At 44.1% G+C, this 144,179-nt stretch overlaps 1 protein-coding gene and 1 pseudogene across 2 annotated transcripts; one reads left to right on the top strand and one right to left on the bottom strand.

Moving 5' to 3' along the window:
• Positions 1 to 2,113: 2,113 nt before the first annotated feature.
• Positions 2,114 to 2,290, bottom strand: LOC121287681 (annotated as a pseudogene).
• A 44,577-nt stretch (positions 2,291 to 46,867) lies between these two features.
• Positions 46,868 to 119,017, top strand: LOC121287286 (protein-glutamine gamma-glutamyltransferase 2-like). Of its 2 annotated transcripts, none has more exons than XM_041205021.1 (13): positions 46,868 to 47,268; positions 47,636 to 47,815; positions 67,679 to 67,918; positions 69,561 to 69,679; positions 72,559 to 72,687; positions 77,263 to 77,440; positions 94,250 to 94,385; positions 105,347 to 105,450; positions 107,082 to 107,324; positions 112,291 to 112,563; positions 114,059 to 114,219; positions 115,720 to 115,856; positions 117,844 to 119,017. In XM_041205021.1, the coding sequence occupies exons 1-13, from the start codon at positions 47,259 to 47,261 to the stop codon at positions 117,998 to 118,000; spliced, it is 2,067 nt and encodes a 688-aa protein (XP_041060955.1). In that variant the 5' UTR covers positions 46,868 to 47,258; the 3' UTR covers positions 118,001 to 119,017. The 2 variants fall into 2 exon arrangements, with proteins under 2 accessions (XP_041060955.1, XP_041060954.1); XM_041205020.1 differs by having other exon boundaries at positions 47,076 to 47,301.
• Positions 119,018 to 144,179: the final 25,162 nt, after the last annotated feature.

Below are 144,179 nucleotides of genomic sequence, written 5' to 3'. Positions count from 1 at the left end.
CGTTGTTAATTCCTCGACCTTGCAAATGAAATGGCAAAGTCATAACCAGATAACCAACAATGTCATTTGTTAACTAATTGTGGATTTTACTGGAAGGGATAAAAATACTTTGGAACCAAAGAATTGGAGGAGTGGAGTCGGCATAACTGAAAATCTTAGTAATACTTTATTCCAGGTTGGTTCCAAAGCAAAATAGTTCAGTAAACCAACCTCATCTCTCATTTGGAAAGAGGAAATATATTGATTATTTATACAAGTGCTGTTAACTTTGGCATGTAGAGGTATTGTAGCTCATTTCCTCACAGTACCTGATGAAGGGAAATAGAGAAGTGAAGATGAAACGACTGGAAATCTTCAGCTGTTATTGATTCATTTATTAAATAGCTCACTGCCAGAGGAAGACAACTCTAATGTCTGAACATGTAATCTTTGTATAACCTTTAATTATTTAGGAAAAGTGCCTGGTGTAACCTATAGAATCTAATTCACTCACATTAACGAACATTTATAATCCAACATTGGTTTATTTTGCTAAAAAGATGTGTATGTTCATAACTGGTCTGATGCTAAAGGGTTCTTTTGGGAGGTATTATTTTGGAACATTGTGGTTTTATTGCTGATTTTGCCATAAATAATAAATTAAATTCAGTATAACAAAGCAAGGGGAAGTAATTGGACTTTTTCATGGCTATTTTAAAATAACGAACCAAAACGTGCACCCAGTCCACGACAGGGGTATGGGTTTCACCATAAACACGTAAGTAGCTTTCCAGGGGCCTATGATGTCTGCCTGAAATATGCATTAGGCCTCACAATTACATAGAAATGAGAAACCTATTTTCAGGGCCCCTGCACTAAATTTGGTGAGCAATGAGCAAAGTAGGCCAGACTTATTCAATGTTTGCTGAGGCCTAAGAAGCACCCACCACCAAAAAGCATGTTTATTTTTGTGGTCAGAAGAAGCAAAAGTTCTCCACTCAGCTCAACAGTACTCCTGAATGCTGCTACCTCCTAGAATTGGCCCGTGGAGTGCATGGTCTGTGCACAGGGAAACAGGCTGCAACCAACCAACTTTTGTCCCTAAATCTTCCTCACATTTTCACTGTCTGAAAACTCCTAATTCTAGCTTTCAAGCACCTGTTCCAGGTCCCGAAAGTGACAATAATTATCTTGCAGCACAGTATCTTATCCCAGGATACAATTTCAGATGGTGCAGAGTGGAGGCAGTTGCTCTTCCTTCCTTAAAGATGTTGACTCTGGCTGGGACTAATTCCATGGCCAAAATTTTCCGTTAGGCGGGTGGGCAGAGCTGGTGCTGATGCGGGCCGCACCACCATTTTGTGCGGGCGGGCCAACTAAGGCATTTCCGACTCCCCTGGAGAGTGGGAGACTGAAGTTTGTGGTGGATGTGTACACACCACCGGGTCCGATGGTGACCTGGCAGTCTGTATAAAGAAAGGCCAGGCAGCCTCTTTTAGGCTGTTCACAATGGCCAGCTGCAGGTGGCACCGCAGAGGGTCTACTCAGCAGGCCATCATAGAGGGAAGGCCAGAGGCGGAGGGCAGGCTGCAGAGTGTGGGCCAGAAGCAGGACAGGCAGCAGGGTAGGCCAGCAGGGGGCCAATGTGCCCATCGCTTTTCTGATGACTGCCTTGCTGCCCTCCTCGAGTAGGTGGCAGCACGGCGGGAGGTGCTGTTTCCCCAGGATGGGAGGAGGAGGCCCCCCCCGCCACGTGATGAAACGTGCCTGGGAGGACAGAAACGTGGCAGAGGTGGTGAGCTCCCGCGACATGCTGCGGCGCACCTGGATCCAGTGCCGAAAGTGCTTCAATGATTTGTTGCACTCTGGAAGGGTGAGGACAATGTCAGTGTTGGGCATCTAACCCAGCAGGTAGCCTTAGCCTTTGAGGGTCCCCCCCTCCACCCCTACCTCTCCCCCTCCTCCCTTCCAGTAAAATCCACAATTAGTTAACAAATGACATTGTTGGTTATCTGGTTATGACTTTGCCATTTCATTTACAAGCTTGAGGAATTAACAATACATTTAAACGTGTTTCTATTGAATGACTCGGAAGAAGTGGAAATCTGAACAAATCGGCAATATGCAACTGATTTTGATTGAGTGCTGTATTCTCTTCCTCCGGCTCTCTACAAAAGACAGAAGGAATATTCAACAATGACAGAGAGCAGCTGCTAAAAGTAATACTCAATGTCTGCTTCCTGCTCAGGAGAGAACATGATAAATCCTCCTCATTGTGAGACCAAACGCTCTAGAAACATATTTCTGGCTCATGTTGGGTATTTGTCAAATGCTGAATGGGCAAGCAGATGGTGACCATGTTAGCATCAGCCTGAGTGGTTCATGAGAAGATGGGTTCTCCCCGCACCATGCGTTGGTCTTAGTCGCATATGGCTAGTGTGGGGGCAACCTGCAGGAGATGCAGCTAGGCGCATACTCAGAACTCCAACACATGTCCTATTCATGGTGATGAGATGGTGGAAGGGAAGCCTCAAGGTCTCATGGCCAAGAGCCATCTGGTATCCTTGGTGCCGCACCTAGTTGTGCCTCCTTGCCATGGGAGCTAGGACCATGTGTTTCTGAAAGTGATGGATGCAGAATGTGTCCAAGGTGGCCGTTGGGGAGGGGTGGGGGGGGTGTGGGGGTGGAGGGGTGGTGGTGTTGGGACCAGCCGTACTATATTTTTGTGACCAATCAGCTTGGAGAGAAGGTACTGGATGCCTCAGATGGGTCACTATGGTTGGGGTGTGGCATGCAGAATACATGAGCGATTTTAGCTCCAATGAATGGTCTTCTCTGTTTTGCAGGAGAAAAATGTGCACAATGCTTATGAGCGTTTGCGCACTGGAGGTAGCCAGGCCCAGCTGGTAATTTTGAGCAGTTTTGAGCAGGAGGCCCTGGTCTTGAAAGGCGCCATGTGCCCAGGTCCACAGGTGTCAGTGAGGCTGGGGTGGAACGGCCAGTTATCTGAGGTCCACAGTCCCATCTGCTCTGTTTTCCCACCCACCAAAGCACTGCTGATTGTTGGAATCATTAACGTAGCAACATTGCTCATTCACAGACTGATAGAGTCAGACGTGTGGGTCATAGACAAAAGTCCCTCGGCCCTTCAAAGATGCACATGTCCAGCACCTTCCAAAGTCACCTTATCCCATTTCTGCCCACTATCCCCATGGCCTTATATGCCATGGCATCGCAACTGCACATCCAAATACTTATTACATATTAGGAGGGTTTCTGCGTCCACCACCCTTTCAGCCAGTGTGTCCCACATTACTGTGTGCAAAAGTTCCTCATCAACTCACCTGTCAACCTCATGCCCCTTACCTTAAATAAATGCCACCAGGTTAGTCATCCCTCTGCCAAGGGGAAACGTTGCTTTCTGTCCACTCGATCTATGCCCCTTATTATGTTATGAAGCTCAATAATGTCACCCCTCAATCTCCTCTGCTCCAGGGCAAATATCCCCAGTCGATGCTATGTGTCCTCATATTTCCAACTCTCCAGCCCAGCATGCATCCTGGTCAGCGACCTCTGCACTCTCTCCATTCCAATCACATCCCTCCCATGAAGTGCTGATCACAACTGCACGCAGGACTATAGCTGTGGCCTCAGCAGCGTTTTCTGCACTTGCAACATGACCTCTCTGTTCCTACATTCTATTCCTCGGCTAATAAAGTCAAGTATGGCATTAACCTTCTTAAACGCCTTATGTACCTGTCCCGCTACCTTAACGGGCCTGTCGATTTGCCTAGCAAGGTCCCTCTAATTGTCCTTACTTTCCACAGTCTTACCATCACTCGTATATTCCCGTACTTTGTCCTGTCCAAGTGCATCACCTCACACTTATCCACATAACATTCCATTTGGCATTCCTTAGGCCATCTGACCAGCCCATTTGTATCCGCCTGTAATGTTTGGGCCTCTTCCTGACTATCTGCCACCCCACCAATGTTTGTCTCCTTAGGTTCTGGAAGGTTGAGCGCATTATGAGCCTGGGGGAAAGGGATGAAGTTTGTCACTGTGTGGACGCTTACTGATCCACTGTCCTTGTTGTTATTTTCAGCATCATCTGAACCTGGCCACCAGGGGGAATGGCAGATGCCCCCTCTCACACCTGAGGGCCCTGAACTGTCACCTGCATTGCACCATTTCTGTGAGGCAGGCACCAGCGCAGAGACGAGCACCTCGGTGGGAATTGGAACATCAGCTAATGTCCCGGGGCACAGTGGAGAGGGCACTTCACAATTGCTGGAGGAGATGGCACAGACAGAGAGTGCCAATGCCACCAGAAGCCGAAGGACTGCAGGGGACCAGGTACGTGCTCAGTCGGTACATGATGATGTGCCTCTGGAGTCGTCCGCGATGCAGCAGCTGCAGGAAATGTGGCCGGGTGTGCGGGAGCATTTGGGAGTGATACATGAGACTATGCATCATTTGGTGTCTGTGGTGGAGGAATCCACGCGGAGCATGAGCGATGCCATGAGCCTCACGTCAGAGTGTCATGCTTCCTCCATGGAGAGAGTGGTGACTCTCCTTAAGAGGTGCTTCCAGGAGAACAACCAGCTTCTCCTGGGGTTACGCTCTGATCTGCAAGCCCTCACAGCACCAGTAACCACAGCTGGTCATTGGCAATGTGGGAGATGGTCTGGGCACCAAGTGTCCTAGCTCGGTGCCCATCCATCTACGGTGAGCAGGGAGGTCCGAAGTGACCTCACGTCGGCGCAGCAGCTGCCTGTCGTCTCTGCGGGTTCCTCTGAGGACGCTTCAGATGAGGGCGGCAACTCCTCCACCCTTCTGCCAGTGACCATTACTGTGACTGTGACGACTGGGGAGATGCTAGCTGTGGAACTGGCCGCTCCTTCCCAGGCAGGGCCAGCACAGGCTCTACGGGCCAGAGGACATCCGCCAAAGTCATCAAGGCCAACAGGACAGCAGAGTCAGCAGGCTGTCTCAGAAGCCACTCTGAGCGATGGGGCTGCATCAAGATGTAGCACCCATAAATGTAAGCATAAGGCACCTTAGGCACACCATGGGTTTCTCACTGGTGCTTTGGTGTTGGCCCTAGATTAGGGACTTATTATTTTTTGGAGTTGTAAAAACGTTTGGGATTAATTTTGTTGAACCATATGATGGATCAAAATAAAATCCACAAGTGTTAACGTGGCTGCGGGTGGCTCCTTTGTGCTGCATTTGTAGGTTTCGCAGACATATCATGAGTGTTTGAGTGGAAATTGAGGTTTATGTGCAAAGCCCTTAGTTGCAGCTGATGAAGTGGCAGATGTAGTATTTAAGTGGACACACCTGGCAATGCTAATCCTCCAGATCCATGTGTGTGGAGCTAGCTGAGGGTGCACTGGATTAAAGTCTCCCGGGTGTTCCTGCCTCCTTGGTGTAGTGCCGGGTCAGCGTTCAGCCCCTCATCATTGCCCTGTGCTTCCTCATCCTCTGAACTACTGTTGGAGTCGTCGTGTGCAGCTGCAACCCACTGTGTCAAGGTCTTCATTGTCCACTGCGTCCCCCCTTTCCAGTGCAAGATTGTGGAGAGCACAGCATGCAACTACTATCACCGAGACACGATCTGGGGGGTACTGGAGTGCACCCCCTGAGCGGTCCAGCCATCGGAAGCGCATCGTGAGAAGACCAATGGCTCTCTCCACCACATCCCTTGTGGAGGTGTGGCTCCTATTGTAGCGCTGCTCAGCTTCTGTTCTTGCATGGCGGAGAGGTGTCATGAACCACCTTTTGAGGGGATAGCCCTGTCACCCAGCAGCTATCCATCAAGCTGATCCGGAGCACTGAAGAGCCCCGGCACCTGAGAGTGTCTGAGGATGTAGGTGTTGTGGGAGCTGCCTGGGTACCTTGCACAGACTTGTAGAATCAGCATCCTGTGATCACACACTATCTGCATGTTCATGGAGTGGAAGCCCTTCCTGGTGACAAAGGCACCGGGCCCACCTGCTGGCGCCTTGATGGCCATGTGTGTACAGTCTAAAGCACCCTGGACATGGGGGAAGCCAGCAATGGCCGTGAAGCCTCTGGTTCGCTGTGCCTGACTTGCCTGTTCGCAGAGGAAGTGGATGAAGGTCAATGCCCATCTGTAACCTGCTTGACACAAGTGTGGACAGCTGATTGGGCGACACCGCACAGATCACCCGCCGACCCCTGGAAGGAGTCAGAAGCATAGAAGTTGAGGGCATCTGTGACCTTCAGAGCTGCTGGCATGGGGTGTCTGCCCAAACAGTTAGGGGAGATCTCAGGGCCAATCGTCCGACAGATGTAGTTGACTGTCTCCCTTGACAGTCGGAGCTTCCTTCGGCACTGCACCTCAGTCATATTGAGGTAGCTGATTCGTCACCTGTATACCCTGGCACCATGGTAGTGGCGTCTTCTGCTGCCCCTTCCACCTTGGACTACCTCTTGGCCCAGTTCCCTTGTGCCTGCGCCTGTACTCCCAAAGGTGGCTCCAATGGAGGCTGATTGTGCACTCCTGGCATCCTCCATATTCTAGACCTCCCCTCCTCCTCAGAGGAGCTGCATCCAGTGGACACGTCAGAACCCATGGCCAGGCTAAATGGAGAGCTCTGGAAAGCTGCAGGCCCGATAAAGATTCCTGACTGCAGAGTGCTGAGCTGAAGTTTCAAAGTACAGAGAAAGCTGCTGGAATTCGTTCTGAGCTGATACAAATCACACAGGCAAGTTTAAAAATCTTTCTGCAATAAATACTTCACAGACCAGATTGACAACCCTACTGAGCCCTCTTTTCCCGCCCGTGGATGAGTTTTATTAAAAAGTCGCTTACCCGCCTGTCCATTGCACCGAGCTGAAGATTGCCAAGTTAAGGCCCGTTAATTATTGGTGGGCGTGCGTTGCACTTCATCGCATGCCTGCCCAAAGAAATATTGCAATGGTGCGCGATGACGTCGGGGAGCTTGCCCGATGTCACCACAGGTCATTTTACACACTGACATGCGGGGCCCGCCCCCTGTACATCACCCAGAAAATTCTGCCCCATGGATTGCAGCAACTCTTATCTAAATATCTATCCTTCATGTATAGTCAGTAGTTGATAGACTGCAGTGAAACAATCGAGTCCTACGTTATCCATACACTTATACATGGCAGTAAAGATTAGTTAAGAGGAACAGGAATTTAGTCCAGATCAGACAGATACGGATCAAATCCAGAGCCTCTTAGTTGCATGGTTCAATACTACAGTAAGCAGTGCTTTTAATAAGTGAGGAGCTTAGGGTGCTCCAGAGAAACAGCAGTTGATAAGTTATCCATGAAGTTAATTAAAAACAGTCGAAGGAGCACAATAGTTTGTTTCTGCTCCCAAGAAGCCTTGTTCCCTTTGTTATAGTGTACGAGCATAAAGGTTCCATGGGAATTAGGAAACAGAGACATGATTGAAGCAAGAAGTCATATCCAACTGTTCTGGCATACTTGACTCCTGATCCATGTAAATTATCAGGAGGTAACTTCCTGGGTCCACTCTGCTGAAGAATCACATATCATAACGGCCTGAATTTACAATTTGAACTGCCAGCTGGTAAAATTACTCCCACTAAAATACAATATGAATGTAATAAAATAAACCAAGTCACACAAAGCTATATTTTAACTAATAAATACCAGCTCCTGAAGTCTAAAAAAATCCTTTATTATTAGGGCGAAAAATGATGCAAGAAAATTCCTTTTATTTCAGCATGGACAGCACTTGGCAACCCAAAATCTGCCATAATTTCCAAGACACTCGTCTCATTATACATTGCCAAAATCTAATTAGTTAGACATTAGGCAAGAATATTTATTCAGATTAATCTGTGATTGCAAGCTGACATCAATGCAGTACTATTAAAAGATCCTTCCTTTATTGAGTCAGAAATGTACTCATTGGCCAGAATTTTTCAGTCAGCGTGTGGGGGCGGACCCAACACGCCGACGTGTAAAATGACAGCGCAATGATGTCGAGCGTGCGCCCTGAAGTCATCACGCTCTCTCGCGATGTTTCATTTGGCGGGTGCACGCTGGAGTTGGCTGCGTGCCCGCCGATAATTGACAGGCCTATTAAGGCCAATAACAAAGTAATTAATGTCATGTTTATCCTGCCCGTCCAGCCCTAAGTTTGGCCGGCAGGCGGAATGGCCAAGCGGCCTTCACGCTTTTTAGGAAACCTCATCCAAAAGCGGGATGAGGTTTCCTAAAACTTTTGCTACTTAAATAAAAAGTTTATATGAAAAATAAAAACATGTCCCATCTCATGTGACACAGTCACATGAGGGGATATGTCTCATTAAATTTTTAATGTCTGTAAGTTTTTTTTAAAAAACTGCTTCAATCTTCCTGAGGCAGCTCCATGCCTTAATTGACCCACCCATGTAAGATGGTGGTGCAGAGCCAATCACAGGCAGCGGTCAGCTCCACAACCACCGCCGCCCACTCCCGCCGAGCCCGTCCAACATGGGAAAAATTCAGGCTGTTGTGTTATTAATTAATTTCCATTAAACACGCTATTCTATAAACATACAAACCGCCTAAGCAAAGGGATTTTGGAGCCAATATCACTGCTAAAAAATCTGGTTTATTGAGAAATGTTTTTCTCCTCCAGAACATAGTTTGTACTGAGGAATTACAGCTGCATCGGCGTTAGTTAATTGTAAGTGAAAGATTGTGAGAATTAAGGATATTATTGAGCATGCAGAAACAAACAAAAGATAGTTCTTGGCACACGGAATATTTCCTTTGCTGTAAATTATTTATGTAAATAGCTCTCAACATTTAGACTTTTCTTGCCAATGCCAGCTTACTGCAAGATCCAAGCATAGAATTAACTAAAGATCTGACAAAGCTGGCACCATGGCTTTTTATTGAAAGAGTTCTCCTGTTCACATCACACAGAGGAAGATTGACTTGACTAATATGAAAGAAAAAGAGATAATAGGTGGAATTTAATGTCCTCCCTGAGATGGGCTAGGAGGCAGGGGGTGGCCATTTAGGGACAAAAAAACCTTCTAAAACTACAGTCCTAATGCTGGAAAAATACTAACCCGCAAAACTAGTCGACATCAGGATTTATGCTAGAAGAAATTCTATTGCATTCCTTAACTTAAAGTCCACTGTCAATTACTTCTACGGTTTTCCCATAGCTCCTGATTTGAGTAGAATAGTTTATTAATCCGTTCGACGGTATTCACCAATCTGAGCAGAATAATTAAATTCAGAACTAATGGCCATTATAGTGCCTTGTGGTATAATGGATTTGTGTATAAGGTTAGCTTGCTTTACATGTAGTCATTTGATTTGCACAATACTGAATTTTGCTACGGAATTGTTCTCTAAATTTCAATACTGATGCGTTCATTAGATTTTTATTTTTTTCCATTTTCTGTATTTCCTTTTGCATTTCTTGCCTTTTATAAAAATGGTTTCAGATTTCAGATTTAAGTCTGCATTGATTTCGGGCTCTCACACATTTTAAAATGAGGACAAATGCCCGCGTTTGTTATTTTTTTCTCACAATCAATTATTTTATTTAAAGCCTCCTTTTATTTTCTGACTGGGAAACCAGGCTGGGAAATCTACCCTCTTCTCTGATATATTTGATTAAAATTGACTTTGGGAAACATTCCAAGATAATTTAAGAGATGTTAAGAGGAAATCCTTGCTGGTTTTAAAGTGGTAAAATAGATGCCATGACTTGACAAATTATAGTATTGTCTCAGGATATGTGGTTGTAGCAACACTCGTAGGCCTTAGCTGGAATGTGAAGCCAACTAAAATAGGCAACATTTTTATTTGGCTGTGCTCATTTAATCAAATATTTAATTTGGTAGGTTATTGGTTTTAAATAAGCTCCAGCTCCTGACTCCTAATTCTCAAGAGTAACTTTTTGAGGCTATGTTTATTTTTATTGATGCTTTTGTTACAGCTGTCAATGTAGTGCGCGCTTAAACTTCAGCAAATTGAGGAAAAGTCATTATATTAAATCATGTGCTATCAGCAATAGAGAAAACACAGTTGTCTTGTGGCGGTGCAGTTCTCTATCTCCGGTAAAACAACTTTGCCTTTCTGTTTCTTGTGGGTTATCGTAGTATCCCTGTGCAAAACGACCAAATCTGCGTAAGAAAATAGATTTTAATGGTCAGGCGCTATCAAAATGTAAGGGCTTGGTCAAGAAAACATAATGAAATTCATTTTTGTAATATTTGACAATTACCTAATTTACAGCAGTTATGGCAGCACATTAAGTGCTAACATTATGCCAATATGCCAAACAATCATTCTGCTTTCCCAAGATTCCAAGATCTTGGCATCTTCCAAGATTACTTCTAATTTGTCACAAAGGACATTTTGGGGCATATGTGTATTATGGCCATTTGTGCCAGCAGTCTAGACTTAGATTTTGATAACAGCACAAAGTCAAAGAGAAGATGTAGACATCAATTTTACTGCTGGATCAGGGAAGTTATTTTTGAATAGAGGTATGTTAGTCTGGTGGCTATACTGAATCCAGAGAACGTGGACAGTATTTTCGATCTCTGGGGGAGGCACAGTAGGAAGTGGGCAGGCTCACAATTTCCTGACAACGCTGGTGTGCCAGTTTGCCGGCATGCCCTCCACCCTCTGGGCCATATCAGAATTTTCCAGTCAGCGGGCAGGTCCTCCTTGACCAATTTGTGGTGTCTGGAACACTGCTGGGGGATGGAGGCAGCCTCCAGAAATCACCTTCTTGCCCAATTAACTTGTCCATAGTCCTTCACATTATTTTAGTTTTCTCCTTTCAGCTTGCTTTCAGACTTAGCTTTGTATCATCAACAAACTTGGATACATCACACCTCATCTCCTCATCCAAGTCATCTAATATAGATTGTACATAGCTGAGACTCCTGCAATGATCAATGCAGAACCAGCTAATGATAGCCTGTCAATCCGAAAATGACTCCTCTTCATCAACCAACCCTCAACCCATACAATTACCCCCAATTCCATGAGTCCAAATTGTATGTATAACCTCTTTTGTGGTATCTTATAGAATGCCTTTTGAAAATCCAGTTACCTGGAGGTTTTTTTGTATCTTTTACTGTGAATGCAGATACAAATTAATTGTTTCAGGTCTTTGCCATTTTTTATTACCCATTATGATTTCTCTTGTCTCGGCCCCAAAGGAACTCGCTATATTTATTGCTGGACTGATGGCCTTGTTTGAACCTCTGCTGATTTCTGAGTTGAACGTAATTCAGAGATGCCCAAGGATGTCCTCGCTGAAATCTGCCACAGCTGCAGCCACATCTACAGCCTCAGAGCAGGGACAGATGATATTGTCAGTAGCTGTGAGGGTGACCAAGGCAGTGAATCTGTACACCTAGTTTCTTCCAAACCGGAGCATGCGGCATTTACAACATCCCCCAGTTTGTTATCCACTGTTGCATAAGAGAGGTCACTGGGGCTCTGTATTCCAAGATAGCTGAATACATTTCATTATCTCTTGCCAGCGAAGGCATAGCGAGCATGGGGCTTCATGGGGATTGCAGATTTCCCAATGCTGCAAAGTGCCGTTAACTACGCACATGATTGATAGAGGTTGTTGATAGATTAGTGAAGGGAAGTGGCATACAGAACAGTGTCTGAGGCAATTGATATGGTAGATGAAATATGGCATTTGAAGGTAGATTCATGAAGCACTACATCCAGGTCCTCAGGGTTGGATTCCTGGCATTGTTGTCTTCCTTTGAGGGCTTCCTGACCTTCTGTGGCATCAATCCTCCTTTTCACTTTCTGCACCTAAGCCTCCAGTGCAGCATTGGAAAATCTAGCAGTCCTCTCTCTGCCATGGTTTGTCCTGCTTGTGTATTCCTCAAGTCAAATTCACTTTTACAATGATTTCCAGCACCTACTCCAGTCAGAGTTGCAGACTGGCTTGAAGCAGAACAGGGTAGCTTCAACTCATGTTAGCCTTTCATGACTTTGCACCCCAACCCCAGGCCTGCAGCTACTCAACAGTGTGCATAGTGCTGGCTGCAGGCGATAATCATTTAAATCAGCAGGCAGCATAAACTTTCTGTGCTGCTTACATCAGAAGCAATGGCATGGGTTAATTACACATCAGCATCCCTGCATCCATTTTCAGGGGTTAGCAATTTTTTGGTGCCTATGAATGTTCACACAATAACTAGGTCAATGCAGATGGGGCAGGCCAATCAACACATTTCAGTTCCAGTATCTAATTACTTCTGAACTCATTCTAAGAATATAGTCTCCACTAACTGACCTGCAAGTTAATTCCACCTTCTGATCACTCTGCGTGAAGAACTTTGAGATGAGTCCTAAATTGCTAGTTAGAACTTTCCAGCTTAGTTTGAAGAAATTTTCTGGCTCTACCTTTCCACCTGTTTCTTTTCATAAACTATCATAAGAACACCTATTTTGAGGCTTTCCTCGTAACCTTGCGAATTGTCTCTGAAGTGCCCCTAATAGTTGAATGTCTCCTTATGGCTGAACCTGGACAATACTAAATGAATACGCCTTTTGGGTATGGATGCTACAGCTATGTAAAGATTCAGTTTGGTTTAATGATTACTGAGCTTGGTATTTTAGTCTATTGGAATCATCAGTTCTTTCTCACCATCAACTATTTCAGCATTATTCATAGAAGATGTGTTGCCTATTTTTTCTTCCCACTTGCAGCATTTTACAAATTAAAACAAAAATCTAACACAAAAACAGATACCACAAACACGCATCAGGTCCATCAACAAAGCAATTAGAAGGTTGAACAATATAGTCAAAACAATGGAGCATAAAGTCATAGAGAAATTAGGAGGTGAGATACAGATCTGCTGTCTTTGAGCGATTCTGTGGTTGTGACCTAAAAGCAGAACATGTGCCTGCTTTCTTAGGTCCAAATGTCAGTTCAGATAGATAGACAAAGGGGAAAGAAAATACAAAAGTAAAGAGGGGGAAGGGTTTAGATGAACAACTCAACTCCTCTTCCACCCCCTCCCACAATACCTCCCCAAAACTCTCCCACCAACATGTTGTGATGAAGTGCCACTCCAATTTCCCTGGCATGCTGTGGGAATATGCCCAGGAAGTGGCAAAAATGGCACAGGCTGCTGCCCTCTTTGGATAAATGAACCCAGTTTACACAATTTGGGACAAGTTTAAGACTGGGGCAGCGTTGGCAACTGGAAGACCCATCCTGATGCACTTGACGGAGGCCTGCAGGAGTTCCTGAACCTGGAGTTCAGAACCTGGAAATAAAAAGCTAATGCCAGTAAAATTGGTCATGAGGTTGTTGGATTGTCGTAAATAAATAACTGATTCACTCGAGTCCTTTACAGAAAGAAACCTATTGCCTTTACCTGGTCTGATTTATATGTGACTCTAGTCCCACATTAAAATAATTAATTGTCCTCTGAAGTGGCGCATCAAGTAGCTCAGATGTATTTTTTTTTATTCATTCATGGGATGTGGGTGTTGCTGGCTGGGCCAGCATTTATTGCCCATCCCTAATTGACCTTGAGAAAGTGGTGGTGAGCTGCCTTCCTGAGCTGCTGCAGACCATGTGGTGTAGGTACTGGAATAATCATCAACTTCTCGGCACAGCTAGAGATGGGAAATAAATGACAGTGCTCCCCAATACCCCGAAAATTAATCTTAAAAACATCCTCATTTTTAAATCAGAATGTGGCAGGCTGCAGATGTAGAAAGAAGTTGCTGAGAAAAGTGATCCTAAGAGAAAAATTCCTACTACTACTTCTGTTTTTTGTTAATTTTGTTGTGTGTTGTTGTATAGATTTAGTCCTGCAGAATGGAATGCTTTCCATTTGAAACACTCAAGTGTTAACATCAAACACTAGCAGTTAAGCATAGCATTATTAAATGCAGAGTAAATCTCCGAGTCATGACTACAGGTGTGCAACCCCTGCTGTACTTTCCAAAGCAGTCACCTTCTAGCCTCTCTGAGCTTGAACACAAATTTAATATCAGTTTTTTTCTTTCATCTGCAATATGAAAGCTGTGATAAGAATACAAAGCTAATGTAACTGATACTGCCATTCACATAATGGGATAGAGTTTTTGTGAGGTTGCTCTTGATTTAACTAGTATTATTAACAGCTCTCTCTCCACAAGTATTTTGTCCAACTCCTTTAAATTTACTGTTGTCATCCCTCTCCTCAAAATACCAATCCTTGACCCTACTATCCTTGTTTAACTACCATCCCATCTAAATGATCAGACTGCTTTTCCAACATCCAGCACTGAGCAGAAATTTTCTCCAATTATATATCAGGAGGAGTGAAACTATTCTCATTGTCCATCATTATAGATTCTGTCGCCTAGCTACTGGCTCCATCCCTCTCCTTGGGCTGAGGTTGAACCAAACTGTTTGCAACCTTGCTATCATATTTGACCCCCAGATGAGCTTCTGACCACATACCTGCACCATCACTAAGAGAGGCTATTAGCTGGAGTATTGAACTCCAAAATTGCATCACTGGCTTACACGCTCCCAATGCATGTCCTAACATCCTATCAAAGTTAACATCCAGTGAGGCTCACACAGAAGAGAAATGCATGTCACTGATACTATTTTGGAGGCAAAATAGTATCCATGGAGTTGAAAAAAATGACATCGGTGAGCTGAGTTTTGCAGCTTATAACTCGAGTTCAAATCAATCTCACTGGCTGGGAATCTATGGTATATCTTACTTTAAATAGAATTAAGATGAGGTTCGACTATATCTGTTGTAAATAATAATACAGCTTGGGGACTGCTTCAAGAATGTAATGCAACTCCTAAACTAGACACAATCGTACAGCATAGAAAGAGTAAATCAGCCCATCCTGCTTGTTCTGGCTCTTCAATTCTTTCTTCATATCTACGCAAAATCTTCCTTTCAAATATATACCTAGTTCGCTTCTCATAGCAACTTGCTGCATATAAAAAATCTCTTTATCTCCCCTCTGGTTCATTTGCCAATTATCTTAAATCCATGTTTTTTGATTACTGACCTTCTCTTCAATAGAAATAGTTTCTCAATTATTTTGTCTGAGCCCTTCATAATATTGAACACCTCTATTAGATTTCTCCTCAAACTTCACTGCTCTATAATTCTTACCCTAACCCTTACCAGTCGCTCCATACACCTAAAGTTCTTCAACCCTGGCAAAATTCTGTTAAGTCTCCTCCACACTATAATTTCTGCTCAAATTGAGGTCAAACAAGAGTAAGTGTTACAATCTGAACATGCCAAATGAAAAAATAATATTTTTCCCTCCTAATTTTCTTCTCTTCACTTCTGAAGTTAGTGGAGTACATATTTCCTTCAATGAGCCAGACAAGTGTGCAGTTCCCAGGTCCAGTGAAGAGAAAATGGGATCTGAGACCATTTGTGTCTGATTTCCATCTTCATTTTTTGTGCTTTGGCATAATTAAACCTGCATCTGCAGAAGCCACAGGCTCAGTGTAGAAAGGCTATGGGTCGTGACAACATCCTGGCTGTAGTACTGAAGACTTGTGTGCCAGAACTATGTACATCTCTATCCAGTGCAGCGACAGCACTGGCGTCCACCCAACAATGTAGAAAATTGCCCAGTTATGCCCTGTCCACAAAAGGCAGAACAAATCCAACCCAACCAAATACCGCCCCATCAGTCTACTCTCAATCACCAGCAAAGTGATGGAAGGTGTCTTTGATAATGCTTTCAAGCTGCTCTTACTCACCAATAACCCTCTTACTGTTGCACAGTTTGGGTTGCACCAGGATCACTCGGTTCCAGACCTCATTACAGCCTTGGTCCAACGATGGTAAAAAGAGTTGAATTCCAGAGGTATGATGAGAGGGACTGCACTTGACAACAAGGCAGCATGGCATGAAGGAAACATAGTAAAATTGAAGTTAATGGGGATCAGGGCAAAGCTCCCCACTGGCTGAAGTCATACCTGGCACAAAGGGAGGTGGTTGTGGTTGTTGGAGGCCAATCATTTCAATCCAGGATTTTGTTGCAGGAGTTCCTCAAGGCAGTTGCCTCAGTGCAACCATCTTCAGTTGCTTCATCAGTCAGCATCGCATCACCACCTTCTCAAGAACAAGTAGGATGGACAATAAATGCTGGCCTTGTCAACTATATGTCCATCCCATGAATGGGTAAAAAAGGAATAAAAAAGAACATGGTGATCATGCTCAGTGTGCAGTTCTTGAGTAACAGTGCTTCTTTTGCTTTGTCCAAAAAGTGTTTGCTCCAAAGCTTAGGAGTGAAGTGGATCCCTCCACAGACTGGAGGCTCTGCAGAGGTCCAGGAAGCATCCTGGAAAAGTTGTATTTCCCAGCTTCAGTGGCTGGTGGGGCATTGGTTCAATTTCTCTACCTTTCTGTTCAGCAGCACAGACATTTAGAGCTATGGAAATAGTGGGATGACATCATACATCCAAATTCCTCCCACTTGCACTCAATCTTATCTACAGCCAATTAAAAGAGACATTGTGGCTTGTCAGGATCAGTTCATCCCTTTAGAATAGTTAACTTTAAAGGTGCCTGCTGATCAGACAATACTTACCCATTAGTATTTTTTTGGGAATCCTCTGTTGCCAAGGGAAGCTACTGAGATGGACTTTAAACTGAAAAAATTGAAGGAACCTGCTAATCTTCAAAGTTATGAACCCCCTTCCTCACAGTAAAGGAACTTTAAAGGAGCATAGAATTCAATGTAGGGATTCCTCTGTTTGCAATCTTGGAGAAAGAGGCCAGTAAAGGGCAAAGGAGAATGAAAGAGCATTGAAGAAAGATGAAGTCAAGGATAAAGGAATTCATCCAACTTGGGAAATGTTCACAGCATGAAAAAGTTAGTCAATTCAAACATGTTGCTAACTTTTCCAGAATTCAAAGGGTGATAGATGGGAATCCCATTGCATTGTGGGCCCTCACTGCAATCCTATTGAACTTCCTGAATGGAAAGGGTTTCCACTCCCTGAATGTTCAAATTCTTTGTGACCAGCAGCAAAAAACTCACCACGCCAGTGTCAAACCTGGAGGGATTAGACAGTATTCTTGTGGCTTGAAGATTTATTCTGGTCGAAAAAGCATACCCTGAGCTCTCATACATTCACTATGAATGCCATCTTCACCAATTGAACATCAAACATCCAGTGGAGTTGTCATTGAGAAGACTGTTGGAGTTTGGAAGAGTCCATTTTGTGTGATAGATCAGGAAGGCCAATGCGGTCAAACACTGTGATTCCTTGCTGTGCCCTTGAAGAAGGAATAGAAATAGATTCCCCAGATGCAGAAGGTTTGGCTGTTATCAAGACTATGAACCTGAGACATAGGCCAAAATTTTTCCTGCATCGGGCGGACTTGGCAGGAGCGGGCGGGGGCAGTCGTGGAGCCGACCGCCTCCTGCGATCGGCTCCACACTGCGATTTCACGCGGGTGAGCCAATTAAGGCCCTCCCAGCATAAGACACAACTGATGGCACTCAACGCTACCTGTGCAGGCAGGGGGAGGAGGAAGAGTCGGGGCCAGCACTCTTTCACGCATGCGTGTGAAAAAGCGCTTCAATCTCCCTGAGGCACAGAGCTGCCTCAGGGAGATTGAAGCGGTTTGTAAAAACATTTTTACAGACATAAAAAATTTAATAAGGCATGTCCCCTCATGTGACTGTGTCATATGAGATGGGACATGTTTTTAATTTTCATATAAAATTTTTATTTCAGTAGCAAAAGCTTGAGGAAACCTCATCCCGCTTGTAAATAAGGTTTCCTAAAAAATGTGAAGGCCGCTTGGCCTTTTCACTTGCCCGCCAGCCTTAAGGTTGGACGGGCAGCATAAACAATCACATTAATTAATTCATTAATGGCCTTAATGGGCCTATTTTATTGGCGGACGCACAGCTGACTCCGATGCGTGCCCACTGAATAAAACATTGCGAGACAGCACGATGACATCAGGACGCATACCCGATATCATCACGCTGTCATCTTACAAGCCGGCATGTTCTGCCCGCCCCCACACGCCAACTGAAAAACCCTGGCCATGAAGATCCTGACTGGAAAGAGAATACTATTCTGCCTAGCATGGAAATTTGTAGGGTGAATTGTTAGTGATATGTCTTCCTCTGTTTAAAACCGTCTTCTGACTAAACTTCCACACCCCATTTCCCGAAATTACATGCCTCTTCCAACCATTCTGTGATTCCTATGAGAGAAAAGCTTTCTTGCTAAACAAACATGCCACTTCATTTGAAAAACCACACAAGACCTAATAAGATCTTCCAACAATGAAGACAAGCAAATCACTCACATCTGGTTATTGTTTTCAATTACTGTTTAACAGATGGACTATAAACCTGTGCCAAGAGTTATCATTCTTTGCTCAATTGTAATAACTCACTGATTGTGCTGGTCTTTATTTCTTGAGCACTAAGAAAGAATTTCTGAGGGCATTTGTTGCTTTCTGACTGTTAGAGCTGCCTGGATCAACCTCCAACATATACTTTGAATTGGCTTTGAATGACTAGACCAGAAGCTTGATATGTGTTGCTTTCCTGAGGTTAAACGTAATTCTGACCTGAGGTTCATCATGGCCACTGGTTGGTGGGAAAGCAGTTTTAGTGGATCTTGAATCCTCCGAGTGGATAACATTTGTTGACTGGGCTCAAGCAGCTGAAGGCCCAGTCAACCCTATCCTGCAAGGCCTTAAGGCCTGCAGTATGTGCTTCTGAGTAAGAGGGACTCTGATCCACCTCTATGGGGTAGGTGCATAATTTAATCTTCTTATGGCATCATCTCTTTTATACGTACCTGCCCACTCCTGGCATTGTGCATAGTTCATTTCCTGGATTGAGCTTCGCAATATTAGATAAAGACAAACATGTGAAGGAAATCTCCCAGTTGATAATACAGAGGAAGGGTTAGGGTGAAAAAGTCCAAGTCACATGAGAGGTTGGAATTGTAAGGGGCTGCATGCAAGAAAACTTGTGAATAGAGTTCTAAACACAGGTTCCATGAGAAAGAGTTAAGGAGCCACTGAAACACGGTTCTCTGTGCAAGATGACTTGTTCCATTTATGGAATGAAGTTGAGCAATGGAGAGGGTCCTGCAGTGCAAAACTGAGAAGAAGAAAGTGATGGTTCTCTCACCTCATCTGCCCTCATACAGTTCTGACACTGGCCGAGGTTCTTAAGGTGAAAGGGCTGTCAGTGAGCACTACTCCATTTCTAACTGCAATGCACAGGCAACTTGCTTGATTGGCTTTTTTCAGATGATCTCAACAATCAGCTTATCCTCATCCTCATTTGTCCCATTAGGACCTCCAGGTCAGGACCTACTATCTCAGCCTTGGAGTTGCCTGGCTACAGGTTGGGGCTGCTGCATTTTGAACTTTCTGGTGCCTATCTTCAAGGAGCCTTGAAAAAGCAGAGCAACCCCCTGTACTGAACTATGAACAGGCTGGCAAAGCCTGGAGGAGAAAGCACTGAGCTGCAGCTCTTACAGGAACTTGCCACTACTTTAAGTTGCTGCTTGCTTTGAATTCCTGCAGCAACAAGTTTCCCTCCTGCCTCGAACACTTTCCTTCTAATCTACACATGATTTGCACCCCTGGACTGTCATGAAATTGAGTTAATCCTGTGAAATCTGGAAGGATCAACAATGCACTTCCCTGCCAGAATAAAGTCCCTCCAGCATAAGTGACCATGAAGAACTTACTTTATAAATTGAATGTAAGTTGCAGTTCTCAACATCTTCATTCACTACAAATCTCACACCATCATATTTTGTAAACTAAAATCGCTTTTACTCTGATTTATTTTGGATTTTCAAAAGATTAATCTTTCTGCTTTTTTCTAAAGCACTGTATAAAACATCAAACATGCCCACTCCATGATTTTCTAGCAAATCACAGCAAATCACCCCTTTTATAAACTGTAGGTTGTGGCACTAAATAACTACTCGGAAGGGTTTTGGATATTGGTTTTCTGTTTGGTCTGATGTAACTTGACATTTGTGGTATATTCACAGTCCATAGTGATGTGAATGTGAAGGGATTTCAGAAAATGCAACAGTTAGGGAGAGTAGCCATAGCTACGGAACCATTCAGTTCCGCGATGTCCAGTTTTTCATCACGACACCTTTGCCCCCAAAGTGGAATTCATGGCACACATGTACATTTCTGGTGCCAGCTGCAGTGGACACCATTTTGGTTGTTAGCACAAACATGTTTGAGCACGTTAGCACAAACAAAGGTCCATTCATCAGAATAATGCAGAAAATAAATCAGCACGTATCACTGATCTTGGAGCATAACTTTGCAGCTGATGCCCTCTCTTAACCGTGCACATGTGAATACGGGTTCAGCAGTGCAGGGAACCCTCAGAGGCATGATATAAAGCAATGGTCAACTGCTTACTGGTTAGCTGGTAGATTTCTAGTGGCTCTTGCGGTGGTTGTAAAGGTATTTGATAATTTCCAGGACTGTTTAAAGTTGCTGAAGTGGGAGTGTTGGGGCATGTAATGTAGGACTTTGCCCTGACTTCAAGGATTCTTCACAAACTACTTGCTCCCACACATGGGTGCAATAGTATGCATCCCTCTTGGTGTACAGCATGACAAGGAGAATAAGCAGAGGTCACACAGAGTAGGAGAAGCTGCATTTCAACTCTGAGATGTGCCTTAACAAAAATTTCCCACTCCCTCAATGTTGATGTGTGACCATACTTAGCATATCATGCAGGTTAATACCCAGCATCCTTACAGCAGTTATGATGCCTTCTTGCTGGAGCAGTCCACTGCACCATCTGCTTTCGAGCCACCACGTCGAACCAGAGAGTGGCTATCGGGTGATAAGGGCTATCCTTTGAAAATCCCATGCACAATCTATGCACATACATACATGTAATGAATGCCATGCTACCAAGTGAAATGTGATGTACAGACCACTGAGGTGCTGAAACAATATTTCTGGAGAAGCCCTGCAGTACTTGACAGAGCATGTGTTACGATTTGTTGCGGTTTGCTATATTCTGCACAGCCTTGCTGGCTTGTGGGCACAACCACTTCCATTAACTTTACGGAAACCAGCTGAGGAGGAGGAGAGAAGGAAGGGAGGAGGTCATGAACATAGCTCCTTTCTATCCAGACTATCTGTGATTGACTCAGTTGCTTGCGATAAAGAACTCTGCTGACCAAGATAAGGAAGAGACAGTTGGAATTTCTTGGCCATAATAAGAAATCATGATTTAGAAAGTGTGATACTGATGGGAAAGATCGAAAGTAAAAGAGATTGAAGTCGACAAAGGACTATCTTTTTAAACAGCCTCATAAACTGAACGAATGTGCCACCAACAAAATGATCCACATTTCCAGAGCAAAATTAATAAGATTAACATGGAGGTCCATGATCGCCAATTCCCGCTTAGGGCACGGTACCTGAAAAGCGAGAGAGAACACCAATTCCCCATTGGTCAACAGTTTAGTATCTTACCTTTCCTCTGTTAATGAACATTGCACCATACGCTTGACCACCACACAATAAACATGCCAAACCAAAATTATAAATCAAGCCATGCTATATTATGTATAATTGTCAATGGATCACTGTTGTGCATTCCATTAGTGTCTGTCTCCCACATGCCTTTATCTGTATGAGTGCTACTCCAGTAGTTGCGGCATGGATGACGGAAGGCTGTTGACTTTCAGTGGGTGAGGTTGCAGCTGGCTTTGCAAGACATCTTGAGCAGCTGTAAGCATAGAAGGCGTCATTTTGATCTCAGCATGAGCAGCTACAGTCTGGTTTGGCTGGTTGATCCCAACAACAAGGGCACTGTGGGAGTGACAGTGGTGGAAGGACAAATGCTGTCCTGCTGAGAGGGGACAGCAACTTTGTGCACCACGGTGCGATGCCACTTCCCTGAAAAGTGGGTTATAGGGCAGGGCTATTGCATGTGTCAGTAAACAGAGCAATGTGTTGGAGGAGAAATTTCTGGATAAGTATGGCACACTTGTGAAACTGCACTTTATATCAAAGAATATTTTTGAATTTACAGGCTGGAAACCATGAATTGAATTTCTTAAAAAGACTAAAGCCACACTCCATTGACTTGGTGGTCACTGTCAAAGATGTCTGCACATTTGCATCACTGTACCATTTGCAAAACTACTGAAATGGAAACAATGGCCCAGATGTCCACTGCAGCAGAAAGCTTCTCCCTCCTGGTGAAAATAGAGGAACTGGACAAAAGTCATAAATCCCATCCCCAACAATGGCACTTTGCATTTTCACCATTAAAATCACCATTAACATCCACTCTAGTCAGCTTTTGGTAGCCCAGGAGTGTGGTACCAGAAGTATGCAAAATATACCCTGTAAAAGCAGATCTGAGCTTGGTGTATTTCTTTGGGTAGCCATGGGACCCCTTTGGAGAGGTGGGGTATCCCTGTTGAACTTACTTAAAAATTTATTTACAGCCCAAGAAATGTCACAAAATAAATTCCAACTGCCTTACCTAACCAAGGCATTATGGAGGCTGGGGCTCCTGGTATCATAGGGCAACTATTTTTGAACCCACTGACCTGTGCATCCAGGTGCCAGGAAGAAGGATGGAGATGGGCACATGGTGCTTTGTGCAAAAGGACATATAAGATGGGTATGGCACCCTTGCACATAGAGGCCATGAAGGCAGTCACCATGAACAGCCAGAGGCTGGAGAGAGGACAGAAGGTCAGGAAGAAGAGGCTCTTGTACGCACAAAGGAGGAGGAGGAGGGGCAGGACAACCAGGTACTGCCCTGTGAGAAGGACATACATACTTAGGGCATCATGCCTCAATATGACAGATAGCCATTGTCAAAGGTGACTGAGTCTAAGCTGTGAGGTGGTAACAGACATATGTCACATGGTACAGCAGCAATGCAAGCCACAATCTATCGACCCCCCCATGCTCTGCCAGTCACTGTGAGATTAACCGTTGCTCTTAACTTCTTTGCCTCAGATCTTTCTAGGGACCTTTAGGAGACCTGTCTGGTATATCCCAGTCAGCAGCACTCAGCTGTATTAAGGCAATAAATAATGTCCTGTTTGTTCATGTGGGGGATTACATTGATCTCCCTATAGATTTGGTGTTCCATATACAGAAAGCCAGCTATTTGGCTTTTGCCAAATTCACACATTTTCCTCATGTGCCAGGTGTTACTGATTGCTCCCATATTGCCATAAAGGCTCCAACCCAACAGGCAGAGACCTTTGCCAACTGGAAGTCCTTTCACTCACTCAATGTACAAATGGTTTCTGAAAACAACAAGGTCTCCCTTCAGGTCTGCGCAAGGTTCCCTGGCAGCTACGATGACTCCTTAGGAGTTCACAACTCCCTCAGATATTTCAACGACCAACACAGATCTGTGGTTGGTTGCTAGTGAACAAGAGCTACCCCTTAAGAACTTGGATAATGGCTCCCCTTTAGGGACCCACAAACAGAGGCCGAGTGCAACTACAACAGCAGTCATGTCATCACCAGGAGTACCATCGAGCAGACCATTGACATTTTAAAGATGTGCTTCAGGTGCTTTGGTCACTCAGGTGGAGCTCTGCAATATTCCCCAGCAAAGATATTAAGAATAGTGGCATGCTGCATGCTGCACAAAATTACACAATGGAGGGGCTTACAAATCAATGCTGATGATGCCATGGGAGGAGCTCCAACCTCTGAGGAGGGGGAAGATGAAGAGGAGGTCCCTGTTCATTTGAAGATTCTGAAATGGATGAGGATGAGGAGGTCGCCAATGGCAGAGCAGCTGGGAGGCATGGCCATGTAGCCAGAGTCGGCTTTGTGCAGGATTGGATCATTGCTAGATAAGTCCTTGTGCAAAATAGATTCTCATCAGGTCCTCCCATATCACAATTGCCATCAGCCAGCCCCTGGTGACACATGAATGCAAATAACCGTAAATGAAGGGGCCATGCTGCCAAATTCCCCATCATCATGCCCATAATGCTGAGAGTGACATGACGTCATACTCTGCTGGGAGGATTGGGTGTTGTAGCATATACGCAGATGAGGTTCCTCCTGCATGAGGAGCCCATAATTCTACAACAACAGCTCTTTGAAAGAACTTCCGCACTATCAATCAGGCAAATGGTCCAGTTTCTGATCTGGGTTCCACATGCAACATTCCTGGCTTCCATATACTTCTGCTTACCACACAAACACATCCTGTGACACGTGGAATGCAAACACAGCCAAAATAGTGGACACAGCAGATGATCATAGTATTTGCATGATACATGGCCTCTTGAACTGCAATGCCTACACCTAGGACAATGTGTAATACTCATCCTTGAGATGCACCTGTTGCTCAGCATCTGCTTGTGGAATCTGATCATTGACCATCCCTTTACGTTGAGCTTGGGTGGACAAGGAGCATCTGAGGGCTTGAACTTTTGAACTCTGGAATCTTGTGTGATACAGCAGAGAAGGAAGAAAGCTTCCAAAGCATCACAAATCAGCCAACAGCCTTGATCCTCTTGATGGCATGTCAAGATAGATCTCAACATGCCGCCTTCATTATTACTGGTAAGAACTGTCTTCATATTGTTACCATTCTTTTTGAGCTCTCTGGTGTACAAACACACAGAGTCATGTACAAATGCAAGTAAATATATTCAAGAAATGCTCAAATGTGCTTTATACAATGTGCGAAGTGTAACCACGGTGAACCCAATAGTGCACTTGGTGAGATGGCACCAATCGCTCTCGCACACTCCTAGGAAGTGCACCCCGCCACCGCACCCACCCCCCCACCGTCCCCATGTTGCCTCGGAGGAGGTGATGGCAGGCTGCTCACTTCTCTGTCTAAACAGCAATGAGGAGCGTGGTGGCCGGCCTCGTCATGCAGGCATCCACTGGGGACCTGCTACAGACCGTGTCCACTGCATTTCTGCATGGGCAGCCGTGGTCACTGGCACATGTGGAGCAGCCGAAGGCTTTGGCAGAGGGGCTGGTGTAGTGGAGGAAGATGAGGGTGCTGAGGGACTTCACCCTCCTCAAATACCTCCACAGCCTTGGATTGGCCTTCGGGTGCAGTTGATTGGACTGGCTGCTGGACCATCATCCCACTGCCCACTGGAGCATCATCATTCCTCCCACCTCCGAGGTGGACTGTGCACAGATGTCTCTGACTCTGACACCTCCTCCTGCACTCTGGTGTGATGACTGTGCCACTGATTCTACACGTGCGCTATATCCCTCCTATGGCTGAGTTGGTGAAGTGTAGGTTAGAATGATGTGAAGCTGCACCCTCAGACAGCTCTTCCTCTTCTTGGTGTCTGAGGGATGATCAGGCCTGGGGGGGATGGGGAGGTGAACGAGCAGAGCCGGGATTTGTGTGAAACACAAAACGAGCTATTTAGGTTTCACCCCTCACATGGTGAAAGCACGCTCTGCTGCACACTGTTGCCTGTGATCATGCTTACATTGTCCACATAATGCAACCCCATTTTTTCACTCCCTCTCATGTGAATGCCCCATTGTACTCAGAGAACGAACATCATAGCCTCCACCATTACCAACATGTGTCAAGGTGATTTCAATACGTCCTTTATCACCTGCTACCAGTGATTCACCATTACCAATGGACAGCTGCTCAGGTATCCTGGCAATCTCTATGGCCATTTATTAAATGGAGTCTATGGATATCAGGAAGGCTGACCCACCCCCATCTCAGCCATCTCCATGGCGTTTTTCACCCTTTTGGTCTGCAACGACAACATGAATTTACATTAGCCTGATATATAGTACATGGAGGGATATTGCTCTTCACTGCGCCTGTGCATCACAGTCTCATTCATGTATATTCCGTGTGCACTTACATGAGCTGTGTACACATACAAGCCTCAATGCTGATGCAGAGGTATCCTCTTGCACCTTAGCTGCAGCAAGCAGATCTGACCCTTTCCTTGGAGCTCTGTGTGGATGAGCCAAGCTTCTCAACTTGCCAGAAGGCGGCAGGTCATTGAACCTTTGTCTGCACTGAATCTTTGAGTGCTGATGCTCTCCTGCTGCGATCACCAGAGCCGCTATCTGAATCCAGGCCTTCTTGGCTGCTGCAGGGGTATTACAGTGGCCAGCAGGGTTGAGCGCCTCTTTTGGACCTCTTCCACCAAAACTTGATGGCCCTTGTCAGAGACCCATCCCTTTCCCTGCATCTCCTCTGTATGACATTCTGTGAATAAAAATTCAGATTACAATGCTTTCATTCACCCCTTTGTGCTTACATGCACTAACCGTTTTCACCATATCATCAATGATTACTATTAAGGTTTGGTGGTGAAGCTGGCTCTGCATAAATGCCTGGAGTCATGTATGCTGCAGCTGTGACTCCAAGCTAGCATGCTGCACTCTGCAACCACTGACAGCTGTACTGGTTTCCCCACTCTAAGTCACACTGTTTTGACATGACAGCGTGAATCTGTGATGGACCTGGTGAAAGGCCAACAGTGTGGGCAATAGATACAAGGCAAGAGAGCAATTGAATCGAATAATGAATATAGCACTGTTCATCATTCATCCGCTCACTGAGTCTTGGCAGCTAACCACATGATAACATAATATCTGTGCCAGCAAGTTCCAGAATCTCCCATGATGGGCCATCCGTTCCAGGGTCAGCTAACAGTTGGACAAAATTTGCAGCTGAGACACTCAGCTGACCAGGCAATGATGTCTCCTCTGAAGCACAGGGACTTCAGCATTGATGAACTACATCTCAAATTACCTTTCTGAAGGCCCATTTTGTATCTGAACCCAAGTCACCCAAACCATGCTGGGGCCACCTCTGACCCCTTACGACTTAGGGGATCACCTGCCCCGGCTCCTATTCCAGCCCGCACCCTCCAGACTGAAAACCAGAAGTTCAGGCAGCCATTTTTAAAGGTTGGGTTTGCAGAGCCAGGAATTTTCCTGTCTCTGTGCGCATGACTTGGGAGTGAAAATCTGGGCTAGCCCGCCTGCAAAGCCACACCAGGAACAATGGCCTTAAAAGAGATTAACGGGGGGCCATTTTCTATCCCATTATCAAAATGTCCAAACAATCACCTGGGTACTCAACTGGGTGGAGGCAAACAATTAGACATAATCACTTGGACAACGAGGCCCTGGCTGAGAGAGGAATGCCCAACCATGATCTCGCCAAAATAACTGTAATACACTAATCATGACATAGGACAAGTCAGCCGGCTTTCTCCGAAGAACAGGATAAGCAACCGAGACACTCAAGGAGCAAGACTCAGAATGAGTTCCTTCCCTCTCTCTCTCTCTCTCCATACAACTTACAAGTTTTGAGCCCTGTCTTCTGATTTTGACTACCCAGCTGCTGCACACAGAGACTTAAAAAAAAACTCAACCCAGTGCTGCTGTCTCCAGAAGATCCATCTACATCTTTAAACAACCCTGATGCTGAAAGCAGCAGGACCACTAAATTCAGCCTGAAACCACCCAAGTCACTAACCTTCAAGAGCCGCAGAACCCTTTAATTTTACATACTCTAAATTACTTAACCTATCCTCCCTCCTGCTTAATCTATCTATGTGTGTGTGAACTTCCAATGTGAGTTGTAAAAGTTGGAGCATTTTTTTTTCCTTAGGCCAGGTTAAGTATAATAAAAACTATCCTCTTTTCTTTTTAAAAATTCAAGAAAACTTGTCTGATCACGTCTTTTATGGTCAGAGCAGGTAACCAGTTAAATACTTAGGAATTGGCAAGTACATCCTTTTTAAAAAAAAGGCTATTGCAGTCAAACAAGGAGAAGGAAAAGGTGGGAGTGGGAATCATTCGACACATCCTCACATGATTGTAACATCCTGCAAACTCCTTTGAACGCTGGTGCACAGGAAAATGATGGCAGCAAGCTGACCTTGCATGACCTCAGCCTGAGCTTCCATTGCAGCACCTAGACATTGCGTAACATCTGCCTGTGCTGCAATGAAAGCTGAGACATCAGCCATCAGACATTGCATTATGGTTGGGTCTGCAACTGTGCCAGTGCTCTTGGCAAGCACTTCCAAGCTGGAATAGATGGACTTCAAACTCTGCACAAAGCCTTGTGTCAAATTGGTGCTGGGCTCCTTCATGCTGCTAGACATTGACTGCCAGCTTTCTGGCCAGCCTGCCAATGCTGTGAAGAAGGCCCCCCTCCAAACCAGCACCTACCACATAGGCCAGTTGAAGAGGAGAAGTTACAATCCCAGTTTACAAAGCGACCACAGAGACTCAGGCTTCCTTTAACTGGTTTTATTCAAGCATATGCAAGGGAGCCACAATCATTCCTAAGAATGAAGACCCAGCTCCTGAACTGATTACATTTCATTACTTTTGTACTTTTTCTTATCATAATACATTTGAATACATCCAATCGGTAACCAACAAACCGGTCTCTAACTCTACTCCATTGAGTACATAAACATGTGAATTTGCTAACCAATTATTCTAAAGGAGGTATACATAATTATATTATCCAATCAAAATTAAAACATGTTCGCAAAGACCTTGGTTCTCACAGCTCAAGACCGTTTGTGTTTCATCAAAGCCCCCTCTTGTCTATTGTATGTCCTCCCATATCTAAGCTAAAACCATCTGCCCCTTCCCTATGTGAGAGGGGAGTACACCTAATCTAAGTTATGTCCTGCCTGTGTCTTCCAGTCCGACTCTCACGGCTGTGCAATGTTCACCTGGTAATCTTCAACTCTTAATATGTTTAGCAGCCATGTCCACCTGAGGATTTTAGGTGTTTTTCAGTAAATTCTTACAGTGTTCTATTTTAGCATTTTTAATTTCCCCCTAACAGCTGCAAGCAGTTAATTATATGTACCCATGACCCTTCTTTAGTTGGTTGCTTCGTCTGAATCCTGTGCAGCAGAACCCGTGTGAAGCCTCACCCTCCAGTGAGCTGGAACCTCTGCTACCCTTTTATTCCCTGTTCTGGCTGGAGCACACTCAAGTCTGGCATTGCAACACGCCTCTATAATCTAAAACATGCACAATGACAGTATTTAAACTAGTGGCTGTGAGTGCGAGAGTGAGTGACAATATTCCCTTTCCATCACCGTCTTCCTGCTCTGGTTCTTCCACCACTGTCTAGTCAGGCTGCATTTCTTGTGTATCTGAAAGAAGAGATACACAAGGCTAAATTCCTGCTGAGAGAAGCAGGTGATAAAGGGTGCTGAGGAAATCAAGTGGTACATGTTAACACCATTAGCACCTAGTAAATCGGAAGACATTATGGGATGTCAGGAACTAGGATGTGAGAAATGGATTAGATTGGAGTATGCCATCATCTTCGATGCTTTCAGGCCTGCCACTGGCCACTACCCATGACTTCAGTCATACCAGCTGTAATGATAGTCAGCCCTGCATCCTCCATTTGGGTGAGGACAGGCAGCCCTGCCCGCTCCCACCAGCTAGGAGCTGCTAACTCTAGTTGTGTACCACTGTTTCCTGTAAGAGAGAGGAAAGTGTGCCAGTGAATGTGGTGCAATGCTCCTGGGCAATGTGGCTGTCTTGACTGAATAGCTGGAGTGTGTGCAAGCTGTGAGATGTGGGTTTTAGGCTTGCAACTTTGCTCACAAAAGAGTGAAGTAAAGCTAAGAATATGAGGTATGAATTGTGATTGGACATTGCTGATAGGTGTGTGATGGGGGTGTTGGTGAATTGTATGTGAGCCTGGTGATACAATTAATGGGATATGGCGTTTGAAGATACGATGACTAATCTTGACCACTCACGTGAGGTCATTGAACTTCTTACGGCACTGCATCCAGGTCTTTTTGGTTTTACTCCTGGCATTGACCACCACAGTTATCTGCTCCCACTATCTTTCCAAAGCACATCTGGAAGCCCTCCTGACCCTACCACCCACCTCCCCCCACCTCATCTCCATCTCCTGCATCAAGGTCTACAATGTGGTGTAGCATCAGAAAATCTTAGTGCCTCTCTCGCCCATGTTGTGCCAATCTTGTGCACATAATTACATGTGATATATCTAGTATTGAACACTTTGTGATGATGCTTGATTTCACACAGTATGAAGAAATTTTCTGTAATTCTTCCAAATAGATTGCAAAACATGTTTCGGTACAATGTGCTGAATTATGACTTTCACTGGGAGATTGACGCATGGACTACTTGTTGAAAGGAAAATGTTATTATGAAATGGCTGAATCTATTAAGAAGATTAACATCTTGGCTTGGCTTTTAATTTATTTTCCTGCAATATCAATCACTGAAAAAGTGTGTTGCAGATATTCCAGTGAACATTGTTCAGACCATTTAGAAGTGGGCTGCAAAACTGTCAGCAGTAAAGATCGGAATTTCCACTTTGGGAAACTCAGCCATAGAAAATTGTTCCTGTTACTTCTTGAAGTTTGACTAGGTTTTAAAAGCAGAAGCAGATTTGTTTTGATCTAGAATACAGTAGCAAAAGTTCTGAAAGTAACATTCAAATAGGAATTGATAAAGGAAAAAAGAATGAAGGGCAATAGGGAAAGAGGAGGGGAGTGGAACTATTTAGATTGGGTTTAGGTCAGGCAGGAAGTTAAGATTTTTATGATTTCAAACCTGAACCCAACCTACTTTGAACTCATGGACTTCCAGTTTTAACACTAGGGGCTTGGGAGGCAGGTGATCAAACAGCTCTGTGGAAACAGATTGATCTTTGGGAGCTTTTTAGGAGGCTGCGTGTTTCCAAATTTTTACTTCTAACTAATGTTGACCAAGTTTCCCAGATTTTGGGAAGCCTGGCAGGTGAAAGGAGGTGAGATGGGCTAGACCCACAAGATAAGAGCCTTTACAGCACTTCTTGTGGACCAGGTTGAACAGGAGTGTTTCCTTCAGGCCAAATAAGCTACCCTGTTAACTTACCCCCCTCTCATCTCCCTGCCCCCTCCCCAACTTTGATCAGTCTGACCACCAACTGCAATCACCAACTTCTTCCAATACCCCCATGATCACCAACCACTCACTACCACCATTCCTCCATGCTGTGTCCTGATTTACCTCCTGTAGCCTTGTGTTGCAGGCTGTCCTGCCAGGCAGAGAGCCAACTTGTCAAACAGTCTGGCTGGTGGGGATGTAATTGCAGGAAATTCAATAAAACTGTAATCCTGGGTTTCCTGTTTATAACTTCCCTTCCCGGATCCAAAAGCATGGCTTGATAAAAGAACTGGATCAGGCAAGATGGGCTGAATGGTCTCCTCTGCTGTCAGATTCTATGAGACCCAAGATTGTATCATCCATCTTGTCCTGCAGATAATTATGAGTTTATTTTCTAATCTGGTGTGACCTGGTTCTTCCAACAGGGAGCCAAGTTCAAATGGAGTGCAGGTTAGAAACAGAATTATTATCTGTTGATATTTTCCAAACACTGAGACAAGAACATCCCAATTCTTAAATGCACTTCATTCTGAGGAAACGAATCATATGGGCCAGAAAGGTTGCAGGTTCAACCCAAGTCTGTGCTGACTTAGCTCATTGCAGCCATAGTACCAACGCGTGAGCTACAATTAGCTATCAAACTTGTAAGCCAGACAGACTGAGGTAAGATCCTGAATGCTAACCATGGCTGGGTTGGAAGGTTTGCTTAAATGTACGTAGCACTGGGTTCAGCTGTGCGGCCTCCAGTGGTTGCTGACACTCACTGTTTAATTTACTCATGCAACCGGCCAGTATCGGGGAACTTGTATTACAACATGGGTCAGCATCTTCAGGAGAGGAGGGAAAAGAATAAAATATTCCTTCTGCTCCCTTGATAAGGCTGCTGTTGAAAAAGGCACTCAGTATTGAGAACAAAATATTCTTGAGTACAAGGGACAGAATTTTACGCCACATGGGCGGGCACCTGCCCGACCTGATTGGGTGAAAAATAGCAGGAGAAGACATTGGGCGAGAGTCTCGACGTCATCCCACATGTGTGCAATCTCCAGGTGGGCAGCCGCGCTCGGGAATTGGAGCCGCACCTGCTATCATTTAAGAGGTCACTTAAGGCCATTAAAAACCCAATTGAACCCAAAGTTACATTGCCCGTGTGATTTTGCGCTCATTGCATGGGCAATATTAGCAGGCGGGCAGCCCACATTGTGCAAAAATTCATCCAAGGGCAGGATAAAAAGGGTCAGCAGCATAGCCAGTGTGAGTAGTGAGGAATTTAGGAGATAGTTTGCAGCTGGTTGCTTATTTGAACTTGACAGCCTCATCTCTGTTCTGAACTTCAGTCTTAGCATTTCTAGGCTTCATTTCAGGACTCACTGGTGTCTCCAAGGTACCTGGAGACTTTGACTGTGTGGACCCTTCCAGGTATAAGAGGGCCTTCTCCTACCCTGGTAAAGGGGGTTGTGGTCTCCACTGGTGGCACTGCCTCTGAGGAGGAAGAGAAGGACAGAAGGGAGAGGAGGCCATGTGTTCCAATGCAGCTTCCAGGGGAGCGACCTGTGGGAGGAGAGGCGCAGGCACAAGGGGCGCAGGGCCAGCAGGTAGTCCAAAGTGGAAGGGGCTGCAGAAAATGCCACTATCCCACTGCCAGGGTTGACAGGCAGTGATACAGCTACCTCAATATGTCAGATTTGCAATGCCAAAGGGGCTTCGCCTCTCCAGGGAGACCGTGACCTCCATTTGTCAGATGATTGGGCCTGAGATCAGCTCCGACTATGTGGGTGGACACCCCATGCCAGTGGCTCTGAAGGTCACAGTGGCCCTCAACCTCTATCCAGGGGTCTTTCCAGGGGTTAGTGGGGGATCTGTATGTAGTCTCTCAATCAGCTGTCCACAGTTGCGTCAAGTTGGTAACAGAAGCTCTGTTCAAGTGGATAATGACATTTATTCATTTCCATATGGACGAGGCCAGCCAGGCTGAGTGAGCCAGAGGCATGGCAGCTATTGCTGGGTTCCCCTACATCCAGGGTGCGATCGACTGCACGCATGTGGCCTCAAGGCGCCAGCGGGTCAGCAGGGTGCCTTCGTCAAAAGGAAGGGCCTCCACTCCATGAACATCCAGATAATGTGTGACCACAGGATGCAGATTCTGTAAGTCTGTGCAAGGTACACAGGAGCTCCCATGATGCTTACATCCTGAGACACACTCGGATGCCAAGGCTGTTCAGTGCTCCAGCCCAACTGGATGGATAGCTGCTGGGTGACAAGGGCTATCCGTTGAAAAGCTGGCTTATGACACCTCTCTGCCACCCAAGAACAGAGGTAGAGCAGCATTACAATAGGAGTCATGCCTCCACAAGGGCAGTGGTAGAGAGGACCATAGGTCTTCTCAAGATGCACTTCCAATGCCTGGACCATTTAGAGGGTGCACTACAATATCCCCCAGAGTGAGTGTCACTGATAGTGGTTGCATGCTGCGCTCTCCACAATCTGGCACTGGCAAGGGGGACCCACTGAAGGAAGAGTCTTTACACAACTCCACAGGCCATGGAGGATGAATCCAGTGGTGAGTCAGAAGGGGAGCACAGTGAAGAGAACGCTGGAGGCAGACCTCTGTATCCTTCAGGGAGGCAAGACAGCAAGGATGCCTTGATCCAACGCTCCTTCAGCTAGGCTGCCAAAGATCTGCTTCCATCTCATGCCAGGGCTGCCGCCTCCACCCCAGATGTCTGAAATGACCCTTTCCTTTGAACCCAAAGTCCACTCAGTGCTTGTGCAATAAAGTTTAGAACCACTCATGTCCAGCATTACATACTGGCATGCCCTGCACCGAAAAAATACAAAGGTGAAGCATACTCAGGCCATTACAACAAAAACAAATTCATTTCATTTTGACAATTCAAAAAAACAATGAACATCACCTTCTCTGATCTTCATTCCCAGACCAGAAAACATAAACAAAACATTAGACCACAGAAGGTCACGCATGACGAGTACCACTCGTGCTCATGGTGCCTTAAACTTACCATTGCGAGTGCTACGTCTGGGTGCTCCACCCTCGCTGGCAGCGGCATTGGACGCAGCCTGCTGACTGTGCTGTCCAATTGGTCTTGATGACTTTGGTGGTCATACTCTGGCCAGTAGAGCCTGTGCTGGCCCTGCCTGGGAGGGAGTGGCCAGTGCCCTGGCTGGCATCTCCCCAGTCACCGCAGCCTCATCAGATGGCACAGCCACTGGTGGAGGGGCGGAGGAGCTGCTGCCATCATCCAGAGTGCCCTGAGAGGAGTCTACAGAGACAACAAGCAGGTCATGCACCAACATGAGGTCACTCTGAACCATCCTGCTTGCCATTGATGGATGGGCACCTAGCTGGGATACTGGGTGCCTCTTCCATCTTTTACAAGGACACTGCCCGTCTGAGGTCAGAGATTGTGTGAGGGCTTGCAAGTCCAAGCGCAACCCCAGGGACTCATAATTCTGTTTCTGGAGCTGCCTTTCCAAGAGAGTCACCACTCTCCCAACGGAGGAGGCAGTGCGCTCGGACATGAGGATCAACACAGTGCTCATGCTCCACATTGGCTTCACCACAACAGAGACCATGGCATGCATACCCTCATGGATCTCTGCCAGATCCTCCCGCACATCCTGCTGGACATCCAGCATCTGCCTTCGACTGAGCATCATCCTGGCTCCCAGCAGTCCTCTGACTGTCAGCATCCTGGGCACTCTCTGCCTCCGCCTGCACCTCAAGCGAGTGCGAAGTGCCCTAACCTCTGTTCTCCGACATTCTAGCCTAGAATCTAACGTCTGCTGAGGTGCTGGTATCTGTGCTGGTGCCTGGTTCAGAAAACGGGTGTGACGCAGGTGCATGTGAATTCCGGCAGTCCTCTGGCGTCAGCGGCAGCTCTTCAGGATCCTGCGATTGAGTGCATGCTGGCGAATCTAAGGGAGAACAACAATATGTCATTAGTTTAAGTCATCACACTGTCACTGTGCATGCCACGTACCCTAGTGAGTCCATGGAGATCGGCATCATGCTGCCATCATCTTTCAATGATCAACGGGGACTCCAGTTTTGAGGGTCCCGTCAGTGATGAGACTACACTGATGAGTTTGAAAAAGGGCGCGGAGAGCAGGAGAGACTGCAGTTTGAAAAAGGACACGGAGAACGGGAGAGACTGCAATTTGAAAAGAATGTGGAGAGCAGGAGAGACTTCAATTTGGAAAGGAAGTGGAGAGCAGGAGAGGTAACAAAAATACAAAGCTGAAGTCTCTCTATCTGAATACATGTAGCATTCATAACAAAGTAAATGAATTGATGGCCTACATTGAAGAAAATAAATATGATCTGATAGCAATTATGGACGTGTGGCTGCAGGACGACAAAATTGAGTTCTTAATATTGAAGGGTACATGACATTCAAGCAGAATAGAAGCTAGGTAAAGGTGGAGGGGTAGCAGTGTTAATCAAAGAGGGCATAGGCGTAATAGTTAGAGATGACCTTGGTTTAGTAGATCGGTTTGGGTGGAGATGAGGAATAGTAGGGGAAAAAAGTCATTAGTGGGAGTGGTCTATAGGCCCCTTAACAGTAGCCACAGTGTAGGACAAAGTACTCAAGAGAAAATATTGTGTGCTTGTGATAAAGGGACGGCAATTACCATGGGTGATTTTAATCTGCACATAAACTGGAAACATCAGATTGGCAGTAATAGCCTGGATGAGGAGAATTTAAGGAGATAGTTTCTTAGAGCAGTATGTTCTGGAACCATCCAGAGAGCAGGTTATATTAGATTTGGTATTGTGTAACATGACAGGATTAATTAATGACCTTCAGAGTAAAGGCACCCCTAGGTAGCAGCGGCCACAATATGATTGAATTTTACATCCAGTTTGAAAGGGAGCAGTGTGGGTCCAAGACTAATATTTTAAATTTAAATAAGGGCAACTATGTGGGGATGAAAGCTGAGCTAGCTGAAGTGAGCTGGGAAACTAGGCTAGAGGATGGATCAATAGAGAAATAGTGGCAGATATTTAAGGGGATATTTCAGAGTATTCAGAATAAGTACAATCCTACTATAAATAAAATTCTAAGGGGAGGACCCACCATCTGTGGCTAACTAAAGAAGTTAAGGAAAGCATTAAATTTAAGGTAAAAACATACTACTCTGCAAAGATGAGTGGCAGAACAGATGATTGAACAGAATATAAAGAACAGCAGAGACTCAAAGGTTAATCAGGAGAAAGAAATTAGAGTATGAGAGGAAACTAGCTAGAAATGTAAAAATGGATAGCTAGAGTTTCTACAGGTATCTAAAAAGGAAAAGAGTAAATAAAGTGAGTGTTGGTCCTCTAGAGACTGACAGCGGGGAGTTAGTAGTAAATAATAAGGAAATGGCAGAAGAAATGAACAAATATTTTGCTTCTATGTTCACCATAAAGGATACAAAAAACGTTCCAATATTGGTTGCAAATCAAGAGGTGAACGGGACAAAGGAACTTTGTGAAACTGAAATCACTAGGGAAACGGTACTGAACAAATTGATGGAGCTGCAGGCTGGCAAGTCTCTGGGTCCCGATGGACTACATCCTAGGGTCTTAAAAGAGGTGGCTAATGAGGTGATTATTGCACTGGTGTTAATTTTCCAAAATTCGCCAGAATTCTGGAAAGGTCCCATCAGACTGGAAAGTAACAATTATAACCCCTATTCAAGAAGGGAGGGAAGCAGGAAACAGGAAGCTATCGGCCTTATCGTCTGCCGAGGTGAAGTTATTAGAATCAATCATTAAGGAGGTTATAGCGGGGCGCTTAGAAAAGCTCAAGGTAATTGGGAAGAGTCAGCATGGTTTTGTGAAAGGAAAATCATGTTTAACCAATTTATTGGAGTTTTTGAAGGAGTAACTTGCACAGTAGATAAAGGGGAGGCTGTAGACATACTTTACCTGGATTTCCAGAAGGCATTTGATAAGGTGCCAGATCAAAGATTATTACAGAAAATAAAATGCTTGGTGAAGTGGGTAACATATTAGCATGGATAGATGATTGGCTAGCTGGCAGAAAGCAGATATTATTCATAAATGGGTCTTTTTCTGATTGGCAGGATGTGACGAGTGGCTTCCCACAGGGGTCTGTACTGGGACCTGAACTTTTTATGATTTACATCAATTACATAGATGAGGGGAGTGGAGACATGCTAGCTAAATTTGCAGATGACACAAAGATAGCTAGGAAAGTATGTTGTGAAGAGGACATGAGGAGGTTGCAGACGGATGTAGATAGATTGAGTGAGTGGACAAAATCTGGCAAATGGAGTTTAATGTGGGAAAATGTGAAGTTGTTCACTTTGGCAGGAAGAACAAAAAAGCAGAGTATTACTTAAATGGAGAACAGCTGCATAATTCTGAGGTGCAGAGGGATCTAGGTGTTCTAGTACATGAGTCACAAAAAGTTAGTATGGTTTTGCAAGTAATTAAGAAGGCTATTGGAATGCTATCCTTTATTATGAGAGGGATTGAACATAAAAGTAAGGATGTTATACTTCAGTTATACAGGGCATTGGTGAGACCACACCTCAAATGCTGTGTGCAGTTTTGGTCTCCTTTTTTAAGGAAGGATATAAAAGCATTGGAAGTGGTTCAAAGGAGGTTTACTAAATTGATACCTGGAATGAGTGGGTTGTCTTATGAGGAAAGGTTAGACAGACTGGGCTTGTTTCCACTGGAGTTTAGAAGAGTGAGGAGTAATTTGATTGAAGTATACAAGGTCCTGAACGGCTTTGACAAGGTAGACATCGAAAGGATGTTTCCTCTTGAGGGTGAGTCCAGAACTAGGGGGCACTCTTTTCAAATTAGGGGTAGCTCTTTTTGGACAGAAATGAAGAGGAGTTTTTTCTCTCCCAGGGTTGTGCAACTTTGGAATTCCCTGCCTCAGAAGGTGGTGGAGGTGGGGTCATTGAATATTTTTAAGGCAGAGGTAGATAGATTCTTGTTAGGCAAGGGAATCAAAGGTTATTTGGGTCAGATGGGAATGTGGAAATCAAAAAACAAGATCAGCCATGTTCTTATTGAATGGCGAAGCAGGCTCGAGGGGCCAAATGGTCTACTCCTGTTCCTATTTCTTATGTTCTTATGTATACAAGAAAGTTTGCACCATCCAAAACTCTCATCTCTGTGCGCTGCACTCTTACCTTAATCTGACACCTCAGCTTCTCCACAGCCAGTTGACTGAGGTGCGTGGTACCACTCCAGCTCCAAGGCATCCTGCTCAAATTTGGATAGGATTAGGAGGTTTGGGGGCTTCCACCTGTCCACCACCTTCATTGTTGTTATGGGTCATCTTCTCCTGAAAAGACAGAGCAGCATTGAATAGTACACTCTCTACCTGCAGCCTCATTGCAGCCTGGCCAACACCACGTGAGGAACACCTTGCAGGACACACCCGAGTCGTGGCTCTCAAGCCACAAGGCACTCAGTCCAAGCAGCCAGGGCTCACCCCCTTGGCCAGCTCCAGCATCATTGACAGATGGCCCTCAGATTCTAACACTCCTGAGGTCCACGGGGGGATGGCCAACCCTTAATATTTCTCCACACTGATCCATGCCAACACTGTACTCACCCTTGCCGAGCGCAGCAAGTCATTAAACCTTTTGTGGTACTGCGCCCATGTGAACCTCACATCTTCATGGCTGTTGACCTGTGCTGCCACCTTCTCCGAACCTCTTTTTGTTAGGTGCAGTGGCCTCCTCTTTCTATTTCTGGGGACAAGGGTTTCCCTTCTGGCAGCCACCTCCTCCAGGTAGACCATGAGGTGCTCATCCGAAAACCGGGGGGCCAAGTGCCCACCCGACCTGCCCTCCCGCCTGGTGTCTCCAGCTACACTTGATGCCATAACTTCAGTTTTCACAAAGCAGGAGATGTATTCTTCCCTGGCTCCTTCAAGGAGCTGCCTGGGCCGTTTTTAAACTGGCTGGTGGGGTGGCCATTGGACCTGTTGCCTGACAGGCCCCACCCCTGCCCCCACTGGCCCCTTCCCGACCAATGGGAAGAGGCCATTCACATTGGGCGGGCTTTAATTGGTCAGCCAGTATGAAATCGCAGTCAGGGACTGATCACACCCACCCGCCAAGGGTAAAATTCAGGCCAAGGCATTCAGAAAAGATAGGGGAGGAAAGAAAGAAGGGGTGGCATTATAGATTAAGGAAAATATTACAGTAGCGGAAGGCAAATAGGTCCTAGAGGCCTCAGGACAGAATCTATTGTTATGACCAGTCCCTGCCAGGGTTATGTAGGCCGTACATCCCAAAGGCTGGCGGGTCGTTTCAAACAGCATGCCCCAGCTGCTGTTCGCAATGGACAGGGTACAGACTGTACCCAAGGAGCCCGTGCTTGCAAAACTCAAAACACAGTGTCCAGCATTAGATGTGATTTTGCAATTGGACAACATTTGCTAATTAATAATCCTCAATGTGCTAAGAATTACACTGACAACCAATTTAAGATTGTCAGCTGGGCTCGCAGTGTGGACCGTTTGTGTGTACTGGAAGCTACATATATTAATACACAGGGCCCTGTTCTTTGCAGACAGAAAGAATATGTACATGCATTGTGTCTGGCTTGCAAAATAAGTGACAGCCATTTGCTGACTCATTCCTCAGGGCAATGCATGACCAATCAGGGTCAAGCTACCTGGTTTAAATTTCCAACAATGCTTAGCAGTTAACCGTCAGTCATCATCAGTGATGTATTCTCCATGGCAACACCACTTGCCAACCAATCAACACTCTCTTCACATACAGTATAAATTGTTGTTTTCCTCATTATATTGGTATTCTTGTGAGTGTTCTGATGAGTGCAAGATGAAAAGCTTAGACATGTCTCTTTCCTCAGCAATATTCAAGTTCTGCACTACCAAACAACAACTTGATTGAGTTTTTTGATGAGGTAACAGAGAGGGTTCATGAGCAAAATAAGGCTCATGTGGTGTACATGGACTTCCAAAAGATGTTTGGTGAAGTGCTACACAACAGGCTTGTCAGCAAAGTTGAAGCCCATGGAATGAAAGGCACAGTGGCGGCATGTATATGAAGCTGGCTGAGTGACAGAGAACAGATAGTACTGGTGAACACATGTTTTCACATTGGTGTAAGTTCCTCAGGGTTGGTACTAGGACCACTCCTTTACTTGGTCTATATTAATGACCTAGATGTGAGTGTGCAGGGCACAATTTCAAAATTTGCAGATGACACAAAACTTGGGAATATTGAAAACTGTAAGGAGGATAATGATGGACTTCAAAAGGACATAGACAGATTGGTGGAATGGGTGGATACGTGACAGATGAAATTTAATGCAGAGAAGTGTGAAGTGATACATTTTGGTAGGAAGAATGATGAGAGGCAATATAAAATAAAGGATACAATTCTAAAAGGGGAGCAGGAACAGAGAGACCTGGGGGTATATGTACACAAATCATTGAAAGTGGTAGGGCAGGTTGAGAAAGTGGTTAAAAAGGCATTCAGGATCCTAGGCTTTATCAGTACAGGCACAGGGTACAAAAGCAAGGAGCTTATGGTAACCTTTATAAAATGCTAGTTAGGCCGCAACTGGAGTATTGTGTCCAATTCTGGGCACCACACTTTAGGAAGGATGTGAAGGCATTTGAGAGGCTGCAGAAAAGATTTACAAGAATGGTTCTAGGGATGAGGGACTTCAGTTATGTGGATAGATTGGAGAAGTTGGGACTGTTCTTCTTAGAGAAGAAAGTGGGAGGAGATTTGATAGGTGTGTTCAAAATTATGAGGGCCCTGGACACACTAGATAGGAAACTGTTCCTATTAGCAGAAGTGTCGAGGATCAGAGGGCACCAATTTAAGGTGAATTGTCAAAGATCAAAAAGAGGCATGAGGAAAATCATTTTTAGCAGTGAAGGGTTAGGAACTGGAATGCTCCGCCTGAGAGTGAGGTGGAGAGGGATTCAATCATAACTTTCAAAAGGGAATTGGATAAAAATTAAAAAAAAAATATAGGGCTATAGGGAAAGGGCTGGGGAGTGGTAATAGGTGAGTTGCTCTTGCAGATAGCCAACAGGGACACAAAGGGCTGAAAGGCCTCCTTCCGTACTGTAACCATTTTATGATTCAATTATTATAAGTGAAGATCAACTGGGTTCCTGAAAAGAAAGCAGAATCTCACAATTAGAGTCCTTGCCATTCTGCCAGATCCTTCGGACCCTCAGACCTGAAGAGGATCCTGGTCAATGGTTGGCCCTATTTACTGGGGGCAACATTGAAAGTGCACTGCAGTGGGAGCAAGTTAAGTTGGAAGCCCAGGAACACCCTCTTCTATGGACTTTGTGCTTGTCACATATGCAATCCCTTCTCCATCAATGTGAGAAATCCCTGAAAATTCTGGGACAGTAGAAAGAGGATAGAGACCCAACATAATGGGCAGAATTTTGCCGTTGATGGGCGGGTGGGCCCCATTGGCTCGGCGGCGGGCGGGCAGCTGATTGCCACCACCAAAAAAGGCCCTGCTGCCATTTTGAGTGGGTGAGTCAATTAAGACCTACTTAAGAAGCGCTATGCGCTTCCTGTGTGGGGGGAGGGATTGCCCAACTGTCAAAGTGCACTCTTTCGTGCATGCGTGCGAAAGAGCGCACATCTCCCTGAGACTAAGTGCTGTCTCAGGGAGAGCGCTGAAAGTTTTATAAACTTAAAAATTAGAAAAATAAAACATTTATTAACATGTCCCCCTCATGTGACAATGTCACATGAGATGGGACATGTTAATAAATAAATATCACATAATGTTTATTAAAGGTTTTTAAAACAGAATGGAAACCTCATCCTGCCAGTGGATGAGGTTTCATGTTTTTTCAGAAGCCCGCTGGGGCTCCTGGCCTGCCCGCCAGCCTTAAGGTTGGATGGGCAGGGCCTTTAATTGGCTTAATTATCCTGTCAATGGCTTCAATTGGCCGTTGATAGGTCAGCGGATGGACAGCTGATTTTGCTGTCCACCCGCCTTCCTGATTATTTAAATGGGGTGGGGTGACATCGGGGGTTCATTTTCGCGTTGGCCCAACTCGCCGGCAGAAAAATTCTGGCCAATTCTGCACTCTTTTTCACTCTTTCCCTTGTAATTGAATGCTTCTGAGGTTCCACAGAGAGTAATAGTATGGTTGGTTACTTTATTCCACTGAAGTGTGTGGTTACTTGATTCCACTGTAATATGTTACTGTAGATAACCACAACATGCTCCAGGGTTAGAACATCATCTGGACCTCTCAATGCAATGACTCATACTTATTCCCCCATGTCAATTGTTCTCAATGTATTATGCAACAATGAATTTCAGTATTAGTCATATATCCTACAAAACTCATCCACTCACAAACTTTACAATCATCTAGCAGCCATATAAATTATTTTTAATCTAAATAATTGAAGTACTGACCATTTCTTTTGGGCCCAGATATCAGGGACCAAAAATATATCTTTGGTCAGGCCTGAAACAATGTACCATTATGAAGGTATTTAGCTGACATTGACCAGTGGGACGACAGCTGCAAGCTGTGCTCTTAAATTGAATTATAAAAGCAAGATCTGTCTAAGAACAAAATTCTCATGTTCTACTGATGGTCAAACTCTAGATTTCTGCTAGCACCAAATGGTAATTTTCCTTGCAGTTCTCATGTCCTTATGATGGAGTGACCATTTAGTAAAGCCAAAGAGTTAATGAGTTGTTGGATTTGTGCTGTATGGATTTTTGTCTGAGGATATTCTTCCAGTTGTGAAGATTTCTATGTACAGGTGATGTTGCATCAAGTTAGGCCTTTCAAAAATTTTGTCCTTGCAGAGCTGATGTGAAAGATTTTCTAAGAATTTTCTGCAAGTAAAATAGAGGATCTCAGAGAGAGTTAATTAATTTTATGTCAATCGTTCCTGTGTCCATCTGACACTTGTATTGTGGAAGTGCACATAAAAGTGAAACAGGGATGTGAAGAGTGGGAATATTGATGTACTGGGAGTTACTAGCTAGTTTCTCCGGATGTAAAAGCAAAATACTGTGGATGCTGGAAATCTGAAACAAAAACAGAAAATGCTGGAAAAATTCAGCAGGAATAACAGTGGAGAAAAAAAAGAGTTAACATTTCGAGTCCGTATGAATCTTCTTCAGAGCTCCTTTTCCAGCATTATCTGTGTTTGTTCTCTTGATGTAATCCTTGCAGCTAGGCTCCTGTTTTCCTAATAGCAGGGCAGACCGAGTTTCATCCTAACACAAGCCTTCTTTGCAAACATTCATTAACTATAGTGTGTAACCGTGTCAGTAACTTGCTACAATTTCCCAATACAGCTCCAGTAATGATCAGAAAAGCTACAAGATGTTTGATGTGGGGAATAACTCACAAATATTGCAATGACCTTTAGAATATATAAAGAAAAGACTATGGCCCTGACAATATTCTGGCAATAGTACTGAAGACTTGTGCTCCAGAACTTGCCGCGCGCCTAGTGAAGCTGTTCCGGTACATCTACCCGGCTATGTAGAAAATTTCCCAGGTATGCCCTATACCCAAAAAGCAGGACAAATCCAACCCGGGCAATTACCGCCTCATCAGCCTACTCTTGATCATCAGTAAAGTGATGGACGAGCTCATTAAATGGCACTTCCTTAGCAATAACCTGCTCAATGTCACACAGTTTAGGTTCTGGCGGGGCCACTCAGCTCCTGACCTCATTACAGCCTTGGTTCAAACATGGACAAAAGAGCTGAAATCCAGAAGTGAGTGACTTCCCTTGACATCAAGGCAGCATTTGACCGAGTGTGGCATCAGGGAGCCCTAGTAAAACTGGAGTCAATGGGAATCAGGGGGAGAACTCTCCACTGGTTGCAGTCATACCTAGCACAAAGGAAAATGGTTGTAGTTGTCGGAGACCAATCATCTCAGTCCCAGGACATCACTGCAGGAGTTCCTCAGGGTGGTGTCCTGGGCCCAACCATCTTCAGCTGCTACATAAATGATCTTCCTTCTATCATAAGGTCAGAAGTGGGGATCTTCGATGATGATTGCACAATGTTCAGCACCATTCGCAACTCCTCAGTTACTGAAGCAGTCCATGTCCAAATGCAGCAAGATCTGGACAATATCCAGGCTTGGGCTGACAAGTGGCAAGAAACATTCGTGCCACACAAGTGCCAGGCAATGACCATCTCCAACAAGAGAGAATCTAATCATCACTTCTCGACATTCAATGGCATTACCATTGCTGAATGCGCCACTATCAACATCCTGGGGGTTACCATTGACCAGAATCTGAGCAGGGCTAGTCTTATAAATACTATGGCTACAAGAGCAGTTGAGGGGCTAGGAATCTTGTGGAGAATAACTCACCTCCTGAATCCCCAGAGCCTGTCCACCATCTACAAAGGCACAGGTCAGGAGTGTGATGGAATACTCTCCACTTGCCTGATTGAGTGCAGCTCCAACGAAACTCAAGAAGCTTGACACCATTCAGGACAAAGCAGCCCACTTGATTGGTACCCCATCCATAATCATTCACTCCCTCCACCACCAACGCACAGTGGCAGCAGTGTGTACAATTTACAAGATGCACTGCAGGAATTCACCAAGATTCCTCAGACAGCACCTTCCAAACACACGACTGCTACCATCTAGGAGGACAAGGGCAGCAGATACATGGAAACACCACCACCTGTTAGGTCCTCTCCAAGCCACTCACCATCCTGACTTGGAAATATATCGCTGTTCCTTCACTGTCACTGGGTCACAATCCTGGAACTCCCTCCCCAATGCACTGTGGGTGTACCTACACCACATGGACTGCAGCAGTTGAAGAAGGCAACTCACCACCACCTTCCCAAGGGCAATTAGGAATGAGCAATAAATGCTGCCCTAGCCAGAGACAACCACATCCCATGATTGAAATGAAAAGAAAAATGCTACTGGACCCTCGTCTCTAACTCATTGATATCAGTTTCAGTTCACAGAATCACACATAATCACAGAATCACTGTATAGAAGAGGTCCTTTGGCCCATCAAGTTCACACCGACTGAGTTATTTGGGGAATCTTAAATTTGAAGGTTCATCAATTTTGTGACTTTTTAAGGTTTTCTGGTGGCTTACGCTGGGTTAAAAGTGTCTAAGTGCAAGCTGTCACAGAACAGTTTTGCATTGCTTTGTGATAAAGTTACCATGAAATCAACACAGTGATAGCTTAATTATGTTCCTCCAGGGATAGTGAGGCATTTCTGGCTATTATAGATGTATTATAAATACTATGGCTACAAGAGTAGGTGAGAGGCTAGGAATCTCTAGGCCAGTTAACTCAGTTGACTAGGCAGCCAGCATGTGGCTCAGAATAATGCCGGCACTATGGGGTTTGTTGCCTGTTCTGGCTGAGGTAGTCCTGTCTCCGTGCCTGCTCTGTAGTAAAAATCATAGCATCAACCAGATGAATTGGTGACCCTTGAATAATTCAGGATGCTACCTCAAGAAAAAAAAAGTTAACTAAAGGCATATCACAGGTGAATTTAAACATGAGAATGATAGTTTTTACTTGGTGAGAGAGTGTAAAATGGGTGATGGCAATTTTAATGGAAATAAAAATCAGGATAGTTGTAAAATGGGCTACGATTATTACCCATTTTACACCACTGCACAATCAAAATTACACCCATTGTATTCTGTACACTTATTGGCTGTTCCAACCGAATCAGAGAGTTGTGGTTTAGAGCTCCACTTCAGGACTTGAGCACAGCTAGGCTGACATTCCAGTGCAGTAGTGGGAGTGCTGCACTGTGAAGATGCTGTCTTTCAGGTGGAATGTTAAACTGAGACCACGTCTGCCCGCTCAGGTGGAAGTGAAAGATCCCATGGCACTGTTTTGAACAAGAACAGGGGAGTTATCCCTGAGTGTTCTGGACAACATTTTCCCTCATCAATGTAACAAAAAACAGCCATTATCACATTGCTGCTTGTGGGAGCTTGTTGTGTGCAAATTGGCTGGTGTGTTTTTTAATATTTATTCGTTCACTGGATGTGGGGGTTCCTGGCTGGGCCAGCACTTATTGTGCATCCCTAGTTGCCTTTGAGAAGCTGCCTTCTTGAACCACTGCAGTCCAGAGTGGGCAGCCATGGTCTCAGTTTAACATTCCACCTGAAAGACAGCATCTTCACAGATTATTTGGTCAATATTGTCAGTGCACAGATATCACAAATATATCTTTGTATTTTATATAAGTTACTTCTTTTATAATTGGGTTTATTCATTAATATGAAGTCCAATATTTACATTCCCATTTAAACCAATAAAATCATTAAACAGCAGAAACTAGTATTTTGACAGGCATCCTTTATTGAACATCTCACACCCTACTCAGTACGCTTAGAAAACCCTTTGAAACACTATGGCATGGTTCAAGCAAAACCAGATGTGCTGAATAGTCCCTTTCTGACCCATTTAATTCATTTACCAATGAAACAGAAATGAAAAAATGGCACAGTATTTCTTTGAAAATTCAATGCTTGTGCTGTTTATTTTTGTTAAGTTTATATCTCCCACTTATACAAGGTTCAACATTTAATGGCTCTTATCCTCTAAATGGTTGAGAATAGAGGTTTAGAGTTTCAAAACTTAAGTTCCAAATTAATGTTTTTTTTGTATTACTGGTGTGTAGGACTTGAAGTCTGTTGGAAATGGTGGGCTCCATTTTGTGATCAATTCATAACGCAGACAAAATATGTTATAAAATTACAGGGGTTAACACTGAAGTGATTCCTTACTAATGAAGAATAGCTTGTGAACCTTTCATGGCCTCCGGATGTCCCAAAGCATTTTACAGTTAATTAAGCACTTTTGAAATGCAGTCACCATCATTATGTCACTTGGTCAAAATCCTAGAATTAATTTCCTAACAGCACTGTGGGTGTACCTTTCATCGAAGAAGAAAGACTAAAATCCCTTTCCACCGAATGCAGAATGCTAAAATCAGAATGAATCAGCAATTTAGAGATTCTCAGTTCAGGATTTACTGGATTTGACTCCCCTTGCATGACCTGTACCCCCAGAGGGAGCTCTTCTGCGTTGTCTTCAAATAATAGAAAAAGACTTTTTCATCGCCTCAACCACCCTTCAATTTGCATGTGTCGAATGCCACGCTTCGCGGGTCTGGCGTTCTTTCGCTTCACAAGAAACTTTAGCGTGACGTATTGGGTTGACTATAAAAGTTTGCAAACTGCTCAGTGAAAATGCAGAGTTGGAGCAGAGGGCGGTCGACGTGAGAAGAGCAGAAAACCTTTCGGGAGAGAACATGGCACAAGGTCAGAGAACTTCAGGAGCAGCGAACAAAACCTGTAGGAGTGAATGAATGAAGTTGTTGTAGCGGCAAAAGTGCATGAAATAATATGTGAGGAAGACATCAGGGCTTTTACTTAAAGTTTAGTCACGCAATAAGTTAAAAAGTCCTGAAAAGTAACTATAAATATCTCTTTAGAGTTTAATATTTTGAAACTTTTATTGTTACTGATCCAATTTATTGCATATTAGGTTATTAGAATATGCTATTTTGTAAGCAAATGAAGCGAATGGGATCATTAATATTTGTGATTTGTGAAACTGAACTTAAGAATTATAACATCAAGTTTGCGGATTCCACTGACTGAGCATTTCTTGTTGGTTCCTTCTCAGCTTTGGCTGTAGCAGGTACAGATTTCCAGTGTGAAGTCAACAACAAAGCCCACAGGACAGCCGATTTCGGTTCCAACCGATTGATTGTGAGGCGGGGGGATCGCTTCACCGTCACCGTACATTTCGCCGGCAGGGGCTACCAAGGGGCAGAGGATCAGATCTCCGTTATTGTGGAAACAGGTGGGAAGTCACTTGTGTGTGAGGTAAATGGATCAAGGATGCATTCAAACACAATTTGCCGTATTTTGTGAGCCGGTTGTTCATATTTTAGAAAATAAAAAAACTTGTCCCCAGGACGTTCCAAAGCCTTTGAAGCGCAGTCACTTGTAAAATGTAAGGGGAATTCGGCAGCCAATTTGCGCACAAGCGCCAATGAACAGCAATGTGAAAATGACCCAGATCATCGGTGTTAGTTGATTGAGGGATGAATATGGGTCAGGCCACTGGGAGAACGGCCTCGCCCTTCTCCGAAATAGTGCCGGGAGGTTTTGTGGCCCCCCCTGAGAGAGCAGACGGGTTAAGTCTCATTTGAAAGATTGTTATGATAAATACTGTCAGTGATGTGAAGTTAGCACACAATGTACTTCAAATTCCTTTAAATTAGTTAAATCATCAAATAAAGTAGCAGAGGGACTTCTGATATGATCATTTGTTAAACATTTGTACTATATCTGCCCAAAGTGATTTCTAGAGGACAAATTCTTTACATTTTGCTAGTCTGGTTGTGCTTTAGAAGGGTTCTGAGGGAAATAAGTGCAGAGTTCCCATGTGCACACAGCATAGCTGTCCCCAGATTCCCAACATTGAGCATCATTAGACAGGATTCAAAGGTGGGGAATCCAGGCTACATTATTCAGGTCCTATCTCCAATCAGTGCTCCACGTCAGACAAGGCTCATTACTGGGAGAGCTGAGGAAATCCGTTTCTGCAATGACATTGTAAAGTTGTTTTGAAAGAAAAGGTTTGTGTATACTCAACACAACAGAAAGTGAAAATCTCTTGCCAGAATTAGTTTATGTCCATTGTTTATAAAGCCATTTTGAACAAAATTGCCAGTTTCCATATTGAAGGGCTGTTTACTAAGATGGAGATTCAGAGTAGTTTGAAACATAGGATCAGTCAGCCTACACACTCCCAACCTGTCCCAGCAAAGTTCAAGAATTCAAAATCCACAGCCCACAGGAAAATTGGGGATATATATCCACTAGACCTGCAGAGCAATCAAGTAATAGTCAGATCTATGGGGAAATGGGGATGAACACAGTGAACTCATTGCGTTTCAGTGCTGTTATCCTGGCACTTTTGCATCATTATGAATTCGTTTTCAGAGCCAGATTCAGATCTGAGTTTGGAGTGAAACAGAGTGCTGAGAGACTAAAAAAGCAAGTTTGTTTAAGTATTTAGGAAGATATTAAGAGCGATTCCAAGATTTGGAAGGAGGGAAATATCACTCATGCCCAAAGAAACAATGAATATGGGGTGCACACACATTCCCTTCTCCCAGCATTTACTCTGAAACTGTGTTACTCACTTAGACTTGAACACTATGTGCAGTACAACTACTTGACCTATAGTTAGAGTTGCAGGCTATGAGAGGAAATCATGGGTACTTACATCTTTAGAGCACCAGAGAAACAGACAGATCTGATGAACGCTTCCCAGTCACCACCCACGTGAATGAATAGGTTTCAACTTTATTTCTGTCTGGTGCTGTGCTTCAGCTCTTTCAGGATAATTTAAGACCATAAGACATAGGAGCAGAAGTTAGGTCATTTGGCCCATCAAGTCTGCTCCGCCATTCAGTCATGGCTGATAAGTTTCTCAACCCCATTCTTGATTCACTACTTATGATGTGATACTTGAAATTTACAAGCAGAGATGTTAGAAGTTATGGAAAATATCTTACGAAATATACGCAATCATTAATGGAGCTTGTGGCTATCTAACAAGTGTGTTTAGCAGGAGAAAATGTACTAAATTATGAGGGACCATGTCGATTATTGTGAGGTGCTTGGTTTCGGAAATAGTTTGAGATGATTTGACAGATTGGCAACATGACCAGAAGGGAACAACAGTTCAAGCAGTTGGACAAATGCATTAATCATTTTGTGGCCCTCATGAGCACCAGTAAACTGCTCACTGATGGGAAATTGGGTATCTTATCCTGATAATAGGAGAAGCAGACGTTGGACCAGTAGTTCAGCCCATGCAATGTGAGTCTGTGCCAGTGCAATTGTGCAGGATGCAGAGGGCAAGGCAGAGAGATTTGTTGTTTTAAAACGTGACAAAGTGGGTCACAAAACCAGCACATTTTTTACCAAAGGTCTGTGGGAGTTGTAAAATTAGCAATAAAATTAGGAATAAAGGCCTTATGGGTACATAAGGCATTCAATAGTGCCAGCTTTCTGCCTCACCGATGTTGAAAGCTCTGTCAACTGTCTTTGGTCACTTGTGGTCTAACCTGGAGTAAAAAGTGCCACCGCTGCATTATTCTGCACAGATTTGTCGGAGTTACTAAAATGTATCCCAAACATTTCTAATAATGTTTGCTGATCTGCAGAGCAATGTTGCACAAAATCAAATAGCCTGTTGGCACTTTCTAGTCACATTACATTCTCTTTCATTTACACCTTTTCTTTTGCTATAAAAAGAATGCAGCTGCCAAGCCTTTCACTGTCAGTTGAAGTGGTTGTATGAAAAGTGGTATAGATGAGTTGGGCTATTATACATTTAGGATTGCGATTTTGATGCCAGCATTAAATGCAATAATTTTCCATTATACAATCTGAAATACAAACTCTGAAAGATGTACAAGTCAAGAAGCAATGCTTTTTGTCAAATTCTACAGATAATGTGAAAAATTATTTCTGTGCTGTTGATTCTGTGTATTTTTTTTGCTTAGCTTGTCTGCTCACCTACCCTTTTCAATCTTTGTAGTGCAGTAATTGTGTTCTACACAATCAGTTTTGATGTTTTTTTAAACCACACTGCCTAAAGGGGGTAAAAAGGTTTGAGATAACATGAATAAAGAGCAATGTCATCGGATCTCTTCCAACATTAAAAGGACTGAAAATGAAATTTGAAAAATTTCAAGTAGCCCATTAGAACATTTCAAACTTTGCTTGATACTGGCTACAGTCAGAATGAAGCCAAATATATGGAGGATCACCAAGTTTGGCCAGATTCAATTCTGACAAACATACACTGTGGGCAAGGTCTTCCGGTTGGTGAGCGGGGGCGGGGCCCACTCACTGATGTGTAAAATGATGCGGGATGACATCAGGCAGAGCTCCCGTTGTCACCCAGCATCATTTCAATTTTCAGGTCGGCGGGAGTGCAGCCGAATCAGCTGTGTGCCCGCCGACCTGTCAATGGCCTATTGAGGCCATTTAAAAAGTAATTAAATCATGAATGGACCTGCCCATCAAACCTTAGGGTTGGCAGGCAGGCTGGGAGCCCTGGCGGGCTTAAGAAAAAGCATGAAATCTCATCCATGGGTGGATATTTAAGTACTTAACAAACTTTTCAGTAAAAGTGATGGCCGTCCCAACTCATGTGACAATGTCACATGAGGGGACGTGTCAGGGAAATTTTGATTTCGTTTCTTTAATGTTTTATAATTTGGAGCCGAGCTCCCTGAGGCAGCACTTAGCCTCAGGGAGATCAGTGTGCTCTTTCGCGTGCATGCGTGAAAGAGCGTACTCCCAGCTGAGGGAATCCCCCTCTCCAGCCCGCACAGGGAGCGCATCACACTTCCTGGCGGGCCTCAATTAGCCTGCCCACGTAAAATGGAGGCCTGCCCACAATTGGGGGCACTGATCAGAGGTGCACCTGCCTGCGCCCGCTACTGCACCCCCCCCCCCCACCCACCCACCCACCCAAACAGCGGTAAAATTTTACCCAGTGGCTTAAATGGGAAACCACCTTATCAATGCAAAATGTATATAGAACTGATCTGGAACTAGAAAACACAAGAGTACATACGAACATAGGAATTAGAAGCAGGAGTAAGCCTCTTGGCCTATTGAACCTGTTCTGCCATTCAACAAGATTATGGCTGATCAGATTGAACCTCAACTCCACATTTCTGCCAACCCCCAGTAGCCTTTCATCCCCTTGCTTATCAAGACTCTATCTAGCTCTGGCTTAAAAATATTCAAAGACTCTGCTTCCACTGTCATTTGAGGAAGAGAGTTCCAAAGACTCATGGCCCTCTGAGAGAAATAATTTCTCCTCATTTCTGTCTTAAATGAATGACCCCTTATTTTTAAACAGTGACCCCCTAGTTTTAGACTCTCCCATCAGAGGAAACATCCTCTCCACATTCACCCTGTCAAGATCCCTCAGGATCTTAAAGATTTCAATCAAGTCACCTCTTACTCTTCTAAACTCCAGTGGATACAAGCCTAGCCTGTCCAACCTTTTCTCATAAGACAACCCACCCATTCCTTGTATTAATCTAGTAAACCTTCTTTGAACTACTTCTAATGCATTTACATCCTTAAATAATGGGACCAATACTGTGTACAGTACTCCAGGTGTCGTCTCACCAGTGCCCTGTACAACTGAAGCATAACCTCCTTACTTTTGTTTATTGCAAGGGGAATTAAATACAATAACATTCTATTAGCTTCCCTAATTATCTGCTGTACTTGCGTACTAGCCTTTTGTGATTCATGCACCAGGACACCCAGATGCCTCTGAATCTCAGAGCTTTGCAATCTCTCACTATTTCGATGATATTCCTCTTTTATTCTTCCTGCCAAAATGGACAAATTTACATTTGCCCACAGTATACTTCATTTGCCAGATCATTGCCATGCACTTAACCTATCTATATCCCTTTTATAGTCTCCTGATGTCCTCTTCACAATTTACTTTCCTACCTACCTTTGTGTCATCAGTAAATTTAACAACCATACCTTTGGTCTCTTCACCCAAGTCGTTTATATAAATTGTTGAGGACCCAGCACTGATCTCTGTGGCACACCACTCGCTACATCCTGCCAACAAGAAAAAGACCCATTTATGCCAACTCTCTGTTAGCTAGCCAATCTTCTATAGATGCCAATATATTACCCCCTACACCGTGAGTTTTTATTTTCTGCAATAACCTTTGATGTGGCACCTTATCAAATGCCTTCTGGAAAGGAGCATTGAGCTGAAATCACAATGTGACATTAGGAACAAATCTATAAGTGCATCATAAGTAATTCCTTCATTAGCCATCTTAATTAAAAGCAGATAGAGGAAATTTAGATAAATGTATGACAGCTTTTTATTCCTAATATCGCACACGCTTTTAAGATTTTAGGCTGAATTTTCCTGTTCCTGTGGTGCTGGGCATGGAGGCAGGGAAGCCAGTAAAATAGAGGGAAGCCATCTTGGAACAGCTCCTCGATGCATTCCTGCCACTGGGGATGTTTCCCTGGGGTGACCTGGGAAGTGGATTGGCTGCCCATTGCATATGGCAGGGCAGGCAGTTTATATGCTTCAGGTCATAATTGGGGCAATTTTGTGGCTCAGCTGGCATTTTATCAATGGCGGAGCAGCCCCCTACCATATTTGAAGACAGCCACCTCCATGGAGGTGATCTCCCTGTGGTGGGCTGGGCGACCATTGGAGACCGAGCTCCATGTCCCAAAGAGACGAACGTTATCAGGAGATGATGCACCTGGGGCCAGAATGCTTCTGCCGGATGGGTTTCCCCTCTAATCTAGGGGGCCAGTTGGTTTGGCTCGTCTGAAATGCTCACTTAGATTTATGCCTCCAAGAGTGCCCCCATATTGAGTCTCCCTTGTGTTCTCCTGTGACTGGGCTGGCAGCATTGGGAGTCACCCACTGTCCTTAACAGGATGGCGAGCATGGAGGTGAATAATTAGGAGCTCCCCGCTGGGAAGATTTTTCGGCCGATCTCCTTCCCTGCAAAGTTGGGCTGGGATCTTCAACTTGTTTAACCCGTGGGAAAATTCTGCCCTTTCAGATAAAAATTATATGTGTGTTGTAGAAAAAATTGAAATCTATTCTATTGTCACTCCCGCATCAGTCCATCTTATTCATTTGCATCATCATTTTAACTCTTTGTGCACAATAACACTGCATTTGAGAAGGAAAGTTAAACAATTGAAAAGCTTTATTAGCTTTTGTGCTAGTAATTTTATAGTTTAAAATGATTTGGAATTAATCTTTTATTCATTATCACTCCAGAAAGATGATAGGTGTTAACTTATTATTTACGGAGGGGCTAATGCTTTAAAGTTGGAGTAAGTCAAGCAAAATCTAAAAATAGGAACAAAGCCAAAGCAGTTACAAAATTACTGGACAAAATGACAATCACTACTTTGAACCAGCACATTGGCAAACTGCTTTCGTATATCCAGAGGATGAGCCGGGTGCTACAAAATGCAAGTTTTCTTTTTCTTTCTTTGATGTCAGAACCACTTTGGTACTGGCTGCAAAGTGGAATGGGTATGTTTCTTTAAAGCAAGATCGATTATGCTTAATACTCGAGGAATAGCAATCTACGCACTCAGTAGTGAGGGGGCAACATTTTAGATCCAGCTGAGACTTTGTGATGATATTGCAGAGGCACACGCATGCGCCTCATTGCTGGCATTTCTCAAGTGATAAAAAATTGGTCATGAGCTGAAGGAGTAGATTTTGACATTTTACAAGCATGTAAAATGTGTAATGACAAATTAACAGACCATTTTCTATCTCACACGATTTTTATTTTTATTGAAGCCAATGGAATCTTGGCAAATTTCGCACAAAGAGAAAATCTACCCCAGTGTATCCATCTTAAAGTCATTTGCCAATGGAGCTCAAAATAAATGGTCTAAAAATAGTCGAAGTGTCTGAAGCTGCTCATTCTATTACTCACTAGTAGTTTGTGATTAATCCTTTCTAATGTCATGTGTGTTGTCAGTTATATATTTAGGAAACTTTTGAAGCTCCTAAGTAGGGTAAAAGGGTCTGGAGTGTAACTGGTAAAATAGGTTGTATTCCTAGGAAAGTAGAGCAAATACACAGCAGATCCAAATTGACCTTTTGGATATAGATGCTTTAACAGAGCTGAAAATTGAGCTTCTTGATATGATAATCCAAACCCCTGCTTTTACCCAACATCCCTGTAATTTTTCCCCCATCAAGTACTTATCCACTTCCTTCTTGAAAGCTACTATAGAACCATAGCAGACAGTGTATTCCAAATCCTAACCACTCATTGTGTAAAAATGTTATTCCTGCAGTCACTCCTTCTTCTCTTGCCAATCACCTTAAATCTGTAACCTCTAGTTATCACTTCTTCAACCATTGGAAACAGTTTTATCTTTTTTACTCCATCTAAACACTTCATAATGTTAAGAACTTCTATCAAATTTCTTCTTTGCTTTCTCTGCTCACAGGAGAACAACCCTACCTTTTCCAGATAAAAACAAAAAACTGCGGATGCTGGAAATCCAAAAAAAACCCACCTTTTCCAGTCTATCCACATAACTGTAATCTCACATCTCTGGAATCAGTGTAAACCTTTTTCTGTGCCATCTTTAAAGCCTATATCAGACAGATGATCCTAATATCTGCATCAGCTATTTTGGGCAGTTCAAGCAGCTGTTCACACCTCGTTAAAGTGTAATTCCTTTACAGTCTGGGTTATCTGCTGTGACAAATTCAGGCTGTGATTTACAATCGGGGTTGTTATGACCAAGCAGTTGGTAAAACTGAGTTAGTTTTCCAGGGTGAAACTTTAAACAACTGTCATAACCCATAAGGTTAAGTGTTATGTTTGAGATGCAACTCTAAATTCAGGAATCATACCACCAGTTCGCGAGAGGTTTTTATATTAAGCTAAATGAAACATTTTATTAATTTACACAAGTTAAAGATATAAACGTGGCTACAAATTACTACGATTATAACTTTTAACAAAGTCCCAAACTAAACTCCATTAAGGCAACAGCAACCCATAGCTTTAACCAGATACCAGGCAAAGCATTTTCACCTTAAAAATTCAAAATTAGGTTCTTTTCACCTTGTTCCTGTGGAAACAGGCTTACAGCTGTGTTTAATCTCAAATTGCCTCTGCTGTACACACACAACACTACTGAAGTTATACCTAGCATAGTCTATTGAATGTAAATTCACATTGTATCACCAGCCTCTTTGAACTCTGCCTTCTAACAATACAATCACTTTCATTGTACCAATTTTATTAGTACTATAAACATACTGCTTGGTCTTTGCTAGCTAGGTGATAGTTTTCATCCCAATTCTTGAATGCTCTATTCAAAAAATGCAAAGCCACTCTACCTCTCTGTTTACATCTCAAAACTAGTACACATCAAAGCACTCAGACTAGCTGGCTTTAATCCAATTAAGAAACACCCACAGACAAAACCGCTATTTTAAAAGATATTCCAAAAATATATACATTAATAGCTTTATGACAGGGTAAAATTTGGTTCTTCACACATTATGAAATTATCTGTTGCCGGAATCAGTTTTGGCAAAGACATTTTGAGTAAAAATCTCAATAGGGTCACTAAGTTGTGAAAGCCTGAACTTTAAGGAATGCTGATGACTGTCATGAAGATGGCTTGTATTTTTTTTTTGAAAAGCTGAAAGCTAGAGGATGATGTGCAATGATCATCAAAATGAAACAATGAAAAGCAACTAAAAGAGCAAAATGGTGTGAAAGTAGCTAAAAAGGCAGGATAAATTTATAGGAAAAATCCACATAAAATGCAGGATATATGAAAAGAAACAAAAAACTTGTCACTTCTCTCTCGACTTTTCCTCTCATACTACAACAACCAATGCTGGCAGAATTGACACTTAACATTAATCTGTTTTACCTAGGTGCAGATGCTGACTGGTTCACTGTGTGGTTCCCACATTCGCTGTTTCTGTTTCCAGTTTGCAGCATTTGCAAATTTTCAACTTTTTACCTGCACCCTTATTCAGGGAATGTGTCTTTTAAAAGTAAAGTAATTTTAAAAAGGATTACGTTTAATGTTATTTTTCTCTCTAATTTTGTGGTAATTTTTCAAAACATTGTGAAAAAGCAATGAGTGCTGATAGAATATTGAGGACACTAGATAACAAACAACAGTGTATTCATCTGGTTAGTCCTAGAAAGTGCATCTATTCATTTTAATTGGGTTTTAACGCACGCCATTGGGCCTACTTGTCTCCTCTAGTTCAGTGATGAAGTCATCAATTTAAAGCATAAATCAGTTCAAATCACCCAAATACTGAGCACAATACTGAATCAATTGTTTCCGATCTTATAATCGTTATGAAGTATTCAATTTATGAAATACATTTGAGTTGCAATATTATTCACACTTGAGTTGAAATGAATCTTAAACATTTCATTGTTTGTATTGTAATTTTTCATGTATGGGAACCTCATACAAAACTATCTCAAACTGGTGGTGAATGACTCAAGAATTCCTCTTTATCATGGCCAATAGGAATTTATAGCCAAGAGGCACTAGAAAAGAATATAAAAGATTTACAGGAGCAATATCAGAACCAAGAGGTTATGAGATTCAACAGGCTGGGATCTTTTCTGTAGCAAAAAGAAGGCTGAGGGGTGACCTAATAGAGGTATGAAGGAATTCGCTATGGTAGTTGTTGATATGTTTCCATTTGTGGAGGAGTCCACAGCCAGGGACCATAAAGTCACTAATAAACCCAATAAAAAATTTAATGAGGAACTTCTTTATCCAAAGAGAAGTTAAAATGTGGAAGGTACACCACATGGAGTGGCTGAGGCAAAAATCATTAATGCCTTTAAGGGGAATCTAGATAAGCACATAAAGGAGAAAGGAATAGAAAGGATATGCAGAGAAGGTTAGATGAAGTAGGATGGGAAAAGGCTGATGTGGAGCATTAACACAAGCAAAGTTGGATGGAATGGGCTGTTTTTGTGCTGTACATTGTATATAATACTGTGTAATGTTAACATAAATAAGGCAGATGACTAAGAATGTTAAATACTTTCTGTTTTGATAGTTGGAAAAGAAATTGTTCTAGTTATGGCTCATCTCAGCCAGTGGTGTAAATAGAACATATGACATAAACAGAAAATAGTTAATCGATTCCTGGTGGGAGACCCTTTGGTGAAATGTCCTCATTAATGAAATATGTGGTTTTAATCTTCCAGTTCGTTGTTCACCCCCTTGAAAACAAGCCCATTACATTAAATGTTGCGAATATTCACTTGTACTAGTTCCTACTAAAACACTCGGGTATCCATGTAGAACTTCCAGCTTCAGCACAAAACAGGCGATACATCAAATGGAAGTCAAAAGGAAAGTTGGATAAAGTATATATAACAGACAATCCAAGATTGCCACACAAAAGTTCCACTCAGTGATTCCACTGTCCATCATCTTAAATAAGTTATACCTCTGTAAAAAAAGCAGACAGATCACTGTTACACTAAAGGTATTATTTATTCACGCACCAATAGCGCAAACAGTATTCTGGTTCTTGTGTTTCTCAGTACTTGGGTTAGGCAGTGGACTAACTGCATGATACAGGTCAAAAGCAACTCTCATATTGTACTGGTATCACTATTCACGATTCCTGGGTTCTACAGCATCAACAGCAAAAAGTAAACTCGCCAGATTCGTAAATCCTAGCACCCAGGAAGGCTTGTATCATTGGTGCCACAGGTTGCGTATCCAGAACTGACAGCATAAGCATAGATGACCAAAGATGACTAGCTCTCCACCTTCCAATTCACTGACCATTCATTGACTCTACTCAAGAGAGATGACCCTGTCTGCAAGGCAAATGTAGGTATGACGCAGCAATCTGACATTGACTCAGACAATGGTTTATCAATAATCTACATCTGATAATTCAGTGTTGTTATGTGCATAAATAAAAATGGAAATATCAAATATTTGGATTGGGCAACTTAAACAACACAAAAATGGGAATTGTTTCCGCACAGAAGGAGGCCATTTGGCCTATTGTGTCTATGCCTTGTCTTCAAATGAGCAATGCACCCAGTGTCATTCCCCTGCCTTCTCCCTGTAATGCCACATATTATTTCAGATAATCCAATTCTGTCTTGAAGGCTTCAAATGGACCTGCCGCCACCACATTCACAGGCAGTGCATTCCAGATCTTAACCACTCACTGCATGAAAAAGTTTTTCTTCATGTCTCCATTGCTTCTTTTGTCAATTACCTTAAATCTTTGTCCTCCTGTTCTTGGTTCTTCCACCAGTGGGAACAATTTTTTCCTTACCTACTCTGTCCAGACCGCTCATGATTTTGAGTACCTCTATCAAATCTTCTCTCAAACTTGCCTTCACCAAGGAAAACAGTCTCAACTTCTCTAATCTATCTACATAACGGAAGTTCTTCACCCCGGGACCATTCTCATGAACCTTTCCTGCACACTCTCTAATGTCTTCACAGCTTTCCTAAAGTTGGTGCTCAAAACTGAATGCAATACGCTACTCCAGTTGAGGCTGAACCAGTGTTTTATACAAAACCTCTTTGCTCTTGTGCTCTACAGCCCCAGTAATAAAGCGTAAGATACTGTATACTTTATTAACCACTCTCTCAACCCTGTCCTGCCACCTTCAATGCCTATGCATATATACACCCACATCTCCCTGCTCCTGCACCCTTCATGCTTAAAATATTTATTTATCAGATAATTCATACTGAAGGACTTTTAATTCCGAAGCGCAGGCTGTCATGAACGACAAGGATAGTTTAATTTAGCCTTGGTTTCGCACTGAGATTGTGAAAAGTTGAAGCTGAAATTTGAAGTTTGAGAGCCCAGTCTAGTTTACAAAATGGGCATGTTATTCAGACATATTTGTATATAGAAACAAACCAGCAACTGTTCAACCAGTCAGCAGTGAAATTGGGAAACATTTTTTTTACACAGAGACCAGAGGAAATTTAGAATTCCTATCCCCAAAAGGCTGTGGATGGTGGGTCAATTGACATTTCAAGATTGAGATTTGCAGATTTATTTGAGCATGAGGGACATGAAGCAAAGGCATGTAAGTGGAGCTGATCGGGACAGATCAGGCATGTTTTAATTCAATGGCAGAACAGGCTCAAGGGCTGAATCGTCAATGTTCCTTCATGTCTTCAGTTCTTTCATTTCAGAATAAAAACAGAAAATGCTGGAAATACTCAGCAGGTTAGACAGCATCTGTGTAGTGAGAAACAGGTTAATGGCCTTAAATCAGAACTGCTTATGAAAGAAGGGACATTTTACCCATGAACTGTTCAAGCTTGTGATCCTTCACATCCCAGAAAGGAAGAGAAAAAGTTCTTGGCTAAAGCAACAGATAAGGCAAAGGATGAAGTGAAACTGCAGACTAGGAGTAGCTTTGTGAAAGAGTGAGTCTATGCTACTGAAGAGAGAGGAATGGAGTGTTCATGAGAGAGATACAGAGTGTTCATGTGATGGTTAATAGTGTTGAGTGTGGATCTTAGGAAGTAACGAGAAAAGCTGTTTGATGAACGTTGAATGTGGACCAAAAACACCAAGAGTGGAATTTCAGTTGTAGCCTATGTGGAATAAGTTGGGACCGGAGCTAGTTGCTAAGGAAGGAGATGTGGCTATGTAAGTCAGAGATACCTGATCAAACACAAGGAAAGAAATGGAAAGCACTGAAGGTGAACAAGGTAAAACAGACAAATGGAAATCCTGTCAGAGAGAAGAGCAGAACTTCTTCAAGGTGGGCATTTGTGGAAGAGAAGTGGCAATGAATTAAACACTAGAAGCAAAACAAATGTTGCAGATGCTAGAACTTCAATAGAAAATGCTGGAAATTTCAGCAGGTTAGGCAGCATCTGTGGAGAGAAACAGACTTAAGGTTTCAGGTTGATGATGGCATGCACTGTCACATGCATACTCCTAACCTCTCTCTTCAACAGCCCCAACTCAGTCTATCTCAAAGCTGTCCTGACCTACAGTTTAATTTTATCCTTCATATCTCAGCCGACATTTTAACAAAAAACATTTTTCTATCTTTCAGATGTGAAGGATCAAAAACTTCAACAACTCATGGGTAGCAATGTTCTCCAGATTATTATTAGTAGTTCTGATTAAAGATCATCGACCTGTAACATTAACTCTGTTTCTCTGTCCACAGATGCTGCCTGACCGGTTGAGTATTTCCAGCATTTTGTTTTTATTTCAGGTTTCCAGCATCCACATTATTTTGCTTTCATTCCAGATTCCTGGGTTCAGCCAGCACAGTCTGATGGAGATGGGGAAGTCTCCATTTTGTGAGGCTGATTGCATGGGTCCTACATGAAATGATTTTGAGAGAGTTTAAACCCAATTTCCTGGCCTATCACTGTTAATAGATGGGGTTAAATTGAGACATGAATCTCCAGGCATACGGTGATCTTAAGGATGGCCACCATTGAAATAGAAAACTTTGGATTGTTTGGATGGGGTAGGTAGTTCTTCTGAGGCTGATGTTAATCTGTATTTTTGAAGTAAAGAATAAGGAGCTTTACTCTGCCTCTGTATTCATTTCCCAATCCGCTGGTCTTTTTAAATCCTTCCCACCATGATTGCTTCATCACACTGCTGCTACATTGGTGCCTATTTTGATTATTCACTTCTTTTTCCAACTTTTCCAAGTCTGTTCAGGTCACTTTTTTTCAATGTTTCCATTATTTCCTGAGTCTACATGCCTATGTTTATCTTTGACATCACCAAGTTGGCCCAAGACCCACTGAAAGCATTAACTTTCAATGTCTGTACATAGTGTTTGAGGCCTGTTGCACCAGAATGACTCAAGGGGACACTTTAAACAAACAGATTTGAAACTTAGATCAACATTAAATTTAATCTTTGCCTCTGGTTTAGCACTCCGCCAGATTTCATCTATGGAGGTGAAATTTGATTGCTTTTATTCAGCTGGATTCCAGACCAAAACTTATACCAGAACATGAACAACCCCCAGAATATTAAGTACCCATGTCAGAAGATAGAAAACCACACCAAAATATGGAAAAACCACACCATAGTGTCAAGTACCCAGAGCAGAACATGGAAAACCCGCACTAGAACAAGAAGTAGCCATATCAGGCTATGGGGTACCTACACCAGCAAAGGCATTGCACAAATTAACTCTTTCTGGGTCTCAAAATGAATGTTTTATTTTTAAAGGAACATCAAAAAAGACAAGGAAACTAATTGGGATTTTTTTCAGTATCTTAGTTTGTTTAATTTGGACTGTGCTTTGTTTGATCAATAAAAACAATGATCAATGTTTTGTGAGTCTGTAGCTGGAATTAAAATAGCTGCTAGCATCTTGCTATGTTAACAGCTTGCCCATATCACACTATTGCTTAATTTGTCATTCTACTGTCTGAGATCTTACGTTAATTTGATATGTTAAAAGAGATCAAGACAACAACAGCAACAAAAAAAATCAGAAATTGAGTTTATTTTTGTGAAAAATGTACATAGGGATTATTGGGCTATGAACATAAACTATGAACTCCAGCAGCACCGCCGCACCCTTTTTCAAAGCTGCGCGTGCCCCCAGTTTCATTTTATTCTTCGTCTTATCCGATGCCTCAACAAGAAACTTTTTCTCTTTCTCTCAAGTGTTAAGGAACGCAAGCTCCAACAACTCATCGACACCAACACCCATCTAGGACCCTCCACCCCTGCCTGTTTCTCCGTCCCCACCCCATCTTCCAATCCCAGCCCCGGCCGTGTATTCACTATACCCCCTGACCTTACCCTCTCCAACACTGAATGTTCAGTGCTCAACAAAGGACTTGGTTTCATACCCTTACGCCCTCATCTCAATGAATTTCGGGCTCGCCACAATGCTGAACTCTTCTTCCGCTGTCTTCGTCTCCGGGCTCACTGCTTTGGGCAGGAGTCCTCTCCCTGTTCAATGGATCCTTTTACCCGCCTCCAATATTCTCCCTCCACCTGGACCCCTCCCTCTGGATTCTTACCTTCTCTTGATCTTTTCATTGAGAACTGTTGGCATGACATTAGACGTCTCAATTTCTCTGCTCCTCTCACCCATTCTAATCTGTCTCTCTCTGAACTTACTGCACTCCATTCTCTCAGGTCCAACCCCAACATTGTCATCAAACCCGCTGACAAGGGTGGTGCTGTTGCTGTCTGGCGCTCTGACCTCTACCTCGCGGAGGCTGAGCGTCAACTCGCAGACGCTTCCTCCTACCTCTCCCTGGACCATGACCCCACCACTGAACATCAAGCCATTGTTTCCAGGACTGTCACTGACCTCATCTCCTCTGGAGATCTTCCTCCCACAGCTTCCAACCTGATAGTCGCCCAACCTCGGATGGCCCGCTTCTACCTCCTACCCAAAATCCACAAACAGAACTGTCCTGGTAGACCGATCGTGTCAGCCTGCTCCTGCCCCATGGAACTCATTTCTCGTTATCTTGACTCCCTTCTCTCTCCCCTTGTCCAGTCCCTTCCCACCTATATCCGTGATTCCTCTGACACCTTACGTCACATCAACAATTTCCAGTTCCCTGGCCCCAACCGCTTCCTCTTCACTATGGACGTCCAATTCCTCTACACCTCCATCCCCCACCAGGATGGTCTGAGGGCCCTTAGCTTCGTCCTCGAACAGAGGCCTGAACAATCTCCATCCACCACTACTCTCCTCCGTCTGGCTGAACTTGTTCTCACACTGAACAATTTCTCCTTTAACTCCTCTCACTTCCTCCAAATAAAAGGTGTGGCTATGGGTACCCGCATGGGCCCCAGCTATGCCTGTCTCTTTATGGGGTATGTGGAACATTCCTTGTTCCAGTCCTACTCCGGCCCCCTCCCACAACTCTTTCTTCGGTACATCGATGATTACTTTGGTGCTGCTTCACGCTCTCGTCGGGACTTGGAAAAATGTATTAATTTTGTTTCCAATCTCTACCCCTCCATCATTTTCACATGGTCCATCTCTGACACTTCCCTTCCCTTCCTTGACCTCTCTGTCTCAATCTCTGGTGATAGACTGTCCACCAATATCCATTACAAGCCTACCGACTCCCACAGCTACCTCGACTACAGCTCATCACATCCCGCTTCCTGTAAAGACTCCATCCCATTCTCTCAGTTCTTTCACCTCTGTTCTGATGATGCTACCTTCAAAAACAGTTCCTATGACATGTCCTCCTTCCTTAACCGAGGTTTTCCACCCACAGTCGTTGACAGGGCCCTCAACCGTGTCCGGACCATCTCCCACGCATCTGCCCTCACGCCTTCTCCTGCCTCCCAGAAACATGATGGGGTCCCCCTTGTCCTCACTTATCACCCCACCAGCCTCCGCATTCAAAGGATCATCCTCCGGCATTTCCGCCAACTCCAGCATGATGCCACCACCAAACACATCTTCTCTTCAACCCCCCGGTGGCATTCCGTAGGGATTGTTCCCTCCGGGACACCCTGGACCAGTCCTCTATCACCCCCTACTCCTCAACCCCCACCTATGGCAACTCCCCATGCCCACGCAAAAGATGCTACACCTGCCCCTTCACTTCCTCTCTCCTCACCGTCCAAGGGCCCAAATACTCCTTTCAAGTGAAGCAGCATTTCACTTGCATTTCCCCCAACTTAGTCTACTGCATTCATTGCTCCCAACGCGGTCTCCTCTGCATTGGAGAGACCAAACGTAAACTGGGCGACCGCTTTGCAGAACACCTGCGGTCTGTCTGCAAGAATGACCCAAACCTCCTTGTCGCTTGCCATTTTAACACTCCACCCTGCTCTCTTTCCCTCATGTCTGTCCTTGGCTTGCTGCATTGTTCCAGTGAAACCCAACGAAAACTGGAGGAACAGCACCTCATCTTCCAACTAGGCACTTTACAGCCTTCCGGACTGAATATTGAATTCAACAACTTTAGATCTTAAACTCCCTCCTCCATCCCCACCCCCTTTCTGCTTCTTCCCCCTTCCTTTTATTTTTTCCAATAATTTATATAGATTTTTCTTTTCCCACCTCTTTCTATTATTTTTAAATCTTTTATGCCCTGCTAGTCTTTCTACCCCACCCCCACTAGAGCTATACCTTGAGTGCCCTACCATCCATTCTTAATTGGCACATTCGTTTAGATAATATCACCACCTTCAACACCTCTATGTTCTTTTGTTCTTTTGTCTGTGACATCTTTTGATTATCTGCTCCTATCACTGCTTGCTTGTCCCTACAACCACACCACCCCCAACTTCTCCTCCACCCCCCTTAAAGCAGCTTATGTTTCACCCCTCTCCTTATATTCGCTCAGTTCTGTGGAAGGGTCATAAGGACTTGAAACTTCGGCTCTTTTCTTCGCCGATGCTCTCAGACCTGCTGAGTTTTTCCAGGTAATTCTGTTTTTGTTTTGGATTTCCAGCATCCGCAGTTTTTTGTTTTTATAAATTGAAGGCTGTCTGCCTCCCAAGATAATAGGTAGTTCTGGGGCCAGAATCTTGTCATTCATATTGAAAATGAGTTTGTTTGCAGCTTGATATAGACACATTGCTCCATCCTGTATGTTGTTATGTTTAAGATGATGGTCTGACTAATTGGAAACTTTCTCAACATGCTAAATGGGGATTAGGTTTAAATCATATCTGTATTCAGTTCAGGATCTAGGTAATTTGAAGAAGCCAGGGAGGAAAATGAACAAAATAAAATGGCTGCTCTGTGGAAAAATGTCTGTAACTGTTGCACATCAATGAATTGCTTTGTGTTGCCGAGACTGTTACTAAGCAAAACCAGCAGCCCACAGAAATTTCCACAAACGGCAATGACAAAATGAGCAGTACAATTATTATATCATCAGTAGTAGTAAATGTACTGATGTCAATAGGCAGGGTATTTTACCATGCCTCTGGGAAAGCTACCTGCTTCAATTCAAATAGTGCAATGGGGTCTTGAAAATTCTCCTGAGCCAAATGCAGAACACCAGATGGATGCTTCTAGGTGTCTCATTTGAAGGATGGCAATTGTAGAAGGTTATTTATAATTGGGAAGAAGACTTGGGGGGAGATGTAGAGTAAAGGGTTAACAGGAGCACATGATGCAGATGAAATGATGATGTAATACTACATGGTTGAGTAACAGAGATCTGGACGGAGAAGAAGTTCCAACGTCGTGCAGCGTTCCCAGTATGTACATAGAAACTGTAAATAAAAAGCAATGGTTTGAACAAATTACAGTCTTGAGCAGCTTACTTTCAGAGAGTAGACAAACCCCAAGGAACCCCACCTAGACCCCAACCACATGACAAAATAGCATCTCCAAAAGTAGAATTTCAAGCTGAATCATACGCTTAATTCTTGGAGTGTTAATGTTTAAAAGACAAAACTCAGAGTCACATAGGGTGCCTGGTCTTTCTGAACCCCCTTATTCAGAATATGATTACTAACTTGACACAATATTGGACCTTGTTTCTTTAATGATCCGGAAGCTGGCCTTAAATACCCACTTGGCTCAGGTCCTTCAGCAGGTTTGTTAGTACATTCTCCAGGTCCATGATGGCCTTATCCTGGAAGTTTGCCATTGAGCAGTGGATAAATAAATCCGTTTGTAAGATCATGCCTTTCCCTTTGTGGTTTCGGTGATTAAGGCTGCCTTGTAAACACACTGGTCAGTCCTAGTGGTTGCAGCCACAACCTCAGTTTTGGTGGGGCAAGGCCTGGTCACTAAACTGAATAAAGCACTAACTATGCCCTTGATACTGTGGGCTGTGTGGTCTCAAAGCTGCCTGCTGACAAGGCAAAATTCATATGAACTTTTACTTAACTTCTAAAAGGCATTTTGCTTCTAAACATTTTATTGTATATGATTATTTCTAAGCAAAAGCAATAGTCGATAACACTCCTGCAAAGCCCCTTGGGATGTTTTGCTATTATAGGTGCTTTATGAAGCAAGTGGTTATAGTATTACAGACTCTGCCATGCCTTGTGAATGTGTTGATAGCTTGCATCATTTAAATCCCAAGACCTTTTTATTGCTTTGGAGCAATAAATTCCCCAAAGTTTGTTGTTTTATACAGAATTTAGAAATACAGCAATTTATTTAAGCTGAATGTGCCAATGTTCAATTCCGGTCACTTTTGTTTCTTTACTGCTGATGCTGTCACAACAGATGTTCATGCTTATCTACCTTGTGACCTACTACATCCATCTGGGAAACCAAAGAGAGCCTTAGTTCTCAATCAGAGAGACAAAACCTCAAAGTGCAGCAGATTATATGCTTAAGTGTCTGGCATGGCGCTTCAAGTGACGACAGTCTGACTCGAAGATAAGAGTGTCGCCATTGAGCCAGAGCCAACATCTTTTATAAGTATCTGACTGGGCCAATCACCCTCAAGTAGTGAGAGAGAAGAGAGGGAGAAATCAACTGATTGGTGCTACATTAGGAATATTATTACAGGGTGACATCAGTAATAGCTCGTCCGTGGTCCAGTGGGTCTTTCCACCTTCTTTGATAAGTGACATTGCAAGATGGTCAATGACTGCTACTGGTAGACAGAACATGAGAAAGGTAAAAGAAATTTGGGGTGGCTCAGCATATGACATTTAATAGGTACGTCGTCATAAATCACTGGGCATGGCCAAGGTACTGGAAGAGATGTCGATTAGAAGTGAAATGTTTCCTCACATAGAGGGGAGGGAATTGTTAAGTGAATTACGTTGTAGCTTTTCACCTCTCAATTGCAGAAGAGCAGAGACCTGAGAGCTAATAACCTGTCTGCTCTCCTGCCTGGGGACTGATTGACACATGGGAAGAAAATCCAAAGGAAAAAATAAGTATGTTGTTGGAAAGGAAAAAGAAAAAATTATATATGCAATTGTTGGGCAATAATTTATTTAGAAGGCAACAGCTACCTGTAATAAAAGCTGACAATTATTAGCTGGTGAAAGAGTTTGGTCACTTTTGACGATATACTATAATCCTTTTGAACGGCTACATGATAAGCTCTCAGTAATACCATTTGTGCTAAGACTCTAATTCATTTTCTGAATTCAGTAAATTTCTGCCTTTTTTTCTTTCAGGTTTGGCACCTTCAGTAACATCTGGAACTAAGGCCCAGTTTCCGCTGTCAAATTCACTGGATGAAAGTAAGTGGAATGCTGCCCTTGTAAGCAGTGCTGGGAACCAACTCTCCCTGTCCATATGCTCACCTGCCAATGCCAAGATCGGGCACTACACTTTAAAACTGTGTACAACACAAGGTCAATCTACGCCGTTTGATCTCGGAAAATTCATCTTGCTCTTCAATCCATGGTGCTCAGGTAAAATGCTTTTTAAATAGATTCCATTTTGAAATTAGAGCTGTGTGATAGTATAACTGTGCAGAAGACATGTGCAACCAATGTGGCCTTGCCCACATCCTGTTAATTTAAAAGTATCAAATTATAATGAGAACGAGTATCACAGTTAAACATTTTTTGTTTAAACCATTTTGAACAATTGCATGACTGATCATTAGTCCTCGGTATTTGGTTCCTCATATTTGAGAGTTTATTTGTGATATTTACTTAGGTAAATAATGGCAGCCTGGGGGAATAAAACATTTTTCTTCCTTCTTTATTATCCTGTGTTGGTACGAAATACATTGAAGACCAATAACGTCTTGCCCCAACATAGCCAGGATTTCCTGGTCGGTGAGCAGGGGGCGGGGCCCGCTCGTCTACATGTAAAATGACGTGGGAGGGCATTGGACATTGGGCGGAACTCCCGACGCAGAATCAGCTGTGCGCCCACCGACCTGTCAGTGGTCAGTTGAGGCCATTGACAAAATCATTAAAGTAATTAATGGACCTGCCCTTCCAACTTTGAGGTTGGCAGGTAGGCCGGGAGCCCTGGCGGGCATTAGAAAAAGCATGAAACCTCATCCATGGGCGGGATGTGTCACATGAGGGGACATGTTAGGGAAATTTTTTTCTTCTATTTTTCAGATTTTTTTTATTGCGGAGCTGACCTCCCTGAGGCAGCACTTAGCCTCAGGGTGATGAGTGCGCTCTTTCATGCGCATGCGTGAAAGAGCACACTCTTGATTTTGGGATTCCCCCCCTTGTCCGCACAGGGATCGCATAGCCCTTCCTTGCGGACGTCACACTGGGTTGGCCTTAATTGGCTTGCTCACATAAAATGGCGGCGTGCCCCCGATCGGAAGCATGCCTCCGCACGCCCGCTCCTGAACTCCTCCCTCCCCAACGGGGGGAAAATTCTGCCCATAGTCTTAAGTTGAACTTACTCTGCCTAAGTAACATAGCTCAAATGCAAATTCAGAACTGGGATCTCTACTATACATTCCTTCTCCCAAGACCAAACATCCTGCGAATCTCTCTAACTGAAGATTCTCAGTTTGTGCAGAATTATGAACAGTTTTGAGTTCAGGACTGGATTTAGGTAAGTTTGTTTCAGATTATTTTACCTAGTGACATCACAACCAATTTACATTTTACAACCCAATTTACATCCCATCAGTCTCTACTGGATTCAAATCAAATCCACTGAAAGAAAGGGCAGTGTGTAAAACCCCGAAATCCCTTACCTCAAAAGTATCCTCGAAGCTCATCAGTGTGAGGATATTTGATTAATATCAGTGGGTGTTGTTATTAAGTTAAGCTATTTCATTAATGTGGGCGGTTGTTATAAAGTTATTAGCTGTTGTTGTTACCTTGCCAACTGCTTGGCAATATTGTGCACAGCAAATCCTCTAGGTTGGTTTCCCCAAGGCATCCCTCACAGGATTGATTCACATGTACTATTTATAATAGATATTTGAGACATATTGAATTGGATTGACTGCCATGCAGTACTATTATCTACACACAGCTCAGAAAGGTGACTCATCCTGCAGCCTCAAATTACAGTAACTTTGGATGTTTGTGGGATAGCTAACCTCCTTGAGACTTCTTAAAATTTCAGACGATGCTGTCTTCCTAGACTTCGAGAATCAACGCAAAGAATATGTACTGAATGATCAGGGCTTGATCTATCAGGGTACGAAGAAGTTAATTTCACACATTGCTTGGAATTTTGGGCAGGTACTGAAGAATCTAAATAATTTTTTTTCCATTTCAGTGAAAAAAAAAATAACTGGCAATCAAAATGAATGGGTGCCCACACAAGGGCAATTGTAATAATTTAGCAATTCAGCTTTCATTGTGGACTTTTATCACCCTTATATATTCAGAGCAAGGTACTCTTAAGAAGTTTAAGAGGAGATTTGATAGAGGTGTTAAAGTAAGTACGTGGCAACTGTTCCCAGTGATGGAAGGGTCAATAACCAGAGGACACAGATTTAAGATAATTAGCAAAAGATTCAGAGGTCAGGTTGGGGGATTTTTTTAAATGATTTTTCATGAGTTATGATTTGGAATGCACTGCCCAAAAGAATGGTGGAAAAAGACTCAATAAGGAGAAAAAGGGAATTGGATGCATACTTGAAGGGGAGAATGCTTCAGCTATGGGGAAAAAGCAAGGGAGTGTAACAAATTGGATAGTTTAATGGCTCCTTCTTCGGTTCTGTGATTCCATGAGGCTTTATTTATTCTATGCTAATGTTTACTCGTGGTCCCTCATAAATCATATACACCTAGCTGTTACTCTTTGGTTTACCTAGACCTCTTCCCTACTCTTTAAAGTCTTGGGGAAGCCCTGTATTGTCAACCTTAATGGTGGCATATTTGTGTAATAAAGAATATGTATCTAAGTTGCTAAGAACAGATTTTTATTGGATAAGGGTATTTAAGGGATATGGAGCAATGACAACAAAATGGAATTGAGGTACAAATCAGCGAGCATCTAGTTGAACATCAGAACAGCCTCAAGAGGCTGAATGGCCTAAGAAATGTTTTGCCTGGATCGTGATTTGTGTAAACTCCACAAAAAGGTCAAGGGACCAATTTTCAGCTTCAGGTACAAGTTGATTCTAATTTGCTTTCCATTGTTTTAATATCTGCCAGCGTCTCAAGTGCAAGTAGCATTTCATTTTCCCAGTCTAAGCTTATTTGTTTAATTGTTCACAGAGGGAATAAGCTCAAATGGGCCTAAAGGGATAACAATAAACGAGGAGCATACCGAGGGGAAACAACACTTCAGAAAATCTTTGAGAGGTCATGAAAAGGCATGCCAATCTAAGAACAGTTGCTGCAGACAAGTGACGGAGCGGCCCAGTGCCTGACTTCCCTTTCTCAATGTTGCTGAAATGAAAGATGTGCAGCATGAAATGTTTATGATGTGGGTTGTCCCCAGTGCCACACTACAGCATCACTCCCATAGATCAGGTTCACAGCATGCCAGAAAGGGGGCGCAGCCAAATTGTCGGCCACAGCTGACATTTATATTCCTGGGTACATGCAATCTCCAGGATGCATGGTAGCTGCAGGTATCCTTGCAGCAGATTGCACAGCTTGGCCTGTGCCCATTAGCTACAAGGTGACGGAGAAGGCAGGCTTCACTGGTTATTCCCAGGTGGCAAGAATTTTTCTGTCAGCGAGCAGGGGCGGGGCTTGCTCGCCAACGCGTAGAATGATGTTGGGCAGAACTCCCAACATCATCCCGCGTCATTTGCACTTTCAGGTCGGCGGGGGTGCAGCTGAGTCAGCTGTGCGCCCACCGACCTGTCAACGGCCTATTGAGGCCATTCAAAAAGAAATTAAAGCAATTAGTGGACCTGTCCATCCAACCTTAAGGTTGACGGGCAGGTCGGGAGTGCTGGTGGTCACCTGAAAAAGCATGAAACCTCATCCATGGGCGGGATGAGGTTTCATGACTGAATTTAAAAATTAAGTTAACTTTTACTTAAAGTTATGCCCATGTCCCAACTCATGTGACATTGTCACATGAGGGGACATGGATGGTTGATGAAATTTTCGAAAGAATAACTTTCTCACTTTTTGGGAACTGATCTCTCTGAGGCACTTAGTCTCAGAGCGAAAGGAGCGCACTTACGCATTTGCCATTTCCACCCCCCCCCCCCCCCCCCCGTTACGCTGGACAGGTCTCAATTGGCCCGCCCACGAAAAATGGTGGTGCACACCCGATCGAGGCCGCTGATCGGAGGGCAGCCCACCCACACCTGCTACTGCACTTCCCCCCACAACGGGGGGAGAATATTGCCCCTGATACGTTTGATAGAGCCTGAAGAAATAGTTTAGTGGTATCTTGTAAAGACAGGCAACATTACTTCCTTCATGCAGTACCAGCAAAATATAACAAAAGAACGAACTTTACATAGCATCTCTCACAGCCTTGGCATGCCCAGAAGCACTTCACAATCAATAAGTGTTGGCACTGTTGAAATGTAAGGAACATACTGTGATCAAGTTACATCTAAAGAACCCTGCAGTATCAATGGTTAGTCAAGCATTCAATTCTCAAAAGTTCCCCAGAAAAAGTACCAGCCAGCCCAATGTCTACCAAAGTGAAACAAAGACAAAAATAGCTGGAAAAGCTCAGCAGGTCTGACAGCATCTGTGGAAAGGAAGACAGAGTTAACGCTTTGAGTCCATATGACTCTTCAGAACCAAAGTGAGCTGTGTTACTTCTCCCTGCGAATACATGGGTTTTGGATGTGGGCAGGGAAGCCATGAAGTATCTCTCAGATAGCTTGATCTGGCATCCCTCTGCAGATCCTACTCGTCCTCTAAACATGTCATCTTCAATGTCCTTATTGGCAAACCCTATAGTCCCAATAAAGGCAGAAGGACAATAACAAAAATAAAGATAACTTGGACAAAAGCTTTTGCAAGAAAAGCCCAAAGACCAGGTGCTTTCTGCCCCATCAATATGATAGACCAAAATTTCAGGCATGGAAATCTGTCTAAATTGGGTGTGCATCTAACAGATGTTAAACGGAAGCAAATTTCACTGCTTAAAACAGATGGATACTTTACACTTTATTATTGATTCTTGCTTTCAGTTTGAAGATGGTATTGTGGATATTTGTCTGAAACTGTTGGATAACAGCTCGAATTGCCTGAAAAATCAGGAAGAGGATTGTTCTCAAAGGCATGATCCTGTTTATATCAGCAGGATTGTGGCAGCTATGGTAAGCGCTGAAATCTAATGCCTTCTACTTCTATTATTTAATTATCTCCACAGGGAGGAAATTAACTGTTCTCTATATATTTGTTTACTGTTATAGTAGCAAATGACCATTGGATGGACTTGACTGTTTTTCCAGTCATCCTAATTTGTCAACATATTCAAATCTTCATTACTGTAATGCCGTTTATGTAAAAGACAGTAATGAAAGGATAGAATTTGTGGATTTGCTCTGAATGTTACAGCTATAAGAAGGAGACAGCTGCACATTATCTAAGTACTATGACTGATGGTATTATAAGTGACCTAGTAAACAAGTATTAATTACTGATACCCAAATGGAGCCTAGATGAAACTTCTCCAAAGCTTCATGATAACTGAGTGGTCTATGGGTGTGCTAATGCCAATCCTTAAAAGGTGCGGACTTGGGTTCGTGTACCTGGGTGCCTATAGGCTGAATTCACAAATCCAGATGGTATGTAATAAACGCGTGTGTGTGTCTCTATAGAATATAAGGAAAGAACATCAGCTTAGACCACTGGCATTCATGCCAGTTTGACCGGGACAGTTAGGGTCTGGAAATAATTTACATTCCAGCCTACTGGAGGTAGCTGAGAACACTAAAATGATCAAAGGAAGTCCAGAAACTATTCCACCTTTCAGATTATTTTAATGATAATGGTAATCAATAAATTAATGTAGTTACCTGCCCACAGAGTGCAGAGTGATTGGGTTTGCAGGTTTGGTCGATGCATAAAATTTGAAATAACTCATTCTGCAAGTGGCAGAATGTTAAACACCTCTTTAATGTCTAAGCTGTCATCCAATATCTCTTACAAAAATCTAAAATAAATACACTGATTATCAATTGTTATTTTATCCTTGTTGTGGCTGTCATTTATGATCAAAAGCCTGCTTGTTTATTTTGCTTTAGAATAAGGCAAAACTGTGAAGCCAGTTGATTGATTGTCAGTAAGAACTTCCAAGATGTACATATAATCAGCATTTTGACCACAGCAATAATTGCTGCAGAATTCTGCTTTGCCTCCTGCCAATTCAGTACATGTGTAGCCAAATAATACTGTAATACTTTGTAATATTATGTTATATTTAATCTCTTTCCCTTATTACCTGATTTCATATATATCGTTTTTGTTTGTTCCAACATCGGTTTCAATGTTAGCTCTCGCTGTTCTGCTATGAGGACGGAGATAATTTCCCGATATTTAGTTAGAATTTACTAAAGTTCTGTGAGGTAATTAATATCAATTTTATGGCATTTAAACTTAATATCACCTAACAGAATTAGGTCTGGGACAAAAAGTAGTTCCTATTTTCACAATATTCCTATATTGTATGCTCTACAAGGTCCATGTAAACACGATTTGGTAGTAAAATTTAGCAACGATAACGACAATACCTGTAACTAAAATCCAAACTTGGTTTGTCATCCCACACAGGTAGCTTTATAAGTGAAGTCTTGCATTTATCTTTCTGCTATGTTCAGGGCAGCTTGATGCAGGCCACCATTTTGTACAGCTGGCAGTTATCCTTACAGCACTGATTGTTATCCATTGGTGGCAAGCTTGTATTTACAGTTTTCATCTGCTCTATTCTTTGGTCCAGTTTATAAAATGGATGAAGGTTGTTCCTGAAAAATGTAAATATTAAAAAAATTTAAGCTAAAATAACCCATTCCAACCACTTTGTTAATACTCAAGTATGATATATAGAGGAAAGTGATAAGGAATGAAGGAAAATAAGATAAAAGGCTTGGGGCCACATTCACAACCTTAATGCTTGGTGTTAAGCACTGCCTGGATGTAACACAGAGTAAAATCTAGCAGGGTGCAATCCATGCCCCTTTATAGAAAGCATCAGATTTTCCTTTCGTTAAATTACATGCTGGTACTTAATGGGCTTTGAGAGCAAATCTCCACAACACCACAAAAACACACTTCATAAAGTTTCTAACTAATGATATTTCGTAGGGATTCCTGTCAAAAGTCATTTGCCTCCAAATACCTCAGGGAATTTTAAAAAATGCATTACGTTAGGATGGAGCCTTTGACTTTTCTATGACAATATCTGGAAACGAAGTTTGAAAGAAATTTAGAAACATTTATTTTCTTAAAGAGTAGAGTGGGTAATGTAAAATTGAATCAGATTCACAAGCAAGGCAGCTCCAAGAGTTATTTTTCTTTATATCCATCAAAAAATAATTACAACAAGCATAATTGGTTCTGGAGAGGCCTTGAGGGACTGAAGAATTGAATAATAAATATTTGCCACATCTTCTGAAATGACATAGCTTTGGAAAGGCTACATCAGAATCATACTGAACAAGTCCTGCTTAAGCAATGTCTACAAATCACTGTTATACTTGCTACAATGCAAGAGTTAAAAAATTCATTTGTGTTAATATGAATTAGACATGCAAAATGAATAACAATTTATTAATTAATTTACAAATGTTATCAGACTCCAAATAATATGGGAAAGGGAAAAATATTTGACATGTGCAGAGACGGGGAGCAGAATGTAATGTTTACTGGAGGCAAGGTTGGAGGGTGCATTTGACCATACCTCGCCACCTCCCCACCTCTGTTCGATTGAATCCAGGGTGAAAAGGCTCATGGATGGCCTTCAGCACTGACAGTAATTAAAGCCCTTTAGTGGGCAATTAATGTCTCATTAAGGGCCTCATCCCGCTGCTGCTGTTATTCAACCAGTGGCAAATAGGGGACTCACCATATTGAGAGATCGAAAAGCAAACATGTTTGCTTGGAGCCTCACAGGGGGCTTTTTCTTGTTCAAAGGCACTCAGTGCCTGATTGAGGGACCCAGCCTTGGGAAGGTGGCCCATTAAGACCTGCTGATCTTCCAAGCCCACATTCCCCTCATCTATCTGGCAACCTCATCCATGTGACCCCCCCCACCCAAACCAAAATGGTTATTCTCAAAGGAACTTTTACTCAAGACATAATGACCATTTCAACTTAGAAAGATAACAGAAAATGTTGGAAATACTCAGCAGGTCAGCCAGCATCTGTGGAGAGAAACAGAGTTGATGATTCAAGCTGATGACTCTTCATCATCAGGGAAAAAAAAGAGCTATTCTATTTTGTTTAATTCTATTGCAGTCGGTCAGAGCTATAATACATCATTGCAATTGTGTTTTATGTCAAGCTCTTTGGCTACCTCATACAGCTCTCTCTTCCACGCTATTTTATGGGATGATGATGGTGTAGTGGTAATGTCACTCACTGGACTAGTAACCAGTCGCTAAGGTTAATTCTATGGTGACATGTGTTCAACTCCCACCATGGCAGCTGGTGGAATTTAAATTCAATTAATAAATCTGAAATATTAGTTTCACTAATGAAGCCATGAAACTATCATTGATTGTTATAAAAATCCCATCTAGTTCACTAATTCCTTTTAGGGAAGGAAATCTGCCATCCTTATGTGATCTGGCCTACATCTAACTCCAGGCCTACAGCAATGTGGTTGATTCTTAACCGCCCTCTGAAATGGCCAGCAAACCACTCAGTTCAAGGGCATTTAGGGATGGGTAACCAATACTGGTATTGCCAGTGATGCCCACATCCTGTGAAAGAATAAAGGACAAAAAGTCATTAAAGCTGCATCTTGCATAAGTAACTCATTGTTCTAAAACCAGAAAAAGCTGGAAAAACTGAGCAGAGAAATGGAGATGTGAAGAAGAGTCGTGTGGACTCAAAACGTTAACCCTGTTTCTCTCTCCACAGATGCTGTCAGACCTGCTGAGCATTTGCAGCATTTTCTCTTTTTACTTCACAGGGAGAATTTTTTCCCGGTGGTGGGGGGTTTGGACGGGACCACCCACGATCGGCTGTGCACCGCCATTTTACCTGGGCAGGCCAATTAAGGCCCACCCAGCTTGATGTGCATCGGAAGCGCTGAGTGCTCCCTGTGCAGGCGGGGTGAGTAGGCTGAGTCGGGGCCTGCGCTCTTTCACACACGCATGCAAAAGAGTGCAGAAATCTCCCTGAGGCACAGAGCTGCCTTGGAGATTAGTTTGATTTTTGAAAATTTTCATTAAAAAAAAACTTAAGACATATCCCCTCATGCACCAGTGTCACATGAGCTGGGACATGTCAATGAATTTTATTAAAAATTTTTATTAAACTTTAAAAGTCTTCATGAAACCTCATACCACCAGTGCATGAGGTTTCATGACAAACGCGAAGGCTGCCTGGGCTCCTCGCCTGCCCACCAACCTTAAGGTTGGATGGGCAGCTCAGTTAATTAGTTTAATTGCTGTTTAAATGGCCTTAATAGGCCTTTTGACAGCTCAGCAGGCGCACAGCCAACTCCGGTGCATACCTGCCGAACTCAAGATCTGAATGATGCGTGGTGATGTCGGGACACACGCCCGACGTCACCGTGCGACATTTTACACATCTTAGAGCAGGTCCCGCCCCCGCTCGCCGACCCAAAGATTCTGGCCCATATTTCCAGCATCTGCAATATTTTGCTTTTAACTCATTGTCCTGTATCTCTGTGTAATACTTTACCATTTATTTCTCCTTTACAGGTGAATTGCAATGATGATAAGGGGATACTGCAGGGTAACTGGGGCCCTGATTATTCATGTGGAGTACCTCCAACTATGTGGAACGGAAGCATTACTATCCTTCGTCGATGGAACAAATTGGGCTGTCAGCCTGTTCGCTTTGGCCAGTGTTGGGTCTTTGCAGCAGTGGCCTGCACAGGTATGAAGTAGACTGGGCAATGGGGCTTGTTAAAGATACGGTATAAGATGCCAACATCAACATCTAACTGGCATGGGACTGTGTGGCAATTGTTGAAAAAAACAATTGTGGTTCCATTCTATTGAGAATTGAATATATATCCACAGACCTGTTGAAAACCAATATTCCACATTTCAATGTGTCAGGAAATTTTCTAAAGGAAGATCTGAAGCTCCAATATCTTCTGTTTAAAAAAAATTTCAAACCTCAATTATATGAATTCCTTATGAGTTATTCCATCAGCATCTACTGGTGTGTAAGTAATGAGGTCTCACTGGAGTAGTACAGTCAGAACCGGTTCATTTGAAGCAACTGGGCTTTGTAAATAGTTGAGTATTGAATGAGACTTACTTTGACCAGTTCAGACGTAAACCTATTCCAGTTTTATGTAGCAATGCTCATGAAGTGCAGAAATGTAATGGCATTGTTCCTGATTTTTAAAAATATAATTGCATTGCTTTTAGTGAGAGGTTATGTAGGTATAAAATCATTAGTTAAAAATAGTACTCTTGAGAACAATAATCGATTAAAATTTAGGTGGTAGCTATGAAGTAAAATGAGGCAGTGAGGTGGAACTGGTAACTCCTCATGGCTGCAACAATTTATTCCTATAAGTTAAATTGTCCCAATTGGCTGGTATTGATGTGATTTCTAATTTAATGTCCTATTGATGTAGCCTGAACAATGCACTTAAATTATGGCCTGAAGCTCACTTTCTTTCAGACACTGTTGGTATCTTGGAGTAGTGGAGAAGGAATTTGTAGTTTAACAGAGTATAGATATTTCATTAACTGAATGCTCTGACTGTTTATGCATTTATGTTTTCAGAATGCACTCAGTTTAGATGGAAATTACAATGTCACACAATCACATAATAACAAAGGTTTGGCAATTTACCTTGCCAATTAAAGGGGGAAGTGGGCCTTCAAAGAGTTCAGTATATTATAAATAATGTTTGAGCTTATGCCATTTAGAATCAGCTGTAGAAAATTGAAAGCCATGTCTTGGAGTAAAAATATCAAATGATTTGAATTAAGCTGCATAAATAACAGCAAAGTGGAAATTTGATGCTTTATGCAAACTTGAATCATCAAATAACTAGAGCTAAGAATAGACTGGATTTACAATTTTACCCCTTTTTTGTACATCATTTTGGTAAATAGCTCTTGGCGGTTTGTTCATTGCTGTACTCCGGCAAAGAGGTGTTTTAGTGCTTTAGCCAATTGAACATTTTTTCCAAAGTTTTGTGCTCATTATCAGTAGAGAGAGTTCTCAGGGCAAGTATAATTAACACATGTCAGGTATAATGCTCATTTGAAGCCTGGCCTCATTTGCTGGCTGTATGGGCGATAACGACAGAGGCCGTGAACTTTTTTGAGAAGGTGCTGTGGCATCTCAGCAGCAGGATCCTTCTTTAAATATGCAATTCGTATTCTGATCACATCACTGGGGCCCAGCTACAATTCTGACCTGAGGGCTATGTGGGGAATCTATCCTGACTTTCCCATCGGACCAAACAAGTCAGGAAGAGGAACCAGAAAGGCAAGCGGCCATCTTTGAAGTTTCATTGAGAAGTATGTCAAAAAACAAAATGACAAGGAATTGTGGGTACTCTTTCTAGACTACGCAAAGGCTCTTCACTCACTACCAACCATGCAGAGCTATGGAAAACCCTGAATGGATCTAGAGTCTGGCTCATTCAGAAACTTTACGAACAGGCTAAAGGTGTGGAGCGTGTACTTGGAGACAAGGCAGAGTGGTTCAGTTTTGGCAAAGGAGTTAGCTAAAGATGTCTGCTTTCACCACTACTTTTCAATATCATAGGAGAAAAGGTCATCAGAGACATCAGAACTGCTCTCAGTTACGACCACGTGAAGTGAGATAAAAGTGACCCTATTCTACCACTCCAGATCTGACTCTAACTGGATTTTTTGTGAATTTAGTGAGTGTGCTTTGCCAATTCTGCAGGAGTCCACAATGTATGCTTTTAGGTTATAAAGAATTAGTCAGACAAAAATGTTCAATTTTCTGAGTTTAAACAAAGAACAAGGTAAGTTAATTGAAAATGTTTCCTGAATTTAAAAAAATAGCTAGGTAAATCACAACCACTTTTCATACATCACACACACACACACTGGTACAAATGGTAAAATTAGAGGATAGGCTTAAAGATTTTTTGTGGTTTGAAGCAGATAAAACAAAGGAGTATGCGGTTAGCTGTCCTTTGGCTGGTCTCCATGTGATGATTCTACGCAAACTGGTTTGTTCCGTTGTTTTTCTGGGTGTAGTTGTATGGAGCAGATTTCCACATTTTATTCCCAATAGATCTTGGTTTGCAGTAGATTTATCAGGGTGGTTATTTTGCAAATCTGAGTGCAATACTTTCACGAGAGAGACAAAGAGAGAATGCAGCTTCTTTCCAGTCTTTCAGTGCAGTATTTGGGTCTCTGATTTCTGATCTCTCCGGCTCAGTAAACAGTTCTTAAAGTCCTAAAGGCTGTATATTCCAGAAGAATTTGATTAAACCGTGTCTGCTGCTATCATTGTTTTTAGAACAGGCAATTACATTTTGATGTCTCATCTTAGAAACCTCTGAAAAGATTCAAGATAATGTAAAAGCCAGTAGGAGATGGGGTCTTTCACGTTCCCCAGGGGGTTTGAGTGGCTGTTCCTTTTTATCTTCCTTGGTGTAAGACAAGTTTGTATATTGTAGCCGACTGGCAGTCCTTCATTGTCTTTATAGGATTACAGTTTATTGCTTTTTAAAATCCAGCCAGAAAAAAGAACTAGAAATTGTATCATCACTTTTCAAAAAAAACCACATCCTTGTAATATCTCCCAGAAGATCCTAGAGCCAATATTGGTGATCACAACAACCAGAAGATCAGATCTGCTGCTGACATTAGCCTAATGACCGAAGACAAGCAAGAACTATCCATGATGGATGAAAGACTGAGAAAGTCAAGTCTGAAATTTGGGTCGAGCACCAACAACAACAAGACACACTAGATGAAGTTGAAGTCTTCACATACTGCATCTTGGCTTTATCAGATCTTCATACAGGAACCTGGTGTCAGTTTCTTTTTTTTAATGTACTGGAACCAATGATACGATGCTCCTTGACTACTGAGTATTTGGCACTGGGAATGTTTCCTCTCAATACTGTGGACAAAGACAGGAACATTTTTAACCTTATTTCTGGTTCACAAAGAACAATCCATGAGGTCAGTGGAAATACTCACACAATGAAATCTTCCTGTCTTTGTTTGCACTGCAAAGCAGTCCCACTGGTACATACTTTATTCTTTGATGATATTTCAGAGATTGTGACAGCGCTATCCTTAATCGAGAGGATCGCTTGTTCCAATTCTAACCCTGGCCTGCATTTGATTTCACCTGCCTTGTTCAGCACGTGAAGTTCAGCAGTGGAGGTGACAGGTGGGGTTAAGAGGTGGTGGGGGGGTGGTAGTTGCAGGGGTGAAGGACTTTGGCAGCAAAGGCAAGGGAGTGGCTCTCAGTGGCCCTCCCTTGCTGATACTGAGTGCCTTTGAATGAGGGGTTGCTGCCACCACCACCACCACCCCACCAATCCTGGATGTCCACAAGCAACCCTGACAAGGTTTGCTTTGTGGGCTTCCCACGTGGTGTCCCCTGCCCCCCACTGGGTAAATACCAGTGATAGTGAGCTAAGTCCCTTAAGTGGGCATTAATTGACTACTTAAGGGCGTCAATTAGCAGCAGGAGCTAGGAGGTTGTCCATGAGCATTCCAGTCCGGACTTAATTAGAGCAATGACAGGAAGATGGCAGGGTCCCCATCCACCCAATTAAATGCCCCTCCCAACAAATTCATTTCAGGGGAGCAGATTAAATTTACTCGTGGGAGCTCTTCTGCCAGTCTCTTAAATCAGTGGTGCCTATTATCAGATATATAGTGGTAATTTTAATGGCAAGGGGGTTCAATGCAGCATGGCAGATGGGATTGAGAGAGATGGCAATCCACCCAACCTGCGCAGCGTGAGGCCTGAGGGATAATTGACTTCTGGGCCCCATTTGCTGACTTACATCAGTCTCCTGCCCAAACCTAGTAGGAAGGAAAAACTGGCTGTCAAGCGGGAGCAGATTTTCAGGTAGCAGGAATCCTTTGACAGGGTTTAGAAAGAGTGATCATCAGCACTAAGGTAAGTGCTTGGGATAGTGGAGGGGGGAAAGCACGAGAGGCCCATGATTTACAAAAGTAAAATAATGCAGATGCTAAAAATCTGAAATAAAGAAAGGCCCAAAGTTCCTTAGTGGGATCACATGGAGTATTCATGCTCCTCTTGGCCCACAGGGAAACTCCCATCCATCTAGAATTAGGCAAAGTCCACAAGGAGCTATCTCTTTACGCTGCAATTCTGTGCATCGCTGTCATTCCTCCCTCCGTCCAGTTTCTAATGTTGTCCAGCCCTTCTCCAACCTGGCCTGTTCTTTGCTGATGCTTCGCCTCCTACTGTCGCCAACACCAGGCTCCCACCCCACCTTTTTCAGTGGCTTTACTTTCTCAATTTCTGCTTCTTCACATCAACGAAAATCCCATGAGATGCAGGCAGCTGATTCCAAGGACTCTTCACCAGTGCCACATTTCAAACCCTATAATCCTCTCATCAGAGTGCAGCTCTCACACCTGTACAGTGCAATATTCCACACCTGGGATTTTCCAAGTTGCTTTTTCAAGTGCAGGTTGATGTTGGATGCCCTCCAGATTACACTCAGCTGAAAAGTTGTAGAGTGGGAAATTGATAGCCTTGTCTTCATTTCAGTCTTGCTATCCCCATTTACTGGTCACTTTCGCAGAAATCGAAATTGATATATATTCGCAATGGTTGTGAACTGAGTAGTCATACATCTGTTACCATGAAATCACATGCAGGCCAGGGTTAGAATTGGAACAAGCGATCCTCTCGATTAAGGATAGCGCTGTCACAATCTCTGAAATATCACCAAAGAATAAAGTATGTACCAGTGGGACTGCTTTGTAGTGCAAACAAAGGCAGGAAGATTTCATTGTGTGAGTATTTCCACTGACCTCATGGACTGTTCTTTGTGAACCGGAAATAAGGTTAAAGAAAATGTTCCTGTCTTTGTCCACAGTATTGAGAGGAAACATTCCCAGTGCCAAGTCAAGGAGCATCGTATCATTGGTTTCAGTACATGAAAGAATAGAAACTGACACCAAGTTCCCTGTATGAAGATCTGATAAAGCCAAGATGCAGCATGTGAAGACTTCAACTTTCAATTATGTTGTCAGATTAAACAATGGTGTGTTATGTTGCAAGGCTAGATTTCAAGATAATCAGTGTCACTTTTTCATCAATTTTGTTGCCTCTTCTTCTGAAGATGGGAACATTTTATGCAAGTGGCCATCTCCATGTGTGATTCTGAATAGGCTATTTGGCATTTGGAGGCATCACTGTTGAATTGAGTGCAGCCTTCATGGTACTACACCAACGATTTGATGGGTGTTTATTAGGTAATGATTAGGAGCGAGACTGATTTAACGAATTTGGTGAATATATGTTGAATAACCAGAATTGATTTGCACCAATAAGGAGAAGAGCATATTCAAATGTTATGTTAAGCACTTCCGCACAATGCAGAGAGAAACATTGGCCAAGGAGGTTCGCATACACAGAACAAATTTTTCTGATTTTTCTTCCCGTCCAGCTTTTCCCTTTGCATATTACCTAAGTGTCACAGGGAACAATGGCCCAAATTTTTGTAAAGCCAGAAGGGTCCCACACCTTAGCCAAAATAGCACGCAAGCCCAGGTTCTGGAAGTCCAACCCCCAAACCCGTACCCACCACTTTTGCTGGAGGAGGGGGGAATGGGGGTGAGTGTTGGTGGAGGGGGGAATGGGGGTGAGTGTATTTCACAGATCTGCAGTTCAGTGAGGCAACTTCACATTTAAAACTGCAGTTATCTTCAAACAGAAACAATTTTGGTCACCCATATTTCTGAAACCATGATTCATGGTCTTTAGACATTGGAAGGAAGGGTCTAAACCTGCTGGAGTTATTTGGAGAGGGTAGCTACCCCTTTGGGATTAAGAGTAGATATAGATGTGCATAAAATGGAGAAGGTATTTAGAACTGTCAAGCTGTCAAGTCATTTAATTACCCTGCCCTTTAAATTTTGAAAAAAGAAAACAGGCAGCCAGCAGGTGAAAAGAAAATCAATGCTTGTGATTTCAATAGATCCTTGTTCACATAATCATGAGGGCTATCATAAGAGGATTGGTATTGTTTGATTGCTTCCGCAACCTAGCATTATCATTGTTAGGGGGACCTGTAACTTCTCATTTTGATTCCCAGTTCGGATAGATTATAAAGGATTAGATCTGAGAGGCTATACTGAAAAATGTTTGTTTTTATGCTGGATTAAGTACTTCAAGGGACTTAAATTTGTTTTTAAATGCATTGAATGGGCATTTATCAATGAGAGTTTTTTTAAATACAGTGAAGTCTGTAATTGATACTTGAAACTTTATTTTATTTAACCTCAGAATGAATCTAGTGGGGTCTCATGGTGGATAATGGGTGGAGGGTTAAAGGCAAAAGGTAGTGGAGGAGGGGGGGGAATAAGCTGGTACTAAGTTGACATAGGAGCCATAAAGTGCTTTGGGGATAAGTAGGTGGGGGATGGTGGAGGTCCATGGGTTGGGATGAGATGGCACTAAGTTGGCCTGGAGTGTATGAAGCCCAAAGGTGTGGGTTGAAGAACATAGAATATGAGGAGCCTTGAGGTTGGGTGGGAGGGATGGGGTGGCATGAGTTGTCATGGATGGGGTATGGGAAATTTGTGAGGGGTGAGGGCCCTGTTTTTTTTTGTAACTAGAATGAAGTCCCAGAGCATCGAGGTGGACTTTTTAACCAGTCCACTCTGGCACCCTGCAGCCCCTGTGGCTGCCTCTGAGGTCTTGCTGGTGGTGGTGGACCCCAATCAGTACCCAGCACACACACACCACCATCCTGTGTAATGTCGAAGGGGTCATGAGGACTCGAAACGTCAACTCTTTTCTTCTCCGCCGATGCAGCCAGACCTGCTGAGTTTTTCCAGGTAATTCTGTTTTTGTTTTTGTTTTGCTTCTCTGACTTGACAGTCCTCATGAGTGCTCCCCCCGCCCCCCTCACCTCACTGTTGTCCCTTCCAAACTCTGCAATTTAATTTTCATAAAATGGGCGAGCTGCTAGCACCTGTCCTGTCTCCATATATATGGCACAATTTCGGGCCAGTGCCAGACTTGTTAGTTTGGGCTTATTGTTAGCAAGCCTCTTCTATTGGACTGAAAACAAAGCAGAACTTATTTCCAGTCCCAAGTCTGCAGATGAGAATACTCTCGACTTGCCTGGATGAGTGCAGCTCCAACAAAACTCCAGAAGCATGACCATCCAGGACAAAGCAGCCCATTTGGTTGGCACCCTGCCCACCACCTTAAAAAAATTCATTCTCTCCAACACCGGTGTGCAGTGGCAGTAGTGTATACTTCTACCACTTGTCCTTCTAGGTGGTAGAGTCACAGGATTGGAAGGTGCGGTTGGAGGAATCTTGGCACGATGGCGAAGGGCAGCAGGCGTATAGGAACACCCTCATTTGTAAGTTCCTCTCCATATCAAACACCATCCTGACTCAGAACTATGTCACTGATCCTTCACTGTTGCTGGGTCAAATTCCTGGAATTCCCTTTCTGACAACACTGTCGGTATCTACACCACATAGACTGCAGTAGTTCAAGAAGGTGGCCCACCACCACCTTCCCAAGGGCAATTAGGGATAGGCAATAAATGCTGGCCCTGGGAGACTCACATCTGAAAAACATTCACTTATTATGTGCTTTTATTTTATTGGCCACCACTGGCTAGACCAGCATTTATTGCCCATCCCTAATTTAGAGGGCTTTTTTTTTAAGCATCAACCACGTTGCTGTGGGTCTCAAGTTACATGTAGGCTAGACCAGGTAAGGATGGCAGATTTCCTTCTCTAAGGGGATTAATGAACCAGGTGGGTTTTTACAGCAATCAGCAATGGTCTCATGGTCATTATAAGACTTTTAATTCCAGGTTTTTATTGGATTCAGATTTCACTATTAACTGTGGTGGGATTCAAACCCAGGTCCCCAGAGCATTAAACCTGGGTCTCTAGAATATTAGTCCAATGACAATACCACTATGCCACTGCCTCGCCTCTACCTCTATCAGATATGAGAAATATAATTCAACTTATCTGATTCCAGAGCTGGTTCCTATGAGGATTTAAAATTATCCTTTGCTTATTTAAAGATGTTAATGATGTTTTTGATAAAGCCATTATTCAAGTGCATCTGTATAATTTGTATTCTAAAGAATGTGATGCAGCCAACTAGAAGCTCCCATGGAGAGTTTTCTATTTTATAATAACCATCTGTAGGAAAATATTATAATTTAGTTTAAGACTTGTGCATTATTGCAGCCATGAAATATTCTTTTTAATTCTTCCTTTCAACCCATTCCAATTATAACAAGCATCATCTTGAATGTACCCTGAGAGAGTGACTGAATATTAAAATGGTGGCCATCCCAATCTCAGTTAATGCTAGCATTACTTGTGAGCCACAGAATTGGTGTGAAGATTGATACTTTCAGAAAATAGTAGATTTGTTTTTGTATCGGTCATTGGATAGAATATAAATCTACATTTGTTGCCTCAGTTCTGTGCATTTGCAACAGTAGTCATTTTACAACCATAAAGTGATACAGCACACCCATTTCACTGCAGTCTTGAGGAGAGAAACATGCTGTGTGAGGGGTTTGGAAAGCAGCAGAATATGCATTGTAGGAATGCAAGTACGACATCAGTGTTAACGCAGGGCTTGATAAATGATGAACGTTGAAAAAAGTATGTCCCGTTGACCTGTTGCTAGTGACTACATGTTATTAACTCAGAGAATCACATTGTCTGATTTGGCCTCCAGAAAGAGAATTCTAATTAAACTGTCACATAGTTACAAAAGTTTTGTAATCCTTTTACCTAAAAAATTGGCAGCATTCATTTAGAATTTTGTCATTCAGCCCAAGACTGGCTGATAAGACCATCTCCTCAACACTAACCATTTCTTAATTTAGCTATGTTGCTGCTCATTCTGATTCCACCAATGAGAATTAAGACATGGATATTCGCAGAATTGGAAGCAAAGAGGTCTGAGCTCCCCAAAGCAGCGACAAGTGAATTTTCAGAACTTGTTTGCATCATTAGACCCTTCTGGATGTTATTTGTTGCATTTTTTCCAGTAACTAAAATATAGACACTTTAGTACCAAGTTTGGGCAGGCATTGTGTTTGTTGGTTATCTCAATCTACACTTTTAAATTACTTGCATCGAACCATGTAGTTATCGATGATGGCACAATAGTAATGCTTTTAGCACTGATTGATTTCCCAGAAGGGAAACAGTGAGATAAGGACACTCAAAAAGTGATTCAAATTAAAAACAAAATATTTCTTTCTGAATGATAAAATATTGAGGCAATAGAGAAAATCGCAGCAAATTTAACTGCTGGACTTTTTAACCATCAGTGCATAATTTCACATACAGCGGTGATTTTTATATCAATTTATAACTGAAACTTAGGATGGGCGCAAGAGCTGTCTTGAATTTTGAACCAGAGCAAGGCAATCAGCGCAGGATAAATTTCTGTCGGCTGTATAAGCTCAGTGGAAAGCCTTTTGATCCAACACAGTAAAGTCAACAAATTTTTTCCTCATACTGCTCTCCAAGGTAGATATGACTCAAGACTATTATTGTGTGTACCTGATGCACTCACATAACACTTCTCTTTATTGTAGCGATCCAGGTGTTAAATCCTGTAATGACTCGATGGAGCAGACCGGTTTCGGGGTAAAGAGATAAACTTTATTTCAGAGAGCTTTTCAGATGCTACGTGCTTGATCAGGACTCTCATCAGGAAGCCCCTCCCCCTGCCCCAGATTGCCTGCTGTTAAGAGCTTATTGCTCAGACCCTCCCAGAGCATCACGTGACCCCTGATAGACAGCAGGAGAGGCTACTTTTAGTTACTACATTTTCTCCCCTTTTAGTTTTGTACAATTTCTATTTACAGGGAAATAATTGAATATCCAACAACATATACAGATATACAGCTTTGGGTGATTCACGATCAAGGGCGGAATTTTCCCCAATTTGCATGAGGTGCGGTAGCAAGTGGGTAAAACAATGTTTTACCTGCTGGCCATGATGGTGAGTTTTCACGCTGTATTGTCCCAGACCAGCCTCATTATTTATCCACTCCCGAGAAACACACTGTTTCCATGGTGGGCGGGTTCTCATGCGCCCACTGGCGCATCGTGCTGGGCACCATGTTTAAAGTCCAGCTGCAAGCCCAGCACTCATTGCTTCCAGCTCACCACTGCTGCCTGGTAGACATGGCCAGCAAAGGGAAAAAGACTGCAACAGCAACCCCACCCCTCCCCCCAGCTTCAATGACGGGTCCTTCGAATGACTTCTGGATGCCGAGGCCCTCCGGAATGGCCTGTAAACCCGCTGACCAATCCAACTTGGGAGGTAGTGGCAGTGGTGGTCAGTGCCAATGCTTTTCAGAACAGGACAGCCACCCAGTTCTGCAAGAGGATGAATGATCTCCTCCATTCCGCCAGGGTAAGTCACTCTTCTCATCACTCTCAACTCACACACACTCAAACCCATCACACATCCACAGGGCTCTCACTCACTGCCAGTGCAAAGGACATCATCATTCACTCTTTCTCACACACATCGTTATTGTCCTCATCCCAACCATGGGACCACTCATCACCAACACAGGCCTGGCATACTTATCATCTGACCTGGCAGGCATCTTACTTATTCTTTCTCCATCTCTATCCATGCAGAACAAGCTGGTACACAACAAAAGGGAGAGGTCGCAGACTGGTGGCAGAATGCCCGAAACCAAGGTCCTCATGGGCTTTGAAAACAGAGCCATCCAGCTGGCCGGCCATGTTCTGTACTGTTCCTGTGCTGACGGTGAGGTCGGCGCTGTTCTACCAAGTGAGGATCCAGCAGTGCAACATCCATCAGACAACCTTGCTGTGAGTGATGTGTCCTCTTTCACAGGCCACTGACATGCACTAAGTATCTTGCCTTGCTTTCACAGGCACATCTGGGAAACAGCCAATGGAGTCCATGACCCAGGGCCTCCAATCAAGCCTTGAAGAAACCTCTGGAGAGGAATCTGAAGGCAGCCTCCCTGAAGTCTCATCACAGCGCTCACCCACACCCTCCACCAGGGCAGAGACCTCGATGGAACCTAGCTTTAGAATAGCCTTGGGATCACAACCTGGTGAGCACATTTCACTGTCTGATCCACGGCAGGGACTTCCCAGGTCCCTGGAACTCGGAGGACTGCTGGAGGCCAGAACATTGCTGAGCCTGAGTCAGATGACGAGCCTCTGGACTTGGTCATGTCACAGTTGCTGGGGCTGCAAAGGCAAACTCGGGAACATCAGGAGGGGGTGCCCGTTGCACTCCTCAGATTGCAAGGCACAATGGAGGAGTCCGTCCGCCTTCAGGCTGAGGAGATAACTCCGGCATGCCAATGCACCAAGGTCAACACTGGTTGGGTGGTGGCCGCCATGGAGACCTTGGTCCAGGACTTCGCTCCTGCACTGCTGTGTGGGCTCAACTCCATTGTTGATGCCATTGTTGGCCTCCAACATTGTGCACACGAGATGGGTGCAGGGAAACTCAATCTCAATCCAGCTGTCCCTGCTTCTCAAGGTGTCAGCCTTGGGTCCCTCGGGCACCCATAGGGAGGAGGATCAGCAGGTGCACACCCCAGGCCCATCCATCCAGGTGACTCTGAGAACGTCCGGCTCATCTGACTCCCCTCTTCCTGTGACCTCAGCAACTCCAGCTCCATAGGCCGAGGAGGGTGCCACTGCCACACAGCAGGACCCCAAAAGCAGGCTGAGAGCCTGCAAGTCTCAACCCTCCAGAAAATGCCCACCAAAATCATCACAGACAGGGTGTCGCAGTCAGCAGGCTGCCTGCACCTCTGCTGTGGATGTCTGGGGAGCAACAAGACATAGCGGCAGGGTAAGGTAAGTTAAGGAGACTTAGTTGCACAGCCTGGGCACATATTATACATATTGTTCATTATTGTCAATAAATTCCCAAGAGTGTCTCCCTGCCTATCAATCTCCTGGTTCTGATGAGCAGTGTTCATGTCACTTGGATTTGATAACTTTCTGCACATCATAAAGGCAGGTGCCTCAGTCCAGGCCCTCTTTCCTCTGCAGCCTTCAGACCAAAGTGATGGTCTGGCCTCTCAGTCCTTGGAAATGTTACTGATGCCTGCACCTCGATGGTGCTTGTAATTCCTGCCAGAATGTTGTGGGCACGCGCCACAGAGTGTTCTCATTCTCTCGATGAGCTCTCAGCACCTTTTTAAGGAAGGGCTGGTCCCCATATCTTCAGCATCTGTGAGCACTGATGTGGTGCTCCGGCTCCTGAAGGGCTCAGGTGCTGAATGTGGACAAAACATCAGATGCTTCAGAAATTTCATGGCTGCGTTTCTATGATATGACCCTGATCATGGAGTGCACGCGAGCTGTCCTCAGCCACAGTGGAGTCAGACTTTCTCAGAGGTTATGTGAAGACTTATCAGTGTCCTCACTGCATGTCATCGTCATCCTCCTGTAATCGAGAGACTATTAGAGCCTCCATTCCATCTCCATGACTGGAGCATTCTCACAGAGGGTATGTGCGTTGCCATAAGCCAGACTGGAGTCAAACGTTCACAGATGCAATTTGAGGATCTATGGGGTCTCCTCACTGCATGTCATCGTCGTCGTCTTCGTCGTCATCATCCTCCACAAATCTAGCAGCTATGAGGACCTCTCGAGCACGCCTTCCTGGTCTAGCCAGTGCGAGGGGCTCATCTCCATCACCATTGCTCCCAAGGACCTTATCCGCCTCACTCCCATTGGTGTCCTCCTCATCGGAGGAGACATGCAGCTTCTCCAGCTATTCCTCAGCCAGCTCCTCTCCCTGTTGCAGCACCAGGTTGTAAAGGACACAGCAGACAATGATGATGTGTGACACCCTCTGCAGACTGTATTGCAGGGCTCCACCAGACCGGCCCAGGCACTGGAACCTTATTTTCAGCATCCCGATGGTCTGCTCCACCAAGTTGCGAGCTGCAGCATAAGCCTTATTATAGTGTTGCTCTGCTGCAGTCTGAGGCAACCGCACAGGTGTCATCAGCCATGGCCTCTGTGAGTAGCCCTTGTCCCTGAGGAGTCATCCCTGCAGCCTCTGTGGACCCGGGAAGACCCCAGGGATCTGTGACCAACTGGGGATGCAGGCGTCGTGCGCACTCCCTGGAAACCGTGCGCACACCTGCAGGATGCGTTTCTGGTGGTAGCACACCAGCTGCACATTCTGAGTGGAAGCCCTTGCGGTTGATGTCGTCCACCGTGTGTAGCGACAGAGACCTGAGTGTCACATGGGTGCAGTCAATTATACCCTGCACCTGTGGGAATCCCGAGATCTGGGAGATTCAATGGCCTGCGTCCTGGCTGTCCCGGTCGTGGGTAAAATGCACAAAGTTGTGTGCCCTCAAGAAGATGGCATCCTTGACCTTTTATAGATGCATTTGTGGGTGGCGGCTTGTGAGATCCCACAGAGGTCACCTGTGGAGCCCTGAAAGGAGCCATTGGCATAGAAATTGAGTGCCGCAGTCACTTTCACTGCCACTGGCAGTAGATGTCGTCCATGTCCCCTTGACATCAAGTCTTGCAAATTGCAGATGTGAACGACCAGGTTCCTAGGCATGCACAGTCATTGGCAACACTGGTTCTCGGTCATCTGCAGGAATGGCAGGTGGCATCTATAGACCTTGGGTGTCATCAAGGCACCGATCAGCCACGGCTCACTGTTGCTCCTATGCAGCGTGTGCAGGACCCCCAGTTGCCCCTAATTCTTGAGGTTGCTGCTCCTGCCTTTGTGTGGTCAGGAGCCTCAGTCACTCTCTCCTCTGTTGTCTTTGCTCCTTGTAGGCCATCAGGCACCAGTAGGTCACCAGTCTCCAAGCTCCTGATGTGGTCCTCCTGCAGCATGAAAGAGAGAGATGTGGTTAGCATGGGTTAGCACCTTTCCTGGCCCTGTGTGACACCCCTTTAACGCTTCCCAGAGAGTGCTGGCAACCCCTCAGATGGTCACAGATGAGGGCGCTGCATGGCTGCCCTGTCAACCTGTGACATGGGGGACACTGCTTCTAACCAGGATGCTGAGATTGCAAGTGGCTGTGAGTGCCTCCAGCAGTGACTGCTACATGGCCAGCTTTGGTGAAGAGATTGTACACCATGTGCAGTCCAACTGCTCCGTGGTCCAGTAAAGTGATCGTGGCCTCACAGACCATGCTGGGTGGAAGTGGGGGGGTGTGGTTGGGGGGTGTAGAGGGGAGGGGGGTAAGGTCTGAAATGCCTGGTGGCACTTTGTTGATGCCCTTTACCTGAATAGATTCCACAGTGTATGTCTTTAATTTAGTGGCTGTTCGCTTCAGTTTTATTGGCTGTCTCCCTTCATTAAGGTACTTGAAAGTGTGTTTTCCCACCGTTGCAGTTGAGGCACCCGTATCCATCTCCATTATTAGTGGCTTCTCATTAACTTGGACTGTGACAGTAATGGGTTCAGTTTTTACAGTTATACAGGGAATAAATGTCAGTGCCGGCAGCTCCAGGTTCTGCTGTATTTTTTAATTCAGTCATGTTGGTTCGCTGCTTTACGGTCTGTATGGACTTTGCCCGACATCGTCTTACCAAGTGACCTTTTCTTATGGCAGTATTGGCATTCTGCCTCCTTGAATTTACAGGTGTCCGGTCCATGGTCACCTCTACATCTATAACACCTTTTAATCTTGGAGTCACTGCTGAAGTGTTTCTACAAGGCCTTTTCAAGTTTGTAACAGCAGACATTTCATCTTGCTTCAATGCTGTGGGTGTGGTTTTCATGCCACGTTCAGTGGTACGTTCCTGCCCCACGTGAAGAACGGCGCCATGTTGTATGTGTTGCAAAGCTTCCAAGTCTCTCGAAGCACTTTCCATGGTGAAGAAAATTTCTTGGGTGCACTTAAAGTCAATGTCGACCTCAGTAGGTGAGCGGCGCTCTATGGCGTCTCCCTGAATTCCACAAACTAATCGGCCCAACAGCAAATCATTTAGTATGTCCGCGAAGTCATCGTGTTTTGTCAACGGTTTAAGGTTCACTACATAGGTTGCGATGGACTCTCCCGGAGCCCTAACTTCAGAATTAAATTTAAAACACTGCGTTATCATGGATGGCTTCAGCTGGAAGTGCGTTTAGGTCCACTAAATCATTACAGGGCTTAGAGTTGGTGTGCTCGGGCCATCAGGCTGCAAATGAGAATGTATGTCTTACTGCCACATATGCTCAAAAGGATGGCTCTGCTTTTCCTCCGTGGTAATTTCGCTTGCTGCGAAATAAAATCCGATAGTTGCATCATAAGGATCGATTCTGCCAAAGAATGGCATTACTGGTGAGTCGTTTTTTCTTTTTCTTAAGATTCAATGTACTCACGTTAACCAGGTGAGGTGCAGCATTGGAGCTATCCCATCCTCGTCGCCAAATGTAATGACTCGACGGAGTTGACAGGTTTCAACAAGAAACAAAAAATCTATTGCAGAGAGCTTTTCAGGTGTTACATGCTCGATCAAGACTCTCGGCAGGAAGCCCCCTCCCCCCCGGATTACCTGCTCTTAGGGCTTATTGGCCGGAGCCTCCCAGAACATCACGTGACCTTGATAGACAGCAGGAAAGGCTTTACCTTCAGTTGCTATGATCCCTTTAAAATAATTTCCACTCTTAGCTGTTTTCACCTTAATTTTCTGTGTAGGCCTGTTTTTAACTCTCTTTATGGTGATGCATTCACTGAAAGATATCGTTATTTTGGTGAACCAGATTTTCTGCTAATCTTCAAGTTTTGAGAGAATCCTTGTGGAATTTCCAGCCTTGACACTTGCAGTTTTAATTTCTATTTTTAATGTTTCTCTAAAGCTTTAGATAACCCTAAAATAAAGGGACTCTCACTGATCTTTCCAGTCATTTCTTGTTCCCATGTTTGATGTTTTGCAGCAACATATATTTTCCCGTGGGAAAGGTTCTTCATGATATCATGAACAGGGGCAAAGGTTGAAGAGTCCAGCAGTCACATTTGCTGCGATTTTTCTCTCCTCCCTCAATACTTTATAATTCAGAATAAGATATTTTGTTTTTAATTTGAATCAGGTTTTGAGGGTCCTCGTCTCACTGTATTCTCTGCTGGGAAATGAAACAGCGCTGACTGAACGTGTTACTTTTGTGCCACTGTTACTGCATGGTTTGGTGTAATTGTTTCAAAGTATAGATTGGAATAACCAACAAGCACAATGCCTGCCCAAATATGGTACTAAAGTAGCTACTTTTTCATCACTGGAAGGAAATTCAAATGCAATAACTTATTACTAGTAACATTCAGTTTCTGCCAGTTGTGATGTAATGTGGGGGCATTCCAACATGTAGCCTATTCTGAGCTGTTTTGAACCAAGTGTACAGTTACCTTTCTTTCAATCATTTAAGTGACAAATCAGATAAAAATGCTGTTGAGTGGAGCCTGACTTGATTGTGCCAGTCTCAAATCCCAGCCGTGCGGGACCCATACTAACATTTGTCACTTTGTTCTAGTTTTGAGGTGTTTGGGAATTCCCACGCGGCCTATTACAAATTTCAACTCTGCTCATGACACGGAGCAAAATTTAAGAATTGACAGCTTCATCGATGAGAATGGAAAAATATCAAAAAAATCGAAAGATAGTGTCTGGTGAGTTTCATCACTTCATGTACTGCATTAATTCATGTGGAATGGGCAGTAGAAATTGAAAAACTTGGCACGATCTTTTCAGAGGGACAATTAGTGAATCAGAATTTGTAAGGACGAGGCTGGGGATTGTTTATTTGCTTCTTCATTCCATGACTTTACAGAAAAAAATCCACATCATGCAAAAACTAAAGAAGCATGCATGTTGAAGAATGTGACAGAATGCTTCCACTCAAAAATTTGCCATGCTTTTAGTATTTTTGTTTGTGGTTATCAAATTTTGCAATGTCAGTGTTAGGAAACAGAATAAATTTTGCAATGTCAGTGTTAGGAAACAGAATAGGTCTAATTTTTCAACTCAATGACAGTGCTGCGCAGACAGGTATAGCAAGGGTTAATGGGCAGTAAGTGTCTGGCTTCGCTAACGCAACAATGAACCTCAGTCCCTACAGTATCGGACGAGTAGCTGAGACCTAGGCCCAGATTTCACGGAGTGTGACGGACACTGAAGCCATTTAAAAATGATGTGCACGACCCAATTCCAGGATTCCCGCCCCCATCCTCGGTGTCCCCAGTGACCCCACGCCCTGCACTCCGTGACCTGACTGACTCCTTGCAGGGGTAGGCAGACTGAGAGGTTGGCGGTGGGATAGAAAATGTCATGTGAAGATGTCATGTCTTGCATTCACTGACTTTGACTTTGACTACTCACCTGAGGCCAATCGACTTCTTGTGGTGCTGAGTTGACCACCCTGGCCACCTCCTTCCAGCCCCTGCTGTAGCTTGGCCTTGAGGGCCTCCTGGCTTCCTGTGGAACTATCGTGTCACTCCACTTTCCCACTTCCACCACTAAAGCTGCCAGTGCCCCACCAGTCACCCTGGAACACTCTCTCTGTCCAGATGTTCACTTCTCAAGTATATAAATTGCAGCAATATTTTCCAGTGCTGCTTCCCTTTAAGAGGGGCAGCCTATCTTTAAGAAAAGCAGGCTGGCGGCATCATCTGGTTTTTGAATGACTCTACTGGGCTCCCCTGCTGAGCACAGAGGCATCTGGCAGTGTTAGTAAGAAGGCAGCAGCATGGGACACAGTTGGCCGCATGGTACAATCATGTAGATGAGTGGGTTCATTAAATGTGCGCGCTGCCAACATTGATCTGAATGAACGGGCACGGATGTCAAATTGCAAAGCCTGTGTTCAAAAAGCAGGGTCAGCCAATTTTTAGCCCATTATGTCTGTGCGCTATTCCTGTCTGTGCCATTTAGCTTTCTGTTGCCATATTTTTGTTACATATGTTTGTGTTAATCTTTTGTCCCAATGTTATATATTCAAATAACTACATTTAGTATGGATAGCCTCTTAGAATCATAAAAACATACAGCACTTAAGAAGGCCATTCAGTCTGTCATGCCTGTGCCGGCTCTTTGGAGAAACAGTGATCCTTAATCTCACATCCCCGTTTATTTGTCCCATCCCATCTAACTTCCCCTTAAAAATTATTTCTGGAATTGGCTTCCGCTACTTCTTCAGATAGAATTTACAGTACACACACATACATAAAATCTAAATATCGCGCTAAGCTGCATGTTATAGTTGAGGATTAGGTTATGGTGTGTTACTTTCTGAATAAACTCAAACTTTTCATGGTTGGCCCATTAAAATATTTTCAAATAATGCTGCTCCACTTTTGTAGCTGGTCCTCAGCTTGTTAAATATCATCCAGGCAGCCTCTTTCTTCTGACTTTTCCATGCATTCTATTGGGAAATTCTGTAATCCTTTATCAGTGCCCATTCCTTGGAACAATTCAGATCAGGAATGGAGCACAGTGGGCATTCAACCTTAATTTGTAACTCTGAATTCCTCCTCCCCATTTTTATTTCTCTTTGGATGTATTTCAGGAAAAAAGATAGTTCCGTATGCATTTTAAAAAAATGATTTAAAAATAATTGTCGTGGTGTTATTGACTTTCTAATTGTGACCAATACCTAAATTGTATTTGTGAAACGAATAGATGAGATAGGTGTCAATACCTGGCAGTGGCTACTATTGGAAACTCAGAAACTGAAAACACAAGTGTATAGGAAACTAAGGAGAAATTGTTCTGATAGCCTGAACTAAGACTTATCATCTTTAAGCTCTGCCTCATTACTGGTTTAACAATCAGTGGCCCAGATCTCATGGACAGCATTGATGCTGTGCGTATCAGCACTGCGCGCAAAGATTTCTATCAGGCAACCCTTTTGCGATTTTTCAGCCGGGATTTTCAATCCCGACTGAAACATTGATGGGTCAGTGCAACCATCCCCAGGGAAGACCGTCGAGTGGATGGGTGGGCGAGTGGATGGGTAGGCGAGTGGATGGGTGGGTGGGTAGTCTGTGGGGGCGATAGTTGGGTTGGGCTGGGCATTGTTGGGTCAGGGCAGGGGTAGCTAGGTGGGTAGTCGGGTTGAGGGGCAAATGGGATTGGCGGGTGGGGAGTGGGATTCGGCTGTGGTGCTGAGTTCAGATACACTGGCTGATCATGGAGTTAGATCAGGTATTAACCAGAGTAAAATTTCCAGGGTAAGTATCCAAGTAAGTTCCACATATCTGGCTTGATTCTCTGACACTGAGCTCAGTGTTGGAGACCTGTGCGGAGCGCACTGGACACTAGATATCACCCCATCGGAAGTTTAAACTTCATGGGCAAGTTCAACACGTGTCTGCGTCAGGTCTTCCATGGGGTCCTGGTGTGCATCTCCCAGCTTACATCAAGTCTACAATGATCTGGATACCAGAAGATTTGGGCCAGCACATCAGGGAAATGACAAGCCCCTGTTTAAAGAAGTAAAGTACAGCAAGTTTCTCAATACACAACCCGTCATCTTGCAGTTTTTGGTTTTAGGCACAGGATCAGGAAAATCTTCTGCTTCAGGCATCAGTGGCCAGTTGCTTTGGTGTGAATGGATTCAGATATTCCAGCCTACATATCATGGGCCGAATTTTCTGGCTGACCCGCACGTCAGTGCTTAAAATGTCGCGCGAGTGTCCCGACGTTAGCGTGCGGCATCACGATATTTCGGTCGGCGGGCGCGCACAGCAGCGGGACGCATGCCTGCCAATAATTAAAGGCCTCGTTAAGGCCTTTAACTTGCTAATTGTCGATGATTTTGAGAGGCTTGTGCGACCTTCAGGTTGGCGCACGGGCCCAACGGACAGGCGGGTAAGAGATCTTTTTATTAAAACTCATGCACTGGAGCGATATGTGGACTCAGGTGGGGTTGTACATGTTTTTCATGAAGTGTTTAATGCAGAAAGTGTTTTAAAGTTGCCTGTGTGATTGTTAGCAGTTCTCATCGATTTCCAAGAGCTTTCTGTGTACTCTGAAACCAGTCTGCAGACAGTAATCTTTCTCAGGCCTGCAGCTTTCCGGAGGCCTCCATTTAGCCTGGGGGTATAGGCTCTGACCTCTCCACTGGAGGCAGCTCCTCTGAGGAGGAAGGGAGGGATAGAATAAGGAGGAGGCCAGTTGTGCACATTCAGTCTCCAGGAGAGCCACCTTTGGGTGGCCAGGCATAAGCACAAGGGGCGCAGGGCCAAGAGGTTGTCCAAGGTGCAAGGGGCCACAGAAGACACCACTATCCTGCTGCCAGGGTATACAGGCGGCGAAGCAGCTACCTCAATATGACTGAGGTGCAGTGCCGAAGGAGGCTCTGTCTGGCAAGGGAAACAGTCAACTATATCTGTTAGATGATTGGCCCTGAGATCTCCCCTAACTCTGTGGGCGGACACCCCATGCCAGCGGTTCTCAAGCTCACAGTTGCCCTCCACTTCTATGCCTCTGGCACCTTCCAGGGGTCGGCGGGTGATCTGTGCGGTGTCTCCCAATCAGCTGTCCACACGTGTCAACCAGGTTACAGATGCTTCGTTCAGATGGGCATTGACCTTCATCCACTTCTGCTACAACCAGGCAAGTCAGACACAGCGAGCCAGAGGCTTTGCGGCCACTGCTGGCTTCCCCCGCGTCCAGGGTGCAATAGACTGTACACATGTGGCCATCAAGGCACCAGCAGGTGAGCCCGGTGCCTTCGTTAACAGGAAGGGCTTCCACTCCATGAACGTGCAGATAGTGTGCGACCATCACCAGGATGCTGATTCTACAAGTCTGTGCAAGGTACCCAGGCAGCTCCCATGACGCCTACATCCTCAGACCCTCCCACGTGCCGAGGCTCTTCAGTGCTCCGGCTCGGCTGGATGGTTGGCTGCTGGGTGACAAGGGCTATCCCTTCAGAAGGTGGCTCATGACGCCACTACGCTGTCCAAGAACAGAAGCTGAGCAGCGGTACAATGGGAGCCACGGCACCACAAGGGCTGTGGTAGAGAGAACCATCAGTCTTCTCAAGATGCGCTTCCATTGCCTGGACCACTCAGGGGGCGCACTCCAGTACCCCACAGATCACGTCTCTCTGATAGTGGTAGCATGCTGCACTCTGCACAATCTTGTGCTGGAAAGGGGGGATGCAGCTGACGATGAAGATCTTGACGCACTGGATGAGGCTGCATATGATGAATCCAACAGTAGCTCAGAGGATGAGGAAGCACAGGGCGATGATGAGGGCCACAATGACGACCTGCATTTACACCAAGGAGGCAGGGACACCCGGGACAATTTAATCCAACGAACCTTCAACTAGTTCCGCACACATCGATCAGCAGAACCAGCATTGCCTGGCACTTCCGCATGTGGCACTTAGGTGCTACATCTTCCACCTCATTGGCTGCAACTAAGGGCTTAGTACAGAAACATCAATGTCTGCTCAAACACTCATGAGATGTTTATGAAAAATACAAATGCAGCAAAAAGGAAACACCCTCAGCCATGGCCAGAAAAGTGGACTTATTCTGTCCAACATAAAACAGAAAAGTCTCTGACAAAAATAAGTCTTTGTTCCCTAATCTAAGGCCAACACAAAATCACCAGTGACATACCCATTGAGAGCCTGACGTGCCCTATGCTTTCATTTGCGGGTGCTACGTCTAGGTGCTGCCCCATCTCTCGGAGTGGCTTGTGAGACAGCCTGCTGACTCTGCTGTCCTGTTGGCCTTAATGACCTTGGAGGATGTCCTTTGGCCCGTGGAGCCTGTGATGGCCCTGCCTGGGAGGGAGTGGCCAGTTCCAGAACTGGCACCTCCCCAGTTGTCGCAGCCTCAACGGAAGAAACGTTGACTGGCAGAGGGGCAGAGGAGCTGCTGCTCTCATCCGGAGCGCCCTGAGAGGAGCTCACAGCGATGACAGGCAGCTGCTGCACCGACGTGAGGTCACATTGGACCCCCCTGCTCACCACAGATGCATGGGCACCAACACCTGGTGCCCAGAACATCTCCCACATTGGGAATGACCACCTGTGGCCATTAGCACTGTGAGGGCTTGCAGGTCAGAGCGTATCCCAATCAGTGTAGTCTCCATCCTATTGAAGCATCTCTCCATGAGAGTTGCCAATCTCTCAGTGGAGGAAGCGTGAAGCTCTGTCCTGAGGTTCATGCCTTCAATTGGACTCTGCCTGGACTCCTCCATCGCAGAGACCAACTGAAGTGTACTGTCATGCAACCCTACCGGATGTAAACGCGATTCCTGCCACTTGTCCTGCAGCTGCTGCATTGGTAGTAACTCCAGAGGCATGTCATCAGTGCCAAACTCAGCATGTGCCTGGTCCCCTTCAGCCCTCCAGCTGCTGGTGCCATCTGCACTCTGTCCCTACCATCTCCTCCAGCGATAGTGAAGTGCCCTCTCCACTGTGACCTGGGACACTAGCTGACGTTAAATTCCCCACCGAAGTGTTTGTGTCTGCGCTGGTGCTTGGCTAGCTGAAATGATGTGCCGCAAGTTGCACATGTTGGGCCTCAGGTGTGGAGGAGGGGCTCCGGTGTCGTTGGGCGTGGCCATGTGGTGGTGATGCTGAAATTAACAACAAGGACAGTGCATCAGTTAGCATACAGTCAGTAACACCTTTCATCCCTTTCCCCGCCTACCTCATAAGACACTCATCCTTCAAGACCCTAAGGAGATAAACATTGGTGGGGTGGAAAAGAGTCAAGAGGAGGCCCAGAAACACATACAGACAGGCTGGTCAGATGGCCTCAGGAATGCCACATGGCATGTTATGTGCCATTGGAGTGGGGAGAGTGCAGAGGTACCTGACCTGGATGCATTGTGGCCTGGAGAGTTGCGGTGCTGAGGAAACATCACAAACACTTGCTTGGATCACAGGAGATTGGGAGGTCACATTATTGATCTTCATACTGTTAGGAGGGGCATAGAACGGTTGGGCAGAAGGCAACAGTTCCCCTTGGCGCAGGGATGAGTAACGTGGTGGCATTTATTTAAGTTGAGCTCTGAGGTTCACAGATGAGGTGCTGAGGATCTTCTGGACAGAGGAATGTGGGGCACACTGGGTGGTGGAGGTACCAGCCCCCCTAAGATGCAAAATGTCTTTGGCTGTGCAGCAGCGATGCCATGGCATGTTAGGCCATGGGGATCGTGGTCACAAATGGGATAAAGTGACTTTGGAAGGTGCTGGAGACATGCATCCTCAAGGAACGAGGGACCTTTGTGTATGACCCACATGTCAGAGTGTCTCAGTCTGTGAATGAGCAGTGTTGCAGCATTAACGATTGCAGCAACCATCAGTGTTTTGGATGGTGGGCAGACAGAGTGAATGGGACTGTGGACCTCAAATACCTGGCTGCTGGACCCCAGCCTCGCCACCACCTGCTGCCCTGGCCGCCTGCCTCCTCCCCAGCTCCATGGTCTGCTCCTCCTAAGGTGTTGAGGTGCTGGAGCAGGGTGCTCCCACTGATTGTGCTCAGTTTTTGCCTGCAAAACAGAGAAGAGGATTTATTGGGGCTGATCGCTCATGCACTCTGCACACGCACGCCGCACCCCAACCACTGTGGCCCATCTGAGGCCTCCAACGGCTCCTGTCCACACTACTGGTGATCAGTCCCCAGAAGATAGTACAGCTGTTCCCAACCCCCTCCCTCAACGGCCACCTTGGACATTTTCGGCGTCCATCACTTTGAATAACACACGGGTCTTAGTGCCCATGGCAAGGAGGTGCAACTACGTACAGTGCCAATGCCAGCAGATGGCTCTTAGCCACGACACCTTGAAGCTTCCCTTCCACCATCTCATCACCATCAATAAGACATGTGTTGGAGTTCTGAGTATGTGTCTAGCTGCCTCCCTTGCAGGTTGCCCCCAGACTACTCAAATGCGAGTAACACTAACATATGCTGCGGGGAGAACCCATCTTCTCACCAACCACTAAGGCTGATGAAAGCATGGTCACTATCTGTTTGCCCACCCAGCATGCACCAAATGTCCAATGCAGTAACGACAGTAAGACGGGGGGGGGGGCTCAAAGGCTAAAGCTACCTTCTGGGTCAAATGGCCAAAGCCGACATGGTACTCACCCGTACAGAGCGCAGCGAATCATTGAATCTCTTGCGGCACTGTGTGCCTGTGTGCCGCACATCATCATGGGCACTGACAGCCTCGCCAATCTCCTCCTACGCCTGCCTGGTGACATGGGGGACCCTCCTCCTCCCATCCTCCGGGTACAAAATATCCCTATGGTTGGACACCTTTTGGCGGAGGACAGCAAGGCATGCATCAGAGAAGTGAGGGGCACACTGGCTCCCTGCTGGCCTCTCCTGCAGCCTGCCACCCACCTCCTGCTCCAGTGAGAGCAGCATGTCTCTCTCTGCGAGTGGCCATGGTGCACTGCCTCAACGAGGCGGTGTGGCCATTCTTTATACAGACTCCCGGTTCCCCATTGGAACTGGCGGCCTGAGCATGCCCTCCTCCACAACGATTTTCCCGTTCTACACGGGAGTTGCTAACACACTGGGCAAATCTTAATTAGCCAGCCCGCGCAAAATAGCGGCGCAGCCCGTTTCGGCAGCAACAAATGGCTGCCCACCCGCCGCCGAGTCAGCCGGGCCCACCTGCCCGTTCAGGGCAAAATTCTGCCCCATGGGTTTTATTATTTAGCAGCTGAATTCCTCTGTCAATGCTCAATATACTATGCACAAAGTATACATGTTATGACGGTGGGGCGGAATCATCCTAGATTTACATTAAGTGCGGTAAGGGGCAGAAGAAGGGTTGTTTTACCCACCAGATGCAATGGCAGGTTTTCGTGCTGTATCGTCCCAATCCCGCCTCATTAATCATGCATTCCCAGGAAACACGCCATTTTGCTGGCGGGTAGCCTCTGATTCGCCCGTCATGCTGTCGCCTTGCCGCTTCCTCACACCGGGCGCCATATTTAAAGTGCAGTTGCGCTCACACCTCTCAGTGCTTCTAGCCCAAGAGGGCACCATCAAAGACATGGCCCCAAAAGCCAAAAGAGTAAAGTCCCCAATTCAGTGATGTGTCCCTGGGATGCCTTCTGGACACTGTTAGAGCCTACCATGATGTCCTTTAGCCCCGCTCTGGCCACAGGAGGCCCATCAGTGTCTCCACCCTGGCTTGGGAGGCAGTGGCAGAGGTGGTTAGTGCCGTTGCTGCTCAAAAGAGGTTCACGATCCAATGCAGAAAGAGAATGAATGATCTTATTCATGCCGCCAGGGTAAGGCAACCATCTCATCATTCTAAACTCACACACACATAAGCCCGTCACACATGCAGAGGCAACTCACTCACTGCCAGCTCAAGGTACATCACCACCCACTCTCTCTCACATACACCTTCACATTTCCATCTGGCCTTGTGTCCTCTGGAGACTGCCTCCTCAGCCCTCACCCTCTTGAGGCCACTTTCACAGATCAACATGTGCCCCTACACACACCCTGGGATACCCCCCTTCCCCAGTACAGTCCTCGCCCTACTGCCTCTTCCCTTTCCTGAGGCCTCTTCTCCCCCTTCCCCAAGCAAGCCCAAGTCCTGTAGCCCTTGAAAAGCCATCCCCACCTTACAGCTGGTCTGGTAGATAGAGACCTGCCCGTGAGCCCCCTGAAAGTGATGTGGTGCTATCTGTGAAGCCTGGTGTTGATGACTGTGACTGCTGCCTGAAGCAAGGTAGGCAAACAAACCTCGAAGTCCCAAGCAAAGTGCAGCTCACCAGGTGCATGTTGCTTATGTTCAGCTGTGAAACACTACGCTGACTGCCTGGATGGTCCAGCATGGAGGGATGATTCCAGCGAGCTGGGCTCACAATAACATGCAGATGTTTTACAATGAAGTTTTTGACATGTTGCGGTCATGCCATTGACGGGGGGAGCGGACAGTTGCAAACTGCTTCCATGATGTCACAAAATTGATTTTTGGCCTTCCTGCCATGTTGTCCGCTCATGCCGTCAAGGACACCTGCTGCCAACAGGAGCAGACGATCCAGCCTGTGAAATCACACATTTCACCCTGTAGCCAAGAGAACCGACACTGAGGCTAATTTTGGTTGATAACCTGAAACTGCAAGATGGGATCAACAGTCCGTTATGCATCTTGCCCGAATTTCATTTCCAGCAGCATCAATTAAATGCAAAATTGGGAGTTATGTGAAGCGAGTGGCTGATTCCACAGCCACGTTACCCTCATTACATCTTTCTTCACTATTCCCAATACAACTGGCCACTGAACAGCTCATTTCCATCAAGCAGCTTTACTCAGTAAAGTTTTAAACATGTAGGGAAAAGGTTTCCTCTGTATTGCGTTCCAAGAAAGTAGGTCTCCAATTACCTTACACACAGTGGGAGAGGAAATCTTCCACTCCTAGCTGTTTCTAATTAGAAGTGATGCTTGTATAAATTGTTGTGTTGCTGGAAATGATTATATTTCTGGTGTAGTGGTTTCCTGAGATTAGGACATATGAAACAGAAACACTAATTTCACTTGTAGAGTACTGAAACTCGACTGGGCTATCCCAGTCAAAATGTATTTATGTTTTAGTAGGATCCAATTTAGCCAGGCTTTCTTGATCCAAAGAAAGTTTATTAGTTACTAAAAACCTGAGAAAAAATAATAAAAACACAACACACATACACAGATTAGAGATGAGAAATTGAGTCCAAAAATGAAAGTTTAAAAAAAAGCTTACAAGTCTGTCTTTGGATTGTCCTTGAGAAGTAGATGGCAAAATGTTGCAGCCATTAAGTTGGGTGATTCTGGTAGACCTGACTATGGCAGGTGAGCAGTTGGTTTGGAGATACTTGGTTCTGCAGGTCAGCTGAGGGAGCTGACCTATTTCCTTTTTGACTATGGCTTTGCCGACTTGTGACTTGCCTCCAGCAAAGAGAAAGAGGAAAGACAGAGACTTTTACATGCAAGCCGCAGGGATGCCTAGTTGTTCTTCTTCTTCTGCTGTTGCCTTCCCAGCACACTTACACACCAGAACTAGAGCACTAGAGCACACAGATCAGGTTTTCAGCTGGCTTTTTAACCCTTTTCTCTTGCGTGTTCCTGGAAGGGAAAACAAACATGTCTTTCACTCAGATTTGCTTTCTTTCAACTCAGATCATGTCCACATCCTGAGACATAACTCAACAGGAGATGGTTTCTACTGAGATGGTAATTAGTCTCCATTGTCTCCGCCACCACATGAGATTAGACTTCAGTTTTTTGCATTGCATCTCTCCCTCTCAAGTGTCTCTGTCTGAAGTGGGTCTTGACACCTTTTTAGGTGTGACATTCCAAGGCCTCTCTAGACTAGTCAGTTAAATTTAATCCACACAGGAATTTCTCAGAAAATGGTGATTTTACAGTTCAGCCAGCTTTTGCCTATATGCCCTTTTAAAGTAAAACCCATGTCTTCCTCAAGAAGAGGAACAACTGTTATGACAACTGTTGAAATCTTCCAGGAACTCATACTTTGAAGATGAACAAGATCTGCAAGCCTGTAAAGCTAGTTTTAAGACTAAAAATAAATATCCAATCAAATGGCTAGGGTGGTGCTTGTTAAAAATAATTACTCTCTGTAACACTGAAGGAATTTCCACTGCTGGATAGAGTCATGGATGACGCGTCCTGACCTGAAGCCAGGCTATGATGGATGGCAAGTAATAGATCCAACGCCACAGGAGAAAAGTGAAGGTAAGTGTAGATAGCGTAGTGTACTATAATAATTTTGTACAGTAAGTGCCTTTTACCAGGAAGTGCTTAGAGACTTTTCTTTGGCAAACAAACATGATTGTCCCCTGAGGGTGAAGTTAATAGTCCTCCAAAGGAAACATTCACAAGGCTCTATAATCAACTGCAGCTTGTCATCCAATAAACTTGGAATAATTAATCCTTTAACTAGATTGAGTGCCTAGTTTATTAGTACCTACTACAATTTTCTGGCCTGCAAAAGCATCATTAAAAATTGTCCCTAAATTTCCTGTGTGTTTCACTCTTTATTACCAATGCAAAACATTCCTTAAAAAAAGGCCAACCTTTTTAAGTTGGGCTTTTCTGTCTTGAAGCTAAAAAATTACAAGCAGTTAAGAATGCCCTCTGATTGAATTCAGGAGCTTACAGTTGGCTTTCATTATCTGGATGTGTTTATTTACATCAGTTCTTTTGGGAACACTTGAGCATGACCTTAAAAGGCACAGGCTACAATAAGAGCTATAATACCACACTCCAGATTCCAAGCTGCTACACCACAGGAAATTTCAGTCAAAAAAGACAATGGGGGTGAAGGGCGGAGGGGAGATTTTACACCCCCATTGTGAGCACAAAATAAAATAAAACGGGTGGCCAGCCCATTACATTCCCACCCCTCCCTGAACTGTCCCTCATATTACAGCAATGGGTAGCACGTCAGCCAGCCCACCTATCCTTAGGCCTAATAAGGCCCTTAAGTTGCCAATTAAGGCATCTTCCCACCTTGGGTGCCATAATACAGTGGAACATGGTATAGGGAATTGTGGAAGGAAAGTGGCCAGCCCTTTACTTTTTCTACTCAGGTTAAAAGGCAGGAAGGAAAGGAGTACCTCTTTTAGGAGTTCCCTTGTGCTCATCGGGGGCACCTCCCCAAGATCTGTGCTTCCCCCCCACCCTGGCCCCTAATGTTCGCTCCCCCCAACCCCTCGCTAGGGTCCCCAATCCCTCTCCAACCAAAAACCCCAGCTAAGTCTGGAAGACATGTGATTTTCTTATCAGGACTCCCTTGTTGCCACATTACTGTATTCTAGCACCACTGGGACTACTCAGCTGCCAGCCCGTCAAATTGGCGACAGATCTTGAGGACAGGACTTCCTTTCCCCGAGGGACATAAGTCCCAATCTCACCTTTGTTGAGCTCACCTCCTGCGTATTAACACTGGGACAGCCCTTTTTTAAAGTTGGTGAGCTGCTGACTGACTTTTCTACCAGGGGATGTGCGAGCAACATACCACCCCTTCATAAATTCAGCGTAAGATATTTTCAGGAGATAAATATGAGTTTCAGATGGTGGCCATCTGCCTTAAAATCTTAACTCTTACCGTTTATAGTCATCAGAACTTGATGAGATTCTGTCATACAACCACTTCTGAATAACCATAACTTGGCAATATAATTGATGATTAAATAGTTCAAATTAACTATATATTTTATATATATATATATATATAAAAGCTTCAGAATGTTACAAAAGCTTTACAATTCCGAGTATTGCACATTTTTAAAATTGTTCAAAAGAGCAGAATGCAGTTGTTGTAAGATTGACATTGCAGTGACGTTTAGTCTTGTTCTTTTCAGGAATTTATTGCTGTGGACCGGCTTCAGTTAAAGCAATTAAAAGTGGAGATATTGATCAGAAATTTGATAGCCCATTTGTCTTTGCTGAAGTCAACGCCGATTATGTGTCATGGCTTCTCTGTAAAGATGGTTCCAAAAAACAGATCGAGGTCAACCATCGACTAGTTGGTCAGAATATCAGTACAAAGGCTGTTGGCAGTGATGAACGTGAAGATGTCACGCACAATTATAAATATGCAGAGGGTGAGCAGTGATTAGACTGACATCATATTTGGCATGAGCAACAAAGGTTACGGGAAATACTTGAAAACAAGCTTAGAGAATTATATTTAATCACCTCTAATGGGAATTTGATAATTGAGTGACTGAATGATCCTTGAATACAGTTATGCTACAACAGAATCAACCACAAGTTGCAGGGAGGGGAAAAGAGGCTGAATAAAGAATATTTGTTATACAGCTTAAAGTACACTATAAAGCATATAACAAGTAGAAAGCACATCAAAACCATTTAAGGTATGATTGGATGTTAACACTGAAGTTCCTTAGAAAATTGAGACTGAGGAAGGATGTTTACCAAATGCCAACTTTAGGATAATCCTTTAATTCATATACCCTACATTATAGCATTCATCATACACAGGAGTGTCTTTAGCAGAAGCACATTTCAGAATCAAGCAGCCTCAAAAATAACTGGAACTTTTAGCTTTTTTGTTTTTGTAAGTGTAAGGAGAAAGGGAAATGATGATCACAACCTGGAAATAGGCCATCATCCTGAAATATGTTTCTCGTTTCTGAAAGCCTGGAAGAGGTGCTGATGATCTGCTGAGTGTTTCCATTCCAGTGGAGAGATTAGAGAAGCTGAGGTTGTTCTCCTTACAGCAAAGAAGGTTAGGGGAAGATTTTAATAGAGGTGTTCAAAATTGTCAAGGATTTTACTGGAGTAAATGAGGAGAAACTGCCTCTGGTGCATGAAGGCTGGTAATCAGAGGACGTAGATAAAAAATGATTGGCAAAAGAACCTGAGACACAATGAGCAGAATTTTTTTTATGCAGTGAGTTGTTATGAGCTGAAATGCACTCCCTGAATGGTATAAATACTTAAAGGGGAATATTTACAGAGCTACAGGACAAATGTATAGCACTTTCAAGGAGATGATACAGGCATGATGACCTGTACTGTGCCATACTATGATTATATGATTTTTTTCCCCCTGGGTGATGGGTCATTAAGCACACAGGGCAGACGTGCAGCAGGATGACCACCAGAGAGAAGAAGCCCCAATTACAGGTAGAGGAACACCCTTGCCAAGAAGCAGAAATGTGTTTCTGAAGTGCTTCACTTAAATTATTGTAAAGGACGCCGAATGATTTTTGTCCATCAACAAGACACTAGACCATGTTGTGGCCATGTACTGTGGTACCTGTCCCCTGGCATTACCTGGCATCAGCAGTACTTTAGTGGGGAGTCGGGAAAATGACTGGTTTTCCAAGACCCATCTTTCCAGGCATTTTTAAATTCATTTATGGGATGTGGGCATCACTGGCTAGGTCATCATTTATTGCCCATCCCTAATTGCCCATGAGAAGGTGGTGGTGAGCTGCTGTAGGTACCCCCACAGTTGTGTAGGTACCCCCACAGCACTGTTAGGGAGGGAGTTCCAGGATTTTGACCCAGTGATAGTGAAGGAACAACGATATATTTCCAAGTCAGGTTGATGTGTGGCTTGGAGGGGAACTTCCAGGTGGTCATGTATCTGCTGCGCTTGTCCTTCCACATGGTAGCGATTTGTGGGTTTAGAAGGTGCTGCCTAAGGAGCCTTGGTGTGTTTCTGCAGTGCATCTTGTAGATGGTACATACTGCTGCCACTGTTCGCCGGTGATGGAGGGAGTGAATATTTGTGAAAGAGGTGCCAATCAAGCGGGCTGCTTTGTCCTGCTTGGTGTCGAACTTCTTGGGTGTTGTTGGAGCTGCACTCAGCCAGGCAAGTGGGGAATATTCCATCACACTCCTGACTTGTTCCCTATAGATGGTGGACAAGCTTTGGGGAGTCAGGAGGTGGGTTACTCACCACAGGATTCCTAGCCTCTGACCTGCTCTTGTAATCACAATATTTATATGACTGGTCTTGTTCAGTTTCTGGTCAATGGTAATCCCCAGGATGTTCATAGTGCAGGATTCAGTGACGGTAATGCCATTGAGTATCAAGGAGCGATGGTTAGATTCTCTCTTGTTGGAGATGGTCGCTGCCTGGCACTTGTGTGGCACAAATGTTATTTGCCATTTGTCAGCCCAAGCCTGGATATTGTCCAGGTCTTGCTGCATTTGTACATGGACTGCTTCATTACCTGAGGAGTCCTGAATGCTGCTGAACATTGTGCAATCATCAGCGAACATCCCCACTTCAGATCTTATGATGGAAGGAAGGTCATTGATGAAGCAGCTGAAAATGGTTGGGCCTAGGACACTACTCTACACTACTCTGGGGAACTCATGCAGTGATGTCCCAGAACTGAGATGATTGACCTCCAACAACCATAAACATCTTCCTTTGTGCTAGGTATGGCTCCAATCATGGAGAGTTTACCCCCTGATTCCCATTGACTCTGGTTTTGCTCGGGCACCTTGATGCCACACCTGGTCAAATGCTGCCTTGATGTCAAGGGCAGTCACTCTCACCTCACCTCGGATGTTCAGCTCTTTTGTCCATTTTTGAACTAAGGTTGTAATGAGGTCAGAAGCCAAACTGGCTGAACCCAAAATGGATGTCAGTGAGCAGGTTGTGGCTAAGCAAGTGCTGCTTGATATCACTGTTGATGACTCCTCCTATTACTTTACTGATGACCGAGAATAGACTAATTGGGCGGTAATTGGCTGGGTTGGTTTTGTCCTGCTTCTTGTGTACAGGCCATACCTGGGCAATTTTCCACATTGCTGGGTAGATGCCAGTGTTGTGGCCATACTGGAACAGCTTGGCTCGGGGCGCGGCAAGCTATGGAGCACAAGTCTTCAGTACTATTGCCAGAATATTGTCAGGGCCCATTGCCTTTGCAGTATCCAGTGCCTACAGCCATTTCATGATATCATGTGGAGTGAATCGATTTGGCTGAACCCTGACATCTGTGATGCTGGGGACTATCAGAGGAGGCCGAGATGGATCATCCACTTGGCACTTCTGGCTGAAGATTGTTGTGAATGCTTCAACCTTATCTTTTGCACTGATGTGCTGGGCTCCTCCATCATTGAGGATGGGGATATTTGTGGAGCCTCATTCTCTAGTGAGTTGTTTATTTGTCCACCACCATACCATCATTCACAACTGGATGTGGCAGGACTTCAGAGCTTAGATCTGATGCATTGTTTTTGGAATCCCTTAGCTCTGTCTATCACTTGCTGCTTATGCTGTTTGGCACACAAGTAGTCCTGTGTTATAGCTTCAACAGGTTGACACCTCATTTTTAGGTATGCCCGGTGCTGCTCCTGACATGCCCTCCTGCACTCTTCATTGAACCAGGGTTGATACCCTGGCTTGGTGGTAATGGCAGAGTGGGGGATATGCCAGGCCATGAGTTTACAGATTGAGTACAATTCTGCTGCTGTTGATGGCCCACAGCGACTCATGGATGCCCAGTCCTGAGTTGCTAGATCTGTTTGAAATCTATCCCATTTAGCACAATGATAGTGCCACACAACACGATGGAGGGTATCTTCAGTGTGAAGACGGGACTTCGTCTCCTCAAGGACTGTGCAGTGGTCACTCCTACCAATACTGTCATGGACAGATGCATCTGCAGCAGGCAGATTGGTGAGGATGAGGTAAAGTAGGGTTTTTCTCTGTTGTTGGTTCCCTCACCAACTACCACAGACCAGTCTAGCAGCTATGTTCTTTAGGACCTAGCCAGCTCGATCTCCAGTGGTGCTACCAAGCCACTCTTGGTGATGTGCATTGAAGTCCACCCAGAGTACACTCTGTGCTCTTGCCACCCTTAGTGCTTCCTCCAAGTGGTGTTCAACATGGAGGAGTACTGATTCATCAGCTGAGGGAGGGTGGTACATGGTAATCAGCAGGAGGTTTCCTTGCCTATGTTTGACCTGATGCCATGAGACTTCATGGAGGCTGGAGTCGATGTTGAGGGCAACTCCCTCATGACTGTATGCCACTGTGCCGCCACCTCTGCTAGGTCTGTCCTGCCAGTGGGACAGGACATACCCAGGGATGGTGATGGTGGTGTCTGGGATTCTGTGAGGATGACTGTCAGGCTGTTGCTTGACTAGTCTGTGAGACAGCTCTCCCAATTTTGGCACTAGCCTCCAGATGTTAGTAAGGAGGACTTTACAGGATTGACAAGGCTGGGTTTGCCATTGTCGTTTCCAGTGTTTAGGTCGATACCAGGTGGTCCATCCATTTTCATTCCTCTTTATTGGCTTTTTAGCAGTTTGATACAACGGAGTGGCTGGCTAGACCATTTCAGAGGGCATTTAAGAGTCAACCACATTATTGCAGATCTGGGGTCACATGTAGGCCAGACTAGGTGAGGGCAGCAGATTTCCTTCCCTAAAGTGCATCAGTGAACCAGATGAGTTTTTGCGACAATTAGCAATGGCTTCATGGTCATCATTGGACTTTTATTTCCAGTTTTTTTTTATTGGATTGAAACCTGGGTTTCCCAGAGCATAACTCTGGGTCTCTGAATTAGGAATCTAGTGACAATACCACTGCCTCCCTGCTACCACTGTGGCCAAGATCCCTGGTTCGGCCTGTTGGGAGTAAAATTCATGGTACCACTTTCAGGAGCAGGGATCCAGATTAGATATCGGCAACCTATTGTCCCTCTTCTTCAGCTGCAAGATCACCTGGTTTTGAGCGGTGCAGCAGAGAAATATAACCCTTTTGGTCCATAGATCACACCCATTTCAGTATGCTGAACGAGCTTCAAGTTAACAATTATTTCCAAATTTGTATGGAATTGGAACTTAATATCCTTGAAAATTAAGACAATTAAAAAAAAGGTTATTTAAGAAAGCTTTATACTCGAGTGGGAAGACTGAGTCTTTCATCAGGGAATAAAATTTTCAGTTTCTATCAGGTTTCTGTGTTGGAGTATGAGGTTCTTTCTGTAGCCAGACATCAAAGTTGTGAAATTTTTCCTAAAAAAGAAAAAATGTTTGCTGTTCTAATATATCCCACAATTAATCAATTTTACAAAGGTTCTGAGGAGGAAAGAGAGGCTTTCACGAAAGCAGATATGAAGAACAAACTGACTCAAGAGCCAGAGAAGAAATTCTTCTTAAAATTGAAAGCTGAGAAAGTCAACTTGAACGGAGCTGACTTTGAAGTGTCTGCTGTTCTCTCAAACCAAACCTCAGCGGTGAAGAATTGCAGGTTGATCCTGTGTGCCAAAACAATCCTCTACAATGGGCAATCAATTCAAGAATGTAGCTGGAAAGATCTAGCCAAACTCACGATTAGACCGCATGAAGGTAATGCCAAACATGCATCAAAGTACATTTTGACTTTGAGAAAGGGATACGTGATGATTAAAATGTGTCATTTTGAAGCCAAGTCATTGTAAGGCCCAGGGAGCATAAATGGTTCCAGCTCCACTTCTAAACTGTCATTCAGTCCAGATGCTTAGCCACTAACCTGGTGAAGCACCAACAGGATCCAGGACAGGGTTTTAATGCATAACACTTGGCACAGAAATTTGTATAAGGCACTAGTTTGAACAATGCAGTTTTGGAAATCCTATTATTGGGTAGATATTGACCATACAGCATGAATTGATCAGCTTGTTACTCAGAACAAGAATATTTTACTAATAGCAGAGACGTGAGCTACTGAGATTGTTTGTATAAAACAGGCAAGACTGAGAGAAGATTTAATGGCACTTTTTTCAAATAGTCATTGAGGTTAGGCTGTATAGCAGGGCTCTGTGAGAAGCTCCAATCCTAGGCTGTTCTTCTCCTGCGCTTGCTGCGAACACTGGGAAGGTGAGTGGCAGCGCATCAGCCTGATCACCGGAACAACGGCGACGGGAGAGGTTGTGGGAGGAGTGTGTGTGTGTGTGTGTGTGTGTGTGGGGGGGGCATGGTAGGGGAGAGAAGCGAGAGGCTGCTGGGGTAGGGGAGAGAGGCTGCAGGGAGATGAGGGAGGCTGTGGTGTGGAGGGAAAACCATTTTAAACCTGCCAACAAAGTAATACTGAGCTAACTGGGAGCTAGGAAAACTTGAAGTTACTGAGTTAATTAATTCTTTACAAATGAATGTGGAGTCTCTAGGTTAAGGCTGCATAAGTTTAGGAGCTATTGCACGTGGAAAAAAGTAGTGAATGATCAGTGTGTTAATAGGGTTTTATGCTCCCTCCTCTCACCCCCACTGGCAGGTTTGAAGGCAGGGGCCAGTAAAATATATCAGATGGCCTACCTTCTGCCATCTCACCCACCCCTGACCTGTCTCCCATTTTACATCAGGCAGCCTGCTCATCTATGGGCCAATTAATGGCCACTTAAGGGCCTGATTCCACCTGCACTGTTATAATACATGCAGCAGGGAAAGGCAGAAGCAAGGCAGGAAGCCCAGCAGCTTTCACTGTGTAGACTGCTGCCGGGCAAGATAGTAGGGGGTATCAACTTTGGATGGTTCCCTGTGCCCATTCGAGCCCCCTCACCTGGCCCAGATCATAACCCTACCTTAACCCTCCCTTCCGACCCCTAAAACATAGCCCCTACACCCCTTCTACATCTCCCTGGGATGTTCCAGGCAGGCCTGTCCAAAATCCACAGAATTGTCTGAAGTCCATGATCAATCATTCGTCTTCTTTAGAGACAAGCTGTAGTTCCAGCTGTGGCCAACTACTTGATTTTGGCGCTGCTGGGACTACAGAGCTGATGGCCAATCAGAAAGCAAAGATATCACATGTAAAATGGTAAATACATAAAACTTCATTTAGTATTCATCCTTTATTCCTTTTCTTCAGAAAAGACGGAGACTCTGCAGGTGCATTACTCAAACTATGGACAGTCCTTGACAGAACACAATCAGATTCTCATCGTGGCCCTTGCAATGGAGTATGAGGCTGGAGAATTAGTAGTTACTAGAAAAGTGATTACTCTCCAGAATCCAGATCTACACATTAAGGTAATAATTACTGAGAAATATGGTTGGAAAATAACAATTTTCCATGCATGAGATGCCTTATGAACTAAATAGCATTTGTAAATCTTTAGATCTTATGCCATCAGTTGGCACACTTTGCTGGCTCAGCCTTGGAACTCCCAAAACTTGAACACAAAGTCAGCAGAATGCTTAAGGAAAATTCATAAATAGGCTATTTTGACTGTTTCTCTGACTGTTCTGTTGAAATAGGGCTGTGATTGTTTGCATTACAGTTATGCCTTCTACATGAGCCTGGGGTAACAGGTAGACACAGTGCTGAGCCTCAATACTTCCTTTCAATTAACTTCTAGTACCAAACAATCTGGCTGTGCACCCATTGGGCTATAGTGATAGCAATACCAGGTGTGCAATACTCTCAGATTCAGCTGCTAAATGTTATTCCTCACAATCAAATATGGTAATACACTCCAAATAAAGAGAGGGAATATATGATTTCTGAGGACCAAACCTACATTCACACACTAGCCTACACTTACTGGTGGACCCCAACCTAAAACAGTATTGAGAACATTGAATCAGATGGTGTGGTCCAAATATATTGTCAAGTTCACCTGATCAAACCTTGAGCAAAGGAATGTGTTCAAGCAAGGAAAGCCTGCTCTGAAACTACTCCAAACTACTCACAGGACCACTCCAAAACACTGTTAATCCACCCATACACCAATCCCTACTCAGCGCAATTACGTGCTCCCCACTTTACATCAATTATTAGCTCCAATGTCCAATACTTACCTGCATAATACTCAATTGCCCTTAACTTTCGACGAACCCCATGTTCACTAAGCTGATTCCAAACATGCAAAGAAGTCTAAAAATTAACAAAAGGCAACAAATAGTTTTACCTGAAATGTTACCCAGCACATCATTAAAAATGTGTCTTCTTGCACCCCCATAGCTTAAATTCTGCCAGGGGTTTGAATTTTGCCCCAAAGCAAGTGTCCTGAGGGGGCTGAAAACTTCTTTCTGGACCCAGACCCCACCTCCCCATTCTGTTACTGCTTTTTATGTCTCCACTGTCATATTGCCACGACCACAAGGTGTACCTTATGCTTCCCTGGCCTACCCTAACACTTCCACTTTCCATTCCTGCCATGCCTAACCTTCCATCCATTGTGGCATCCCTTGCTTGCTCTGAATCTCAAATATTACCCAGATCTGCCTTAATCAAATGCCTTAGCACATCTTATAATGGAGCACTTTAAAATAGAAACAGTATATATTGCTCAACAGAGTTGGGATTAGGATCAAAGGAGCTAAAATTAAAAAAGTTGGAGCATGCAAACCATTGACAAGGCAACAACTAGGGTATATTTTGCTCTTTTATGTAAAAAGAAAAAACATTTTAATAATGGAAGAGGCTTATAATAGTTTCATTTAAAAATGGTTTATTTTTATGAACAGAGACAAATATGTCCCTTATTCACTTCATTTCAGAATTAAAATTTTTTTTTGTTGTTTCAGATCATAGGAGAGCCAGTGCAGTACCGAGATCTAACAGCAGAAATTTACTTTACCAATCCGATGCCAGTGAATTTGTGCAATGGTACATTCCTGGTGGAGGGAGCCGGCCTCACTGATGAGCAGAAAGTTCCATGTCCGTAAGTAGAACCTGCAGTTTTCAGCACCCTGAGCAAAATGGCTCAGCAGTAACATTTTTGCCTCTGATCTGGAAAGTTGTCGGTTTCCGTCCTAATTCAGGGTCTTGAGCACATAATCCAGGCTTCAGCGCAGTGCCACGGGAGTGGTCCAATATTGGAGGTGCTGTCTTGTGAATGGGACATTAAACTGGCACGCTCTCTGCCCTCTCACGGGTTCAATAAAAGATTAAAGAGGAGCAGAGGAGTTCTCCCCAGAGTCCAGGCCAATATTTATCACTCAGCCAACATCGTCTAAAACAGTTTATCTGGTCACTATAACATTGCTGTTTGTGAAGACATGTCTTGCACAAATTAAGTGTATTTCATTGTACCTCATTGGCTGTAAAGTAATTTGGGGCATTTTGCTGTTATGAAATGTGTTCTAATTTTTTTTTCTCTTTCTTTGTCCACCACCCAATTCATCAACATCCAGCCAATTAAAAAACAGAATTAACTCCCCAACTGACTCAGTGAATAAAACATTGTCCAGTATGGAACTGAGTCATATGGGGTCAATCTCCATTCTCTGATCCTTGCTGATCTGTCATACACCACAGTCATATAATCCTAGAAATCACAGTTAGTCTAATCAGATGAGATGATCAAATGAAATCTTTCCATCCCCTATTATAGTAGAGGTGTTAACCCATTCAAATTAAATAGGTTAGCATCAATGATAATTTCTAAGCTAATTTCCCCACTATTAATGTCACATTTCAGAATTGTTAGCAATTCAAATAATTTTCCAATTACTGCAGTGCCTTCCACTCAATTTTTAAAAATTATTTCATCACACAGGTATCATCTCTTCGGATAGAGCCATCTGGTCAAATTTAATTTTCCTTCCTTTTACTGTCTCTTTTTAAATTATTCCTTCTTTAACATTTATCCAAATCCCTTTAAAATGATGTTATAGTCTCTGCTTCAATAGCCAATTGTGATAAAGCATTGCAGGCTCTAATGAGCCTTTTCGTGCAAACGCTTATTTTAACTTCCTCTTCTGCTTGTCTACTGATAATACTAAATCTATCTTTGTTACTGATTGACCAACTAGTGAAAACCAACTTTTTGCAAGCTGAAAGGGGTGATGGAAGGAGCTTCAATGGTAACTTCCATAAGAGAATTGGATAAATGCATGAAAAGGAAATAATTGCAGGACTATGGGAAATGTTGGACTAATTGAATAGCTCTTTTAAAGAGCTAGCACTGTGTGATGAGCTGAATGGCCTCCTATGTTAAATGAATCTATCTTTACCTTTTTAAAATTGCAAAGCAGAGTGGGGACTTTCTATTCTTGGCATCCTGTGACAGCAGAGATAGATTTAGAATAAAGTAGACAGCTTTAAGGGTACAAATGCCTCTGTGGAAACAGTTCTGCTGGTGCTAAAACATCAAGTGAAGGAAGGAAAATGCAGATTCCCAAACTCCTGGCACCTGGGTTTCCTGTGCTGCTATTTCTCCCACAAAGAATGTGGAAGAATTTTTTCACATTTTGAAATGGAGCACATATGAAGAAAAGTAAATTTGACCAGATGGCTCTATCTGAAGAGATGATACCTGCATGATGAAATAATTTTTAAAAACTGAGAGTGGAAGGCGCTGCAGTAATTGGAAAAATATTTGAATGGCTAACAATTCTAGGATTATATGACTGTGTTGTATGACAGATCATATGTATGATGTTTAAGATGGTGTTTAATTTTCTATCGTCTTTTATTTAAAATTACATTCTCAAGATGTGTCAGAATGTATTTGGATGACTGCAATTCTTGTGTTGCTGGTCCTCCCCCAGTGATATTAAGTAGAATATTGGGCACACCAAACTGGTTGACTGATGGATTTTTTATTTGTCTGGCATCAGTTGAAGTTGAAGAACTAGCAATAATGGATGCCACACATTTAAATCAATCAATAAAAATATCTTCTAACATCCCCCTGTTTGTTTCAGGGTACAGTCGATTAAACCTGGCCAGGAAGTGAAGGTGAGGGTTAAATTTACCCCTCAGAAACCAGGCCTGAGGAAATTGGCTGTGGATTTTGACTGCAACAAACTGAAAGATGTGAAGGGTTTCAAAAATGTTATTGTCAGACCAGCGAACAAATAATGGACCTGTCAATCTTCTTCAAGAAATGTTGTATTGGAGACAGTGCCTTTAAGAATGGAAGGGGAAATCAACGCAGATTTATCACCAGAGATTTAAGTTCTTCATTCGTCTGTTCCTTAAATATTTCTATATTAGCATTTAACTGATAAAATAAACCAGTGCTGTGCATGTATATTCCATTTTGCTTTCTACCATTCTAAGGACACAAATGTTCCTTATAATCATCATGTTTGTTCTTGCTCTGTTTTTAGTAATTACTGTTGCATTTACTCAAAACCCTGCTTATCTGAAATTATGTAATCTCTTGGCATTAATGGTCTACCACAACCCAATACATACAAGATTCATTTTATTTGGATGATTTGGCGCCGGCATCATATGGTATTTGATTTGTAACTCCATTCATGTATTGTAGCTCACCTGAGGTTAGAAAGCAACCAGGGATTGGATCAAGCTATTTCACCAATCGCATCAAATATATTAACTGCCCAAAAATACAACCACTGAGTTAAGTTACGGGACTTAGCTCAGCAGAGCACTCTAACCTCCAAGCCGGAAGGTGTGGGTTTAAGGTGTGCTCCAGCCACCTGAGTTATAAAATCACGTCAGTGCGGTACCCGGGGAATGTGGCACCGTTGGAGGTGCTTTATTTTAGGTAACACATTAAACTGCAGTCTGTCTGTCCTGTCAGGTTGACGTATAAGATCCCTTTGCACTTTTTTTTTTCAAAGAAGCAACTGTATAAATGCAAATTATTTCTTTACTTACATTTGAGTCAGCTTCGTGAGTGCATCACCATTAAAGGATTTTCAAGTGAATATATTTGCCATTTTAATAGCAATAGTAATTTTCTAATTGACATAAAGCCAGGCTACCAATAGCTCTTTATAATCTCTGTTGTTTGTACAAGTTACTCTGTTTATCTGCTTTCTTTTGCCTTCATCAACATTAATCTTTTATACAGCAGTATATTGTATTGTACTGGTTATGATATCAATAAAAAAACGTTGCAAAGAATGTGCTGGAGTTCTGTGGTTTTCTTCAAACTGCTCTGCCATATTTTTTCTAACTTTAAATAGATACCTCTTTCTTTTCTATTTGTAATTCTTTCCTGTTAATCCTCAGGTTTGTGCATCTTTAAGAGAGAAGGCAGTCGTTCTGCTTCAAGGCCTGTAACATGCCATTCATGAACTAGCTGAAATTGAAACCAATCACCTGGGCACGTAAGCCCCCAATTTCCCATCATTGAGGCAGTGCCTGATCTCTACTCTGCATTCCTGATGCCTCTTAAGTTGACATGCTTATTTTTGTACATAAAATTTCTTTTTTTTAACTCTTCTTTTTAACTCTGGGCTAGCATTATTGCAAAGGGGTTCTTCATCCACATCCTCTTCCTGGGTTGACCATGTTGCTGCTCCTGTTCAGCAAGCACCAATGGAATGCAACATTCCTACTATTGTTCTGACAACTTGCTCTGGGTCATATCATGAGGTACCACAAAAGTGGTTCAAACATTGGAGCTATATTAACAAGCCAAAGATCTGCTTAATTATTTTCTAACTCATAAGTGTTACCACAGATCCTTTCAAGGTTATGCAGAGATGGCACCAGCCATATCTCCTAGGAACCAATGTTGAATTCAACCTTCTTCTTTGAATAGCTGGGGAAGCTTTGACTCTCAAGATGTCAGTTGAGGACAATATGTGAATTCCCGTCTTACACTCTCAAAGGCTCTCAGGAATGTCTATACCAATTGCAAACAATGCCAAGTGTTGAGATGATTGTTGTCATACTGCTGGACTGTGTTCCTTCATTCAGGCTTGTGACTGATATATCAATAAAAGTTGTACAGTATTAGCACATGATTATTATTGTTACTGCACTGACTGCATTTTGAGAGACCCACAGAAATGTAGGGTGGAATCTTCCGGTCCTGTCAGTAGCAGGAAACTTGGTGTGTGGAGGAACTTGATTTGGTGTGAGGCCAAAAATCTGTTTCCTGACGTTGGGATGAACTTTAGGAATTCTGTTATCGGGACTTTAAAGGCGGGCTAAAGGCAGGTTAAAGCCCCCGATGAACAATGTCAGGAAGCCATTTTGCATGTATTAGCATGTCATGCATGCTCATTAAAAGGCCACCTCACCGGAATTGAGTTCACCACCAGTCAGAAATTAGAACGTTCACTTTTACAACTGTATTTACATGGTGTGCAACTGGTGAGCTTCACTCCTTCCACGACTTTGAAGTGAGTACAATCTACTTTGGCCTTCTTGGGGCCCGCTCATTGCTTGACTCATATTGAGTGCCGGTAGGACAAGATGCATGAAGGCTGGACATGGGACATAGGTGTAGGGTGGAAAGGTTGAATGGAGGCTGGCCATGAGTGGCAGGAAAAGGTGGGGTATGGTGGAGCGGAGGCTTGACATGGGAGACAGGTGTAAAGGGGAGGAAGGATGCTGTTTGGGGTAGGAAGAGACCATCTGGGGCGAGGGTGAGGCAATAAAAGGAATGTGAGGGTGCAGTGATGTGGGATGGAGGGAAGGACCTCTTGTTTTGGGCCTGGGGGGTACTGTGACTGCGTCAGGGAAGCAGGGTTTCCAGGCAAGGATGGTGGGAGACAGATGGTCTCAGAGGGCGGGGTCAGTGCTGTCGATGGCAGGGTGCTTGGGGTTGAACCAAGGATACTGGGCAGTGTAGAGCATAGTCACAGTGAGTGGGAGGAGTGGGATGCAGTGGGGTGACAGGTCCAGGGTGATAGTTTGGTAGCTGAAGGTTTCATATGGGGGGTGGGGGGGGTGGGGGGGGGGGCGGTCTTGAAGCAGACGAACAGGTGGCTCGGCTAATGGGAGGGGTCAGGGTGGGCATGGGGACAGTGACTTGCATAGGCTCAGATGGGAGGAAAGACATCTGGAGGGGTTCCATAAAAGATTGATGTTGATGAAGGCAAGGGTAACGGGGGGAGCTTCAGAGGGGAGAGGAATGGTTATATTGGATGGATCAAGGGTGATGGGGGAAAGCTGTTGGGTGTCAGGGGGAGTGTAGAATGTTGTGGAGTGAGTCTCAAATGTAAAGCACTCCATTTTGCTTTCTCACTTATGCAAAGCAGTCGATATAAAACTGCGATACATCAAAGTGAAAGGAGGGCCTTTTTGGGTGGGTGGAGTTCAAGATGAGCACAATTGGCTAAAGGGACACCCAAATAATCATGAGGCATCAGGCTCAGTTCTGATCTCCCCTTTACAGTGAAGCCCATATAGCAGCAGGTTTGCTCCAAACTCATGGGTCTCATAACGTTGAAATCCCAGCACGGTCTGGAACTGCCATTCATTCTGTGCCATTGCCATCTGCTGCTGTCAGAAGCAGGGATGAAGGGAGGGAGGGAGGTGAATGCCTCAAAGTGGCACAGCAGGTGCAGGGCAGCCAACTCCTGACTCCAAACCTCCAACCCTCTGGGCGAATGGTCATGGATGATAGGGGATCATGTGTTAGTCTTTCTATGCTGCCAAGGCAATGGCCTCTCTATAGAGTTTTGAGGCTAGTGGAGACAAGCTGAATAGTTTCAGAGGGAGGCTTCTCACACATGTCTCTCATCACCCCATTCAAATAGCAATGTCTTCATGCACAGTCAAATATGAACGGGAGGAACACCCATCTCTGGTCCTCTAGGGCACTCTTCACCTGGAAGGGGTGGGGTGGGGATGCAATGTCTAAATCTAAGCCAGGCACAGAATTTAGCACTGGGTTGTTGGCTCTGGGATGGTGGTAAACATGAAAAGAATATGCTAATTACATTTATTACTTCAATTCATTCACCGATCTATTGAGGCCTATATGATGCAGGCTCCAGGCAGCTCTGCCTTTCTATGTGCTCTCATCCAGATGAGGAGAAGGAGGCCCATCGCAGGTTGGCATAGGGTCAGGAGGAGAAATAGCCTGAGCAGCAACGGGGAGCAAGAAATACAGGGTGTTGGCAAACAGGGTCCACTGCAATGATAAGCATTGGCCCAACCATGGGTATACTGCAGGTGGTGCAGCTATCTTGCCAGAGGCACCATAGAATATCCTGGAATGTGGTTGCACACATCTGTGCCCTGAACAACCTAGTGACACAAAGGAGGGACGTCTTGGCTGAGGGAGACATGGAGGACAGAGATGCCTGCTCCGACAATGAGACCAGTGAAGGGCCAAGATGTTGTTGAGCCACATGCAGAGGCCATAGCAAGGCTACAACACGGCAGACAGGCCTGTACCAATCTGATAGTTACTAAATTCCAGGCAGAGTAAGCTGCTGACACATTTCCTTATCTTTTTGGTTTTCTATCCTCTGCTGGCTGGCAGTGCCCAGCTTATTTTTGATTACAGGCATTATACATTTTCTCCAATGTATCTTGGTTTATGGTAGTTAAATTAAATTGCAGCAGTCACTATCTGTCCTGCTGGTGGTTTGATCTTTTGCATGCTCCAAACAATGCTAATATGCAGAGCCCTGGCACTAAATGCATGCCAGGAGAACTCTGTTCTCCCGCAACCTCAGGCACCTGTAAGTAGAGTTGTGATTTTTCCCATGCCCTCACAAAGTCTGTGTGTATGGCCACTTGGAAGCAATATCAACTCTAGACTCAGCAGGGATGCACTCATTTCACCCTCACACCTGCTCCCAAAGGGGGACCAAACCTGGCAGAGAGCTCTTTCAGGCAGAATCAGATAGATGGGTCCATAGGGAGGAGCAACATGAGAACACCGTTTGACCCCTCGAGATTGCTCACGCAGGATCATGCTCCTGCTCCCCAATGGTTGCTCATCCATAGTAAACCCATATCCCTTGATATCTTTATTATGCCAAGAATTTTTGATATTACTTTGGAGTCCACTCACTGAGAGTGCCTCACATGCCAAATGGGTTGTTGTGTTGCAACCAGTCCAGACCCTGGAATTACAGAGAGTCCTACAAGTCTCAATCCCAAATGGCCTCAGCAATTATGCGAGACTGTGATTTGTCATTGTAGACGCCCCAACCAAGGTAAACATCTTTCCTGTACTGACCCTGCAGAGCCCTGTTAGAGCTGCTGATGCTTCATGCGAATAGCCTCACAATCCTCGGCATGGTCCAGCTCAAAGTCCAATTTTACTTTCTCTCACCTCATGCACTAAGACCCCGGTTCTTCAATGATGTCCAATGCACTTTGGTTGCAAACCCTTTATGCGAGCTCTACTGCCACCCTTAACAAAGAGACAAGTAGATCTCCACGTGAGGTCTGACAAAGGCTTCAGTCAACTGCATGCACACCTCTTAAATCCAACACTCAATCCCTCTTGCAATCAAGGCTAACTTGCTTGTTGCCTCCTTACTTGCAGCTTTCATCTGCATGTTAGCTCAAAATGACAAATCACCAAGGAAGGCCATTCACGGTTAGACATGCCCACCACAGCTTTCTCCAGACATTTAGGACAACCTCTGGTTTTCTACAGATAAGAAGACAATATAGAGCTTCTCAGCCCTGAAACTGTATTCATAGCGTTCCTTGCCACTCAGGTTTCACTCCCCTTGGGTACTCATGGAAACCACCCACATCTCACATCAGGGCAACAACAGGAGGAGATGCAATGACCTCACTGAACACATTTTCATAGTCAGAACATGGTGAGCTGCAAGTAATGGCTTGTGTGATGCATGGCCAGGCCACACACTCATGCATGATGGTGCTTGATCATACACATGTGTGATTGTTGAGTAATCACGCTGTCGAAAATGTGAGAGAGATGAATCTATTGGATTTTATTATTGGACACTGATGGGGGCCCAACTTCCACACCCTCAAATGCCCATGGCTAGAACAATGGAGTTCAGATCCCAATGCATATCCGGCAACCACTGTGTGTTCTGCTGGCCTTGGGCCTCCAAAGTGGCCACCACCTTTTCCATAGAGGAAGCCAAGTGCTCGCAAGCTGGGGCCACAGCATCAGACAGAACATGGACGGACTCCTCCAGTCTTTGGTTCAGTCTGTGCATAGCCTCAGGCAACTCTGCCTGGTGTTCTCCTGCCCATCTCTGCATCTCCAACAGGTCTCTTAGGGCCGAGTCCAGAGGCTTGTCATCTGCATAGGACTGATCAGGGGCCTGGCATCCAGCAGTGCTCTGAGTGTCAGAGACCTCAGCTGTCACTGCCTCTGCCAGCTGTGGACCTGTGTCAGCGATGTGCTCACTAGATTGTGACTCTGAGCACTGAGGTGACTATATCTGCACTGGTGGAGGTTGCAGTGCATTCTCTGAGCCTTCTGAGGCATCCTCCTCAGAGGTGGGTTTGGGCATGGGACTGTGGCTGGTCTCCCTTGTTGGCATCTCCCATTTTTGTTGGTACATGGAATAGATAAAAGAGAGATTTAGTGATTGACTAAGCAGGCTCCTTAATTAAAGAAATGCCTTACCGAGCGGGCATAGCTGACAACTGCAGACTGGAGGCATCCTCACTGGCTTCCTGGGGCAGTCCTATCTCACCCTCAGCATAGGCAAAGTCCTGCTTTTCCACGACTATCTTGGCAGCCTGCTCCTGAAAGGGTTGAGGGCACAAATGTCTGGAATTCCACTTCCGGTCTGGGGCTGCTCCTGCTTGTTGTGGGCCTTCTTCTCCTGCAGACAGACAGAAGGATTGATTGTCATCCCAATGGTTGCATGAGTAGCTCCTGAGCATAGATGCCTTTGGTAGCTGCTGAGCCCTCCCCAGTAAGTGATTAAGAAGCAGGATGTCCTTCAACAAATAAAAGATTGACAGCATGAAGCAGCTGGCACACATTCAGTGTGGATATCCCATCTGCTGGTGAGTGTTGCAATCTAAACTCCTGTCTGACACCCCTGTGCACTCGCACACTTAGACCACCTGATGCCCTTATGATGTCTGTTTGCAGTGAGAGTAAGTGGTTCACTAATTTTAGCAGAGTGCAGCAAATCATTCATTCTCTTCTGAGCAATTGTTTCTGTGCTGGGCCCCATGGACGCTAACCTCCACTGCGACTCTGTCCAGGCTGCCATGGGTAGAAAGTAGGTCCTCCTGCTGCCATCACAGGGAAACAGCACCTCCATCTTTCCTGAATGAACTAGAAGAGAGTGTCCAGGAAGGCTTTGCTGACCCATGAGGCTGCAGGTTGTTTTCTTCCCTGGGACATGAAGGGCAGTCAGACAGAAGCTCCTGGCTGCAGTGAGTGAACAGCTGTCTGAGTGTCCTTGAAACTAGGTGCCCGGATCTTTGATCTTTGAGGTAATGGCAGGGGCAACAATATCCTGGCTGAGTTTCACCATGCTCCACACAGATGCATCTGATCAGCAATCCACAAGATTGCGCGTGGTCAGCCATCCCACCAACAACCCCCCTCCCCCCCACCCCGCCCCCACCACCCTCCCACCCTCCCACCTTCAGGGGAAACCACTCTGGCTTCCACTCCCATCACCAAACTTATACTCCAGAATGGAAGATTCCAGCAGTAAACTCTGCTTTTCGGCTGACAAGAGTCTTACCAATCACAACAGTGGATAGATACCATCATCATGGCAAAATCAGGAGTATTGTTTTCCATGAAAGCTTCAGCAGGATCCAAGCCCTTAGAGAATCTCAATTCAAAAGATCTCTGCAATGGTATCCTTCTAGTAGAGAAGTGGCTTCACTTATTGTGTGTTGTTTCTCTCCTATGTTATGATATGGTAGGTGGTATTTGCCGGGCTGACCAAATCCCAAAGGAAACTTGGCCAAGCTATCACAGTGATTTGAAATTTGTATTTTTATTATGAGAAGGTATGTGCATTGAAGCCAGAAGTAAAGATTCCACTACCACTTTTGAGGATTTTAAATATTTAATTAAAACATTTATTCACAAAAGAAAAAAAAAAGATTACAGTTACACAGTTCAATTTAGTCTTATAACCTTGCCGAAAATATTTCCTACTTAGCTAGACTCACAAATAAACACCTTTTTCCATGCAACAGTCCATATAGATTATTAATCTAGAAAACATCCAGTAATATTACCACAAGGCACCCACTGTTGCTATAAGGGAGGTACTTCATGAGCTTTTCTCTCCTTCTTACTCAACAATGAAAATCTGAGGCTTGTAACAAAGCCTAGTTTCCTAGAACAACCAGACACTTCTCTGGGGCAGCTAGAATCTGCTTCCTTCATAGGACTGTGCTCGCACAGTACAGTCTTGAAAATCACACGGCCACATGTCTTATGCAGCTTTCAATCTTTCCTTGAATACATTTTCCCCTTTTATCTTTAAACCCATTGTTATTAACTATCTTTTGAAAGTTACCTTTCCCAGAATCTAAAATCTTTCATGCTGTCTTTATGGCCACAACTTTCAGGAAAAATAAATTTAATTACTTTGCTTTATTTATTGATGATCTTTGCCATTTGTAAAACTTCCTTCTCTTTCTCCCTTTGAAATTAAAAAATCACTCCTTTTTTATCTCCTAATGCAAATTCTTGTTCATGCTGTATCTCCTAATATCCCATCTTAGCTTATCCATTTCCACTTCAAAAATGCTTGCTTTACACATAACCCTTTGATGATTTGAACATTGCAGTCTGACTGTCTTCAGTTTAGTTAAGTTAGTCACACACAAACACACACGCACAACATACACCCAGGCCCCACAAGCCTGTATCACAGTATCTCATAGTAATATTGGCTAAAAAAATAATAGTTTCTTTACACCTGTTGGTATGGATTGTAAGAAATACATTTTGTAGAAATCAAGGACGCCTATATAGTAGTGAATATATTGCTAGACACCATAGACAAAACATCAAGCACTTTGCTGGTTGTAGTTAGAAAAATAAAGTATATTAAGATACAGGAATATCAGCAAACAATCCTTTCCAGCATCTACTCTCTAAATCTATCTCTTGTAGCCAGCTGTAATACTTCTTAAATATCCACTTATCCACTCCGTGTCCTGGATAAACTTGGGTTAACAAAAGTCTTTAGCAGAACTATTCAGAAAAATATGGCTGGCAGCTTGGATAGTTAACACGCAGGACCATGTTTGGCAGTGTTGGAAAACTGGCAGACTTCTGACAATGTTCATTGAGACACATTTCAAATCACAGAACTTTGTGGACATAATACTTGGCAGGCACGCGAGGCTATTTTAACTGCCGGTGGAGAACAGGCTGGCAGTAGATGGGTCGCACCTAACCTCGCTCTCTCACCTCCCACATGATCCTTCCAACAGGAGGCCTGAACCCTTTAGAGATTCAAGTGCATTTACATTCCAGTGGGGAGTCACAAGCGGCAAACAGGTGCCAGGTTTCAGCTCGCTAGTTCTGGGAGGGCAAGAAACCATCAAGTTCCCCATTGAGCTGATTGATAGTGGGAGTTGGAAGGGTGGGGAATGGAGGGAAGATAATTCTTTTGGTGGTGGTGGTGGGGGGGCGGTTAACGGCAGTGAGTGCTTCAGATGGTCCAACATGGCCCAGATCTTTTTGTGGTCTCAAGAGGAGCAATGTTAGCTCTCCTAACTGCAGCAAAGCAAAAGTAAGGTATTTCCTGAGCTGCTTTCTGATCCCTTTCAGGCTGCTTGTTAGGCTAACCACTGTCAAGGAGAAATAGGTGGAATGTGCAACCTCTATTTATAATTTGAAATTGTAATTGAGCTTCAAGTTCCATTGATTTACATCTTTAATGAGACTTTTGCTTTCAGGCAGGTGGAGAACTCTGGTAAAATGACAGCAGGCAGGGTCTCTGGAGAAACAGTGGTAAGGCAGCATTTGGAGTCACGACTACCCTGTTCTCACTGAAGAATTGGCCCTTCTACATTCACTCCTTTTAGTGATCACTGTTGACACCTGCTGAACACCCACTTCATAATTATTTAACAGGTCCCTGTTGTTGGCTTTAATAAGCCAAAGGGCTTCTGTTGGGAGTAAGCCTTTCTCTGCCTGGCTTCCTCCATCAATGGTACAATTTGTACACTCGACAGCTGGAGCGATGCACTGCACATTGACTATCATTACTTGGTCAAACAGATAAATCAGTGGTATTTTTCATTCTGGTTGTATTCTTATTTGTCTACAAGTGCCAAAACGCCCAACCATCAAGAAAGGTCACTGAGTAAATCTGCATTGTCTCCTGATCCGCCAAAGCCTCAAATTTACAATTCTCAACTTTATGTTTATATTTCTTCATGGTCTTCCAACTCTGTAACCTCCTATCGCCCCACAAGCCTATCCCTAACCCAAAGTATCAATTCCTCTGGCCTCTTGTGGCTTCCTATTTCTCCCATTTTTTATGGTGCATTATCAGCCACCTGGGGCTCACTCTCTGAAATTCTGAACCCCTCTGTTTGCCATCTCTCCCGCCTCCTTGAAACTTATGTCTTTAAACAAGTGTTTAGACGCCCCTGCTAATATATCATTTTTTGTTTGTTCATTTATCTGATTATGCCTCTAATAAAACCTACGGGAAATTTGAAAGTTTTTAAAAGCACAAGTTATTATTGTTGTTTTAAATGTTTTCTAAAAAAAAATCTATTCAGGAAGGGGTGGGTTACAATTGTGCTGGGTGTTATTGTTAGCCCATGCATTAGTATATGTACATGTGTGTTTGAGTGTGTTTGAAATTCCTCTGTTCATAACTTTAATGGATCCATATAAAACCATATAGGGTCAAATGGGGTAATCCCATGATTAAAATGGGGAAGATGGTTCTTACACAAAGGTATTATTCAGTACATAAAAAATACTCAGTGCAAATACAATTCTGAGAATTTAAACATTTTAAATACAAATCACTAATTTCTTCAAATTGTTAAATTAATTTTCCAAGAGCCATTTTTTAATGAAAATGTAACAAAATCAGAGTGAATTTTTTCTCCTTGAGAGTGCTCACCTAAGAAGTTTAAGGGGAGATTTAATAGGAACATAGAAAATTATGAGGGGGGTTGATAGAGTAGATAGGGAGAAACTTTCCACTACCAGGAGAGTCCGCAACTAGAATGCACAGATCTAAGGTAATTGTCAAATAAGACCTGAGGGTAGACAAGAAGAATTTTTTTTTACACCATGAGTTTTTAGGATCTGGAATGCACTGCCTGAAAGAGTAGTAGAAAGACATTCAATAGTAACTTTCAAAAGGCTATTGGATATACAATTGGAAGGAGAAATTTGCAGAGATAACAAGGAAGTGCAGGGAAGTGGGATTAATTGATAACACTTTGAAAGGGTTGCACAGGCACAATTGGCCATCAGTGCTGCATCATTCTACAGTTCCATGAATCTATGATCGAGGTGCTTCTACTAGATGTAATTATTCAGGTTATTTTAGAGTATATCAGAGACAAAAACATTTCCATGAGGATACAGAGTATTCAGTTGGGTTATAGCAGCAGTCCCGAGATTTGGATTGTTGGTGATGTTGTACCTACTTAAAATCATCTCTCTTCACTAAAAGTTACCTTTACTTAAAGGAATAAACTTTCCCATGAGGTTACCTCGTGTCCTTAATATCCTGCAAACTCATTCTTGTCTAAAATCCATTCTCCTGCTCATGACTCTGTGGGCTCAGGTGACTTCAGCTGGAGAGCTATCTGAAATAATAATGTTGTTGCATATTTATAGAAAGTCCATTTTAGGAGATTGCCAATCAAATTGAGGAGCCAGATAACTTTACAGTAGTTGCTAAAAAGGGACAACTTATTTTTGGTGAAGGAATCAGATCTGAGAATCCAGTGGAAATAATGGATTTGGCATTGACAATGGCACCATTAAATACCTGCTATTGTTGCCCTGCTGAATTTACTGTATCATAAGTGGGGTATCTGAGAATACCATTTCAAAGGCAGTATCATCATATAATGTAATTTTGAATATTACAATTAAAACATCAACTGTGCTATCATGTCAGGTCATTGTTGTAGGTAACACAGCAGCATATTTGTGCACTTTCACTTAAATAAGAACATTGTTGTTTAAATACTAATTTTAACAATTCAAAGCATTTTAAGGTGAGTTCTACAAACCATATTTGTTAACAGCAAAACTCAGTTAGGTTGCTTCAGACTAAAAGCACGAGTGTAACAGAAACTAAGAGCTTGTAATGTGAGGCTTCCTTACAATGTTGTTAGAACAGATCTATTTTCACCCCATTCTCAAAGCCTGAAATTTTCCCTTGTCGGGCGCGGGCGATTGGTGGGCCCGGGATTGTTCGGAAAACAGGCCCCTGACCGCGATTGGCTTATGACTGTGATTTCACACCGGCCAGCCAATTAAGGCCCGCCCAGCATGAAACACGTCTTCCCAATGGTCAGGAAAGGCCATGCAGGGGTGGAGGCCTGTCAGGCCCTGGGCCCAATGGTGACCCGGTGAGTGGTTTAAAAATCACAGAGGCAGCTTCCTGAAGACTGCCATGGGAGAATCATATTCTGTGGTCTGGAGACTGGAGCAATGGCCTGAACAGTGGCTGGAGACATAGATGGGAGGGCAGGTCAGGTGGACACTCAGCTCTCCATTTTTTGTGCGAGTGCCTTGCGGTCCTCATGGAGGAGGTGGGTGTCAGGCGGAACACCCTCATTCCCAGGGATGGCAGGAGGAGGCCACCACAACAGATTAAAAAAGCTTGGGAGGAGGTGGCTGCTGAGGTCAGCAGCCACAATGTTGTGTGGCGCACATGGATGCAGTGCCGCAAAATGTTCAACGACTCGCTGCTCTCAGGAAGGGTGAGTACCGTGTTGGCATGGATCAGGGTGGAGAAGTGTTAAGGCCTTGGCATCTCCCCATGGAGCTCAGGGGTGTTAGAGTCTGAGTGCCAACTGTCAATGACGCCGGAGCTGGCCAAGGGGGTAAGCATTCGCTGCTTGGGCTGAGTGCCTTGTGGTTCGAGGGCCATGACTCAGATGTGCCCTACAAGGTGTTCCTCAGATGAGGTTGGCCAAACGGCAATGACCCTGCAGGTAGAGGGTGGACTAAGCAATGCTCCTGTCATTGCAGGAGAAGAGGAGCCATAACAACATAGAGAGGCCAAGGACAGGTAGAGGCCCCCCAAACATTCTAATGTTGATGGGGTTTGAACTGGATGCTTTGGAGCTGGACAGCCACCACCCACCTCATGCAGCCGGTTGTAGAGAGGCAGCGTCTCAGATGACGGTAAGAGAGCAGTGCACAGAGGTCAGAGCTTTGGATTGTGCAACCATTCTTGTGTAGTCTCACCATTAATGGAAGCCTCAAACCTGGAGTCTGCATTGATCATTGAAAGATGATGGAATCATGATGCAGATTTCCATTGTCTCACCAGGGTACCTGGCATGCACAGTGACAGTGTGATGACTTAAACTAATGACATGTTGTTGTTCTCCCTTAGATTCGCCAGCTTGCACTCAATCGCAGGATCCTGAAGAGCCAACCCTGATGCCGGAGGACTGCCAGGCTTCAGATGCACCTGCACTACACCCCCTCGCTGAACCAGGCACCAGCGAAGATACCAGCACCTCAGTGGGCATTAGATTGGCGGCTAGAATGCCAGTGCACAGAGGTGAGGGCACCGCAATTACTTGAGGAGCAGGCGGAGGCAGAGAGTGCCCAGGATGCCGGAAGTTGGAGGGCTGCTGGGGATCACAAGGGTGTGGAGTCGAAGGCAGATGATGAGCCTCTGCAGTCGTCCATTAGGCGGCAGATGCTGGATGTCTAGCGGGATGTGCAGGAAGATCTGGTGGAGTTCCATAAGGATATGCATGCCATGGCCTCTGTTGTGGAGGAGTCCATGTGGAGTGTGAGCACTGCATTGACCCTCATGGCTGAGTGCACTGTCTCTTCTAGCGGATAGAGTGGGGACTCTCATGGAGACGCAGCTCCAAGGGCAGAATCACGGGTTCCTGGGGTTGTATTTGGACCTGCAAGCCCTCACACAGGCACTGACCTCAGGTGGTCAGTGCAATTGTGGGAGATGGATGAGGCACCCAGTGTCCCAGCTAGGTGCCCGTCCATCAAAGGCTAGCAGGGAGGTCGAGGGCAACCTTGCATTAGTGCATGACCTGCTTGTCATCTCTGCGAGCTCCTCTCAGGGCGCTCCGGACGATGGCAGCAGCTCCTTCACCCATCTGCCAGTGACTGTGGCATCTGATGAAGCTGCTGTGACTGGGGAGATGCCAGCCATGGCACTGGCCGCTCCCTCCCAGGCGGGGCCAGCGCAGGCTCCACTGGCCAGAGGACAACCACCAAGGTCATCAAGGCCAACAAGACAGCAGAATCAACAGGCTGTCTCCAATGTCGGTGCCAGTGAAGGGGGGGCACCAAGGCTCAGCTTTTGTAAATGTATATTTAAGGCACCATGAGCACAAGAGGAACTGTTTACGGATAATCTTCTGTTCTGCAATGTTTTGTTTATATGTATACTGGTGTGGGCATTACCAGATATGGTAATGTTCATTTGTTTTGTGCCAAAATGGCCTGAGTATGCTTTACCTTTTTTATTAGTGTAGGGTATGCCAGTATGTAATGCTGGACGTGAGTGGCTCCAAACTTTATTGCACAGGCACTGAGTGGGCTTTGGATTCAAATGAAAGGGTAATTTCAAACATCTGGGATGGAAGTGGCAGCCCTGGCATGAGGTGGAAGCAGATCCTCGGTGACTTAGCTGAAGGAGCATTGGGTCAAGGCGTCCCTGATGTGCCTGCCTCCCTGAAGCATATAGGGGTCTGCCTCCACACTCTTAGCATTCTCCTCACTGTGCTTCTCTTTGATTCACCACTGGATTCATCATTTGTGGCCTGTGGAGCTGCCTCAAGATCCTCTTCCTCTAGTGGGTACCGATTTGCCAGTGCCAGATTGTGGAAAGCGCAGCATGCAACCACTATCAGTGACAACCGCTCTGGGGGATATTGTAGTGCTCCCCCTGAATGGTCCGAGCATCGGAAGCACATATTCAAAAGACCTATGCTTCTATCACCGCCCTTGTGGAGGCATGAAAAAAACCTTCTAGTTACTGTCCTGAACTTCAGTCATTCAAAACAGCAATAACTCCCTTTAAATTACACTCCCTTCTCATGGCAGCCCTGAGCCATCCTGCTTGGGAACTCTGCAATTCTTATTGTCTGTCAGTTATAAATAACAATCACCTCCCATTGTCCTCTCACCTCCTTACTGTTGGTGAGCCACTGAAGCTCCACAGGACCTATGTGTCTTCCAAAATATTAATGATCCTCATAACAGCCACAATTGGAAGCCTGCTGCTGGCTCAGACTCCTGTTCCTGCTTCCCAGCTGCCGGCAATGGGAAGTGGTCAGGGAGCCATCCAGCCATATTGTCCCAGTATTTTCCTGGCATCCCCGCCTTCAACCCTATCTCCATTGGCCTGAGAAAATTCAGCTCTTCAATTCTGTTCCTCTCCTCACAAATGCTGCCAGACTTTGATGAGTATTTGCAGCTTTCTCTGTTTTATATTTCAGATTCCCAGCATCTGCAATATTTAGCTTTCGTAACGGAAATAACACTCCCAGACTTCTTTGACAAAGTCATCCGTTAGTTATGCTTCTTAAGCAGAATTGGGCAGTTGGAGGAAGAGATACAGTGGAGACTTTCCTGAAACCAAGGTAACAAAATATCACAGAATGAGGAGAATCAAGCGGTTGCAATTTAACAAACCTAAATATCCACCCATTATATCATGAAAAACACGTGCTACCGAGCGTGGATCTCAACTCAACACACCATTATCATTTTTATTAATGCTCTACCTGCCATTATTCTTTGCAGCTTTGTCTCCTTTTACCGTGTTAGTATAAACTTGTTTACATTGGTTCCTAAAATCAATTTCAAACACTAAATAAAACAAACAATTGATGATTTATCACAGAAATAATATTTTTGCTAAGCTCTAAATCAAATTACTTGATGTGCTTGAATTTACTGAAGCAAAATCATACAAATAATCTACATATTATTATAACAGTGAAACATTTGCTTAATTTGATCAATCAATTTTGATTCGTAAGTAACTACGTAAATTTTACTAAATTTAAAGGAGAATTTATTTATGTTTCCACTTCAAGTATAAAGATTTTGAAAAGTAGTTCAAAATGAGCAGTTTTGTAAATCAAAATTAATTGCTTTATGTAACAAACTTTTGGCTTAAACCTATTTCAGTTAGTTTTAGTTAAAAGTTGACTACATAATGATTTTCCACAAATATGGAAGTTTCTTGGCTATTTCAACGTAAACATTAACCAATTTATTATAATGTGTTAAAATCCCTGTTGAAATAACAGAGCAATTTAGGACAAACATGTTCAGTATTTATGGGAAACATTGTGATTGTAATTTCCAGACTAGTGTGACTCATGATCAATGGGTCAATTTTAAACTTTGAATCTGCAATTAACAATTCTGTCGCAGGTTATTTGTATCCATGAGTTCTTTAAATGCACAAAACTGCAAACACTAATACGTTCTTAACCTACTACTTTTTAAATGCATAATTTATTGCATACAGTTTGGTGTTAACACAACTTGCCCACTGTGTGCAGTGGATAATGAAATGAAAATAATATATTTAGGAAAAATGGGAATCATCACTGAGCAGTTGCTTTCTCTATTTGTTAGGAGTTGTGTCCTGAATCTTATCACTAAGGTAATCACATTTTAACATGTATGTAAGATGTATGAACATCTGCATGAAGATGGAACCGTGGCTGAAATCAGCAGAGTGTTTTAAAGGGTCAATGCAGGGAAGTAACTTCTTGAATGGTCCAATGCTGTAGACTGCTATTTGTTCAAAATCCAGGCATGATTCAAGCCTGTACAACAAGTTTCCCAATCTTGCTCAGATCATCTGAGAGGAGAGTGGTCCAGGATTAAGCGTCATCCCAAGGGCTAGCTCAAAAGCAATTAGATATAAGCCAGGTAGCATCCTACCTTCCCCTTCACTTCCATTTTAATTAACGATAATTGAAATAGGTGTAAAATTATCAAAATATGGAACTTTATAGCAAGCTGTCTATCAATCTAACATTTTAACATCACCTAATTTTCAATGGGACTTTGTCAGGCTCCCACCAACACTCTAGTGGAACTCAACAGAAATTGGCAGCACTGCACCCCCGCAACCCCTCAATCCCCACATGCAGTACCGCTACCTACTTTATGAGGCGTTTCTTCACAGAGGTCAGGAAATATATGAAGTAGGATCCTTGATCTTTGTTCCCGTTTCCAATTGTTAATTTTAACACCTATTGCTCCATGAGAAGTTATGCAGTTGAGTTTGGTTATTAACTCTTAACACATCGACATGCCCATTGAATCATCTTTCCACTTAAATATTGACTTATCCCATTATATGTCCAATTGCTTTCAGCATAGTCCTACCATTCAACAGGGAATTATTCAGCATAGTGCCAGGAGTGAAAAGACTTGTTTCAGCAGCATTAGAGAGGAGCCTCAAGTCACATGTACTGCAGTGTTTTTTATGTTGCGGTAGTACTTTTAATCTTATGTAGCCCAGCGGAGATTGCTATGAGCAAATACAGTTTGCAGCATAAATATTGTGTTTTAATGGTTGATGTGGATAATTTAACAAAATCTTTATTATTTAAGTAAAAGTAAATCAAACAGTTCTTAAAAATAGTCTTGAAAATGTCATGGACCAGATAGCATTGCAGCAGGACAGCTAACAGCATCTGCTGCTAATCAGACTCACCCCTGTATCCTTGAGTCCTAAAAATTTTTATTTCCAAAATTGCTGAAAGTCTGATCTGATGATGTCACAATGATGGCAAGAGGGCCTAAGGGACCTGAGTGAACAGGGCATCTCCTTGACCAATCAAATTAAAGAATTGAGAAGTGCATAACAGAAGGACTGAGAAAGAAGTGTTATATAGACTGGTTACATTCATTGTCCAATCTGGTGTAAAAAGAAAAATGAAGAGAGGAAAAGTAAGATTGGATTAAGGAGGGAGGAAACATTTTCTTAATGGATTTTAGGCTTGACATTTAAGCTGGGATTTTGTGTTTGGTGGTGTGAGCTGGGCAATATGGCACGATCGGTTTCACGATGGCGTGAAACCAGTTCACAACTGTTCGCTCAGCCCGCCGATGACAGGCCGTGTTCTCCGCCATCAGACATTGGGAACCTCATTGTAATACATCAGCATATCGTTATTAGGCCTGCCTGCCAGAATTGTCCCCTCCCTGCTGAATCGTCTGCCCACGCTGGTGGGAAAACACGTCAACGTGTTTCACAACAGCACATAAGTGACGTGTACCTAGCAGGCTTAATTTTGCTCAGGACTTCAAGGTTTGTTTGCCTACTTTGTTTCGGTCAGCACTCACAGTCATTAGTGCCAGGCTTCACAGGCAACACCTCATCACTTTTAGGGGGGCTCATGGGTAGGTCTCTACCTACCAGATCAACCATATGTGGGTAGCTTTTCAATGGTTGCAGTGCTATGACTTGTTTGGGGAAAGGGGAGAAGTGGCCTCAGGCAAGAGAAGAGGCTGCAGGATGAAAGCTGTACTGGAGGAGGAGGGTATCTGAGGGTGTGTGTGGGGTCACATGTTGATTTGATAAGTGGCCTCAAGATGGTGAGGGCTGAGGAGGCAGTATCCAGAGGAGGTGAGGTCAGATGAACATGTGAGGGTGTGTGTGTGTAAGAGTGGTTGGTGATGTACCTTGAGCTGGCACTGAGTGAGATGCCAGTGAATGTGTGATGGGCTTGAGTGTGTGAGTTTGGAGTGATGAGATGGTTGTCTCACCCTGGCAGCACAGATGAGATCATTCATCCTCTATCTGCATTGGATGGTCAAGCTCTTCTGTGCAACATTGGCACTGACCACCGCTGCTACCTCTTCCCAAGCCTGGTTGGTCACGCTGCTACCCATCCTGCGGCCAGAGCAAGGGTACAGGACATCGTGGTGGGCCTCCACAACATCCAAAAAGCGTTCCAGTGGTGCATCACCAAACCTGGGTGATGCTGTCTTTTTGCCTTTCGTGGGCATCTTCCCTATGGTAGTCGTGGGCTGGAAGCACTGAAATGTGTGCACATGGCTGGACTTTAAATATGTTGGCCGGCTTGATGAAGTGGCGAGGTGATGGCATGGCAGGTGAATAAGACCCCGCCCACCATCGAAATGGAATGGAACGCTTAACATTGTTTTATCTACCCGCTATCACACTTAGTGCAAATCTGGGATGATTCCACCCTAAATATCTGAAATAATGCAATTCCACATGTATAATAGTTAATTTTGAATGTCAGAGATGCTGATTAACAGTAATTAAGAATGATCATATCATTAGAAGAGTACTTAATGTTGCAATGGTTAGACTTCACTTTCTGTGGCACATTTATTTCATATCTACCACATATATACAGCAGCTTCCCAATGTTTAATGCACTTTCATGGTGAAGCAGATAGAGAAAGACTGGGCTAGATCTTCCAGTCAGCATTGAGGCTGGGGCAATTGCTGTGAGGATAATATTGGCCTTACCTTTTTCCATCCTTGCAGCTGGATCTTCCTATCCCAGCTGTAGCCCAATCCCTCAGCGTAGCCATCCACAAAGACAAATGGTGAGAAGGAGCATGCCCCCATTTTACCACAGCCAGCTGCCTTGTTTAGGTAAGTTTTTAAAAGTCTTAAGTGTTTCAGTGGGGTTAGTGGAGATTTGGGGGAGTGAGTGGGTGGGTGTGAAAGTGGGTGGGTGTATGAGGATGCTAGTGGGTGGGGAGGCTGGGTAGTCAGTGGGGTATGGGTAGATGGGAAAGTGGGTAGTAGGTGGGAAAGTGTGCAGTCGGGGAGGAGTGGCAGTCAGGTCAGGTGGAGTGGGTCAGGTCAAGGGATGGATGGTTGGGGTTGTGAGTGGTTGGGTGTAGGTAGGAAGGGGGGGTGGGCCGTCAAGGATGGTGAGTGGTTGGGTAGGGGTAGTTGGGAGCAGGTGGGGTGTGGGGGTTTGTGTGGGACTATTGAAAGGAAGGTATTAAAAATGCAAAGTGCTGGACTTTAATCAATTGTAATCCTATCAAGGCAATGAGGAACTGCTAGGCAGCCAGGGTATACAACCAACAGGCACTCAAAATCCCTGAGGAGGATGAAAGAACACCATCTTCTGTTGGCTGCTACTATCTTGAAATGTGTCAAAAGTTTCTGAAATGAAACATCAAAATGTGATTACTTCTTCTACAACAATTACTTCCGTTGACATGATAATCAAATTCCTTTGGAATATACGGCGAGTAGGAATTTAAGAACTGGGTTTGCCATACAGAGGCAGAGGAATATGGAGAAACTGCTTATGGAGCAGTAAGGAATCTCCCTCTCTCTCTCTCTCTCTCTCTCTCCCCCTGTCTCTTAAATTAAGTGAAGCCCTACCTCTACAGTCTAAAAATCCAGCACAAGAGATCTCGACTGTCCATTGGGAAGTCGCTCAGGAGAAACTCATTGATTCCTGGAAGGTGGATTACAGATTAAAAAATAAAAGGAAATTGTCTCCAGTAAATGCAGTTACATGGACTTCACTTCACTCTGGAAGTTTAAAGGTGTACCAGTGTTGCAGTACATTCATGAGGAGGATTCCTAGAGGATTTTGTTCCTTCTTAGGGTGTGCCAGCTAACTTAAAATGGCTGTAATGTTCAACAATCTATGCCTCAAAGGACTTAAACATATATTCTTTTGACTTTTTATTGGGACTCTAACCTTCCTTACTTCTGATGCCTGCCTGTGTGTAACATCGCGTTTCTTATTATTTTTTCCTTCAGGTTTAGCAGTTAATAAATTTGCTCTTTCTTTGACTCAAGAAAACCTTGTGATTGGCTCCTTATTGTTCACCACATAAATAGTAAAAAAATACATTTGGATTTGAAAAAGACATCCACATGGAAAATAAATTAAAAAACCCTTGTTGCGACCAACCGAGGGGGCTGAATTGTGGGGAGCCAGTTCACCCCTCCTCACCTGGTCGTAACAATTGTGACTTTGCCATGATGAAATCATATATCTGTTTTTTTTGTTTTCCAGGACCTTCGTGTGTACAAGTGTTGCAGTACATTTATGAGGAGGATTCCTTAGAGGATCTCATTCCTTCTTAGGGTTTATCATGCACCAGCACAAATAACCACATTTTGGTGAGCCACAAATGAACATCAACAGGGACAGCTGTAGATAATCTGCCTTAAAGGGTGCAGTGCTTTCCAAGCTCTGCTGATCTGGGCACATTTGCTGAATACTGGAGATTACTGTTAAGAAGGAGGATGCTGGAGGTACATCAGCAACTTAGCCAGGCACTGGCAGACATGCCGTACACATTTTCCACAATAGTGGAGAGGATAAAGTGTTAATTGTATCAATGAGATTAATTACATAAAGGTGGAGGGCATTGATTGGATGATAACTTGAGCACATATAAAGAGACACTTACTGATATAAGGGTTGAGTGGAGGCAGGAAATATATACCTGTAATATTTCACTCTGTGAATAAATCTACTCTAAGTAAAGACTGGCTTTGGTTCCTTCCTTCACTAGCTGGATATCAGGAGTATATCATTGTTGCAGAGAACAATTGCTTCAAAGTGAAGGTTGGAAACTAAGGGGCAAAAATTCAATCAGAAGATTACAACCCTAGTGGCTGCTGTGAAAAATGGCAGAAAGCAAACGTAAATTTTCAGGGTGCCCATTGATATTTTCGGAGTCTGAACTATATGGCCAGTAGAAAAATGAGTGGACATATGGGCACGGGTTATGTCTCTACCAAGGAGAAAATAAGATACTACCTTGGCAGAAGCAAAGTATTTTGTGGGTTGGATGCCCATGAGTTGGATACTGAACGTCATAAAAACCTTTGACTTTGTCAGTGGTGGAGCCTTATTGAGTATCCTCCTTAAATTTCACTGCCCTCAGAAATTTGTCACCATCCATCCACTACTCCACGAGGAGATGCAAGCTGATAGAACCACCAACCCTATCTCAGTGAAAACTGGGGTCAAGCAAGGCTATATCATTGCACCAGCCCTATTTTTCACTTCCCTCACTGCAATGTGGCACATCACCTCCAGCAAATTATCCACAGACGTGGAGATAATCCACACAACAGATAGGAAACTATTCAACCTATGCTGCCTTCAATCCAAAACCAAAACTACTCCAACCTCAGTCATTGAGCTTCAGTATGCAGATGATGCTCACTCAAACTCAGAGCTCCATGTCATTGCTGACTCCATCTCTGAAGCATATGAGAAATTGGGCCTTTCACTAAACACCGCACATCCAAGCAGCCCCCACAGCAAAACACCTCTCCATGTTGACTAAGATCAATGGCGGGATCCTGGAAAATGTGGACCATTTTCCATATCTTGGGAACCTCCTCTCAATGAAGGCAGACATAAGCGATGCAATTCATCACTGCCTCCAATGTGCTAGCCCTGAGGAAAACAGTATTTGAGGACCAGAATCTCAAATCCAAGACTACGATCATTGTTTACCAGGCAGCAACGATCCTCATGCTCCTATGTGCTTTGGAGACTTGGGCAACATACAGCAGGCACCTCAAAGCACTCGAGAAATACCACCCGTGGTGCCTTTGCAAGGTCCTCTAAGTCCACTGGCAAGAAAGGTAGCCCAACAGCAGCGTCTTCTCCCAAGCCATCCTGTCCAGCATTGAGGTACTAATCACTTAAAACCAGCTCAACTGGACAGAACATGTTGCTCATATGCCTGACACTAGCCTCCCGAAGCAACTGCTGTACTCAAAACTCAGTCATGGCAGGAGGCTCCCAGAAGAACAGCGGAGATGCTTTAAGGATGTCCTCAAAGCATCCCTGAAGAGGTCAAACATGTCCGCTGACTCATGGGAGTCCCTGGCTTGTGACTGACCAAAATGGAGAAGGCTCATTTGGGAAGAGACCGAACAAGTCGAGTGACTTTGTTGAGAATGTGCAGAGGTGAAGTTAAGGCACCAGAGGGAGTGCACAAACTTCTAAACAACCCATCTACCTAATCCTTCAAGCACCATCTACTTCATATGTCTGCAGGTCACACACTGGACTTTTAAAAAATTCATTCACGGGATGTGGGCTTCGCAGGTTGGGCCAGTATTTATTGCCATCCCGAGTTGCCCTTAAGAAGGTGGTGGTGAGCTGCCTTCTTGAACCGCTGCAGTTCATGTGGTGTAGGGACACCAACAGTGATGTTAGGAGGGGAATTCCAGGATTTTGACCCAGCGACAGTGAAGGAACGGTGATATATTTCCAAGTCAGGAAGGCGAGTGACTTGGAGGGGAACTTCCAGGTGGCAGTGTTCCCATCTATCTGTTGCCCTTGTCCTTCTAGATGGTGGTGGTCATGGGTTTGGAAGGTACTGTCAAAGGAGGCTTGGTGAATTCCTGCAGTACATCTTGTAGGTAGTACACACTGCTGCTGCTGTACATTGGTGGTGGAGGGAGTGAATGTTTGTGGATGTGGTGCCAATCAAGCAGGCTGCTTTGTCCTGGATGGTGTCAAGCTTCTTGAGTGTTGTGGAGCTGAACTCATCCAGGCAAGTGGGGAGTATTTAATCACACTCCTGACTTGTGCCATGACTTGGGGAGTCAGGAAGTAAGTTACTCATCACGCGATTCCTAGCCTGTGACCTGCTCTTGTAGCCACAGTATTTATATGGCTAGCTCAATTCAGTTTCTAGTCAATGGCAATCCCCAAGATGTTAATAGTGGGGGATTCAGTGATGGTAATGCCATTGAACATCAAGGGGCGATGGTTGGATTCTCTCTTGTTGGAGATGGTCATTGCCTGACACTTGTATGGCACGAATGTTACTTGCCATTTGTCATCCTGAGCCTGGATATTGTCCATGTCTTGCTGGACATGGATTGCTTCAGTATCTGAGAAGTCATGAATGGTGCTGAACATTGTGCAATTATCAGCTAATATCCCCACCTCTGATCTTATGATTGGAAGGAAGGTCATTGATGAAGCAGCTGAAGATGGTTGGGCCGAGGACACTACCCTGAGGAACTCCTGCAGTGATGTCCTGGAGCTGAGATGACTGACCTCCAACAACCACAACCATCTTCCTTTGTGCTGGGTATGACTCCAACCAATGGAGTGTTTTCCCCCTGATTCCCATTGACTCCAGTTTTGCTAGGGCTCCTTAATGCTATACTCTGTCAAATGTTGCCTTGATATCAAGGGCAGTCATGCTTATCTCACCTCGGGAGTTCAGCTCTTTTGTCCATGTTTGAACCAAGGCTGCAGTCAGGTCAGGAGCTGAGTGGCCCTGGTGGAACCCAAACTGAGCATCAGTGAACAGGTTATTGCTAAGCAAGTGCCACTTGATATCACTGTTGATGACCCCTTCCATTACTTTACTGATGATTGAGGGTTACCGGGGTGGTAAATGGCCGGGTTGGATTTGTCCTGCTTTTTGTGGACAGGACATACCTGGGCAATTTTCCCCGTAGCCCGGTAGATACCAGTGTTGTAGCTGTACTGGAACAGCTTGGCTAGGGGCGCGGCAAGTTCTGAAGCACAAGTCTTCAGTACTATTGCCGGAAAATTGTCAGGGCTCAGAGCCATTTTAAAATCCATCGATCCAGGGTGGAGGCACTTTGACTCCGAGGAACCATCTGAGAGTCGAGAAATAAGAAGGCGGCCAAGATGTTTTGGCACTTCCATTAGGGTTCATGGATGAAATTTACAAGAAAGATGGTTTATTGGATATTTATGAGGCATTGTCAGGCTTTGATAAATTACAAAAGACAGAGTGTCATTCCATGGAGGAATATATCTTAGACTTTAACAGACTGTATAAAAGATTGAAGAAATTCAGCTTATTGATCTCTGGTTCAGTATTAGCATTTACGTTGCTGGATTGTGCTAAGATGTCACATATCAATAGGCTCCTGGTTCTAACTGGGGTTCATTCTCAGACAGAGTCTCTCTGTTGGATCAGATCTGTGTTGCCTTAAAGAAATTTCTGGGAAGCAGTCATTTCAGGCAACCTTGTGGAATAAATGAGACTTTTCATGGTATTACAAAGAATAGAATATTCAATGATTGCTGCATTTCATGATTGCCCAGATAGTGGATGCAGGTATCAGTACAATGGAAGCATTACAGACAGAAAGAATGAAGGTGAAAGCATGTTTTAATAGGTCTGCATATCACAGTACTAGACAGGATTGGAACAACAATAATAGGCAAATGAACACTGGGAATGCCCGGGGAACAGTTAACAGGCGTTTCAGTTCTAACTCAAAATATCATTAGGAGATGAACTGTTCAAAGCAGAAAAGCAGGGTCTTCCAATGACACAGATAATTCTGAGGCTGAAAAAGGTGATGATAATGTTCAATCTGAAGGAGCTGTACTAATCACAAAGGGCTTTAGTCCAGTGGTGAGTATGCAGACCCATTCAACTGTGTTATGTTAGATAGTGGTTGCGCTTCAACAGTATGTGGAACAGATTGGTTAAAATGTAACCAAGATTCATTTAGTAGTGACAGAGTGATGCAGGGTTAAGGAGAGTGAAAGTTCTACATGTTTTAGGTTTGCTGATGATAACACATTGAGGTCACTAAAATAGGTGGTGATTCCAAACAAAATAACTGGCCTAAGCCACTTTATCAGTAATGACGTGCCCTCTCGTGAGATACCCTTGCTGTTGAGTAAGGCACAGCAATCGCATGACCTCAATGTCACCTCACAACCTCAGTAATGAAGTCTGTTGCCCCTGCCGTCTATCATAAAGCACTGATGAGCCCTGCACCTATGGAAAACATGAAGGACACTAAGGGTATTGAAACAAAATCTAGATTTATATATTTTCCAGAGCTGCAAAAAAGAAACATAACATGAATTTTTTTGCTACTGTCACACAAAAACAACACATAACACTGATAAAATGAAAGAATGTCACCTGTGAAAACACCATCCTGTGCTCACAGTGCCTTAAACTTGCGAGTACTATCGGCATTGGAGGCAGATTGCTGGCTCTGCTGTTGTGTCGGCCCTGATGACCTTGGCGATCATCCTCTGGCTGGCGGGACCTGAGCAGGCTCTGCCTGGGAGGGTGCAACCAGCAACATAGCTGGGTATTCATCAGTCATTGTGGCCTCATCAGATGCCACAGTCTCTGGCCAAAGGGCAGAGAAGCACAGAGGGATGCAGACCCTCAGGGATCTTCACCAGATCTTCCCGCACATCATGCTGG

Source organism: Carcharodon carcharias, chromosome 14 (assembly GCF_017639515.1).
Source record: "Carcharodon carcharias isolate sCarCar2 chromosome 14, sCarCar2.pri, whole genome shotgun sequence".
NCBI lineage: Eukaryota > Metazoa > Chordata > Chondrichthyes > Lamniformes > Lamnidae > Carcharodon > Carcharodon carcharias.
This window is presented reverse-complemented; position numbering and strand designations above follow the sequence as displayed.

What these genes read in the sequence shown, in the direction of transcription:
- LOC121287286 (XM_041205020.1), top strand. Translation starts at nt 47,259, where the DNA reads ATGGCACAAGGTCAGAGAACTTCAGGAGCAGCGAACAAAACCT. An exon ending in CTTCAATCCATGGTGCTCAG is followed by an intron (nt 67,919 to 69,560) that starts GTAAAATGCTTT and finishes TTAAAATTTCAG; the next exon opens with ACGATGCTGTCTTCCTAGAC. An exon ending in TGCAGCAGTGGCCTGCACAG is followed by an intron (nt 77,441 to 94,249) that starts GTATGAAGTAGA and finishes ACTTTGTTCTAG; the next exon opens with TTTTGAGGTGTTTGGGAATT.